Genomic DNA, 124,874 nt, shown 5'->3' with positions numbered 1-124,874 from the left:
TAATTTGCTGGTTTTTTCTTTGAGTTATTGAAGGTAATAGTTATAAATATTGAAGGAAATAATTATAAAACATTAGCATTTTAAAATATACAAAGATGAATTATTTTGAAGAAAGAATTCAATGTTTAGTGGATCCTTTTTCCTTCTCAGACATGGATGGCTTTTTTCCGTAATTGATTCCATTTTGTAATACTTTTTGCCTGGCACTTCAAACTTAGAAACAGGATGGCATTGGTCCCTTGAACTCACTTTAGTGATTTTTAAAAAAACCAAACAAACTTTTGAGACACAAATATTCTAAACACATTTCTCATGTTGGCAGGGTTTGAAAGACAGCCTATCCAGAGCAGGATTCTATCTGTGGTGTGTATATGAAGAACACTAGATTCAGAGCCAAGAGCCTGGACTTCCAGGGCCATGCCTTTGGTTAACTTTGAGGCAAATCATAAAATCTGATTTGGACCTTGAGTCATCTAGTCTAATCCATGCCTGAAAAAGAATTTTCTTTACAATTTCCCTAACAAGTAGTGATCTGATCTTTACTTGAAGACCTCCGGTGACACTGAACCAACTACCTCCAGAGGCAACTCATCCTACTTTTGGACTGGGCTTACTATTAGAAAAATATTCCTTTATATGAAGCCTAAATCTGTCTCTATAACTTCGATTTAATGCTCCTAGTTATGCCCTCTAGATTTGGGCAGAACAAAACTAAACCCTTGAAGACTGGCCATGAGGTTCCCCCAAAGAAGTCTCTTCTCCAAGCTACACATCAGCCAGATCCTCATCTAGCACGCTCTTAACATCCTCCCCATGCCAGTCACCCTCCTCTAGCTGTACTCCAGTTTGTCAGTATCCTCCATAAAATGTGGTGCCTGGAACTCAATACGTGCACACTGCCACGGGCAGAGTACATCATTTTGCACTCTGTGCTGCTTTTAATGCAATCCAGAGATTGTAACATTTTTATTTTTTTTGGTTGCCATGTCATGGTATTGACTCACATTGAGCTTTCAGCCACTTCTCCCAGGCCTTACTTTCTTCTTCTTTAAAATGGAGTTGTACTAGGTGCTCCCTGAGGTCTCTTCCAGCACTATAATTCTAAGACATTAGTTATTCATTTCAAAAGAGAGTGATTTTCTGAGGAAATATTTGTGATTTAAATGCACATATACTACCTTTCATGCTCCAGAAGCAGTCCAAGCCCCTGCTGAGGTAGAAATCTCCAGACAGGGTCAATAACCAAGCAATAAAGACTGCTTTGTCTTGTCATGTTTGTTCTAACAAAGACTGATGCACAATTTTGCTCCTTGGGCTAAAGTAGACTTTCCTTCTTTGTAGCAGTTGTGTTTTCTCTTGGTAATAGTTAATCTCTAAATGGATCTTGAGAAGAATCACGAAAAGAATAGAGACGTAGTAAAAGTAAAATCAGGGCTCCACAAAGCAAATTTCAAGCACAATAGTTTTATTACTACTAATTTTCATAATAATTATAATAATTATGATATTTGTATGGTATTTTGAATTAATTGGTAATCACATTTTATCCTCGTAACTCTGAGGCAAATAAGATACGTATTATTCCTGTTTTCCAAGTAAAGAAACTGGACCCCAGAATCTTTGATACTCATTTAAAATCACAAACATGGTTAGTGATAGAGCTAGGTGTAAAGCCTAGGACATGCTAAGTATCACCCCAGCATTTTTTCCACTGGACCACATACTTCTATGGTGTCTTTTTGAAAAGTTTTTTTTTAAGCAGTTTTTAGCTGTGGCACTTGATTTAGAACATGTGATGAGGGTTTTTTTTTTTTGTCAAATTGCACAAAACATTGTCTTATTCAAAAACAGTTGTGTGAAATTGAGAAATTGAAGATTCAGTAAACGTGCAAGTTTTTTTTTTTTTTTACTTAGGATTAAAATGACATACTTAAACTTGCATGGATTTATTTTTAACAGGGCTATGTTTCTTCTTGAAGTGTATTTCCTAAAAGGAAGGGGATACTCCCAAGAACTTGAAATTAAATATTGAAAAAGCACAGCATATTTGACCTTTTTGTACCTTCCATTAGTTTTACCAAGCTGAAACACTTAAAGACTATAGATGTAAAATACCATGCAGTCCTGAGTCCCAACTACTTTTTGTCTCATAGGATTCATTTCTCATTTTTTCTTATGTTTTAATTCCCTGAAATAGGTAAGAATTATACCATATTTTTGTGGCACTAATGGAAGGAGCACATGTGGTTTGGAGTGGGTCCTGTGGATAGAGCAGTAATTGAACTTTCTCAACCAGTTCCTTCCTGGCATATATGTCCCTGCCAGTTATGCCGTGCTTACTATGAGTTAGTTATTTTCTGTCTAGTTGATTGCCCTTAGAGAATGGATTAAATTGTGTTGACAGTTCTTTGTGGAAGAACTGGCACCAAAGCTGCATGAAGCCAGCACTGATCAGAATGAGATGTGTTCCATTCAGTTCAACAGAAATTTATAAACACTTACTCTGTGTGGCCCAACTCAGTTCCAGGATCTGAAAACGTGATGAGTACAGGACAGTGATAGCTGGAGATGCGTGGCACTTCCCTGTAGTTGGTTCCTGCCACTGCTCTAGCAACAGATTTAGGGTGAACCCAAGTTACTTTGATATGAATGACATCATAGGGCTTTCCTATTAGTTGGTTATGGCATGTTGTGTGTGTTTGTATGTGTGTGTACGCGTGTGTATGCATTCATGTGTTGGAAAAGTAAGCAGTAACCTTTTGAGGGACTGTGGTTCTATGGTTGCCTTTATTTATTTTAAAATCCTTTTTCTTGTAATGGTATATACGTATATATATTTTTGTGATGCTTGATGCAATCTTGTGTGTGTACATGTATGTATATGTGTATATATTTGTAAATACATTGGTATGAAATGACATAGTATGTGTATATTATATACAACATGGCTATTGTGGCATGAATTTATTTCGTTCATTGAGGACATCAGAGTGGCATCATTCATGCTAGTCTCATAAAGGCTGTGGCTCTATCCCTTTCAAGAGCCTCTATTTTGAGGGGCTTGTGTTTGGGTTAATAATTTGGAAATTAAAATTAGAACCTGACAATCTCAGCAAGGGAGCCAGTCTTTCTCAATTTGGAAATCATCAGAAATTCTCATCTAAGTTGTTGATAAATTTGTGAAATAAACATGGAGACTGGGTATATGAAATGAAGATTCATATCTTAAATGGGGGCACTTGCTGGTACTGTATTAGTCTCTTATTTCTTGATGTGGAGTAGGGTATCGCTTTGTACTTAGTAGGTTATCCATTAGGGACTAATTATGGGAGTGTGGATAACATTTGATTTCATCATAAACCAAGATGAACAGATGAATATGAAAGGGTCACCTGTCCTTTAAAAAAGGAAAAATTATTTCCCAACTGCACTGAAACCTGATATTGGATTTAATTTTTTCTTTATTCCTGTGGTTTGTTTTTACCTGTGTGTGTCTTTGTGAGGCAGGGAAAAAGGCATTTGTTATCTTCAGGCTTCTGCTCTCCTTGAGGGAGCCCCAGCAAAAAGTACTTAAGGTAGGTGAGCTGAAATTTCACCAGATTGCTTGTTCTGAAGCAGTGTTTATTGGGTGTACCCATCTTGACATTTTTCTGATTAGAGCAAAAATAGCAATTGAGTACTAATTTTAAGTTGGCGTTAGGGATGTTTAGGTGAAACAGTGCTAGTTTCCAATGATTAGAAAGAATCAGTGTAAAAGTTGATTTCTCTGTGTAGCTACTTAGTACCTTCATTTGGATGACAAGCTGAGAGTTGAAACAGGGTCCCCCTAGCGTTAGGTATATAGTATCCTTTATACTTCTCTTCATGACCATCAGGAACTGGAGGAGAAAAACAGGACTCCAGCAAGAATAATGAATAGCTTTGTGAACTTACACCCATTCTAGGCCGTGGAATATATTTGTACTTGCAGTGTTGACTTATTTGGAAGATAACCACCATCTTTAGATAGCATGCATATTTGCATGGGATAGTTCAAGAGATGCTTAATATTTGTTTTGCATCTGGGGAGCTTTCACTGCAGAAATTAGAATAAAACATCAATCAACTTTCCTTTCTTGATTGAGATAAAATTTGTTTCTCAAATTGTCATCCTTGATTTTTTTGCTGTACTAACAGAACACCCAAAATTTTGTAACGTTTTCAGATATAGAAAATAATTGAAAGTGAAGATTCAAATACTTAGCAGTTTTTCTTAATGAAGGAATTTTAGAATTTGACATGCCTGCAAATTAGTGCAAGTGTCTATAGACAAAGTAAGTCATTGCAATTGGATACCAAAAATGTGAGTGTTATTTAGCTTCATGAAAATGGTATTACTTTCTGTATGGGTTTTAGTTTGAGGACAGTAGCTACAAAAAGTACTGGGTAAATAGGCTGATAATTCCTAGTGTGATATATTCCTTGGCCCAAACATTGGAAGGTCAATTCTTATTTTTTTTTTTTTTGCATTTAGTAGAACACAGATTTGAAATCTATACCCTGGAAGAACAAATCTTTCTTTTCTAATTATAGTTTTCTGTACTTTTTTAAAATGGTACTTTGTAAATGTAGGTGCTATCTCCCCCATTTCCTCCCAAATACTGTGATTCTTCTTTCCTTTTCACCAGTTCTTCTTGCAGTTGAGTTAAAAACCAGAAAATCAGAATGTCTCCTGGCCTCATTAGGGTTTGTATGCATAAAACTATTGTAGGATGGGGAAGTCTGTGTGTGCGCACATGTGTATGTAAATAAAATCAGTCACCTACTGAGAAGCAAGGAAAAGAGTAATAAGAAAAAGTATGGGGAAAATATCTTTAGGAAAATAAAAATGTTTTAAATTAAGTAGGACTGATTTTCTGCATTATTGAAACTTTCTTTGAAACTATATATATGAAACATGTTTATGGTTTTGATTATTATGATTATTTTTCACTTTTAAATTGTTGTATAATACTGAATTTATTAGTTTTTCCATTTCTACTTGACAATGTTACCTGAACACTTGATTGAAATATCATTTTAAAATTTCATATATGATGTTTTCTTTTGTTATTTTATCAGTTTGAAAAGCAGTGACATTTAAAAAACACAATATGTTTGCATAGTAGAGTCTGCTTTTCCTGTAGATATATTATATCATATCTGTTGTAAAAGCCAGATACAGTTCTTTAAAGCTATTTTTGATGTGGGGACTAATTTTAAGTTGGGAATTTTTTCTTAGTTTACTGGACATGGTTGATATCCTAAGATAGTAACTGGTCTTACATAGAAAGAGTAAAAGACATTGGAGATTTCTGGGAGCAAGCTCATGAGTGAAAATTTATAATTAAGCCCCTTAAGATACTATACCATGGTTGGGGGGGGGGCAGTTGTGGTTAAGTGACTTGCCCAGGGTCACACAGCTAGTTAGTGACTGAGGCTGCATTTGAACTTAAGTCCTCCTAACTCCAGGGCCATTGCTCTATCCGCTGCACCACCTTCCTGCCCTATTATATACCATTTTCAAAGGAGATTGTAGAGAATTTATGGAGAAAAATTTTAGGCATTGTTCCTGGAAGTTATACCTTAAACTGTTAGTTTTGTTCACCATGCTGTTTTCCATTTGCTTTTAGGACTATTCTGAATCCTCTTCTTTCCCAGTGTTTGAAAACTTACTTAAGAAATGCCAGTGCTATGTTCTATATTTTTTAAACTTACCTAAACATACTGATGTAACAGGCCAGCATTTAAAAATTCATGTTAATAACCCCAGAGGAGATAATCCTGAATAGAAGAGACCATTTTGTTAAAATAAATAAATTTAGCCAATACGTCCTCTGCCTTTTCTTCCTTAAGAGCATATTAAAAGAAACCCAAAAAGCTGTTTTAGGGAGAGATAATGGAAGCAATATCTAAGACTGGGATAGCAAGAAAGTAGGATTTTTCTTTTTATTTTTCCTGATTCCGAAAGCTTTACGCTTTTGACTATTATGTTGTCATTATGTAGAATTGCTTATTTATGCCTCTGATGTAGTATTTTAGAATTTTTTTTCCAGTGCTTTTTACACTGACCTGAATGTATTCTTCATAGAGTCACCTAGACTCTCATGCCTGGTTCCCTGGGTGCTTTCTGCTTCCATTGATCTTGCCATTTAGCAGAGAAAGAATAACTTACATTTCTACCTGTAACACTTTGAGATTTATGAAGCACTTTCCTCACAACTCTATGAAGTAAGTAGTGTAGTTATTAAACCCACTTTAGATATGAGGAAACAGGATCAGAAATTTTGAAAGTTGTTAGAGTTGATGTAGAAAGACCTTAAGTAATGGGAACGTAGACTCTGAAAACATTTTGTTCTTTTTTTCACCATTTCACCATTTTAGGGAGCCCCCTCAGGGGACCTTTCTCTATCAGTGCAGATAAGCATCTGCTTTGCAGTTGATAGCCTTAAAGAGTTGTCTGCAGCAATGGCCCGAGGTTACTCAAAATATATGAGACAGGTCTTGAACCCAAGCATTCCTTACTCCGAGTCTAGCTGTCATCCATTTTGTCAGTGCTTTCCCTAAATCTTTATGTTTTCATTGTGGAGATGACAAGTGAAACAAGTTGTCACACATACTTGGGTTATCTACCTTCATCTTGGTGATTGGGTCGAATCAATTGTCTAGAACCTAATGTTTTAAGGTATTGGGAGTAGCTTAAAACTATTCATTATGGTAAATTCCGGCACTGTTAATTATCATCCCTTATATTTGCATAGTACTTTATGGTTTTCAAACTACTTTCACATACATTATCTCATTGAACCTCACAACAACCCTGTTGATGTGAGTAGGGCAAATATCTGTTATTTTTGAGGTAAGGAAACAAGTTCAGAGATATCGTGACTTTGTCTAAGATCACAAATGTAATAAGTGACAGTACAAGGGACTATGGGGAATAATTGAGTGAGATTTTACCTCATTCATGTAAAACTGTCATTAAAGATAGCCATGTGATGACTAAAAATATAGATGCATCTGTTTTTCATGGAAATTATTGTGAACTTTTTTTACATACTGTGGTTGTTAGGAAGTAATACACTTTTTTGTTTATATACATAAAATTATTATATTTGGAAATCATGATAACTTGATTTCCTAGTGATATAAATGACTTTTTTTTTTTTACTGTGGCAAATACTTGTCTATAACTGAAATGTTACTGAATTGTGAAACAAGTTATAAGGATTATACACCTGTATATCTTTTAGGAGCTCTCCAGAAGAGACTGAAGCACAAAAATTTTACGTTTCAATCCTTTTCTAAGTGCTGCAAGTCTGTAGTGCATATGATGTAACTGTAAGTGTAAGAACCTACCTAGCATTCGCAGTCTCTGTAATCTTTGATACATTGTCTTGTTTGCCCATTTGTGTTCAAACTTAAGGGATTATGCATTTTAAAAAAATGACTTGAAAATCAAGCCCATCAATTTAGTCCTATCAGGTGGCAGTTATCTGGTTACATTCATTTCACAATGTGTTGTCAATAGATTCAATTTTGAGGGAATATTTGCTACCAGTAACTAATTAAGAAAATGTTGCTTTGTCAGTACCAGTTCATACATTTGACATGAAAATCTGATATCTTACCTTTGTGATATTGTATAGGCCTTGTCTGTTGATGCATCTCAGTTGCTTAAGCCATACTCTTAACAAATGTTTCCAGTTTGTTTCATCCCATCAGATAAACTTTTCCAGCTCTTGAGTCTGTTGCTGTTGCTATTTCATAGTCTACGCTTCACTCCTTTCACCATTGTACTTCAGTAAACGAACTCAAAAGTAAAACACTGTGATTCTGCAGAGCTAATGGCAGCAGGACCATGTCTTTCCTGGATTTTGTTCTTTTGAAAAGCACCTGTCACATTCAGGGTGCTTGAAAAAAGCTAAGTATTGTACTGTTTATATTGCATTGAATAACAAGATTTATGGAGGGTTTGATTTTTGCTGTCAGTGTACTAAAGCTATTTTCTCATTGATAAATGTTCTCTAGGAATGTGACTACCTTCATCATTTGTGAACTATTATTGTACATGAATTTTGTATCTGGAATCCACACGTATATTATGTGTACTATCAATATAAAAATAAACATATTTGCTTAAAGTGTTGGTACTTTGTCAGTCTTGAAGATTCCATGGTTCTGAGCTTCTCACTTAATTCAGATTCTTGAAAAGATCTGTAATTTTCATTTCCAGTAGGTACTCGTCTGCTGAGAGATCCTACCCCCCTACACACACACACACACACACACACACGTACACACATTTAATACATGGTTTCATAAACTGATGTGGCAAAAAAAAAAAAAAATTCCTTGGTGGTCAGACTTTTCTTAATGAGACTTAGCACTTAGCTAGCTGCTGCCTAGTACCATGACAACAGAAAAGGCATCTTTTGCTAGACTGATACTCAAAACCATTCTAGCTTAACCTGTTTTGAGCTTGCATTCTGTGGATGTCGCCTTCGACAACCCAGAATTATACACAGTTTAGCTGTCACCCTAACTCCTCTCCCCTTCTTCCATAAAATGAAATAATAAAAGAGAGACTTCTAGGGGCAGTGGCTAGAGAGCTGGTCTTAGACTCAGAAGCCTCAAATCTCCCCACATATCAGCTGCCTGTTCCTAGGTAAATCACTGAACCTTTTGTTCAGTGCCTCAGGCAACATTATCAGATTCTAAGTTGGAAACCAATTTACCTGTCTGCATCTAGGAAGGGAGTTGGTTATCTAAGATAAGTTTGCTGAAGAGGTGCTGATTCCTCACTGAGAACTCTTATGCCAATGACTGGACACCTTTCCCCCGCATGACAAATGTGAAATGTCGTAAGTATCAATATAAAATGCTACAGGATCCAAATGAGCTCTGCCTATTGAAATCCATCTCCAAAGCTTGCTGGACCCCACGTGCTTCCCCCAGCCTCAGAAAGTTGTGACACTTATTCCTGACTCACTTTGGCTCTCTTCTTTGCCTCACCTTCCACCTGGCATCATCATCCTACATGTGTATGGACACTAGGTAGATGGCGGATATGATGGGGTTTCCACTGTGGGAGCCCCCTTGAATCTTCCCCACCCACTAGATGAGGTGTTTGTCTGAGACCATAAGCCTTTCACTACTGTAACTGTGGTGGATGGGGCAGATGGTATTTCTATATTTCACTGATACCTTTAAATTTTTATTTATATCTTGTTTTTATATCACCTTCACTTGTGAAGAATTCCTTCTTCCCTCCCCTACCCAAAGAAACATTCTTCGTAATAAAGCATAACAAAAATAAAGTTCAGCAAAACTGACCAACACATCAGCTGAGTGTGAGAAGCTCGCGCGGTTCCACCGCTGGGTGGGGGAAACGGGAGGGCGCATTTCCTCATCTCTTGCGGGTTGGGCTGCTAAGCTGGGTTGACGTAGTTGCGCAGTGCCAGGGTTGGGGTTTTTTTGGTTGTTCTTTCTGTTAACATTGCTGTAGGCATGTTTAATAGTTTTCCTGCTTCTGCTCGCCTCACGAATTGTTTGTTATCTCCCTGCTTGAATTACTCAAATTCACCGTTTCTATTTAATTGCGAAACATTTCCTCGATATCTTTTGACATCATCTTCATTTTCAAAAATATTTCTCTCGCATACCTAACCAGAGCCAACCCATAAGAAGAGCTTGCCCATAAGAAGTAAGAGAAAGGAAGTAGTTCTACAAAACCATCGATAGCGATTATTTTTGTGCCATCGCCAAGCGTTTTACCGAATGGTCAGACCAATGTATTCCTCTACAAGCGTGTGGGAGTGCCGGGCCCTAGTTTTCTCAACCATTACCCCATTTTACACATAGGTAAACTGAGGTCCAGCGTCAAGTTTCGGCGTTCAAGGCCTAGCGCTCTTGGAGCAGGAACGCATCCTTTTCTTCCCTCCGAGGCACGTCACTGGGAGCACCTGGTGACGTCCCCCGAGACCAAGGACGCTGACGTGGCCCAGCCGGCCTGCACGCGCACGCGCCTGGCCCTCCACCGGGAGCGTTCCCGTTTAACAGTCCTCGCCGGGCTCGCGCCGCGGTCTAGCCCCGCTCCGCTCTGGCCAGAAAAAAAGCTGGCGAAGGGAAAAGAAGGGAACTGGCTTAGTCGCTGAGCGGGGTCGTGACGCATGCGCAGAGCCCCCCCCCCGGCGCGCCTGGGCCGTCACAGTCACTTCCGGCGCCGCCTGCTGCGCTTCCGGGTCCGGGGCTGCCGTCGCCTCGGAGGTGCTGCTGACGCCTCCGTCGGGGCGCTGGGGACTGGGTTCCGGAAGTTGCCGCAGCCGCCACCCTCCTCCTCTCCTCCTGGGAGACAGGGGCTTGGGCAGAGTCGGTGCGAGCCACAGGTGCGCGGGCCCGGATCAGGAGCCCCGCGCCAAGCGGGCGGGCTGAGGGATCTCCCCGCTCCCCCCTCCCCGAGGACCCCGAGCTGAGCATCAGGAGCCCTCCGGGGCCGCCCCGGCTCTCCGCCCCGTCCCTGCTTCTCGCTGGTAGCCGGAGCGGGGTGGTCTGCCCGCGGGTCTAGAAGGAGGCCCCTCCTGGCAGCCGGGAGGACTAGATTGCAGACCCGGCCCCGTCACCGACTCCCGGTGTCACCCTGGGCAAGTCACTTCCCCTCCTCGGGCCTCAGTCTCCCAGTCTGTTAAATGGTGGGGGCGGGGTGGGCTTGGTAGTCTGGAGGCCCTGCCAGGCTCTCGCCATTCTGCAGGAGGCCGAGCTTGTGTGTCCTGAAGTGGTCCCTGCTCAGTACTGAACTCCCGAGACAGTGGGTTGTACTGAAAGTAGTTCTGGCTCTGCTGTCAGAAGACCCGGCCCGAGCCCCAGACCCTGCCTCTGTCACTTGGGCAAACCCCCCTCCTTCCCTCCTTTGCACAGTGGGAAGGTTGGATTAGCTTGGTTAGGAGGTCTCTCCCAGCCCTCATTTGTGAGCTTAGGGGGTAAGGCCCCTTGATAGAGGTGGGGAGAAAAGACGATGGATGAAGAGGGAGAGGGCTCCAGAACTGCAGAGATCCGCAGCTCTTGCCCACTTGGGGTATTCCCGTTTAGACTAGGCTTCATTAAATTTAGGGTTGCAGGTCCCAGAGGCATTCTAAGCGTGAGCCTGGGAGAGAACGGCCGACCAGCAGCAAGCAGCATAATGAGCTTGTTAAGTGACCTTTGTGACTTGTCAGAACAAACTAGGAAGTACGTCCTGGCCGGTGGATTCTGCTTTATTTCATTTTTGTGGTTTTTTTTTTTTTTTTTTTTTTAGTAACCTCTTCCTTTTTCCTCTTCCTCAAAGTTTGGGAAGTAGAATTAGGAACTGACAACAGTGAAGTCTAGTAAAAAGAACACGGGGTTTCAAACCATAAGATCTAGCACTGAGTCCTGAATCTTCTGCTTACTAGCTATGGGGCTCAGTTTCTTCATCTTTCGAATGAGGATGTTGGGCTCGATGAACCATTCCAGCCCTAAGTTCTATGATCCTATGGAAAATAAAGTTAATATTTTTTTGATCCACCAACAGAAGCACTAGTTAGGTCAAACTATTGTACAAAAACGTGAAGTGAGACAGTACCATATGTTGTGTTTCTGTGTACGTTTCCTCTGAGTTTAAATTGGTAGAGGAAACATCAAATGTGTTTTGTCTTTGCCTTCACACAGGACAGTATGCAGTAGCGAGAAAGCTGATTTTTAAATCTGGTAGATATCAGGTGAGTGGGTGATTCAAAATAGTTGAAGATGAAATGGATTGTAGAATCTTGCCAAATTGCACAAGTGTAAATGAATAGTGGGTGGTAAGAAAGATCATCTTCATATTTGTGTCACATTCTCAGAACAAAGTTTGGCAATAATAATCCTTCACAAAGGAGACAGGTTATGATTAGAACTCAGTATTGGTGTTCTGCAGACTGGTGGGAGGGAAGAGATTTAAATCTGAGGTGTTGTATGAATGTGTTATTTCTGTCACAGGAATGAAAAGTGTAGTTTGGGGTAATCTTTACCAGATTACTTCAGAAAGAAAATCATGGCTGGCAACATTCATTAAAAATGTGTTCTGATGCCTGAATTATATTTTTTTATGCTTACCTCTGGGATACTAGCCTTGAATGAAGGGACAGCTAATTTAAAACTATCCAGAGCTTCTGTATAATGCCTCAAATTATTGCTTAGCTCTTTGCTCCCTGCTTTCACCACTGAACTGAAAATCTGTAGTTAAATTACAGATGGCTGTCTAGGTCAGCTTGTAAACATGGTTATCTTTAGTTTTATATCTTGAATAATATGAATAGATGAAAAATGTATTACAGCTTTTTTTGGTTACCTTAGTAGCTTCATCCATTTATCTTTGTTAATTTTATGTTGTTAACTGTATTTTATTATTTATTTGTCTAAAACCTGAAGCCCAAAACTACCGCCACCACCCACATATCCTCCAAAAAAGATTGTCCACAGCTCAGAACTCTCTCTTTTTTGCTTTGTGTAGATAACTGTGATGTCTTGAACCCTTGGAAGGTTTTGCAAGTTCATCAGGTTTAAATGGAAATTTTGGCTGCTGGAGCTTCTTGATGGCCCTTCAGTGATTCGCCAGTAAATTCTAGGTCATCGTTGCGTTGGTTTAGTGCTGGTTTGGGGGGAGAAGTCAACGAGGGTAGACCTACTGTGGAAAATGTTTGCCAAACTTAAAAAGAAGATTGCAGAGGAGGCTGCCATTGCACCACGGCCAGGAGGAGCTGCTCGAATCCCCAGGTCTATCAGCAAGGAGTCAGTTGCTTCTGTGGGAGCTGACTCAGGAGATGACTTTGTAAGTAGCTCTTCCTTCTTTTGGTTATTTAGCATGACCCATGGGTATGGCCTTGTAGATGTTGTTTTTCTTCACGACTTAGAGGATTTTTTTGATAAGGGCTTTCTTTTGGTCTATGTATTTTTACTGGATTTATTAATTTTAGCCACATAAACAGTTTAAAGTCTCACTCTTCTTATTTTGGGATTTTTCTCTTGTTGTGTTTATCCTTTCTCGAAGAGGACCGTGACATCAGGGAAATGATGACATGACTTGCAGTTGACTTTGATTTGAGTGAGGGAGGGCTGTGCAAGGTCACCTGTCTCACTTTCTCCTCCAGAGACATCTGGGTCTAGTGGCCTGATATTCACCAGGACAACAGATAGCCCAGGATGCATTAGGAGGATTTTTCTCTTAGTTATGAGCAGATCACCCTCTTTTAGGTTTAAGATTAGGAAAAACTTCCTAAAAGGACCAAAAAATGGAATGGGCAGCTTTGGGAGATAATTGGAGCCTCCTTACAGAAGGTCAGAAATAAAAGATTGGATGTCCACTTGTTCATAATGGTTTAGAGGATCTTTGGTCTGTTATGGTTTGGATTAGATGGCTTCTGAGGCCTGTCCCAATTCTGAGATTTCCTGTGTTCTCCATATTCCTCTTGGATTCTGAAAAATGTGTGTCCCTGGCTACTATTTCCTCAGGTGTATTCATTTTGAATGTCACTGATTATCTTTTTATGAATACTGGGCATTGTGGTATGAGACCAGGTGTATTAACTATTTGTCTATCTACCCTGCATTCTTTCTCATTGAATTGCTAAGCTTATCAGTTGTGACTTTAGTGGAGAAGGTGGAATGGGCACATTTCTTTAGTCTTAAAAACTAATTTGTTGTTTAAAATATTGAAAAAGTAAGAAGTCAGTGCGTTTGAGGAAATGATATACTTGTGGATTACAGAGTTCCTTTGTTGAGTGACTGAAGCAGTCTTTCAAGTCAGATGACTCTTTCAATTTTTATGCCATCTGGATCCTGGGTCTAATTACAAAGCAGTGGTTGTTATTGTACGTTGTAGGTATATATCAGCAGGCTTCTAGACTTGAGTTTGCATTGGCTGCTAGGTATAACAGGAAATACAAGTACACTTGTGCATCAGGCAGGAGGATATAGAGTTACCAGTACTAATGCTCTGGCACGAGACCTATTTTTCCTTGATGCTAGATTGCAGCAAGAGCAGTCTTTTCTAATAAATCAGGGCTGACTTTTGTAACAGAAAGCCATATACTTAGAAACTGTACTTGAGAAAATATCTTTGGGTCTTCTTACTTCATTTATTTGTCCTACTAATTATATATCTAAAATAGATTATTCACTAACAACAGTAAAGTTCCCCATACCTCTCCCTATTGTGTTAAAACAGTCTGAGTTTTTGAATAAGGTTAACTCAGCCTCAGGAATTTCTGCCAGTATCATTGGTATTTTCTTAGTTGTAGACCTAGTCTTTTCTCCTCATTTAAAGTAGATAAATTAATTCTTGGTCTCTATTACCATATTCCTTTTAGGATTGGATGCTTTGGAAGAGGATATTAAGAAGTAATTTACTTTTAGGATTGTTGCTTTGAACATATTTTATACCTTATATAAATATTTTGCCTCTGCCACTTTACGATCTTGAGTAAGGTCACTTCCCTTCTCTTGGCTTCATGTTACTCACCTGTCTGATGTGAGAAGGCTAAAACTAGATGATCTCAGGGCTTTCATTTATCACTAACATTCTATTAGTCTATGAGTTTACAATGGTGTAACAACAGTGTTGCTAGCGGCTGTTGTGAGGGTGAAAGACCAACAACAAGAGCACACAGAAGGGCTGCTAGCCCAGGTTCTTTGATCTGCTTTTCTAAGGAAAGCAATTTAAAGGGGTTTACAGTCTCACTTTAATCAAACATACATATATCATTCACTTAGTTCAGGGGGAAGAGCCAGCACCCTGAACTTCAGAGCAAATACAAACAGAAATTACAAACATACATTATATAAACAGAGCAAATAACACAAACCAGTCTATCCATAACAATACATAGTTACCAGAGAAGCACCAGCATCTGGGTTTTTCCAAAGGTGGGGCGCGGTGCTCCAGTGGCTACCCAGAGTCTCCTCTGGTCAAATCACACAACGCTCTTCCAGTTAGTGAGAGCCCCAAGCAAAATGCTGACCTCTGAGTTTATATACCCTTCTTAGGGCCTGAAGGCTTCACACCTAATCAGCAAAAGGGTGTGGGCCAGGGGCTTTGCACCTAGTAAGACTTAATCAAAGGCACTTGATTAATTTAGCTTTCTAAAAGAGAAAACAGTAAGAAAAAAAAAGTCCCACCTTAATTACCAATGCAAATGAATTTCTTCTAAGCAATCTGTATTCTAAGAAAGAGTCACATATCTTATGGGACTTTCTGAAAGAGACATTCAAGCTCATATTATTTATCCACAAACACTTTCTAAGATCTATAAAGTACAGGAACACAGATAGTGTTATTTCCACTTTACAGGCAGAAAAATAGAGAAGCCAAGGGACTTTTCTAAGGTCACGTAGTTAATAGCATAGCCCTGCCTTAAGTAGACTTGTCTGAGCAGAAGTTCTGGTTCACTGTTTACTTCTCAAAATTACTTTAAAATTTTTCCTAATTTGACTCTCCAGAAATGTTTGAACAGTATTTTTTATAACTTGACAGGCTTCAGATGGAAGCAGTTCTCGGGAAGACCTTTCATCCCAGTTATTTAGAAGAAATGAACAGATAAGGAAACTAGAGGCCAAACTTTCTGGTAGGTTCATTAACTTGTAACAAAATAAACACAATATCCCTGTGTCTTAAAAAGGCAAAAAAACATAAACTGTGTCATAATTTGGATTATACCTGAATTAGAGATTGTCTTTACAGGGCTTAGTTTATCAGGCATACTATCAGTTTCTTTTCTAAATGAAAAGTGAGGCATTTTGAAAACAAATTGTTCTCTTAGGGCAGATTATTTTAATCACACAAAAAGTCCTATTTTCTACTTGTGATCTCATAGGTGTGGGGATGCTCCTAGTGCAGAAACTCCCTTCCACTGATGCATATTGACAGCTCATCTGTAAGTTATAGTCTTAGAGCTGCCTAGGACTCTGAGAGGTTAAATGATGGGCCCAGGGTCACATAGGTAGTATGAGAGGGAGAAAGATTATGAATCCAGGTTTTTCTGTCTCAGAGGGTGACCCTCTATCTGCTAAGCCACACTGGGCTTCTAAATGCATGTAGTAGAGTGTGAGCTTTTGTCTGAGGACTTAGGAAGTGAGCACATTCTCAATTTCATCATTATTTTGCGTTGTAGTACTTGCATTGGAATGGCTGAAGGCAAGAAACATTTAAAGCAGAATTGATTTTGATTTGAGTTCAGGCCAAGTCATGGACTATGTGTTAGTCTTTTGATGAGGACCAAACCAGATGAGTGCCAAGAAGCTAATCATCAAAATGTTGCCCACCTGGGGATGAACTTTTTGAGTCACAGCAGTTTATGAAATCTTCTCATAAGACTGAGGAATTACAATATGTATTGGAAGTAGCACCTAAATCAGTAAAATTAAAGATCATTGAAGTAAGATGGACCTTTAATAAAATTAGTACAGTGAAGTTTATATAGCAACACTGATTTTCATAAAACTAAGTAAGCATAAATGGTTATCAAATGCTTTCACATATTTTTTATTAAAGCTGTGAAAGTTAATTTTCTTTTTCTAAACAATTGAATTTAGCTTCTATTATCCAGGTACTGTAGCGAACACTCTAGAGATCATGTACCACCTGAACTACATATATATGTAGTTATTCTTTTATGTGAATGGGAGTGGTCTGGAGATATACTTTTTGTAGCTCTTTCTGTGTTTCCATGACTTTCTGATTAGAAAGGAAATAATTAATATCCTTGCCCTCCATTAATTGTAAATTCAATTCTCTGACTTGGGTTTTTTCTTCTTAGGTTAAAGCAAGAGTTACTTAGTATACATGTTAAAGATTGAAAAGCTAAATCAACCTTTACTGGTTAAAGTGGCTTATAGCCATGGAAGTATATGGCATTATAATGTTCATGTAAGACAAATATGCCCTTTTGCCCAAGATAACTCCAAGAAGAGGCAGTAATAATGAAGGCAGTACGGCAAGCAAAGGAATGATAAACCTTCTGAACAAGAAAGGAAAGGAAATCTTAAAAATGTACCTGGGAATTCCATAACAAAAATTTTGGAATCAAGGTATGATTCCTTGCTAACAGGGAATATTTTTGTATAGCATTGATGACTTTATGCAACTTTGTAACACATTTCCAGTAGTAGTATTTGGACCATCTTTAATTTCCAGTGGTATTTTTCTTACTCCAACACTTGTCTCCAGACAATAGTTATTATTAATATTTGTTTGGAAGTTAGAGTTTTTTCAGTATTCCTTTTACTTTCTCTGTCCAGTAAGGCACAGTTTCTTCCTGATGAATAGAGTATCTCATGTTGTTATAACTGCAGACTGATCCTATTAAAGACTTTACTTCTTTGGACACTCTAGGAATATCTTCTTTGGCTTGTGTTTTTTGTGCTTTCAGTCTTATGGCATTCACCTAATAATACCCTTTTTATTAGGATTACAGTGATAGACTGTTGAATTCACTAATAGGTTTGTAATGAATTCATTTATGTCATTGTTACTAAGGCTGTCTTCCACTAAAGACTTCCTATTTTACTTTATCTTGGGATGGAGGTGGTCAACCCTAGATTCTAGAAAACTGTTTCATCAGATCCTAAGATCTGATGGGTCTAGCCAAATTGGAAAGGTCTCAGTGTGGACCCAGTAAATAAATCATGAATTCATTGTCAGAAGGCTAGCCTAGCTAAGTGTAAAGATCACATAGAGTTTTGATATGTGTGTGATAACTATTTTTAGCCTTTATCTACTAAGGCATGGAAGAGTTGCCATGATTATTAGTGGAAGAAATACACTGATAAAATCACAAATCATTGAAATATTAAAATAGGCGGTATTTTATATTTCTTTAAATCAAAATAATGTTATTCTGTTTCCTTCCTCCCCCCCCCCCCAAAAAAAAAAACCTCCAGAAAATTGGAAAGACAAATTAAGTGTTCAGACATAGGTTTTGTAGGAATAATTTACCTGTTGAAGGATGGTTGGGTTTTATTGTGGAGTCTGGGAAATGAATAAACTTCCCTGAATATCCAAGTTTATATTAACATTTCTTCTTGGATATGGCAAGTGTTGATTAGATTCCACTGAGCCAAGAGCATCATATTCCTACAACATTAAGTATTTATACTCTGAGGTCCCACTGGCATGCTGTTAACTGAGCCAGAATGTTACTTTCATGTAGTTTTGCTCAGCTGTTTTGAAAGACTGTAAAAGTGTGGACTGCAAATAGGTTATTTAATGAGTTGCCAGCTATCTCATTTATACAGCCAAAAAGAGAAATGGGGTCATGAATTTTGAAAAGTAATAATTTTAGTAGCGGAGCATGATAATTAGAGCTGGTACTTGTTCTCTTGAATTAAGTAGGATCTCCTGTTTCCATTCAGTGTTTTGTACCATAATTAATTTGTTGTAGAACTGTTTGCTTGTATTGCTCATTATTAAGGAGAAGCTCCCTACCTAGTTTTCCTTAAGTGATTTTCAATTTCAGAAAATCATGATCCTTTTCAACTCATTTTTTAATTTCCTTTCCCAATATTTGTCCATTCCTGGTCTGTGCATCTCCCTTCCTTACCCAAGAGTATGCTGAACAGGTGCGAAACTTGCAGAAGATAAAAGAGAAGCTTGAAATTGCATTAGAGAAACACCAGGATTGTACGTATTCTTTTCCTGTTTTTTTTTCCAGTTGGTTAAGTGTTAAGTCTTTTTAATAAAATATTCTGGATTTTCTTTCCCCTTAAAAATTGAAATCTTTGAAAGTAATATAACCAGCAATATATTTGGTATGATATTTGACCACAAATACATCCTTTTTAGACAAAAAGTGTAATTTACATTTATGTTGAATAGATGGGAATGATTGTTATTTTCTTTCCTGGGCCAGTTTCTTGATATATTAAAACCTAAAGTTGATTATTAGCTTCCTTCAGTTGTCATCCAATGACAAGAGGTTAAGCTCTAGTCTCAGGAGAGCTGGCTTTTAGTCTTAGCTCCACAGGTGACCTGCTCTTTAACATAGAAGCCCCTGGTGGTTATAGTAGTAATAATAGATCACATTTATGTTATGTTTTAAGATTTACAAAATCTGTTACATAATTGATACAAGGGTCTTGTGAACTAAATAGTATATGGATTATTGTGTCTGAATTTAGGAAACTTTATGTCTAATTTTAGGAAATTTTGCCTCAAAGAGACCAAATATGACTTGCCCAAATAATGACAGAGTCATTATGTGAACCCAGGTCTACACATTCCAAGTCCGATGTACTATATGGCCTTCCTTCTAAGAAGATAATATAAAATTTGCCTAGATTGATGAAAGAGAATATATTTTAAGTCCTTTGGACACCATAGGAGAGAGATACTGAGTGTAGTATAGATCATGGTAGTATATTATTTTAGTGTAATTTATGCTTGATATAATTACCCCTAGTGTCCTCCGGGGGAATAAATGTCTACTTTCCTGAACATTACTGAGCCCAGCAGGTCATGTTTATTGATAATAGTATTAACATAGTCCAGTTCAGTTCCAACTTCCATCATCTTTGTGCATTGTGCCCACCTTTCTGTAGGTGAGTGTCTTAAAGTAAGTTCTGGTGCAATCTAAGACAGGTTGAGCCTGAAATATTCTCACTTTTTAAATAAAGACTCTCTGTTAACAGCTTCCATGAGGAAATTTCAAGAGCAGAATGAAACATATCAAGCCAACAGAGCCAAAATGGCAGAAGGAATGGCTTTGGCATTAGCAAAAAAGGACCAGGTAATGCATACATGGTTAGGCCCAACCAAAAAAATTTTTATTTATTAGTGGTATTACAGAATTATGACAAATGTTTTTATGATAGCTAAGGATAAAAAGAATTACACAGATTCTGTGACTTATCTTTGGACTTTGGGATGGGGAAATAGAAAAAACAGCCTGATTTTAGTAGTGAAATATGTGCCAGGGTCTAAAAGACCAATGAGATTCTTCCATGTCCAGCTACAGGTTTATGGAGTGGAGAAAGAAAATACTACCCTAGTAGCATCCTCACTTACTGGAGGTCAGACTTTCATTTATGCTGGTGAGATGAGTATGTTTTTTTTGTACTCCTAAAACTTGAAAGTAAGCAGTTTATGTGGTTTCTATAAAACACATGCAGTAGAGTGCCTACAGTTCACTTTTTTAGGAGAAGTTTTTGAGCCATCGTTCAATACTTGGAGATTCAGTTTGCACAGAGTTCTAATGACCTCAGTAGACTCAAAAGGGAAGAACATGAGGCAGACACACTAGCAAAGGAGTAGTAACTATCAGCTTTGTGGCAAGGGAGGAGTCAAAAAAAATACCTTATCATAACCTAGTATAGAAATTATGAATTAGAATGACAACTTAGAGCCATTAAAGAAAGATTAAGTTATGAGATTTTGTGGGTTTTTTGGATTGAGTTTTGAAGTTTTAGAAAGTGCTTTGCATGTATTATTTCATCTGATTCTCATTATAATCTTGGGAGGGGGCAGGAACTACAGGTATTATTTCTGTTTTACAAATTAAAATGGTGAAGTTTGAGGGAGGTTAAGGTAGTTAATTACCCATGGCCACACAATGTACTCTGTTTAAGGAAGTGAAGAGGTATGTTCTTCAAGAACAGGTTAAAAATGTTTAAGTTGTGGCAATTAAAATGGTCAACTTTATTGACCATTTATTTTTGGAATACTCTTTCTGTCAGTGATATCTGAGGAAATAAGTTACAGCTATATTTTAGAAGAGGTGGTATTTTGGAGTGAAGTGGGGAGTTGGCAGTCATGGGCCATTGGGACATAATAGTAATAATAGTTAATGTTGTTTAAATTTGCTTCTCTGCAAAAAAAAAAAAATCTGCTTTTAAGGTGGTGGTTTTTGTTTTTTTAAGTTTTCTTCTCTGTAATAACTAACAAATAGTGATTTAAGGTTGCAGAGCAGTTTACAAATATTATCTCATTTAATCTTCACAACAACCTTAGGAGGTAGGTACTATTATTATCCTCTTTTTAACAGATGAGGAAACTGAGGCAGAGAGGCTAAGTGATAGCTAATAGGTGTTGAGGCTGGATTTAAACTCAAGCCTTCCTGACTCCAGGACCAGCACTCTCTCCACTGTACCACCTCACTGCCTCTATGTAATTTTTTACTTCCTGGTGCTAGCATCTGTTTGGCAAAGTGAAAAGAGGACATAAAAATTATGACGTAATAGGAAAGTGTGTCCAGGATTGATTTGGCTTTTTTTTTTCTGATCTCCTTTAGTGTGGGAAATATAATATGGTTGATCCTTGTTCCTTTGACTTATACTAGATGGTGCATTGTATGGGCATACCTCTCATAACATTGCTCTAATGTGTTATTGCAATAGCACTACTGGTTATAGTGTAACCAAACCCCATGTGAAATTCTGTTGTAATGTTTATACAGCTATTATTATTATTAAAATGCTATTCCTTTAGGGTTAACCACTCTCACTTCCCAGCAATAATGTTTCTCCTAATTTCAAGTTTTAGCAAAGCTGTTGTTAAGTGAGATATACCTTTCTAGAACTAAGTGTTACACGTTTGCTTTGGTGTCAGTAGCTGGTTAAAAATCTATAGCCTTTGTCCTTTTGTAAACTTTCATTAAGTTTATTTTGTTGTTTCAGTTGTTTCTTAATATTAAGCCAAGTTAAATGTTTTGTAACAAAATTTTTTTCTTAAAATCTTGGCATTCCTGTTCTTTAAAACTATAATCATTTTTGTGGTTTTCTTGTCTTTTTTAGGAATGGGCAGAGAAGTTGGCTCATCTTGAAAAAGTGAGTTGTATTACTGTTTTTCTCAGGAGTTAGATGTTTGTCTCTGGATTTGAGAAATCTGTTCTTTGGCTTGCAACAAATGAGGCACCACAGTAGCAGAGCCAAACCTGTGGGAAGTAAAGCTGATTGGAAAATCTCTTTGTATTCTCGTTTTTTACTAGTTAAATTTGGGAATACTTAGAGAAGTATCAGAATGGAGAGTGTTCTGAGGTCTCAGCACCCAGTTGCTAAAAAAGAACCTCTCCTAACTGGGTAATGTTCAGAGAAGTTAACTGCTCCAGTAGCCCTAGGCATGCCCTGAAGTGTCCTCTGCAGACCTTAAGATGTTTCTTCTTAGCTCTCCAAATGGAGACAAAGTTTGCTTTCAAACCTAGGATGGAAAAAGCACATTTTTAATTTCAGATGATCAGTAACATCAGCTATTCACATGTTCTGCTACTAATCCGTTCTTTCTCACTGAATATACACTCTCTTCAAATATAGTGAAGCATGGAAACCTTCACTTACCTTTTAGCATGAGGTAGCCAGATCTAAAATCCATCCACAGAAACTCCTTGGTTATCTGAAACTAGGTTTGAATACTACGTAATTTGCACATAACACTGAGTTAAGATAGGGGCTTTCTGAAATTGTTTTCTCCCATGTCTTTCCTTATCAGGAATAGCTCATGTTTGAAAACATTGTTTCCCAAACTAATTCCCAAACACAGAACACAGGTAGACATATGGTGGAATCTACTAATGCTGGTCTTTAGGTCTTAGAATAAAAGACTAGCCAGGGAAGTTTCAAAGCCGAAGAGGAGACATTAATCCTCAAAGTTCTTCCTCAATTAGTCTTGAGTATTTTCATATGCCAAAATTGCTACCCCTAATTGGCATTTTTGATAAATGTATAATTTAATTTTTTTGAGTGAGAAAACATCATTGCCAACAAAATTTTCTTAATGAGTTCCTGTGACATGGAGTACTGGGGTTTTGTGAAATATAATTGCAAATCATGCCCTCAATAAAACCACAAATTTCGTTGATGATTACTCTCTTAGGTGAAGAGATTATTTGGGTCAGATATTCTCAAGCTAAAAGAAATGTTGTAAAAGTTGTGGTTCTTAAACTATTGAAAACCATTGAGTTAAGTTAACGAACTAGACTTTATTTTTGTATTCGTAAGATAGGAGATAATTCTAAATAAAATTGGACCTAGGTTCCCTTCATTTGATTCTATGAAAAATCATCTTTGGGGCTAATTATAGGGCGATGAAAATGCTTGTCTAGTACTTTTAAACCACTTTGAATATAGGCAATAGTAAATCTTGTAGATGATTTTAATCTTTTTAAGTTAGAGATAGAAATAACTGATACATTTGTGATCCTTTACAGTAATTTGTGGTCAACAAATTTGGCTTGCTGACACCCTTCATGCTGAATTGTTGTCAGTTTAGCTAGAATTCCACTTGAATATATTGTAATTTTTAAAGGCATTCAGTCTTTTGGTTTTTTTTTGGAGGGGGGAGATTAGGCAGTTGGGGTTAAGTGACTTGCCCAAGGTCACTCAGCTAGTAAGTATCAAGTGTCTGAGGTCGAATTTGAACTTAGGCCCTCCTGACTCCAAGGCCAGTGCTCTATTCACTGAGCCACCTGGCTGCCCCTTGGCATTCAGTCTTGATCCAGTTATTAGTCAACCAGTTCAGGATGTCATTGTGCATGGAGAAGGGGAATGGCAGTTTGGAACTGATGGTCAGATTTAGTTAACTGAATGTTTCAGATAATCTCAGTCTTCATCTACCTCATCCCTGGCCTTTTTAGAAAATTTTTTATTAATTGAACATTATTGCTAACTATTAAGTCTTGGTCACAGTTGTAATTCTTATCAATGTTATTGTTAATATAAAATATTAAAAGGCTGTTAATATTATAAAGCTATTAACATAGAATATTCACCTAGGGACTTTATTTTAGGGAAAAAAATTTTTTTGACAAACCCAAACCAAACCACTTGCTCTCTTAGTGCCCATGATAGTGTCTTGTTTTTTCAAATAGGATAAAAGGCTGTTGACAGCTCAGTTACAGGAAATGAAGAACCAAAGTTTGAATCTATTCCAAAAGAGGGACGAAATTGATGAATTAGAGGGATTCCAGCAGCAGGAGCTGGCCAAAGTCAAGCACATGGTGAGCATCTCAGTTAAGTATATCTAGTGGGAACTTAATAAAATATTTTTGAAGAGATTAATCTTACTTGATGAAAGTTAAAACAAACACCAGTAGTTACTCTAGGACATTGCCATTCAAGTCTTTTTAGTTGTTGATACATATACATTTTTGTTCATATACACTGAAAATCTTTCATGTCTTTTGCACTACAATTGATTCACTAAAATACTGTATAAAATTATTGTGCACGTATATATAATTTCCTTAGGAGCTTATAAGTTCACCTTGCTTAGATTTTTTTTTCTAAAAATGTAAACTGTTCAAGGTGGCCTCTTAGCATCAATCCATGTTTACTCTCAACGTTAACATCTTAATAGCTTTAAAATTTTTGTTGATGATTTTTACATGATATTATTTATCTCCTAATAAATTCCCTCAACCCAAAGAACTCTTCACTATAATGAAAAACAATCAAGCAAAAAAAAAATTTATACAACATTTTACACCCATGGTTCCCAACTCTGTACTGAAAGGTGGAAACTGTGTTCTGGTCTATTCTCAGAGTCCAAAATTGGACATTACATGTAAGTTGAGTTTAGCTGCCTTTTAGTATTTTTTTTATTGACATTATTATAGCCACTGTGTGTATTCTTTATTTTGCAACTTGAAAGCTTTTGAAAAAGGAAGAAAGTCTGGCGAAAATGGAACAGGAGATGGAGGCAAGAAGCAGAGAATTGAGTCATGCACATGAGGAACTGTTGGCCTCTATTCAGGTCTCTTCAGATTTAAGCTGTGAGCTGGAGATTTTGCAGAGGCAGTATTCGGCGCTGGAAGAACAGAGGTTATTGCTTGGTCTATGGGGCCGATAGGGATTGGTTTTGATAACATTCTGAACTTAGCTGGCCTATGCTTTTTTCCCAGTTTCACCTTGTAATATTCTTTTGAGTTCAGTCCATTCCAGGGACTGAATTCGTTCTACCTTGCCTGTGCCTCATACATGAGTTCAGCATTTGGTTCTAGGTCTGTTGTGACAGCAAATCTAGTTCAGCCTGGGATCACAAGACAGCTGTAGACAGAGCTGCCTCTTCCCCTGCAGTGTAATGGCTTATTCTTTGATCAATGTTGAGTAAGCATTTGTGTCTGTTAGTGAAGAATTTCTCACAATTGCTTAGTTAGGCCCCATCTCTTCTTGTATCCTCTTTTAAGGAAATCAGAGGGAATAGTCTCAGTTAATTGCATTTTAGATGGGCATGAGGTTTTTGCATGCAGAACCTATTTTAGCTGAGTTATCCAGATGTGCTCATTACATGCTCTGTGTGTTTTCTTTTCCAATTAAGAGATCACTTGTTGGCTGCAGAAACAGGTGCAGAAAGTAAGATCACTACTTTGGAACAGAGGGAACAGGAACTACAAATGTTCATTCAGCAGCTTTCTGTTGATTTGCAGAAGGTGAGTTATGGAAGAGAACCTGGCTTTCCCTGATTCATAAAACACAATACAACAGATTTAATTATTATGTATTCTAATGTATATAAAGTATTGTGCTGGCCATTGGGGAGATATAAAATTCATGTGGGACAAAATCCTTGCTTTCAAGATGCTTAGAGTTGAGTTCAGGGTTAGCACATACATCCTTAGGAATAATGCACACTACTACAGGGTAAGTGCAGTAGAGAGGTGCAAAATCCATTGCTATGTGAAGTCTCAGGAGGAATGCTACTTACATGAGAGATTAGAGATAGCTTCCTTAGGAGGGAAGTTTGAGTTGGGCTTCAAAGGATGGACAGAAATTCATTTGTCCGTGAGGTAGAGAGTAAGGCCATTCTTAGAATAGGACAAAGGGACAGAGGCAAGAGTGCAGGGCAGTGGGGTAGGGGAAAGTGGTGAGTTATTCTCATGTCCCTTGTAGGACTGTTCCATAGCTAAGCTTGCAGGAGCAGTAAGTGTAAAACTGCAGTTTGGTATATAGTATGTGCCTATACCAGCAGTTGATGAAAAATTTAGTGTTTGGTTTTAAATTATAAGAATATCTCATTTATATTATATTTTAGAGTTTACATAGCATTTTCTTAACAACCCTGTAGGTTAGGGTGTGTTTTTTTTTCATATGATAGATGAGGAACCTAATGTTCACGATCGTATCTAGTGAAAAAGCCAGAACTTGAACCCCATTCTCTTGCCTCTAGGCTCATTGTTCTTTTCCTTCTACCACAATGCTTGGAGAGGAGATGACCATCTAGTTGAGGAATTGAGTTTACCTTACTTAAGAGAAAGTGAGGGGGAGTCTAGCATGGTGATTCTTGTTCTAACAGATTTTCTGAATCATTGATGCATTTTTATCCGTTAGCCATGTCAGTAAAAAGAACCTGGCTGCCCTTTGACTTCACAGAAAAACTTCCTGATCTTCAGAATTCAAAGTAATGATAAAGGTCCCTCCAGACTTCTGTAGAATACAGAATTTTCCAATCTGATTGTTAATCCAGTTGACATGTTTATCAATAATATAAACTAATAATTGTAGTGATAATTTGTTTTTAACAAATTTTTCGGCAGTGTGTGATTTATAGAGTGATAGCTGGGGTGGAGGTATGGGTTAAGAATCGGGTGTTAGTGGCTGACATTAGAATTTTGAAAATTAGGGAATTTGTATTCTTATAAAACTTTAAAAGTGCTTTATAAAAATGAGTTACTACAATGATAAATATATTTATAGAGTAGTTTTAAGGTTCTCAAAAGCTTTTTTGTACAATTGCACTTTAATATTCATAGGACAAGCATAATTATACCCATTTTAATAATGGTTTTTGGTCCACATCTATGCTTTTGTTGATGTAGAAAGCTCTAGATAAGCAAACTTTCTGCTAATACAATTCTTCAGTTCCGCGACTTAGATACTTAGAGAGTTAGGGGCAGCTAGGTGGAGAAGTGAGTAGAGCATCGGCCCTGGAGTCAGGAGGACCTGAGTTCAAATTCGGCCTCAGACACTTGACACATTTACTAGCTGTGTGACCTTGAGCAAGTCACTTAACCCCAATTGCCCTGCCTTTCCCCCTCCAAAAAAACAAAAACAGATGCAGTGATACTTACAGAGTTAGCAGTCATACTGAGAGGTTTAGTGACTTGCCCAGGGTCACACAGTCAGGATGTGTCAGAGACAAGACTTCAGTCCATGTTGTCTTGACTTAAGAGTTCCAACATCAGCTCTCTATCCACTATGCCACCTTATCTTTTAATGGTAGTAGATGTAGTTTTAGCTGTAGTTGTAATTGTCTTCATTATTGTTGTAGTAGCAGTAAACAGAAATTTCAGCTTCTCTGTAAACCTGGAATATGGCCAGACCTGATATGATTCATAAGTATTGACTCAGATGCTTCACAGTGGTACAGGGATTACTGGCAAAGATTTTACCAGCTTCTTTTCAGATGCAGATCTGATCGCACCTTTCTCAATAGAAAGCATTTTATTACTAGAAGATGAAAACAAAAGCAACTCCTCCAAATACATGCCAGTGACATTTTTATATACTTTAAAAAAAAGTATTTACAGCTTATATCACTAAAAAAAAAGATCTCTATACACAACAAAATAATATATTGACTGAGGATTAAAAAGGAGGGTAGCACAAAGTCCCAGGGGTTAGAGTCTTTGAGTGAACAACTATTTGTTAACCACTTCCTCTGGATGGGGCACAGAAGTGCTTGGGATACAGAATGAATGGCAAAAAAGGCTTACATTCTAATGAGGGAGACAACACACAAACAATTACGCACACACAAGATATAAATAGGATAGAGGGAAAATGATCTCAGAGGGAAAGCACTAGCAGTGGAGGGGGAAAGACTGCTTATAAAAGGTGAGAGTTGAGCTGAGTCTTGAGGGAAGCCAGGAGGCAGAGGTGAGAAGGAGAGAGCATTCTGGGCATGGAGGACAGTCAGTGAAAATGGATTTGGGAGATGGAGTGTGTTGACCAACGAAGAACAAGGAGGCCCATGTCACTGGATCATAGCGTATGTGGAGGTGAATAAAGTGTAAGAAGACTGCAAAGGACTTTTAAAAGTCAAACAAGAGGATTTTATATTTAATTATGGAGGTAATGGGGATCTGCTGGAGTTTACTTAGTAGGGTGTTGACATGGTCAGACTTATGCTTTAGGAAGATTAGTTTAGCAGCCGAGTGGAGGATCGAATGGGGAGACAAGGTTTGGTTTCCAACCAAAAAGCTATTGGCACAATCCAGGCAAGAGAAGATGATGGCCTACACCAGCATGGCGATTATGTAAGTGGAGAAATGGGGTCATATAGGGGAGATATTTTGAAGATAGAAACAGTAAGATTTGGTAATATATTCAAAATGTGAGGTGAGTGTAGTTGAGTGGTGAAGGATGACACCAGGTTTATGAGCCTCGTAACTGAGAAGATGATGATTCTACCCCCTGCAGTAATAGGGAAGTTGGGATGAGGGGAGGGTTTAGAGAAAGACAATGATTTCAGTTGTGGACATGTTCAGTTTAAAATGTATTTGCGACATCTAGTCGAGGTGTAGTTGGTTGTTGATATGAAACTGGAAATCAGGAGAAAGGTTAGAGCTGGACAAGTAGATTTGAGAATCATCTGCATAGAAATGATAATTTAATCCCATGGAAGCTGATGAGAACACCAGTCAAGGTAATTTAGAAGCATAAGATGGTATGTAGAGATAGACTCTTGGGCAGTACCCATGGTTAGTGAGTGTGACCTAATGGAAGATCCAGCAAAGGAGACAAAGCTGAAGTCATCTGACAGGTAGGAGAACCAGGAGAGAACAGTGTCAAGAAAAACCAGACAGGAGAGAATATCCAGAAGAGAAGAAGAACAGTGTCAGAAATTGCAAAGAGTTCAAGAAGAATGATGACTGAGGTGGCCATTAGATTTTACAGTTATGAGATCATTATAAAAAGCAACTCATTCCTTTGGTAATTGTTGAACAAGCTGTCATGACAGCTCTTAACATTTATAGTGCCTTTTGATTTTTACATAGCCTTTCAGTTCCTCACTCATGGCTTATTTGTGTACTAGCGATTGTATAAAATATACCCCAGTATGGTCAGAATACTAGAGTACCTGAAATTCCAAATGGAAAACTGTTTTTAGAACATACCATCAAAGCAGTTGTTTCAAGAATGATTGATATAAAACATGGCATTTTCAAGGGAACCATTTAAACTCATTGTAGTTCTGTATAGTCTAAAATCTATTATTATTTCTCTTAAATACAACTTCAGTATTCCAAATTAAAGAGTGAATTGAACCAAAACATCTTATTAGTCATTTGAAGGACATGGTAATATCACACTATAATAGCTCCACTGAGAAAGACATTAGACAGATCCTTCATCTCATAGAATCTTCCTCTAATATTATCAAAATGTCAGTTGGAGACAATAAGTTTAAAATTCTTAATGTACACCAAGGAGAGAGATGGAGAGCTTCAAGCTTGAATTTGGAGGTCACGTTGAATCAATAAATGAAAGTAATATCTACAGATATTTTGCTGTCCTCCAGGCAAGACACATTAGAAATAAAGGCTGTGGCTGACTATGTTAAGAGACTTGTTGTCAGCGTAAAATCAAAACTGAACAGGAAGAACATATTTAAAGCAATTACTACACAATACCAATTTTAATGACCATTTTTAAAACTATAAAATGAACTGTAACAAATTTGGAAAGTGTCCTCACCAAAATCCATACAACCTTAACAAAATTCAGGGTCTGTCATCCAGAGGTAGCTATAAAAAGATTAACACTTCATCACCAAAGAGGAGGTAGAAAAATAATATGTTTGCAAAGCAAGTAATAAATAGGTTGAAAAAATCTACAGAAATACTTGTGAAATAAGCAGTTGTCAGTAATAAGCAGATTACAAGCAATTATAAAGACTGACAATAGATACTACCACTGAATTTGTACAATGAACCTGAAAGCGGTTTCCCTCTGGATGCAGCCTGTAAAATGGCTTAGACTCAAGTCTGGGTATGTACTGAGGATGCTTACAGTGAACCTAAGAGGAACACTTGTATCCTAATATTTTATTCAGCTTTAACAAAGAACAGTTATTTTACCACCTGTCCAAAGTCTGTAGAATGTCAAATATAAAAGAGTAATAGGATAGTGACTTGATTCTGGACCATTGCTATCAGTTCTGCCACCAAAAATAATAAGATGATGATAATATTAACTCCCACAATATGAAACAAACTTTGGGTGCTGTTACCCAAAGTTAGCCATAAAAAGGTTAACACTTCCTCGTCAATAAGGAAGAAAATGAATGAAAGATATTTTCAGGGGCAGCTAGGTGGCGCAGTGAGTGGAGCACTGGCCCTGGAGTCAGGAGGATCTGAGTTCAAAAGCGGCCTCAGACACTTGACACACTTACTAGCTGTGTGACCTTGGGCAAGTCATTTAACCCCAATTGCCCTGCCTTCCTCCCTCCAAATCCTCCCCCCCCCCAAAAAAAAAGAAAGATATTTTCAGAGCAGATGATTAAGAGGTTAAAAACAACCAAGATGTTTATGGAACTGACATCACTTTAAAAAATGCTGGTAAAGGCTAATAATAGGGACATGCCACTCAATGGGGCAAATGTATCCAGAAGTGATTTATACTTCCAAATGGGCCTGTGAAATAACTAAGATCCAAGAGTGAAATCAAAAGGCCCATAATCAGCAACATCCACATGAATTCCACCAACAGTGTATCAGGAAGCGTTTAAGAAATGGCTGAGTCTTAAGGATTTGTTTACAGGATTTACAATGGATTTATGTTAGTGATGCAAGTACAGGTTTTACCACCAGAAATTACAGGAAGTTTACTCTTTCAGAGTTCAGACTTAATTGATCGATGCGCACTTTGTAAGAAAGTGATAGAAACTGCAGCATAATCACTATAACAGGTTGTAAAAATTCCCCTCCTGCTGATATTGTAGAACACCTGGTGGTCAGAGCCTTGCATTAAAAGCTCACCCTCCTTCATAAACTAACAGCTGACAAATACCCGTATGACAAATATAGACCTCAAAATATCCTCGAGAATTCTGGAAGTAAATTACACTAGAACTAGAGTATTAGGACAAAGGAAGTTTCTGCTCTCAATTACCCAGACATAATGCTGGTTCATAAACATTTAAGAACATTTTTAATAGATGTCTTCATACCAGATGCTCATAATCTCCTAACTACATGGAATTAAAGTTTTAAATGTGTAGAAACCTAGTGAAAGAAACCAAAAACCATGTTGAAGCAAGGCTGAAGTACATGTTCTCCCTGTCATTCTTTCTAGTACTAGAATTGCCCCAAAGTTCCTTTCTATGAGCTTACAGAAGATTTGACATTCTAATACTTATGTCTGTTTTTTTTTAAAAAGCTGTTCACCTGCACAATAGTTCATAGAACATTAGATCTAAAAGAGTAACAGCAACATAATGACCTTTCCCAGGCCCATTTCTATTTGAACTTCATTGAATAAAGATGAGAATGAGATCATAAAAACAATAATTTTTACACTGATCAAAGCAGATTATTCAAGGAAATATATGTCACTGTAGACCATAAAAGCTTAGCAAGATATGACCTGGTGGCTGTAGTTATTCTTCAGAAGCTTGCTATTTTTCATAAACCAGCAGATGACAAATCCCTGTTACACAAGTGTAGACTTTACAAAATCTTTGAAATTTCACTAGATAAACTGGAATTGGACTGTTGAGACAGAATTGTTACCCACAGTTGCCCAGATAATAACTACTCCATAAAATAAAAATTAAATTAGTGAATATCAACTTAATAAATTATCTCTCCGCTACATCCAGAGAAAGCTTTCAAAATGTAGAAACTAGCAGGAGAAATCAAAATCATGCAGAACAGGATGAAATACATATATGCATGTAGTTTCTGTCATCCTGACTGCCACTGAGGCTGGCCTATTTTCTATTTGAACTCCAATGAAGAAAAGGTGAGAGGAACCAGATGAGGATCAGTAAAAACAGCTTATGTTTATGTAACATGGTAAGATTTGACAGTGTTTTATTATAGATTTATTATTTGAGCCTTATAAAAACCCCATGAGGTGGGTGCTGCAGACCTCTTTGATCCTTCTTGTACCCGTTAGGAGACAGACTTAGAGGTGAAGGAGACCTCCAGGGTCACACAGCTGCTATGGGTCAGAGCCCAGGCCAGAATACAGATTTCCAGATTGCTTTCACGATGCCTTCCTGGATCACTTCTGGCCAAAGGCAGGCGGGGCTGCTGTGGTCTCCCCTACAGTCTTCTCACCAGTCTTTTCCATTGCTCTAGAAAAATACTCGAGCACCTAGGCCTTTGCTTTGGCACCACTGACTGAGAAGGGCATGGATGGGCACTTGATTGCTTTGCTCTAGACTCCTTCATGTCTGCTGGATCTTCCTATTCCTTGAGGTGAATAGGGAATGTTGTTAAGCAGAAACTTCAGCTGATGCTCCGGGGGGAAGGGCCAGTTCCCCATTTTCAGTTGCTTGCTCTTTCTGCCAGCAAGTCACATTCCTATGAATCCTAGAAGAATTACTCCTTAGAATCCCTTCACTTCATGTGATCATTCCATGCTGACCTCCAACCCACCCCCAGCAAATCATCATATACAAAGCCATGCATGAATATCTCTTCCAAAGCACGTTCACTGGAAGTGGATTTACTTATTCAGTAAGTGAAGTGAGTGTAGAAATGGAAAGGCACCGCAAGTTATTTCTTGGTCCAGGTTTATTCTGAGTAGCAAACTAATGTCTTTGTAGGTTTTTTTTGGTATTCTTACTCTCAAAGTCTTACCAAATCATTCTTGGTCCTATTTCTACATTTTCTATAATATTTGACAATAAGTTGCATCTTTTGTTCTGTGATATTTTAGTTAATAGAGTCTTTGTGATGTTTTTCATTATTCATTTGTTACACTGTTACAATCTTGGAATTTTAGAGCTGGGAGGGACCTACCCATAAAAAATATACATTATTCAGAAAACTAACTCTCCTTCCCCAAATTGTAGGCTCAGATTACCACAACTTGTTCTGAGAAGAGGTTGGTCACGTTGCAGGCTGAGCATGAGTGTTTGAAGCTTGAGAATGAACAGCAGAATCAAAAGGTAGGGGAGCGTAGGACAGCAGAGGGAATGACAAAACCGAAATAACAGGAAGCAGAAGAGCAGCGGCAATGATGGTGAGAGATCACATAGTCTCCTGGTAGAAGGGCCCTGGATTTCTCATCAGAAGTCTGGGTTCATGTTTGGGCTTTGGCTCCTCAGCTGTATGACTGGCCAAGTCACCTTACCGCTTTGACTCTCCTCCTCTTGAATAAAATGGGGTTGGCATTAGCATTTAGCACTCAAAGTAAGTGAGTTGTTCAGGCATTTACCTAGATCCCAGAACCTCCCTAATATCTACATCAAGGATTTGAGCTTTGTAAATTTGAAAACTGCATAGAAATGAGGGCTATTAAATGTAATCTATTGCTCTAGCATTTATAGTTTCAAAGTTGGATTTCTCAAGATGAGGTCCACTAAAGTACATTGTCCTTAGGGCTGTGGAGTGACTTAGAGTAGGACCTAGCAGCTACTCACCCTGGCCACTTCTTTTTATTAGTCCAGTCTCCTAGGCTCAAAGATAACAGCTCCTAGGGCTGACCAAAAACAGCTCTTCAGGGACTAAAAAACCAAACAAAAAACCCACATTAATGCCAAATGCAAAGGAAATGTCCAAGGAGTCCAACTACTGATCTTACTGCTCACCTGCATCTAGGGCCTTCATTGGATTCCTCCTTCCTGTTCTTTCCAAGTAAACGTTTTTCATCCTACAGAACTCACAGCCCCGTCTTCCAGCACTTGTGCCAGCAGTCTTTGAACCTGCTTTTTTGGAGTGTCCTGGCTAACAGCTCCTATAGCCAATAGTGCCTGTATTATTAGCCCATACCTTGCCATCATTTTTGTTCTCTGCAGCTCCAGGAAAATGAAAGCATCCATAGAGTCCCTAGAAGCCAATGTGACATAGTCATTGCGTCATAAGACCTAGAACTGGAAGGGAAGGGACCTTAGAAATTATCTAGTTCAACCCCATCATTTTGTTTTTTTAAAATCGATTTTATTTTCAGTCCTAGATTTACTCCCTTTCCCACACCTCCCCACCCATTGAGAAGTCAAGAAAAACAAAACCCAGTACAAATATGTATAGTAATACAAAACAGATTTCCACATTAGTCATGTTCACTAAAAAATTTTGGTATATGAATGTGATGGAATATTATTGTGTTATAAGTGATGAAGGGGATAGTTTCAGGAAAACTCTTTCTTGCCCAATACTAATTGTTTTGACAAATAAAGCTGTGTAGTGTAGTTTGAGGTCTGGTACTGTTTAGTCCTTTTTCTTCCCTTTTTTTTTTTCATTGATTCCTTTGATATTCTTCCCTTTGTTCCTCCAGATGAATTTTGGTATTATTTTTTTCCAGCTTTGTTAAGTAATTCTTTGGTAGTTTGATTGATATGGTACTGAATAGGTAAATTAATTTTTAGTGTATTGGCTTAGCCTAGCCATGATTAAACAACATTTATTCAGTTACTTAGACATCTTTATTTGTGCGTAAAGTGTTTTGTAATTGTGTTTGTATAATTTGTTGTTTGGGTCTTGGCAGGTAGATTTCCAAGAATTTTAATAGTGTCCTTGGTTATTTTTTTTTCTCTTTATTCATTTTTTTAAAATCTCTTTTTTTAAAATTTTTTTTTATTTTTAGTTTACCACACACGGTTCTACATAATTTTGAGTTCCAGATTTTCTCCCCCCCCTCTCCCCCCTCCCTCCCCAAGACGGCATGGAATCTCATTTAACTACCATGTATAAACTTCGCATTGAATTAATTTATACACTAGTCAAGCTGTGGAGAAGAATTATGACCAATGGAATGAATCATGAGAAAGAAGAAACAGAACCAAAAAAAAAAAACCCATAAACAAAAACAAAAGAGAAGCAAAAAAGGGGAGCATGTAGTGTGCCTCAATCTGTATTCAAACTTCACAGTTCTTTCTCTGGATGGAGATAGCATTCTCCATCGTGAGTCCCCTGGAGTTGTCCTTGCACCTTACGTTGCTGAGAAGAGCGAAGTATGTCAGGGTTGGTCCTCACGGAATCCATATATCTGTGGTTGTGTACAATGTTCTCCTGGCTCTGCTCCGCTCACTCAGCATTATGTCATGTAGGTTTTTCCAGGTTGTTACAAAGTCCGTATCATCCCCATTTCTTATGGCACAATAGTATTCCATCACCTTCATATACCACAGCTTGTTCAGCCATTTCCCAATTGATGGGCATCCCTTTGATTTCCACTTCTTGGCTACCACAAAAAGAGCCGCTATAAATATCCTTGTACATATGGGTCCTTTTCCCGCTTTTGTGATTTCTTTGGGATACAACCCTAGAAGTGGTATTGCTGGGTCAAAGGGTATGAACATTTTTATAGCCCTTTGGGCATAGTTCCAAATTGCTTTCCAAAATGGCTGGATCAGCTCACAACTCCACCAGCAATGGAACAGTGTTCCAATTTCTCCACATCCTTTCCGGCATTTATCATTTTCCTGTTTTGTTATTTTAGCCAATCTGACAGGAGAGATGTGGTATCTAAGAGTTGTTTTTGATTTGCATTTCTCTAATCAGTAGTGATCCAGAGCATTTTTTCATATGCCTATAGATAGCTTTAATTTCTTCCTCTGAGAACTGCCTGTTCATATCCTTTGACCATTTCTCAATTGGGGAATGGCTTGTATTCCTATATATTTGGCTCAGTTCCCTGTATATTTTAGAAATGAGGCCTTTATCAGAGATACTAGTTGCAAAGATTTTCTCCCAATTTTCTGCTTCCCTTCTAATTTTTGTTGCATTGGCTTTTTTTGTACAAAAACATTTCAATTTGACATAATCAAAATTATCCATTTTGCATTTTGTAGTGCTCTCTATCTCTTGTTGGGTCATGAATTCTTTACTTTTCCATAAATTTGATAAGTAAACTATTCCTTGCTTTCCCAAATTACTTATAGTATCAGCTTTTACTCCTAAATCATGAACCCATTTTACATGTGAATTCTATCAAACATTTAAAGAACAACTAATTCCAATACTTTGTAGACTATTTGGGAAAATAGGTGAAGAAGGAGTCCTACCAAATTATTTTTATGACACAAATATGGTACTAATACCCAAACCAGGTAGAGTCAAAACAGAGAAAGAAAATTATAGACCAATTTCTCTAATGAATATTGATGCAAAAATTTTAAATAAAATATTAACAAAAAGATTGCAGCAACTCATCAATAGAATAATACACTATTACCAGGTAGGATTTAGTCCTTGGTTATTTTAAATAGGATTCTCTGTCCCATCCTGCTGGGTTTTATTGGTAATATACAGAAATCTGGGTGCTTTGTGTAGGTTTGTTTATATCCTGCAATTTTGCTGAAATTTGTAGTTTCAGTTAGTTAGAATTGACTCTAGGGTTCTAAGTAAACCAGCATATATATATAAAAAGTTATAATTTTGTTTCCTCATTGCCTATGCTTATTTCTTCAATTTCTTTTGTTTTTGTCTTTTTGCTGTAGCTAGCATTTCTAGTCCAGTTTTACATAATAATAGTGATTGTGAGCATCCTCACTTCACCTCCTGATCTTATTGGAAAGGCATGTAGCTTATTTCCATTACAGATAATGCTTGCTCTTGGTTTTAGAGAGATATTAATTATCATTTTAAAGAAAGCTTCATTCATCCTGTGTTTTCCAGTGCGATGAGTGTTAAATTTTGTTAAAAGATTTTTCTGCATCTCTTGAAACAATCGTGAGATTTTTTTTTTTTTTTTTTTTTTTTTTTTTTTGCTTTTTGGCAGGGCAATTGGGGTTAAGTGACTTGCCCAGGGTCACACAGCTAAGTACATGTGTCAAGTGTCTGAGCCCGGGTTTGAACTCAGGTCCTCCTGACCCCAGGGCTGGTACTCTACTCACTGCGCCACCTAGCTGCCTCGTTGTTTTTGTTATTAAAATGGTCATTTATGTTTACAGTGTTTCTAATATTGAGCCACCCCTGCATCACTGTTAGAAATAGTGCATTATTTTTGTGATATGTTGTATAGTCTCATTGCTATTATTTCATTTAATATTTTTGTATTAATATTCATTGGGGAAATTGTTCTATAATTTTCTTTCTCTGTTTTGACCTTCCTTGGTTTAAGTATTAAGAAATATTATATTTGTGTCATAGGAGGAATTTGGTAGTACTCCTTTACCAGTTTTTTTTCAGTTTATGTAGTACTGGAGTTATATGTCCTTTAAATATTTGGTAGAATTTGCTTATAAATCCGTCTGGTCCTGGGTTTTTTATCTTAGAGAGTCTACTTATGTCTTGTTCAATTTCTTTTTTTAAGATTGAATTATTTAAGTATTCTATTTCCTGTTCTTTCAATCTGGGCAGTTAAATATAATTTTGTAAATATACATCCATTTCATTTAGATTGTCAGTTTTATTGGCATATAATTGGGCAAAATAACTCCTAATTGCTTTTATTTCTTCTTCATTGGCTGTGAATACATCTTTTTCAGTTTTGATACTAGTGATTTGCTTTTCTTCTTTAAAAAAAAATTAGACAGTAGCTTATCTGTTTTATTATTTGTTTCTTCAAAAAACAATTCCTATTTTATTTATTAATTCGATTTTTTTAGCTTTCAGTTTTGCAGATATCTCTTGAGTTTCAAGATTTCTATTTTGATATTTAATTGGGGGGGTTAATTTGTTGTTTTTCTATTTTTTTTTATGTTACATGTCCAATTCACTGATATGTTCTTTCTCTTTTATTGCTGTAAGGAATTGGAGGTAGAAATTTTCCCCTAAGTTCTGCTTCAGCTGCATCCCACAAATTATATTGTCTCATTGCTGCCGTTTTCTTTAATGAAGTTATTGTTTCTATGATTTGTCTTCCGACCCACCCATTGTTTAGGATTAAGTTAATTTCCAATTAATTTTAATCTGTTTCAAAGCCCCTTTATTGAATGTAATTTTAGTTAGCAAAAGACACATTCAATATTTCTGCTTTTCTGCAGTTGTTTGTGAACCTTTATGATACATGGTCAATTTTTGTGAAGGTGCCATGTACAGCTAAGAAATAGAAATACTGTTTTCTATTCTCACTCAATATTGTTCATGTACAAGATTTTCTATATCTAACTTTTCTAAAATTCTATTCATCTTCTGTTTTGTTTACTTTATGGTTAGGTTTGTCTTGGTCTGAGAGGGGTTAATTGAGGCCCTTAATTATACAGATGAGGAAATTGAAGACTAGAAAGAAAAAAATGACTTGCCCAAGGTCACACAAGCAACAGAATAAGTCTTCTGCTTTATCCTCTCACTATATTTATCACCCACCATATTTAATTTGATTTTCACAAAAGGCTTTTGTTGGAGGTTGCAAGTAAGTACTGTTGTAGCAAGGCTCTTGTTTTAAGAATCATAGTGACAGCTCACATTTCTATAGCTCCTTAAAGCCTTTAATCATTGTGTTCTGCAAACAGCTGTTTGAGATGGTTTATTATTAATCTCATTTTATAAAGGAAGAAACTGAAACTCATGGGAGGTGAATTGACTTGCCATTCCATGGTAATAGAGCCAGTAAGTGTGATAACTGAGATTTGAACCAGGTCTTGGGACTCACAAGTTAGGTATTACTCCATGTATTCCACTAGGTAACGTACTCATTGGGTTCAAGTTCCGTCAACTTTATGTGGTCTCTTCCTCACATACAATTTTACTTAGACCTCTCATACACACTTAAAATAACCACTATGATTGTCCTCAATATAGTTTTTACATCTTCTCTACTGTTATTAAGAGTAGGAATAGTTACTGATAATATGTAGGGTTTTTTTTTTTTTAAGATTTAGCATGTTATCTCATTTGACCCTCCTTAACAACCCTGTGAGGGTAGGTTTTGCTTATATTATCATCCCCATTTTACATATGAAGAAATGGATACTCAAATAGGTTAAGTGAATTGCACGTGGTTATATACCTAGATGTTGGTAACTATGAATTGTATTGGGTCTGTCTGTTGATATTTGTAATTTGTTTGTATTTTGTGCTGAAGTTCAGGGTGCTGGCTTTTTCCCCTGAACTAAGTGAATGCTGTCTGTATGCTGGATTAAAGTAAACTTGTCAGCCCCTTCACCTTGCTTTCCTTAGTTAAGCAGATCAAAAGAACCTGTGCTGTTGGCAGCTTTCTGGGTGCTGGCTGTGGGTGGATCTTACACCCCCACAGAAGCTGCTAGCCAGATTGTTGAAATAAATGGCATGAAACAAATGTTGAAACAAGTGTCAGAAATGGCATTTGAACCAACGTCTCTGCTGATTCCCAATTCTACCATCCTTTCTACTACACTCCCACATTTCTGCAAGCCTCTGTGAAGTCCCGAAGGGCAGGGACTAATTTATGCTACTATTATATGCTACTTTACACAAAGAAGCATTTAACAAATGTTTATTGAATGTAATTGAATTAATGGCAACTGGTAACTGGAGGAAAGTTATCAGATCAAGGCTAAATACCTTGCTTAGCCATTGATGACTTAGTGATTGGTTGTAGTCAGAGGAGGAGTTAAATTTTTCCTAGAGGTTTGTCTCTTGTTTAGCCAACTAGTACAATCCAAGTGAATATGATATTTGGGGGCATTTTCTTTTTCCTTCTTTTTTAAAAATTTAATTTGGGTTTTTCTTATGTTCTGAAGTTAATAAATGATGTGGTCACAGATTAGATGAGACTATTGTGTTTTTTCTCTCTGCTTTTGCATTTTGAACTTTATTAGAACTGTTCTCAAATTATAGGGTTGAGTCTTTCCCTAGAAAATTGCTTTACTTAAGCCGTTCTAGGATGATAGTCATGCTTGTATTTTGAACTGGAACATCTTTTAGTATCTTGGATTTTGGCTTATTCAATGTTCTATCTTTCCCAGGTGATTAGCAAAACAAATTTTACTTAATTACCTAGTACACAGAAATTCCTGAGCCTTTTGGGCCTAAACACCAGACATTTCAGGTTGTGTGACTAAATTTTGCTCAGTGTTTGGGTCTCCTTGGTTCTGTATACTTATATTTCCTTTCATGAACCTGCTGAAATCAAAGCTGAGAGCTACCATCAAGAGCTCACAAAATCATAGCTATAATGGGCCTCAGGTCATCCCCCTCATCCATGTTAAAATAAGGATCCCTTCAACGATATCCCTGATAAATAAACCTAGAGTTAGAATTGTGATATACCCTAAGTATGTCCACAATTCTTTATAATTCTTTTGTCATCATTTCTAAAGAGTACCTCATTGATGTGATTGATTGATCAGTGACTAGCACTGGACTCTTAGCTGTGCACTTGTATACAGTTAAACTTCATTAAATTGATTGGGAGTTGATCTTTGATTACTGCAAAAGATGTGAAGTTTAATAACTATCAATATCTACTTCATTATTATTTTAAATATTCAAGCAGCCTGTACACACATGGATTTCTAGTCATATGGCTCACTTTTCAAAAAACTCAACCTCTGCTTTAGGGTCATGTTAATAAGTCTTACGTGTTTTTAAGTAAATGAAGACAAACCTCAGGACATAGGCTCATCAGTTCAAGTGCCGCTAGTCTTGATTTTTACAGCATAAATAGGATGATTAAAATGGCTTCTCACTCATGAAAACATAATTTAATTCTTTTTAAGAGTAGGAGCACCTGTCTAGCATCCCCAGTTTCCAGGACACAGGTAATTGCATTATTTCTTCCAGGAATTCCTATTGCTTTAATTGGGAAAAAAGATGTGATTGATTTTGTCCTGAAGCTGTTTTTCACAGTTTTGAGGGGCATGGGGGCAAGTGAAGGATTTCCTGGTCTAGTGTGAAATAAGGAGTTCATCTTTTGGGATCTCTGAAGAGGATTTTGAATTCTGAGGAACTTTTAGATATCAGGAGAGGGAAGGATTTGCTTAGAAGGTGAACCACTGCTTTTTACTATAACAGGCTGCTGTCAAGGCTGAAGAGAGAGAGAAACTCATCGAACATTTGCAGGAAAAAGTTTTGTCCCTGGAGAAGAGACTAGAAGGAAATTTGTCAGGGGAGGAACATGTACAGGAACTACTTAAGGAGGTAATCTAAATCTACATCACCTTCCCCTTACTGTCAGAGTGAAGTAGTGATGAGATGTGATTACGTACACCTACCACTTCTGTTGAATACTTACTTTTCCCATCCTTGCAAGCTCAAGTCTTGTAAAATCTGCTTCATGACTTCCCACATGGCTTCCTTCATTTCCCCAGTGAATAAAAAATTTGCCCCCTTGTACTTCATGCAGCACTTGTATCTCCCTTGTGAACCTACATTTTGGGATGGGATTAGACCAGAGATTTCATCAGATTGAGAATTTTTATCTATTCATATTAGCACTTTTTCTGGGACTTCTGGTGTTCCAGAGGTACCTGAGGCATTGACAGTTAAGTGACTTGCCCAGGGTCACATAGCCAGTATGTGACTTGTCAGTCAAGACTTAAACCCAGGTCTTCTTGAACCTAGGGCTGGCTCTCCCAACCATTACACTGTCATATACTATGTGAGTGTTATATACTAATTGAGTGTTGGTCTTTTTGTCATATCCCCTACTAGAGTCTAATGTCCACGAAGGGCAGGAACTATGTAAAATCTAAATTTGTGTTTCTTCCAACATTCTAGTACAGTGGAAATTGTAAGTGCTTCATCTGTTTTTTAATTTGAATTCTGATTTTTCATAGGATCATAGAATTTTAGAGTTGAAAGAATACATTAAAAGTCAGAAGATCAAGAAAGAAAGTTTTCCTTAGCTTTACTGTTCTCATAGAGATAATCTCATTGCACCCACGACACAGTCTTCTCTCAGGGACTGAAGCACTTTTCCCTCTGCTTGTAAGAGATAGCTATGATTTGATGAGATGCTCTTTACAAATACACTACACCCATCATTCTGTGCTACTTGGAGACTCCTCTCTCTAACTTGTTCCCCCCCCTCTTCATGTTCTCCTGTGGGTGAAGACAAATAATTATGGATGCAGACTTTTATTAAGAAAAGATTATGCTGCAGGTTTGCTATGCCTGGTTTGCGGAAAACCAGACAGAGTGACTATTAACTAATAGTGTGTGGGGTGGTTGCTTTTCTTTTTTTCAATTCTTTCAGAAAACTGTTGCAGAGCAGAAATTGGATGACACAAGGCAGCAGCTGTTGGCTGCTAGGACCAGCCAAGCTGAGACAGTTAGCCTGCTGGAGACCCAGGTACTTTTGCTACTGTGTTCTCTGTTTATATTATAAGGGCTTTATGTCTATGAAGCAGTGTGTCTGTGTGACTAAAACTTACTCTGTGATTATAAATCTCTTGGAATTATAAATTTAGGAATGCTTTTCCATCTCATTGTTTTTAATACCAGAAGTATGAGTGATTCAGTGAATAGTACCATCTGGTCCCTTCAGGCTCAAAGGGATCTTAATGATCAGTCTAGTACAACAGCCACATTTAATAGATCAAGAAACTGAGACCCAGGAAGGAGAAGTAGCATGCCCATTATCACACAGCTAATAAGAAGGTAGCAGATTCAGCATTACCAGCTACAACCTCTGAGACAGAGCCTTACTGTGTTAGCTGTATGTATGGCAGTCTCTTGGAGGGATCCTCACTTTAGTGGGAAGAGCTGCCGTGCTTGAGGTTCTCCATCCTCTACTTCTCTGAACTGAAAAATGTTTCTTCTTATTTTATTTATAGATCACAAAACTGAATAGTCAAGTAACTGACAGCCAAGCATTACTTCATGAAAAAGAAGAATTTATAAAAGGATTAAGAGAAAGCAGCCTTAGTCAGGTGAAAGTCAAGACTGTGAACTGGCATTCTTCTCTTATGGTGTCTGCATTTGTTGAATAGGGAAGAGTATTTCTTTTCTTTCCCCATCTAGGTAAAAGAACTTGAGGAAATGCTACAAATTTCAGAAGAGAAACTTAAGAAGAGCGATGAAATAATGATTGAAAAAGAAGCACAGATTCAGAGGCTTGTAAGTGTTTGCTGATGGTCTCATTTGCTGGCAGGAAGGGGGTTTGTTATGTGTCAGGAGGGGGACTTTCTGGTTTGGATCATTTAGGAAGCATCACACCCTGCCCTTATTCTGAGGCTGTGCCTATCACTTGACACACACTCAGATTTTCTGTAATTCATACATTTGGTTCTATGGGTGCTTTTTTTTTTTGAGAGAGGTGGCAATTGGATTTCACTGGGTGAGTGTGATGACAACTTATCTCTATGGAGAGACTAGATCTTCAGTAACCCAAGGCCTGTGGAAGGATCCCCTTAAAAATTCTTTTTGTTAAATATTTATTCAATCTTCAAAATACTGGTCATTTCATTAGAGTGGGGGGCCCTTCCACTGACAAAGATCAGAACCTGTCCACATGTTAATAGGTGATCCCCATAAGTTTCTGTGACCAAAAAAATACATCTCAGGAACACTGATCTGAAGATGGAAGCAATAACAATCCATTACCAGACATGTCCTGGACACTCTAGCCTTAGAGTACCCAGAGTCCCCTGCATGCCATGAGGAGGGCTTCACTGGACTTGATTTGAAGAGAAATGGATTAATCTAAAAGAAACGGCTCCGGGCTTACTGTCCAGGAAGACCTGGGTTTGAATCCCACCTCTGACATTGGCTAGTCAATCTCTCTGAGGCTCAGTCTCTCGATCTGTAAAATGGAAATGATAGCTGTAATACCTGCTTCATAGGTAAAATGACTTTGCAGATCTTTAAATTGATGCATAGCTGCTAAGAACTTATTAACTAGATAATAAAAAATTGGTTTTTTGGGTTTTGAGCAGTCCAGTTTGGCAGAAGAAAGCAATAAGTTACAACAGCACATCTTGGTCCTGGAGCAGCAGTATGCAGAGCAGGGGAATCGACTGGAGGCTGAAATAGCTGCCCTTGGGAGAGCTCGAGAGTCTGAGAAAACATCAGCAAGCCACCAGATAGTAAGTGGAGGAAAGTGTCTGACATAAGGATGTTGGAGTACTCCCTTTTAAGTCCAAGAAGCTGAACAGACCAAGGACAAACAAAATGTAGCTTTTATAATTGTTTCCATGGAGGTGAGGAAAGTCATTCTCTGAGTTGCAGTGTTTTAAGTAGGAGTTTGTAAATTTTTTGAATGGGAGAGGGAGTTTTAAAATGTTTCATATTGTAATACATAAATTTCCTTTCTCTTCATGTCCAAAATGTATTGGTTCTTTACTCTTATTCTCTGTGACACCCTCTTTTTCACCTCTCTACCTTGTTTTTGCCCCTTATCCCCCTCATTTCTTGAACTCATCTCCCAACTATTTACTGTTCATAATTAGGAATGTTCCTTTTCTTTGCTCTTTACTGTCCTCCAGTCACTATATCTTAGAGGTAATCCTGTAGTGACTTCTTTTGTAAAATACTGGTTTGAAGGTCTCCATAGTTAAAGAACTTGTAACTTCAATATTGTGCAGATGAACAGTATAACCCTTTAAAACTTTTTTCTTTTAATACCTATTCTTTCTAATTTTCAGCAACTGCTAGAAGAAGAAAATGCAAACCTTAAAGAAAATAGAAATGAATATGAAAATTCTTTAGAAGCCCACAAGCTTGAGTTGAAGAAATTGAAGGTATTTACAAAATTAAAGGAGGATGCTTCCAGCAATGTGAATCCTTTTGACAGGTTATCAGCATGGGGTGGCAGAAAGAGCCCTGGGCTTGGAATCACAAGACAGTGGTTCAAGTACTTATGATTACTTCTGCAACCCTGAGCAAGTCATTTAGGCTTCAGTTTCTTCATTGATAAAATGAAAGAATTGAAAACTAGGTTGTCTCTGTGTTTCTAACAGTTTGTTTTATGTTCTGATATTTTGTGTTTTAAAGCCCTGTCCATCTAAGGGTCTAAGGCCTCTTCCAGCTCTAATTTGTGATTCTTCAAAAAAACAAGTAGTGTAGTCTCTAGCACAGGGGTGGGGAACCTGTGGCCTTCTAGATTAAGTGCCACCCTTTGACTGAATCCAAATTTCACTATAGCTTTGAGACCACATGTGGTCTTCTAAATCTTACATAAAATTTGGATTCATTCAAAAGGCCACACTTAAGGATCTAGAAGGCCACGTGTGTTCTCAAGGCTGCAGATTCCCCACCCCTGCTCTAGCTTAATCATATAAGATGTTGTTCCTAAAAAGTTAAATATACTTCTTACATCATTTACTGTTACAAAGCTTCTTCAGTAACATACAGGGTAACATTTGCCTTTAATACTTCTAGCCCAGAATACTAAGTGTCCTCTGAATGCATCTGTCCCTCTTCTGCCTCTGTGCTTTTATTTAGACAATCCCCATTCCTGATACGAATTCTTCAGTCTCCCTTACCCCCACCTGCCTGTTGAAATTCTTCTCTTCCTTTAAAGCCTAGGGCTTCTTCACCCATTAAGTTTTCCTTCATCCCTTCCCAACTAGAAACATTGCTTTCCCTCTTCAGATTTCTCAGGCCACATTGTGTGATGTCTCCTGTGCACTTATCATATTGGGTAAGTGCATGTCATGCCCCTCCAGTAGATCATAAGCTGCTTGACAGCAGCAGCTATGTTGGTATCCTACAATGTTTCATCATACAGTTACTTAATAAATATTTGTTGAATTGAATTAAATTAAATAATTCTGTCAAGTTGCCATTGTGTTATTTCTCCTAGTTAGGATAATAACAATAATTGCTAGCATTTAGAAAGGGCTTTAAGATTTTCAAAGCACTCTACGTGTTATCTCAGAGTGACACAGCTTGTAGGTAAGTGGTACAGGATTTGAACTCAGTAGAGGAATGTTCAAATATTCTTTTTTAAAATGTCATTAAAAAGAGATAACTATAGAACTATTGTCAAAAAGTGATGCAGTTGTCTCTCAGGTTTTTGTGGCCTTTTCCTTATGAAGACTCAGTGCTTTCCCAAAGTGGTGCCTCTTCCATTCTGGCCCTATTCTAAGAAGGTAAAGTTCCTGTTACTTAGAACTGGAACTCCCTTATTTTGTAAAGGAGGAAACAAGCTTAGAGAGGAAAAGTAACCTTGCCCAAAGTCACACCAATGGTGAGCAGAAGTGACAGGATTCAAGGCCACGTCATCGAACTCTTGTGCCCTTTCTGTTTTACCACACTGGAGTAGAAAGGTACACTCTCCCATTTTCCTCCAGAGTCCCAGTGACCTTATCCCTCTTTCATTGAGTACTATTCCAAAGATAGGCAGGGTCAAAGGTGTTTGGTTAAATTTTGGTTAAATAATGCCTTCAACTCTTCAATAATATGTAGAAAAGATAGTTTCCTGAAGCAGTTTAGGCATGATTTGGTTTGACCAAAATATACCAAGTTTTTTGAGCAGTGTACAAAAAATGTGTGTTGTGATGAAATGATCATTCCTGGACTTTGTAGTCATTGAGCCACAGTGACTGGCAGCAAGTTAATTTGAATCACAAAGCTAAACTTAATGGGACTGGTAAATTTTTTATTCCTTATTTGGTCAAATGAGTTAGTGCTGCTATCTGCTTATGAGGAAAATGTTTACCCTACAATGTCCTGGGTAGTACAGTGGAAAAGAGTACTGGATTTGTAGTCAGAGAGGTCCTGAGTTTGAATCTCAGCTCTGCCTATTACTACTTGTGTGGCTTTGGGCAAATCGTTTAACCTCTCTGCACTTGATTTTCTTTATAATGAGGGAATTGGCCAATAAAAGACCTGGACCCCTGGGAAAAGGACTTACTATTGGACAAAAGCTGCTGAAAAAACTAGAAATCAGTCTGGCAGAAATTAGGTATAGACCAATAACTCACACCATGTAACAAGAGAAACTCCAGATGGATACATGACCTAGACATGAAAGGTGACGTCTTAGATTAAAGGAAGAAGGAAGAAATTACCTTTTGGATCAGTGGTTTGGGCAGAGTTCATGACCAAACAAGGGATAGAGGGGATTACAGATAAATGTTGTATACAAAAAAACCAATGAAGTTAAAATTAGAAGGGAAATGAGCAACCAAGAAAAATTCTCTGCAGCAAGTTCTCCAAGATGTACAAGGAACTCATTCAAATTTTTATGAAGACCCATTCTCTTCTTCTCTTTGACCATAGGTAAATGGTCAAAGGATATGAATAGACAGTTTTCAAAGGAAAAAATCCGAGTTATCAACAGCTGTTTTAAAAGAAAAGCCTTCTAAATCACTAATAGTTATAGAAGTATAAATTGAAGCAAATTGAAACTTCTACGTCAAATCCCATCAGATTGGCAAGGATGACAGGAAAATGACATGATTGAGGGACCATGGGGAAACAGGCACATTATTTCATTGTTGGTGGAACTGTGAATTGGTCTAGCCATTCTGGAAACCAGTTCAGAACTATACCCCAAAAGTTACTAAACTGTACATAGCACAGAGCGTGGTACAGAGTAAGCACATGAGAAGTGCTTATTGACTCAACTTGCATAGTCTGACCCAGTGATATCACTAGAAGGCCTGTACTCCAGAGAGAGCAAAGAAAGAGGAAGAGGTCCCACATGTACAAGAATATTTCTGGAAACTCTTTGGGTACTGGCAAGGAACTGGAAATTAATGGGGAACCCATCTTTTGAAAAATGGCTGAATAAATTATGGTATATGGATATAATTACATAGTATTGCTCCATAAGAATTGAGAAAAGAGCTGTTTTCAGAGATGCCTGAGAAGTCTTGTATTAACTGATACAGAGTGAAGTGAGCAGAACCAGTAGGATAGTTTGAACATTAACAACAATGTAATGAAAACTAACTTTGAAAGACAACTCTCATCAGTTTAATCTTATCTTAAAGGAAGAGAAGGGCTCTGAGGTGAGAGGTAAAAAGAAGGATTACGTTGTAGGCATTTGGCCAATAATATTGCAGTACCAATGATGAATGCTACCTATCAACTGACTAGAGATAATTCAAGGTGCAGAATGAGACATGCATTTTTGGATATGACCAATGTGGGAATTTGTTTTTCTTGACAATGCAAATTTGTCAGAAGGGTTTTACTTTTCTTTTCCAATTGAGGGAGAAAGAGGCAAAAGAGGAAGAGAGGGGGTGGGGATAGTTTTCCCAAGCAAACATAAAAGGCGAGAAGGAATCAGTTTTGGAAGTTTTACATATGAAATTTATCATATATTTAAAAAGAGCAAGGACCAAACTGACCTCTTGACTTACATACACAACACTTTTGTCCATCTTAGTGCCTTTGCACTGGCCCTACCACATGCCTAGAATGTGACCACCTCTGCCTCAACTACTACTGCCTTCCCTCATATTTGTATAATTTGTATTTATTGAGTTTATATAATAGACATTTGCAGTTTCATGTACAGTTCCCTCCTGTTCCACAATGTACTGTAATATGGAAATTTGGTGTTTGTTAAGCTTTCTGCAAAACACGGTGCTTGAGCTGCATCATAAAGGAAGAAGGAGACCCTGAGGCCAGGGTAAGGAGGGAAGGCATTCCTGGCATGTGGGATGGCCTGTGCAAAGGCTCAGAAATGGGAGATGGAATGTCATGGGCAGAGAACTGAGAGGAAGCCAGCTTGGTGGGATTGCAGAGTGTTGGAGGAAGTGATGCCCAATAAGGCTAAAATTGTAGTTTACAGCCAGAAGTTTCTATTTTATCCTACAGGTAATAAGGAGCCACTGGAGTTGATTCAGTAGGAGAGTGACAGGGTTAGGTCTGTGTTTAAGGAAAATTACTTTCATTGTAGAAAGTTTTCCCATAGAAGGTTCCTTAATAGCTCATGGGATTATAAGATTTAGAGATAGAGACCCTAGAGATTATCTAGTCCAGTCCCTTCATTTTACAGACAGGAGACTGAGGTCTACCAAAGGAAATGTTTTCCTGAAGGTCATATTAGTATCCAACTCTGCTTCTCTGACTCAAAATCCATTGGGGTTTTTTTTTCTGCTACACCAATATAGAGATATGATCTATTAGTCTCCTCAGTGTGGCATTTCTTGCTTCATTGCTATGTTTAGTAGTTGTTTAGAAGTAATTTGATATGTTATGGCTAAAAGAATGTGAACTAGAATTTTAGCATTAAAATCTCATGAGTATATCTTGGTTTGTAGGAGGAGTGGAGCCAGAGAGAAACTGTTAGTGTGGAAATTGCGAAGGCACTGGAAGAAACCCGGAAACAAAGGGAAGATCTTCAACAGCAGGTTTGTCCACTTGTGGCCACTTATTTAGGCCACGACTTCTACCATAGCATTCATATGATAAAGAGCCTGGCAGCATTTTGTCTGTCAGAAATTTAGATGACTAATTCAGGCATTTTTAGCTATAGGAATTGGCTCCGCTAAGTATTTGTGCTTTGCTATTTATTTGCTACTTATCTCAGAGGGATATGGAAGAAGGTCACAAAAATGCTATAACTTGCGTATCTATTTTACTCACTAAAGGAGATTATACTTTGGTGAACGTTATTGTAGTATTGTTAAAGAACTAAGACTTTGTAGGTTCCATTACTTCCATTCATTGCTGGAGTTTAGCCCCTCCTAGTTTCATGAAATGCTGTTGCCCATTTCATTACCACCTAATAGCCAAGGCCTGTTCTTGATTGAGGCTTTTCCAGTATGTTAGTAGCTACCCTAAGTTATTCTGTACTTGCATAGCTTTCAAAGAACATAGGGTCTCCTCCATGCCTTGATGGGGCATTGAATGGATTGCTTCCGTCGGGTTAGATACTCATATTACTGCCCAACAGTCACCATGTCATTTCCACCTCTGGTCCCATGCTTTTATTGGAGTGTTCCTTATTGGAAGGTTGATGATTGTCTTATAAATATTATCATGCCAAGTTGCCTATTGATCTCTGAATTACTGAGCCTTTGAGAAATGGGTCCCGGCAAGCCAATGCCCTGAAATTTAAGCTAGGATTATTAGTGTCTTATTTCGAGTACCTGTTTACAACCACTTTTTAGACAGGGCTCCGCTGAGAGATTTGGCCAGATTCTCTCTGTTGGCCAGAGGGACAGTGAAAAATAATTTCCACAGAATCCGTGGTTGAAAAAGAAATAGTCCATCGGGTTTTCAGGAAAGAGCTTATCAGTGAAGTTTCTGAGGATATTTTGGGATTGTAACAGTGGTAAATTGTAGAGTGGTGCTTCAATGTAAGAGTAACTACTGTTGATACATACTGGTTTTTCTCTTCACCAAGGTTGCTGATCTAACAACATTAATAAATGAGAAAGAACAGTTTCTCAATGAGAAAACCGAAGCTATTCTCCAAAAAGAAGAAGAAATTGACCAGCTGAAGAAAGGTTGGACCAGCCAACTCTATCCTCTGTGCCTGATGAGTGCTTTTCTAAGCGTTTGTTCCTTTGTTTAGGACAACATTGAAATACAGACTGGCACAAAGTACTTAGGTCCAGGTTACTTCCTTCTAGAGGCCTAAATTCAGTTAGGAAATAATCCTTTAAATTGCTCTGGATAAATACTATAGTTATTCCCAAATTATGTTGGAACTTCTGGCATTCCATATAATGTGAATAGGGATTTTGTGATAAAATAGAATACAATAGACATTTAACAGACCCTCCAGAAAAAATATGCAGAACATTGTCCTGTACACTGGCTTTTAGGCAAAGCTGAAGTTTAGCTAAGACATGATGTCTGCCCTCCTGGAGCTGCCAGCCTAGTAGGGGTTTTAAGTCATCAGCACAAAATCTGTAATGAACAATTATACATGATAAATGCTTTAGTGGGTGCAAATAAATGTAGTGTGAATTCTAAAGAAAAACTTTGTTACTGACAAAAAAAATCAGGGAATACCTTTCCAGGACAATGGCATCTGATTTAGACTTTTAAAGGTGTATGAATTCAGTAGCAAAAGGGGAAGGGGAAGAAAGGCAATCTCAGCATAAGGGGCAGTATGAATAAAAGTAGAGTCAGAAGAATACAGGCACCAGTGAGTCCTCTGCTGTGACTGGAGCATTGAGTGTGGGTCACATGAAATAATGCTGGACAGGTGGAGAGGCACCGGACATTGAGCAGCCATGGGTTCTGGGCAGAAGAGTTTGGAACTTCAATAATAGCAATATTTCTTTTTCGATTCAATTAAAAAACATTTCTTAAATGCCATCTCATATGCAAGATACTAGGAAGAGAAAGAATGTTAACATTTCATAGATTCTGGCTTGAAGAGGTTTATGTTCTGCAGTGAGGAAATAACATGTATGTGTAATATAAGATAGAATGACGTTAGAAACAGGAGGGATCCACAGTTCTCTAGAAACTCTGTGGAGGGAGAGAAAATGAAGGGTATTGAGTAAAGCTGCAGAAAATTAACTGAGCCTAAGAGGAAAAGAGGATTCTGAATGGACAGCCAGCCATGGGAAATTGTTCGAGCAAATGCACAGAGATGACATGGCTAGTAGTACAGTGTAGGGGAACCACTTCAGAAGGTTATTATGATAGTGCAGATGGATGGTAATGAGGACCTGGACTAAGACGGTAGCCCTGGGAGTGGGGAAAAAGGGAACAGATAAAAGAGATTGTTGAGGAAGGAGAGTCAAAGTTGCCTCTCAGGTTTTGAGCCTAGGTGCTAGGGAGAAAAGCTGTGCCATCAACAGAGACACTAGGTATGAAGTCATTTATCAAAAATACTTGCTTTATGCAACACATTTTTCCATATAAAAATAGATATGCTTTACTCTCATTTTGCTCCAGCATTGCCCCCACTGTTTTATCCCCAGGAAATTCTATAACCCAGACCCACATTGCCTAGAATAGGTGATTTTTTCCTTATATAGCAACCTAAAAGCATTCTTTGGACAAATGAGTCTGGGAAATACAGTGCCAGAAAATGACTACTGGGGCTGTTTTCAGTATTTTAAAGAGAAATAAAAGGAATCATGTGGTGCCTCCCTGTGTTCTGGCCCAGGGCATGACATTGTCCTACTACAGATGCACCAGTTGCAGAGTGACATAGAGGCCTGCAGGTGTAAAGAAGCCAAAAGGGAAGATTCTGAAGGAAAAGAGGTGAATGTGTTGAGGCTGCAGATAGAAGAGGAGGAGGAAGAGGAAACCCTTCAAGCCCAGGGTGAGCCAAATGTGAGTATACTGGCTGTTGCTTTAAACACATTCCCCCTCAGCAAAGGGGATTGAAATTTTGGATTTGTGAACTGTATTGTGAATTTTTATTTTATCCATCTCTGTATTTGTATACATTTGAAAATTAGTAATATGTGTACAAAACATTATGATAATGTTTTATTGATGCCTTTTGTTATTTAGAACAGTCACTTTCCCAATAAAATCCCACAGAACTCTCCCTTATAACAGAGACAGGTAAAACCAAACTACCCAGTGATTATGTTTGACAGCATTTTCAGCATTTCACACTTGTAGTCCATTGTCTTTCTATTGAGAAAAGAGGTAAATATTCTCACCAGTCTCCTGAAACTAAGACTGGTTGTTGTATACAAGCTGATTCTGATGTCTTTTTGGGTCATTTTCATTTAGATTGTTGTAATCATGTCTTTTGTAGTCTCTTAGCCTTCATTTTGTATCACTTCATACAAGGAAGACATTATCGTATTCAGCCTATGAAAGGTGTACTGACATATGTCGTGTATGTTTTGTTGGAGATCAATAAAGATAAAAATAGCACTTGGCGCGCCTACAGATTTATAGACCCTTTGCAGGCCCTCTCAAGCTTCCTCAGCTAATAGGTTGGGTACCTCTGATATAATCCAATTACCTTATTTGACAGAGAGGGAAACTGAGTCCTCTTACCTAAGTTGAAACAACTAGTAAATAGAATATGTGTGCTCTTTCCCCATATACTGAGATACCCTGTGCAGTTGAGCTGGTGAGGAAACAAAGGGATCTCTAGGGTCAAAGTTGAGACAGAAGCAGTAACCCAGTGGAGGGGGCTTCTTACCTGCCTGCCACAAACATAGAATTGACTCAGTAGTCTTTTGCTAGTGCACAGTCTATAGAGGAATCAAAGGAGCAAAAAAAAAGCGTGCATGTGGACAGGGGAATGGAAGAAAGAACAAGAGCCTTCAGAAGCCCAAAAGTAACCTCATAAAAGACTAGGCTTCTCCCTTTCATTCAGGTTTGTTCCACATACTTTAATTAATCATCTACTCTGTCCTTGAGTAGACCTTTGCATAAGATAGGGAAGTCACTGAGAGCTGTGATTTTCCCCTTTCCTGAACACATTTGGACCTGGGGTGGGTGTGGAGACATAGGTTAGTGGAGAGCTCTGAATCCAGAGACCTCAGAATTAGTCTAATCATTATCTCACCCTGTAACTTTGGGCAAGACCTTTTACCTCCCTGGGCCTCCATTTCCTCATCTGTAAAATAAGGGCATTAGGCTCTATGGTCCCTTTCAGCTTCAAAATGCTACTATTCATTTGTTTATTCTAAATAAATAGTTGCAGTGGCTTGAGGAATGAAATTAATAGAGTTCTCTTTATTGAATTCTTCTTATGAAAATACTCTGTGAAAATAGCTACACATTCCTGAGTTGGGGTGGTGGTGGAGGGATTAAAACAAAGGCAATGGTGGGAGGTCCATGCACATGCTCTGAGTGGAAGATGAGGCTGGTCCTAGTGGGAAGAGGAACCAGAAGTTTCTTCTGGTGTGCTTTGTGGGGGTAGGAGAACAAGGAGAGCTGAAGAAAGGTGGACCTCTGTGAATCAGGATTGAAAGAAATCTGCTTTCCCTCAAATCTTGACTAAATTCCCATGGTCCCTAGAGGGGAAGGAGCTAAGAGACTCCAGGATTGGAGACAAGGCTTGGTGACAGAGGTTCCAAATGATCTGGCAAGTAACCCATCGCTGCCATCAACTAATAGACATTTCCACCTGCTAGAACCACTACGACACCTTCGATTCCCAATAAGAATCCAAAAATACATGTTTTGATGACAACAGATAAAATAACAAAGAACTCGGGATCATGCTTTTAGGAAATCTGGAGAGCACGGAGCCTTCTAGTAGCCTACATAGAATGTACACTGTCTTTTTGCCATAGTCAAGTAATTGTTATCTATGTTTAAAGGACAGGTTTGTTTACTTTCTAGAAGAGATGGTGAAGGGTTCAAATAACACCCCTGCCTTCTTGGATATGAGGAAGGTTATTTTTTCCCGAAACTGGAAAAATGACTTCATTGTAAAAACAAAAAGATGTAGAGGGAGCAAGGGGAACTCTGACCTGTACCCCAGTAGGTTAGAGAGTGGGAAACAGTGACAGGAAAAAAGGAAGAAGATCGGTAAACATGAGTTACTTCCAAAGGAGCAGGGAGCACTTGGCCCTTCTTACAAAGAAGAGTGAAGTAGATTCAAAGTCACTATCAGGTGAGAGGTCTTCTAGTAAGGATCAGAGGAAGAAGAGATGAATCTAGAGGCAGCTATTTTTCAACCTGGTAGAAATAGAGATCTATCATGGACATGATGGAGAACCTCCCAAGCCTTGTATAGACCTGATGACCACTACCCATCTTGGATGGTTTACGTACGCACAAGTGATATTACCATAAGGAATCTGTAAAGCATTGCTTTTAGGTGTTGGCCAGGAAATTAAATACCATAGGAGCACAGGCATTGCTTTTTGTCACTCTTGATCAAAGGCAAGATCTTCTGAAGAAAAAGGCAAATTTGAGAGATGAACAGTTGGATAAGTTAACTATTTCTGAGAATAGAGTGTGGATTTTGGACCATTAAAAGAAATTTGGGTAATGGCTTCAAATATAGAAATTACAGGTTCCTAGCCAGGGATAGAGTATACCTAAGAAATACTGGTATGAATGTGTTGGTTTAGTCTTTCAAAACTAAAAAGAAAAGGAATGAAAAAACTACCTCAGTGTAGTCACTAAGCTAGAGACCAAAAAGATAAGCATCTTCCATATAAAAAGGATGCTGTATCTAATGGTGCTGAGAAATTCATAGGAGACAAAATCTCTGGAGTGAGCAGTAAAACTCATGGCTTCAGATGTTTATACACAAATGCACGCAGTAAAGAGATCCTAATGCAGGGAGGCAAAATTTACTTCATAGCTATCACTGACACTGGGTAAGATGAGAATTCCACGACTGGAAGTGTTTTCCTACTCAGAAGAAACGATAGGTAGAAGCAGAAGGAGGAAATAAAGCCTTGGTATATTAAGATAAGCTCAAGTGAGGAAATCCAGGAAATGAGAGGGAATGTGTAGTATAGGTAAAGATTAATGGCGGTAAAACCAAAAATGACATTGTCATTAAAGTATACTAAAGATAACCTGGACAGGAACAAATGGATAGTTGAGTTTAATAAACCACACGCCTGGTGTGGTTATTACCTAATGGTGATGAGGACTTAATTATTTGGACATAGGATATTACATTAGAGCTGAAACAGAGTGAGTACAGAAGCTGTCTTGTCCACTTGCCTCATTTTACAAGTGTGAGAACTAAGACCTAGGTTGTGACTTACTAAAGTTTACTCAGTAAATATCCAAAGCAGAATTTGAACCCGTCCTCTGACTCCAGAGCCCGTGCTCTTCACACTGTACCACACCACCTCCATCTCTTGGAACTTTTGTCAGCCAAAAATAAAGCAACGTGTACTTTTTTCTTGTCTTAATGGTGCAGGAATCAGTGAGAACTGGATCTGACCCTTACCAATAAAAAGAATTTGGGTGAAAATGAGGGAGCTTCCATGGAAATGACCCCTCTTCCTTTGAATTTCTGACAGAGGAGGGGAAGTGAAATGAAAATCAAAAAAGGAGCTGTCATAAGAAGCCTATGCAAATGCACAGATTAACAGCTTAAATTTTTTTTAGACACATAAAGGTTGAAATCAAGGGAATTAAAGATAAGAGTAATCTTAGACTGGCAAGGAAAACTAATAGCAATAATGAGTGTTTTTTTTAAACTTTTGTCAAAGGAGGCATAGGATCGCTGCATGTATGTAAAGGACAGTGATGACTGGTGATAGAGAAGGCAGAGCTCCTCAACTTATTTTGTTTCTGATTTCTCTACCAACGAGAATGATATTTGTAGTTGAAAAGACAGAATTTAAATGGCTAGTACTCAAGATGAATGAAGAGAGTAAGAGAATGCCTAGCTGCTGTCACGGGTAGCACTAGGCCAAGATGAACTTCATCGGGGGTTCTGAAAAAAACTGGTAGATGTGATAGCTGGACCACTGCCAGTGATTCGTGAATGATTGTGGAGAACAGGAGAGGTGCTACAGGACTGGAAAAAGTCAAATGTTGGACCAATTTTTTTTTCTTTTTTTAATTTAAATTTATTTATTTAACATATTTAGTTTTCAGCATTGATTTTCACAAAAGTTTGAATTACAAATTTTCTCCCCATTTCTACCCTCCCCCCCACTCCAAGATGGCATATATTCTGGTTGCCCTGTTCCCCAGTCAGCCCTCCCCGCTATCACCCCCCTCCCCTCTCATTCCCTTTTCCCTTCCTTTCTTGTAGGGCAAGATAAATTTCTACGCCCCATTGCCTGTGTATCTTATTTTCTAGTTGCATGTAAAAACTTTTTTTTTTTGTTTTTGAACATCTGTTTTTAAACTTTGAGTTCCAAATTCTTTCCCCTCTTCCCTTCTCACCCACCCTCCCTAAGAAGTCAAGCAATTCAACATAGGCCACATGTGTATCATTATGTATAACCCTTCCACAATACTCATGTTGTGAAAGACTAACTATATTTTGCTCCTTCCCAACCCATCCCGCTTTATTGAATTTTCTCCCTTGACCCTGTCCCCTTTCCAAAGTGTTTGTTTTTGATTACCTCCACCCCCATCTGCCATCCCCTCCATCATCCCCCCGCTTTTATTTTTTTATCTTCCTCCCTCTTCTTTCCTGTGGGGTAAGATACCCAATTGAGTATGTATGGTATTCCCTCCTCAGGCCAAATCTGATGAGAGCAAGGTTCACTCATTCCCCCCTCACCTGCCCTCTCCCCTCCTCCCACAGAACTGCTTCCTCTTGCCACCTTTATGCGAGATAATCCACCCCATTCTATCTCTCCCTATCTCCCTCCCTCAGTATGTTGCTCTCTCATCCCTTAATTTGATTTTATTTCTTTTAGATATCTTCTCTTCATCTTCAACTCACCCTGTGTCTGCTCTCTCTCTCTCTCTCTCTTTTATATATATATATGTATATATACACACAGACATATACACATAGATATATACATACATACGCATTCACCTATATATATACATAAATATATATATATATATATATGCATATTCCCTTCAGCTACCCCCATACCGAGGTCCCATGAATCACACACGTCATCTTTCCATGTAGGAATGCAAACAAAACAGTTCAACTTCAGTAAGTCCCTTGCAATTTCTGTTTCTTGATTACCTTTTCATGCTTCTCTTGATTCTTGTGTTTGAAAGTCAAATTTTCTATTGAGTTCTGGTCTTTTCACTGAGAAAGCTTGAAAGTCCTCTATTTTATTGAAAATCCATATTTTGCCTTGGAGCATGATACTCAGTTTTGCTGGGTAGGTGATTCTTGGTTTTAATCCTAGCTCCATTGACCTCTGGAATATCATATTCCAAGCCCTTCGATCTCTTAATGTAGAAGCTGCCAGATCTTGGGTTTTTCTGATTGGGTTTCCACAATACTCAAATTGTTTCTTTCTGGCTGCTTGCAGTATTTTCTCCTTGATCTGGGAGCTCTGGAATTTGGCGACAATATTCCTAGGAGATTTCTTTTTGGGATCTACTTGAGGAGGCGATCGATGGATTCTTTCAATTTCTATTTTGCCCTGTGGCTCTAGAATATCAGGGCAGTACTCCTTGATAATTTCTTGAAAGATGATATCTAGGCTCTTTTTTTGATCATGGCTTTCAGGTAGTCCAATAATTTTTAAATTATCTCTCCTGGATCTATTTTCCAGGTCAGTGATTTTTCCAATGAGATATTTCACATTGTCTTCCATTTTTTCATTCCTTTGGTTCTGTTTTATAATATCTTGATTTCTCATAAAGTCACTAGCTTCCACTTGCTCCAATCTAATTTTTAAAGTAGTATTATCTTCAGTGGTCTTTTGGACCTTCTTTTGCATTTGGCTAATTCTTCCTTTCAAAGCATTCTTCTCCTCATTGGCTTTTTGGAGCTCTTTTGCCATTTGAGTTAATCTATTTTTTAAGGTGTTGTTTTCTTCAGGGCATTTTTTGGTATTTTTTTGGGTCTCCTTTAGCAAGTCATTGACTTGTTTTTCATGGTTTTCTCGCATCCTTCTCATTTCTCTTCCCAATTTTTCCTCTACTTCTCTAACTTGCTTTTCCAAATCCTTTTTGAGCTCTTCCATGGCTTGGGACCAGTTCATGTTTTTCTTGGAGGCTTTTGTTGTAGGCTCTATGACTTTGTTGTCTTCTTTAGGCTGTATGTTTTGGTCTTCTTTGTCACCAAAGAAAGAATCCAAAGTCTGAAACTGAATCTGGGTGTGTTTTCGCTGCCTGGCCATATTCCCAACCAACTAACTTGACCCTTGAGTTTTTCAGTGGGGTATGACTGCTTGTAGACTAACGAGTTCTATGTTCCACGTTTGGGGGGGAGGTGCCAGCTCTGTCACACCAGCACTACTCCTTCCCCAAGAACCCCCAACCCAGTCTGGGCTTAGATCTTCAGCAAGCTGTGCACTCCTGCTCTGATCCGCCACTTAATTCCTCCCACAAGGCGGGCTTGGGGCCAAAAGCAGCAGCAGCTGTAGCTGCCCCACCTCTGCTGCCCCTGGGGCTGGAAGCCGAACCTCGAACTCCTTCCACTCCCACAGTTTTTCCCACTAACCTTCTCTGCAGTCTTTGGTGTTTGTGGGTTGAGAAGTCTGGTAACTGCCGCAGCTCACTGATTCAGGGTGCTGGGGCCCCCTCCGATCGGCTCCTGGTCTGGTTGGTCCACGCCACTCAGGCTGGGCTCTGCTCCACTCCATTCCCAGCTTCCAGCTCCTAGCTCCGTGTGGGATAGACCTCACCCAGAGACCATCCAGGGTGTCCTGGGCTGGAGCCCTGCTTCCCTCTGCTGTTTTTTGGGTTCCGCCGTTCTAGAATTGGTTCAGAGCCGTTTTTTATAGGTTTTTGGAGGGACTCGGCAGGGAGCTCAAGCTGGTCCCTGCTTTCCAGCCGCCATCTTCTGGACCAATTTTTTTAAAGTCAAAAGTAGAGTCTTCAAATGATAGACTTAAAGCTTAACTTTGATTCCTGAGAATAAAATCTGGAATATGTAAGAAAAGTAATGGCCATCTAGAAAAGGAAGCAGTGAGCCAGTCTGGATTTATCAAGAGCGAGTCATGCTCCAAGAACCATTTCCCATTAGGCAAAATGGATGAAGAATATGAAGAGTATCCAAAAGCAGAAAGGCAGACTGTCAACTAAGGGTAAAAAATGTTCCAAATCACTATTAAGAGAAATGCTGTCAAAGGTGATAAGAAGTGGAGATTGCTGGTATCACAGCGTATTTTACAGCCGACTCCTGCTCTTCGCTCTCACAGCTGCCACCTTACAGATGTCAGCACTGCTCACCTAGATTATTATAATAGCTTCTTAATTGGCTTCCCTGTTTAAAGTCTTGTACTACTCTAGTTCATCCTATACACTGCTGTTAAAATTATTTCCCTTAAACACAGATCTGACCATATGCCTCTTACCAAGTCAACTCCAATCCTGCTGCCTCTAGGATAAAATATAAAACCCCACTGTTTAGCTTTTAAAGCCCCACCCAACCTGGCTCCAAGTTATCTTTATAGCCTCTTCGGATATTACTACCTCTCTAAGCACTCTGCATTCCATCCTAAATGGCCTTTTTTCAGGTCCTTGAACACACAACACTGCTGTCTCTGTTCCTTTGAACAGACCATCCCACTTGCCACACGTTTCTCTGTTTCTGCCTTGCTTTTCCTGATTCTCCTAACCACTAGTGCCCTCCCAAACTACTTTATATTTGGCTTTTTTTGCATATTTTATATTTATATTTGACTTATTTGTGTTTATTAACTTTATATTTACTGTATATGTGTTTTTATGTGTACTTGTCTCTCCCATTAGAGCCGTGGCCCTTTGCTATTTACATCATTCCTGATAAGAGTGGGGCAGGGGAAGAGGTAGTAATATTGCTTACATGTGAATTATGTAATTCTTTAAAAAAAATTTTTTTATCTTCTTCCTTAATACTTGTTCTTTTTAAAAAAATCGTCAGAGCCATAATGGCTCCCTTCTTCCTCTCTGCCCCCCAACATGGATGTGAATGAAAGCTTTTTTTGTAATCTCTTCAGGAGTTCAGTGAGATTGGTTCCAGTACTTGGGAGAAAGGAGGAACTTTGTTTGTACACAGACTTAGACCAGTTTTAATAAAGGTGTACATGTTAAAGGAAAAATAGTAAAAACTTGTGGGTAGGGATTGTTTTATTCTTTGTACTTGTCTCCCCAATACCTAGCACATTGTAACACTTAACAAATAGTTAGTGATTGATTAGAGAGACTGGGAATATAGACGCACCAAAACTCTGCTGGTAGAGCTGTGGTTTAGTTTAGCTGCCCTGAAAAACAATTGGGAATTACTGTGGAAAAGTTACCTGTTCATACCCTCTGACTCAGTGATCTAGCTCCTGGGCATAGACCCCAAGGAGGTTAGACAGAAAGGAAGAGCCTGCATTGAGTAAACTTTTCACAGGAGTTCTTTATATTACAGCAAAAAAAAAAAAATGCAAGTGGAATGGGAAATGGCTGAAGATTATTGTGGGTGTAATCATATGATGGAATATTATTGCACCATAAACAACTGACAAATAGAAATTCATAGAAATTTGGGAAGACTTATGTGAAGTGAAGCTGAACTCAAAAGAAAGCAGAAGCAGGAGCAGTATAAAGTGACCGCAGTACTGCAAATGAAAACAAAAAGCAGCCGATAATCAGATTAATTTTAATGGTCAGTCTAGATCCTGGGGAGCAGATAAGGACAGTTCCTTCTTTCTTGTAGCAAAGTGGAGGACTAAGGCAGAATTGTGGCTTGTGGTATCAGATGCAGTTACTTTTTTGATCGGGTTTTGCCTCTTTTTCTTCCTTGCAGGGGAGGGTGTAGTGGACTCTGGCCGGGGACAGGGGGTGGGGGGGCTGATGCATATCAGAAGTTGACTATGATGTGGGTGAAAGTAGTTGTTAATAAAAATGAGTCATGCCAGACTAACCTTATTTTCTTTTTTACAGGGTAACTAGACGGATAGGTCAGAGGAATACTAAAGTTTGACTTTGGGCAAGTCACTTAAACCCACTGGGCTCCATTTTCCTCATCTATAAAATGAGGATGTCGGGTTTGAAAATGTCTAAAACCCCTCCTAATTTTGAATCCATAATCCAATGAGTAATTATTAATAGTTTTATGTAGTCTTGAAAAGTCTTCAGTAGAATGCCCAAGAGATTGGAGTGGTCTTTAACATTTTTATCAGTGACTTGAATAAGGGGAGAGTTGGCATGCCTCCCAAAGATTTCCAGTGACAAGAAATGGAGAGAGAGAGCTAACTTGGATGGTAGAATCAGTATCCTAAAAGATTTCAAGCTAGAATCTTGGGACAAATATAATGAAGTGACACTTAATAGGGATAAAGGTAAAATCTTAAAGACAGAGGAGCTAATGTAATCTTAAGCCACATTAAGAGAGGCATAGTATTCAGACTTAGGTGTCAGGCTTGCTGTACTCTGCCCTGATCTGAACATATTTGGAGTACTGAGCCTACATTTCATAAGCATCCAGAGGAGGATGATAGGCCTCAAGATCATGCCATTTGAGGATTGGTTGAATGAACTAGTGATATTTAGCCTGGAAAAGAGAAGGCTTAGGAAGAACAAATTGACTAATTTCAAGTATTTAAAGGGCTATTACATTAAAAAAGGGAGTAGACTTAGTCTGCTTGACCTCCAGAACCTAAAACTGGAAACCAAGGGTAAGAGCTGGAAAGAGGCAAATCTGGTTTTGATAATGAGGAAAATTTCTTAACAATTAGTGCTAGTCGTAGGTGAAATGGGCTGCCTTTGGCTGTAGTAAGATTCCTGCACATTGGAAATCCTCACATCAAGGGTAGATGACCCACTGTCAGATTTCTTTTTAAAGGTGATTCTTTCTGAGATATAGGTTTCTCTAGTTAACTATAAGGACTATTCCAAATCTGAGATTCTGTGAAATTTACACCTGTATTTACACATTTTGCTATCAAATAATTATGGCTTGATAATTCCAGTATAAGCATTAAGTGTCTGCTTTGTGTCAGGCTCTGTGCTTAGTTCCAGGGATACAAAGGTCTTTGCCTTCAAGGAGCTTACATTCTACTAGGAAATATAATATGTTCACAGCTCGGGAAATACAGGATGTATACAAAATAAGCACCCAGTGATTAGGGGGTGGGGAAGACTATACTTGGAAAACTAGGAAGGGCCTTTTGAAGGAGGTGTAAGTACTTAAGTTGAGAGGCATGAATGTATCAATATGGCTGTTCCCTTCATTGAGGCAGATCCCACCCTCCACACACCTCATCCTTATGGAGTTCTTGTTCACATCCTTTCCATAAAGTGTCCATCCAGTGCTAGAAGACTTGATCTAGTTTTCTTAGTGTTTCATAGGTACTCTTGCATCAGTCAGGTGATCCGTCTGTTTTCCTTTACTTTTGCTGCATGACCAGTCTACCCCCTTTTCTGTGTCTCTAGGACATGTATGCTCAGTGCTGTCATTTAATTTCACTTGTAACATGAACATCACCATTAGCAATACCCTGCGGTCTGCTTCCCCTCCACCATACTGGCTCTCTTCTCCCATTGGTGAGCTTTTTTTTAGGATGAGTCCAGACTGACCATACTAAATTCCCTCCTGGATGTGCTTCTGACTCCCCTGAACAGGTATCTTCTCTCTCCCCTCACTCCTCTTTCAGCTCCGCTTTATATATTGCCTTCTCCTCTAGAATGTAAGCTCTTTGAGCACAGGGATTGTCTTACTTTTTGCTTGTATTTATAGCCCTCACACATGGCACAGTGCCTGACATGTAGCAAGCCCTCAATAAATGCTTTTTGCTTATTGCTTCACACTTTCCCCCACCCCTTTTCATTTTATTTTGGGTTAGCTACCATGTTGATTTTTCAGAGCTGATGATGTTCCTTAATTTGTGACTGTATAGCATAAACAGGAGAACACTAAGTATTAAAAAGATAGGTGTCTGTATCCAGGAGTAGCTTGGGATCATAGAAAACATTGCATAGTTCCACAGAGATCCACAACCCTTCCTAGCAGTTTGTACACAAAAAATTCCGGATATGAGGCCTCTCACTTCTAGAATCAAAACTCGTGCTTCAGACCAAACTGATACTGCCTAATACCATTTTAGGACCCTTGAGGGTAGGCACCCCTGTCAAATAGCATTCCATTCCATTCCTATGGCAAGCAAATTCCTCCTCCTTCCTTATCAAACCTCTGTGGTTCAGAGTCACTGACTACAGGGGCAGAAAGCCTCTTCCCTGCTACCATTACATGAGTTCAGGTCTCAGATACATCAGCCCTGCTACCTGTCCCCTCCTGTCCTTCCACTGTGTCCTATGAAGAACTGCCAATTTATAATTAACAAACTTCCCTTTATCTTATACCTCATCTGCTCATATTCTTTCCATTATTTTTTACTCACAGAAACCTGAAGTCCTCCAGAAGACTGCCCTTTGCCACTTTCCGTAGTATTGACCCAGTATGCACTTTCTGTCATAACCCCTGAGACTAACTGCCATTCCCAGACCTCCTTTCTATTTCCATCACTTGGCATCCTTCCTCCCTTTGAAATCCACCTTATTGAGACCTGGTTCACAGTCATATGTTCCACACCAACCCTTGTCTTTATGCTTGGAGATTTCATTATATGTGTTAATATATCCCTGCTGCCCTCTCATCTCCAGCTGCCTCGATTCCTACAACCTACACCTTTACCTCAGCTCCCCTCAGTGGGGAGAGTCATACCCTTGATCTCACCGTCACCTGTAAGTGTTCTACCCTCATGATCAAATGAGATAATGTCCATAAAGTGTTTTGCTAACTTTAAAATACTATGTAAATGTGAGCTATTACTGTGATTCAGAACTCTGTAATTCTTGTCTGCCCACAACCCCCTATCCTTCCATCTTTCTAGACCTATTGTTTATCTTCACTAAATTGTAGTAACTCCACACAACCCTCCTTAGTATATTACCCTGACTGCGGTCTTACTTTGCTCTGTTCATAGTCTTAACCCAATATTTTACCACTTTAGCTATATATCTCCTTGCTCATGATTCTCTTTCCCATTTGCCATAACCCACCTCTGCATTATCCCCACCATCCACCTTAACTTTCAAAGGCATGATGCTGAATAGCATGGAAAAAGTCACACCCATTCCGACTGGGTCTGCTATAAATTTGTTATGCAATTTCAGCCCTTCTCTTGACTGCTACACAGCAATCCTTTTATTTTCCCCTAATTGGCTTTCACCCTTCTCACCCGTGGCTGTTCCATAACTCTGCTTTCCTCAGTTCCTTTCTCTTCTTCCAGCACAGGACCTCACCTCTTTACTGGGGATATAGATGCTGTCTGTCACAAATTCTTGCCTCCCTTCAACATCATCCTCTGTTCTCCCCTCCTTTGCTTTAGTCTGTCACCAAGATAAACCTTTCTAGTTGTGCCCTTGATCCCATACCTTTGTAAATCCTTCGAGAGTTTGTCCCTTCAATCTTTCTCCTCCCTCCCCCATCTCCCTGAGCTTTAATTTCTCCTTTCCCACTGTCTACAAACATGTTCAAATATAGTCTCTAATTTGGAAAATCATTTATGCTCACTGTGAAGGCCTTTTCTTCTTACTCATCCTTGATTTCTTAACATCATTTGGCATGATTGACCGCTCCTTCCTCCTGGATACTTTCTCCTCCCTAGGCTTTTGGGATACTGCTTTCACCTCATTCTTCGTCTCCGTTGTTGGATCACTGTCCACATTCGCACCCATGTGTGAGTCTGCCCCAGGGTTCTGTCTTGAGCTGCCTTCTCTTACTACAGAATAACTTAGTCATCTCATCAGTTCTGCTGGATTCAATTACCACCTCTGCAGTGCTGTAGATCTACATATCTAGCCCATCTCCTTAGCCCCAGTTTTGCATCACAAACAGCATCTCTACCTGGATGCCCCACGGACATCCCCAAATCTGTCTAAAACATCTGTCTTACCTCAAATGATGAGTTTTCTAAACTTCTCTATATATGTTGAAGGCATCACCAACTTTCCAGATCCCTAGGTTCATAACCTCCAAATTATATTTCCCTTGTCCCTTTCCTTCACCCCCAATAATGCTGTGTCTTTTCTATTCTATCTTCTTAACATCCTTAGTAATTATTCCATTTTCTCCACTTAGAAGATCCTAGTTTAGGTCTTCATTATCTTTCACTTCCAGCTTTCAGTCTTTTCCTCCTTCAATCCATCCTTCACACAGTCCAAAATAGCCTTCCTAAAGCCATCATTTCCCTGATCAAGAAACTCTAGTGGCTTCTTCCTGTCTCTGTAATAATACAAACTACAAACAATACAAATTCCCCATCTTGGCAGTTAAAACCTTTCACAAAACCTGGCTCCAGACTTACTTATTTAGACTTATTTTACGTTACTTCTCATTTATACTGATTGTGTCCCAACCAAATCAATCTATTTGTTGTCCCCAAACTTGGAAGTCCATCTGCTTTTGCACAGTCTGTGCCCATTTCTAGAAGGTGCTCTCTCCTCGGGTCTGCTTTTTAGAATCCCTGTCTTCCTTCTAGGCTAAGGTCATGGCCCCCTCCCATGGGAAGCCTTTCTTTGCCATCTCCTCTTCTTCTTTTCCTCAGATTATCCTGTATAAACTTAACTGTTTACGTGTTGTATCCTCCCCCAATAAAATGTACGTTCCTTGAGGGCAGGAACTGTTTTTAATTTTGCCTTTATATCCTCATCATCCAATCCAGTGCCTTTTGCATAATACATGCTTGATTACTAATCTTTGGCTTGATTTGTAAGTTACCGGATGATTTGCAATCTTTGTTAAACTGGAATAGAATGCAGTTGGATAGGAACCCACTGAATCTATCACTGCCTATAGCTTGAAGAAGTATTTGAAATGGACAGTGATCTGGGCTCAGTGTTAACTAAGAAGATGATAGAAAACTAGATCACCTTGGGGTACTTTGCAGTGCTATCGAATAAGTACTATTAAAAAACATTAGGCAGATTAACATTACAGTGACTGAAATTTGTTGTACCCTGATGTAAACTGTTATATATTTGGGGGTGTTTATTGGGTTGTATTTGGCATGCCCACTTACTTTGTGTCTGGCCTGTAAAAAATTGCCCATTTAGAGTCCTTTCTTGTCTGAAATAAATACCAACTCTGTGTCTTTGCACAAAGAATTGGGATTCATTTCTAACTGGCATTCCACAGTGTGTTGGATCAAGTAACAATTTGAGCAGACATCCTATATCTGGGGGAAAAAAATTCCATGGTTTATTTTTGTACCTTTTCTCCCCATGAATAAGCCCAAGACTAATAGCAAAAGAGGCTCTGAGACGTGCTTTCTCTACCCTGACAGGTAATTGTTTATGGAGAAACAGCAAAGGAATTGAGTGATGATTTATACCCACTCTCAAATGATGAAAGAACATTGAACGGAGAAGTGGATTGTGTTGATATGGTACAACTACAGAAAGAAAACCGAGACTTGGAGCAGCAGATCATAGAGAAAAACAAGGTAACAAAGGACCTTTCTCACAACACCAGCCTCCACAAATCATCCAGCCAGTCATCATTAAGTGCCAACTGTGAGCCAGGCATTGAACTAATCACTAAGGATATAACTATAAAAGTGAGACAGTCCCTGCCCTCAAGGAGCTTACATTCTAACCTGGACAACAATATGTCTACATTAGTATACTCAAAATATGTACAAAATTAATTACAATGTAATGGGGGGGCGGCAGGCAGAGCAAGGCACTAGGAGCTAGAGGAATCAGGAAAAACTACATGTAGAGAGAAGCACTTGAGCTGAACTTTAAGACAAGCTAAGGATCCTAACAGGTGGTGGTGAGGAGGAACTCCATTGCAAACATGTGGACTGTATAAGCACAGGCACATAGATGGGAGGTGGAAGGCCATGAGTGAGGAAAAGAAGGGAGGCCATTACACAGTGTGTGTAGAGGAGAATATTGTGTAATGAGTCTGAAAAGAGGATACAGCAAAGTTGTAGAAGGTTATTTTATCCTAGATCTAATTGGGAGCTTGTGGAGGAGGAGAGTGACACGGTCAGATCTGTGCTTTAGGATAATAGCAGTTCTGTGAATTGGAGAGGGAGAAGACTTGAGGCTGGATGACCTCAGAGCTCTAACTTTCTGATGCTGTGACATTTGTTCCACAGACTATAAAGCAGCTGCAGCAGAGAATGTTAGAACTCAAAAAGACCCTGCAGAAGGAGCTGGTGAGCGATCATCCCCATGAACTGTCATGACTGGGCTGCTTGGGAGGGACAGACGGACATATGAATGTTTCTTTTTTAGTGCTTCCTCCTTAGCCACAACAATCCCATCGCTAGACCTTGACTGTGCTTCAGAAGAAGTTGTTTCCTTTTCCAAGAGGCAATAACTCCCCCTAAAAGGAGCACAGCATAATGGAATAAACCCTGGAATTGAAGTCAAAGGATCTAGATTTGAATCCCAGCTTTGACCCCTGCTTGTGTGGCTTTGGGCCAGTCACTTACTTCCTCTTTTGGAGTCCTCAGTTTCCTCTTCTGTAAAATGATGGGGTTAGATCCATTGATCTCTAAGGTATTTTTCAGCTCGAAATCATGTGATATCTTAAGGATCAGCTTTCAGTTTGGCCCAATTTCTTACTTGTCCCATTTGCAGGTAGGGAGAAGGCATGGGAGGAAAGGCTTAAAACTTGGATTATTTCCATGCTGTCTGACAGATGTTAAGACATCTGACCTACTTTCTTAGGAAGGAAGAAGGTAGCATATTTCAATGTTTTTCTTCTTTTTTTTTTTCTTCTCTTCTCTTCCAGAAAATTCGGCCTGAAAATGATATCTTTGAAGTTCGGGAGAAACCCAATCCTGAAGTGCCTACTGCTTCCACAACTGTCACCAATAACTCAGACTTAAATGATTCTCGAGAGATAAATTTTGAGTACCTCAAGCATGTGGTTTTAAAATTCATGTCCTGTCGGGAATCAGAGGTAAAAACACTGGTTTCAGTTTGCCCTAGATTTTTATTCCTTTATGAGTTTTCACATTGAGATTCCTATGCCATCCTATTTCTCTCTGTCCTTCTCCCATACTTAGGTTTAATAGCTGAATTACAACTTAGGAAATGATTTAGAGTAGCATTTAACATGTTTTCTGAATTTAAATTCAGCTTTTCTTTTCTCATAATAATCATAATAAAATTAAATTTACAAAGTCCATTTGCCTCCACAGTTCTGTGAGTTGGATAGTACTAGTATCATGCTCTTTCTCCAGCTGAAGAAACTAAGGCTCTGAGAGTTGGGATTTTCTCATCCCTGGTCACATAGCCAGTTACCAGAGCCAGGGCTTGAACCTGGTTCTTCTAACGGCAAGTTCAGCTCTCTGACTGCTCCATTAGCTCTAGCTGCCTGTGAACCAGAGCTCTAAGAGCAGTCAGCTTAGACTCTTAAGGTCTCGAGCAAGCAGATGCTCTGCCACTGCTGAGTTGGGTGCCCTTGGTTAAATCACTTCACATCTTTTTGAACTTTAGTTTCCTCAGCTGTAAAAGGGGATGAGCACAATATACCTCCGTGCATACATACATCTCGGCCCATATCAGACTAAATATAGCAAAATAGTTTTTCCCATATCTAGTTTATAGAACACCCTAGAGTAGCCTATAAATAACTCCTAATAGGAGAACAACAATGAGAGGGACAGATATTAAGGTAATGGTGATAAAGTGAAATGAAATTTTTTCTGTTTTGAAAGAAATGTTTCTTAAAATTTCACAGGGAAAATAATGAAATCCTGTGCGTTTTATTTCAGTATATTGCTATTTTTTTCTTTCAATGGGATCTTATTTTAGGGGTCTTTATTTAAAGGTACCCTGTATTCGGGCCAGTACATCAATAGCTAATGATAATCATGCTAATAGCTAGCATTTATATAGCTCTTACTATATGCCAGGCACTGTGCTAAGTGCTACACAGTTAACATCTCATTACCTCACAACCACCTTGGTGGGGTAGGTACTGTTATTATCTCTATTTTACAGACGAGAAAACTGAGGCAGACAGGTAAAGTGCCTTGCCCCAAGTCACGAAGCTAGTGTCTGAAGCCTGATTGGAACTCAGGTCTTCCTGACTCCAGGCCCAGTGCTCCTGTCCACTGTACCACCCAGCTTGTCTTACACAGCACCTTTCACAGTAACACCTCTCTCTTGAAGATTTTTGTGAAGATTAAATAAGATGTGAAAATGCTTTGTAACTTAGAAGAGCTACATAAATGTTAGCTGTTTTTGTTAGTGGTAATAATAATTACTTTTATTATTACTATTATGGTACCTACTCTGATATTTTCCTCTGTCTGTACATCATCGTGTTATGGATGTGTTCCTGGGGTGACAAAGGCTGTTTCGTAGGGCCTGTGCTCTTGCAGATACTGGACTGGAGAGGAAATAAGAGGCCTAGTGATGGACTGAGAGGCTCATCCCCAAAAAGTCATCCACCAGAGAATAAATCTTTTTTGGCCACAACAACCCAGGAGAACCATTTGCTTTGATGGGGAGGGAAAATCAACACTGATGCACAGAATATCCAAAGTAGCTTTCATACTAAATAGTAGACATAATGGTAATTCCTTGCTTCCACTGATAGAAAAGACTGGAAGGATTTCAAATACCTTTAAAAGTTTTTGCTGTCTTGGAATATCATCCCAAATTTTGACCACACACTGGTTCTTAGTAATCTCATCAGGCCATAGGCTAGAAATAAAGGAGTGTTTCTACTTTGGCTATTGCCACATGGCAGTCCTTATGAGCTGAGAGGAACTATCTACTGGAATACTAGGCAGCTCCTGCACCGCCCTCCCCAGATCCTGCCATTGCGCTGGGCATTCTCCTCGGAGTAAGCATTATCTCTTCTCTTTCAGGCTTTTCATCTCATTAAAGCCGTGTCTGTGCTACTGAATTTTTCACAAGAGGAGGAAAACATGCTTAAAGAGACTTTGGAGTATAAGGTAGATCTTTCTGTTGTTCTCCAGAGCATTTAAGAGAGTAACATCTTAGATGAGAACAGGGGTAAAAATGAACCCTCTGAAGTCTGAGACAGTGAGAGGTGCTAATACGTATCTGTTTAATGATAGAATCTGGAAGAGTAAAAGTTAACAAGCACTTACAGATCATTTGGGTGGTGACCCCCTGATAGTAAAGGTTGTCTTGTATATCCTCTGATTCTTTTCTTATTTTATCATTCTTATAATCATATTCTCACCAGAAGAGACTTCTGGTCATCAGTTCAGCCTTACGTTTGAATCTTCTCTACAATGTCCCTGTTAAGTGTTCCTCTAACTTGTGCTTAAATTCCCCCAACAGTGGGGAACTTGGCTCTGAAAGCAGCTTTCACTGTTGAGCAGATCTGATTTTTTGAAAGGTTTTTGTTGTCAAAATCTGCCAATGTTTAATTCTCAGATAATGAAGTGAGGTTTTGTTCTGGGTTATTCCCCAGACCTATAAGCATTGTACATTATCCAGACTTAGAAATGCTAAGGTACTTCTTTAAGGGGCTTGTTACCTAGACCCTCAAACAACATAGTATGGTGAGAGGAGCCTTGAACATAGTTCAGGTCTCAACCTGTTGCCTCATTGTAGGCTGAAGTAGCTGATCTCAAAGGTTCCTTCAAGCTATCCAGATAAAATTCAGTCATCTTAAAGTTTAAGCTGATGTCCTGCTTAGCAGCAAGAGTCCTGTGCAGACCGAAGGAATCTGGGACAAGTTGCTATAGTTGCTTTCTCCTCTACAGAGGATGGATGGCCTTTGTGAACTACTTCATCCTTTTTCCCAGACTTCATTATCCTAATCATTTGTTGCTCTTCTGTTTAAATGATAGATGTCGTGGTTTGGGTCCAAGCCATCTCCCAGAGGTAGCATTCGGCCATCCATCTCGAATCCCAGGGTGCCATGGTCTTAAAAGAAACCTGAGAATGGAAATTCCATGTGTAGCCACTTTTTCTATGAAAAGAACACAGCACACCAGTCTGGGTGGGTTTTTTAATCACTGTAATTGCAGTATTTTGTACAAGCTTTGAAACATTGTTTACAAGACAAGTAATGGTTAGAGCTTCCTTCATTGCAAACTGACAGCCGCAGAATAGGGCCGATTTCAGAAATTGGGCCAGTTTTGAAAGGAAGGGGTTGCTTTCCATGGGCTTTTGTGGGTGGGATGACAAGTAGCTAATGGGAAACCCCTCTTTCACACAGTGCTGCTATAAATCCCCACTTTGGGCCCCAGAGGGTTTGCATGTGGATTTCTCTAACCCCAAATGCTAGCACTTAAGCGTTGTAACTATTAGTGTCTGTCCAGAAGGCTCAATGTCAGTGGACAGCTAGTGCTGTGAGGGGTTAAAGTGACTGACATTAGTGGTACAGGACAACCTGATTCCTCCAAGTTGCGTCTTGCTGAACTTCTCAGAACCCCCGTGTGGCTTCACATGTTTTGTAAAGAATTCCTTGGCATTTCCCTTCTAGTGGTTTGGATCGCAGGGAGGGTAAAATAATAAAATGCCCTTAATCCCTCCCACCAATTCCTGAAGCTAGGTATGTCCTGACTTCAGAGAGTGTCAGAAGATAGATTTATGCCTTGGGGGCTGATATTAGGGATATGCAACTTTCTGGAGGGATCTCGTTTTACTTTTCTTAAAGAAAAAAAATATTTAAAAGGGTGTTAATACAGTACTGAATATACTCAGTTGCCTTTTTAAACTCATATATGTCTTGTACAGGTTGCTGGTAAACCATTTTAAAGCATACTTTTTAAAGCCAAATTTGCTTGTAAACATTTCTTGTCTTGCAGTCAGTTTACCAGTGTTCTTAGAGAAAAATCAGAGAGGTAAAAGGAAATGCCTTCCCTCCACGATTCTGTCTTTTCCACTTCAATTCCATAGCACTCTTGGACAATCTCCTGGGAAATCAGTATCTTATTTGTAGTAGATTTGGATTTGCTCCTGATTCTATGCACACTTGAGACTCTGAGCAAACCTTGATATGGTAAGGACAAAATATATTGCCCCTTCTACCCTCAGGCCACAAGCCCAGTTGGAGATGGAGAACTGCAGCACACCCTTGATTGCCTTTTACATAAAAACACTAAGCCTCCAATATGTTTATAAACACACTACAGATTGTATGTAACATATATGGGATTTGCAAAGCTGGCTACCTTGAAATGCTCTGGCTGTGATTGGCAGGGACCATTCTATTTACCAGCTACTTCTAAGGAAAAGTCCACATGTATTCAGCATAATAGTAGGATCTTAAAATTCATCTGAAAAGATCATTTCAGAACAGTTTGTAGCTTGCTCAAGGCTTCATCATGGTTAACCACTGACTTAAGAACCAGTTGCAGGACCATATATATGTGAATGTTTCCCAGGCTCTGTTTTCACCAAATGGTTATTTCTTCTTGCCAAGAAACGAGGAAGGGAGATGTTTTCAGAGCAAAATAAAGATGTATATATGCCTGGTATTCCCAAAGAAGCGGACAGCATCACTCTCTCCACAGCTCAGTGCCCATATTCAAGTCTATCCCAGCTGTCTCTCACCCAAGGGGAGGCTTTAAAAGGCTGATCAATTCTTGCCAGGTCTGTGAGCTGAAATATTATTTCTAATTATAACATGAGAACATGTTTAGAAGCATTTTTTTTTCTGAACAAGAGGCACTCCTACACAGAACTAAGTTTCTTTTACTTCTAATACGTTCAGCATATGTTCAGCAAATTTGCCCAGGGGAAAGGAACTATGAAGATGAGGTTATGATGGGCAAGTCTGAGCAGCTACATACTCAGCTCAAACACACCCTAGATTGGAGTCACACGGACCCTGCTCCTTCCCACCTGAGTCATCTGACCACACCGTCTCTTCCCCTTGGTGCAGGTTAATTATATAGTTTTGGGAAGCTACTAACTAGGTCTCTGGGTACTTAAGTATTTTACAACTGAACTAAGGATTCCTTGCATGTCGATTTTTAACTTAAGAGCAAGAGTGGTGTAAATATATACTGAGTGATTGACTGGACACACTTTGACATGTATAAACAACACAAAAAACCCTACTACAGTAACACAGTCCGTATGTATAATCCTTTATCTGAGCATTGGCTCTGGGTCTTTCCCTTCATGTTGTAAACATTCATTGTATTATGTAAAACTGTTGAATTCATTTGTGGTGCAATAATATTTTTTGTTGATTAAAGCTCTTAAATCTAGGCTGTGGTGGATTTTGATTTGTTTGCAATTAATAGGGTTTCAGGTGAGCCATTTATTAGCTATGTGACCTTGGACAAGTCACTTGACTTTCTTTGGAGCCGTTCCCTCTCAAATGAGAGTTGGTCTATGGCAGTCCCTTCCTGCTCTAAAATTTCTGATGTTACCTAGTAAAGACAAATACGAGGAGAGTGCTTTACTAGAGACCTGGAATCAAAGGACCCAAAGTTCAAATTTTGATTCTGTTACTTTCCCCAAAGGCAACTTCTAGTACCAGTAGTCATGTTCACACGTGATAACCAAAGCATTCATGGTTGCAGTCTAAATCATTAGGTTTTTAAGCACAGCTCATTTTTATTACTCTTGATATAACTATATTGAGTGCTTTAAGAACTTTGAGTCAAGAAACTTCAGTGTAATTCACCAAATCTTCCATGTAGCAGGAGCCACTACTACCCACACTAAAATATTTCTCACCCCCCATATATGCAAGTTTATGCTCAAAGCAAATAGATATTTTCATCAGGCCATGTTGGCACAGCCAGGGATAGTGCAAAGATATGAGAGAAGACCTAGGTTCAAGTCAAGAGTTGTCACTTTCTCCCACTGTGCTTTGATGAGTCCATTTGCAAAATGAAGATATCTATACTTCATTCAGGTTGACAATGAAAATGTGGCTTTGTAGAATAAACAAAGATGATAGGTAATAAAAATTACAAACAGTATTTTATCTTTAGTTGCTCATTAAAGAAAATTTAGTTCACAATAGAGCAGAAGCAAGTTTACTTTTATTTAACATGAGTTAACACCACTCTCAGGATTTGAGAAAGTAGAGTTAAATAGCTTGTTTTCACCTAATACTTTATGATTTTCCTTATTACCACCCTCATGAATTAAGCAGCAGTGTCTCCATTTTACTGATGACGCTGGCTTGTTTAAGGTCATACAGCTAGTAAGTGGTGTAACCAAGACTCAAATCCCCTAATCCCACCAACCCCACCAGTTCTGTGCTAGATTCGATTCCTGTTTTCTTACTGGCCTCCACCCATTTCTCATGGGTGGTTTTTTTGGTTTGTTTTTAAGCAAAAGGAAAATCTGTCTTTATTAGTAAAACTATTTTCTGTGTTTAGGAAATTCTATATGATACTCTACACTGTGATGACCTCCTAATCTATGACCAACACCAGCATTTTTTGCTCTTTTAAAACACCCCTTTGAGAAAGCCATATAAAAACACTGTTAAAATATGGACAAAGTATTAAATGTGGTTGGTACTTTATTAACTTAAGAACCAAGATGTACAGACAAGGTAAACTTGAAGTTGTATGAAACAATAAATATTTAAACACCAAACATCATTTTGCCTTCCTGTGATCCATCAGCTTAGGTAGTGATGCAGAGCTAATGGCCTGACTGCATGTAGACTAGACCCACAAGCTGCATCCATCCACATGGCTTAGGAGCCAAGACGTGCAGCTCTCCTGTTCTTAGTCAGTCTCCCTAAACAACTCAGAACCCCCTGCCATTTAGCATCACTCTTCTGTTTTACTGGATGAAACACACCAAAAATTAATATACTAATGAGTGAAGAGCTTTATTGATCCAGCAGGCACTTTACAATAAAAATCAGCCCCAGAGTCTGCCTCCCTCCTCTAGGAAGACTATTTCTGTACAAACCCTCAGATTCTTTGAAAATATAACACCAAACAAGCACTCCCTTTCCAAGCAGCAAAAATTCTACACCTGCCAAAGGCATCCCAACATTCTACATCAGCAGTGCCCAGGAGCATCCACCAGCAGAATGAATCCTCCTTTCTCCAATATCCAATTTCACTGGTGGCAATTCTCTTACTCCCAGGCGAAGGAGAATGTCAGATCATGTGCAGGATTGAGAAAAGGCAGCAGCAGAACATTGGGTTTCCCCCCCTCCACCTCAAAAATAAAAAGCATTTTCAACAAATGAATGGTCTGAAATAGATTCACTGTAGTTTTGGGGAAGATGGGCCAGTGTCATCTCCATTATTCCTTCTTCCTTGTCCTGGGTCCCCCAAACTCTTCTGGTCTTCTCAGTGCAAGTTAAAAAGTCTTTTTTTTTTTTTAAACAGTTTTTCTTGCTGTGAGAACTCTTATTATGGAACCTAGACCACCTACTGCTAATGCCTATTGGAGTGAGAAAAGGAGACCAATGGTACAGGTTAGATCATTTAGCCACAAACATTGCCACCCTACCCAATTAGTTATTATTAGTTATACATTTCTATAGCACTTGAAGGTTTACAAAGTACTTTCTTCACAATACAGTCTCATGAGGCAAGGAATGCAAATCTACTTTTTAAGAGAAGCACAGTCCAAATAGCCACTTTCGGTGCTGGGACCCAGCCTGTTTTCCTTAGTATATTTATAATGTTCTTCCCATTGTATCCAACTGCATATGTTCTAATCTTTATCTACTAACCACCAACTGACCAAAAACGAAAAAGTCTGTCTCACAGCGTGTGTCCGTCCCTATTGTTTAAGGTTTTTAAACAATCTGAATGACTGCTTGTCAGGGAGTTTACAAAGGAACATCCTACTCGTGTCAATGTTCACCTAGATGACTGCCCTTCCAGCTCTGAGTTCTATGATTAAGAGCCATCAACAAGAAGGGATTTGTGTGACAAAAATGATTTCTGAGGTCCTTTCCAACTCTATGTGCTTAATTTTTTTTTTTGAACTAAGCCTCCTGGTGAGGAACTACCTCTGCCAATGTAGCTCAGTTAGTCTTAAGAGTTGTTCAAAATACTTAAGCTCAGTCAATACACTGGCAGATGCTACTACATTTAGTCAGAACGCAGTCCTTGCCCCCTCGGAGCTTTGTCTAGTAGGGGATTATGATTAGAAAGATACAAATGAAGTGATAGGGACATAAAGTCCATAAGGTGAAGTAGTGATAGGTGTGGGATCCCTTCCTAGAAAGTGGCTTTTCAGTTAGTCTTTTAAAAAGATGGGTATTTTAAAATTTTTCTTGCTTTCCTTCCCCCGAAATATAACTAATGCGGTAATGTTTTGTATGACTTCATATGTATAATGAATATCAGATTTCTTGCCTTCTCCCTGGGTGGGGAAGGGGATAGACAGAAGGAGAATTTGGAACTGAAAATAAAAATAAAAAGATGGGTAGGATTTCCCACTCTGGGGCAGTGGTGAGAGGGGAAACTTCATATGTTTGGAGAATAGCCTGAAAGCACAGAAGATAGGAGATCTTGGGCATATTCAGAAGTAATCTAGTTTAGTTGGAGTACAGAAGGTATGGACATAGTCTAGAAAAGTAGGCTGGTGTCGGAATGCTAGCCTTAGGAGTCTGGACTATGTGATAGGCAAAAGGGAACCACTTAAGGTTTTTGAGCAAGAGAGTGATACAATCAGGGAACTACATCTTTAGACTGTTTGCAGAGGGTAAATCTGGGAAAATATGTTTTGGAGGCTACTGTAACAGTTCAGAAGAGTATAATAATTCATTTGCTGAGAACCTGCAAGGTTTTTCCTCAGGGCACCATAATGGCCAGAATCCTCAGCAGTACTTGGGGTGGGGAAGCTACCTACCTATTGCAACTTTCTATTATGATACAAATAATACTGAGTAGATGGAAATAACTGAGTAGAAATGCTTCCATCAATCAGCCAGAACCAGATGAGGTGGGCAGCCACATGAAAACATTTCTATGCTTCTATGGTAGAGGCATTATTTTAGGTAAGCTAAATTTGCCTTGGCTCTTTAGAAAGAGAAAATCATTCCTCTGGCACACACTACACGGTACTGCCTCAGCCAACATCATCATAACCAAATTCTCCTAAGACTTGGTGGGCCAAAGCACCAGAAAGAACAACTGATACCTCATTAAGGCTATCTTTTTTAGGCCAACAAGGTATGTGAAAACCACTGAGCATCACATTTATTTATAGTGCCGATCTGAGTGCATAGAATCAACTGCCCCTGTATGGCTGCTTCACCTAATAGGAATGCTTTCGTGGAAACAAGATGTTAGACAAGGAGTGTTTGTGTCACACATTTGTTAAGTAACAGAAAAGAACTATAACCTGTTCCGAAGACAGTACAACAGGAGAAAAACTGGATACCAGAGAGGGGATTTTTACAAGTAAACTCCTTGCAAAAGTTTCTTTTACTTCTTTCTTCAATCCCATTGCCATCATTCCACTGGAACTAATGATTTCCTAATCACTAAATCCAGTAGCCTCTTTTTATTCCACAATATCTTTGACCTTACAGCTTTTGACCCCTTTCATATTGGATACTTTTCTCCTATCTTGCTTCAGAGTCTGTCTCTGTCTCTCTCTCCCCTTTCCTCTTTGTCCGTCTCTCCACATTACCACCACTAATGCAAGTAGTTCCCAAGAATCTGGCACTGGCCCTCTTCTCTAGCTACTCTGACCATATCAATGCAAGATTTCGAAATCTGCATCCCCAATCCTGCTGTCCTGAGTTCCACACAAGCACCTCTAAGATATCTCCACTTAAGATGCCCTACACAGCACCCCAAAAGAAATCTGTACCACACCAATCTGATGATCTTTATCCCTAAATTTCCACCTTGTTTTCCATGCACAAACCTCGGATTTCTCAGGTTTCCCACCATCTTTCAATTACCACCAGGTCCTAATGATTCCAACTCCAAAACTCTCAATACCTGTCCCCTTCAGCCCATTGCCACTGTTCCAACCTAATTCAGGTCCTTATTATCACTTACCTGTACTACTGCAATAGCATCTTTACAAGTCTTCCTCCCTCCCCCAATTTCTCTCCAATCCATCTTCCATGTGGTTGCAAGAATAACCCTAAGCATAATCTAGTCATGTCACTCCTCTGCTCAAAAATTTTACCAAATAAAATGCAATCCCCTCTGTGTTGCATAATCTGGGATCTCCCTACATCTCCAGCCTTCTGTTATTTCCCCCTTCCATGCAGTCTACACTCCAGCCAAACTGGACTCTATTCCCCAAAAGTCCTGTGATTTCCTGCCACACTTGTCCTGTGCCTACAAGGAATGTCTTCCCTTTCTCCTTCACTTGTTAAACTCCTACCCATTCTTCAAAAACAAAACCTATTATCTTCAATGCTGTCACCTCTAGAAAGCATTCCTTGAACCGCTGCCCTCGTTCTCAGGACCTCAGAAAGCACTTTCTTGTACACCTTTCTTATGTGGCTATAACAACATCATATATTACCATTATCCAGGTTGCTTCATCTTACTAAACTAGACTTTATGCTCCACATGGACACCATTATATCTTATCTAAACTTGGTATTTTTTGTAACCTCTATCAGTGTCCTGCACACAGCAAGTAACTTCACAAATTGTTGCTGCTGCTGTTAATATGATCTAGTACAAGCTCTGCCAACGTATGAATTCTCTCTGGAGCATCCCCAAGTGGTCATCAGGCTTCTACTTGAATACCTTCAGTGAGAATGAACTCACTGTCCATCAAGTGAAAACTCGTAAAATATCAAGGCTAAAAGGGAGTTCAAAGATCATTTAATCCCACAGCTTCATTTTACCAATGAAGGAACTATAACCTAGAAAGGTGCAGTGACTTGCCTCCAATCACTCTAGATCATCTGATTCCATGCCCATTGATCATTCCAGTCCACTATGCCAACCATTCTACTAATGAGTGCCTTAGATTATCCAGAAGTTCTTCTTTACATTAAGTTGAAATCTTCCTTCCCAAGTGTCCCTCCCACCCCAGACAGACATTCTAATTCTGTCCTCTGGAGTCACTAAGAAATCTTGGAGGATCATAGTATTAGAATTGCTTTTTCTTAAAGTCTTTCCAACAATAAGAACACTTGCACTTCCCCTGCTAATTTTTCTTTCATAGCAAAAGCTATCTCACACACTAAGTAATCCTAGACAACCAATGAATTAGATACAGGGTTAACTTGGAGAATAGACTGACCTGTGTAACTACTTCAAATGACAAGTTCTAATACCAAACTTAAGAGGAATAGCCCATGTTGCAAAGTCTTTATTAATATTCAACCACTGTTATTCTTGAAATTATCTTCAAAGCTGTCCCATTGGTCACCTCTTTAGATAAGCCAAAGAATACTGGCTACCTATGTACTCACCTCTGAACAATTCAGTCTGTAAAGGAACAAGAAATGCAACTCCCCACAAGTTTTGCCACTGCAGGTACTGAAAATACCACACCTGACTTTGCTTAACAGATCAGGAAGGACAGCCTGACCTAGTCAGTGCACAAGCCATCATGGGCAAAGCCTGCCAGTTGCTCCTAGCTGGGATGTGCTATTCCTAGCCCCATTACTCAAAGAGTACATACTGTTTCCTAAGGTGATTAACCTTTCTAAGCCTTGAGACACCTGACCTGCCTCTCTCTCAGGGATGCTGTGTGAATCACACAATAGGAAAGCATTTTGTAAACCATCAAGTACTATAGAAACATGATTTTAAATAAATCATTGATGAGCATATATAGCAGCAGTATCTATTACATTGTAATATAGTATTACTGAATGTAACTAAACTCACTAAGGAGAGACCCCACCTTAAAAACATGCTCCTAGGAATTTTTCACCAAGATTGGGCAGAACACCATACACTCCCTATCTTCACAGAGAGCTCTGCCACTATGTATTTGACTTTTGGCAATCTCTCTTCTCCTTGACCCTCAGTTTTCTCATCTGTAAAATGGTGATAATACCACCACCACTAAAGTATTCTTCTGACTCCTAATTGCAGCCTGGAGCCTTCCATTCTTAAAGACTAGTTCTGGCAGGTCTTATAAAGCTGAAAAACTTCGAGGAACATAACAAATGTTAAGAACAAGGTGTCTACTTGCTAAATGAGATAGGCTCATTGCTAGAAGGCTGGCCACCATAACTCATAAAAACCAACTACCAAGGCTTGGAGAGGTGTTCCGCCTCCGTGAGGCACTTATGAAGTACTAAAGCAATTACAAGACCCTTTAAAATAGCGAGGAAATAGTGGCCGTGCACATGGCTCTTGCTTTGTGAACAGACCCCTGCGAAGGAAGAAACACGTACCTTCTCATGCCACTGAAGTAACACGGCGCTGCTATTCTCTGTGGGCTTTTCAAATCCTTTATAAATGTACTTCATTAACAAGTCAATGCCATTTCTGTCTAATGATTGTACAGCCTGCTCTATCTCACTGCTTTTAAAGTTCGTGAGCACTTTCAGTACCACTCCTTGGGCCCGTTCCTGCAAAGACAGAAGAGAGACTGGTGAGATCCAAGGGGCCCTTCTGGGGCAGGTGGCAGACAACACAAGGTGCCCACACACAGAGTGGGCAAGTGGGTGGGGCTCCATTTTTTCTTATAGGATCAGGAGATAATCTTGAGAACTAATGTCTGTCTGTAAAACAGACAACAGAACAATCACTTTTACTCTCCCAACACATTCTCTGATCATGAGAAGCAGTGAAGTACTGGGAATCAGCACTGGATTTGTAATTCAATCCCTGACTTGATGTCTAAGGTCTGCCAGCTGCTAACTATTTGACCTTAGTAAATCATTTTGCCTCAGTTTCCTTGTCTGTAAAATGAAGATAAATCTTGTACTACCTTACCCACAGATCTATTGTGAGAATCCAATGAATAAACACAAAGTGCTTTGTAAACAAAGCATTATTGCAATGTGAGCTATCACTGTTATCTATTTATTATTTAAAGTCATACATTTATCATTATACAGTCCAGATGCAGCCTCAGGTTATATCTAATTAACAATAACTAAGGCAGAGAAGCAACACTATACATTTCTACCTCACTGGAAGTCAAAAGAAAGGCACATGGCCCTTTTTTGGCTTTCCTGTATTGCTATAGTTTTACATATGACCTTGTGGCTACATTAATAAGAACAATGTGAAATTCCAATCTATTCTCATTTTTTGGGAGATCACATTTTATAAAGCTGATCTTTAAAATGTCATTCTCAAAAAGCTTTTTTCAAATAATCAGTATCTAAAAAGCATTTTTTGAAGCTCTTAAAGATATTACCTAGCCCATGAGATTGTAATTGTCATACTGCATGTCATGTACAAAATCATCTGGGTGGCACTCTCCTGTACTAGAAATAACACTGAACTCAGAGCCAGGAAACCTGACCTAGAATCTAGTCTCATCATTAACCAGGTGTGTGGCATCTGGCATGCCACTTTCCCTATCAGGGTCCTTAGCTTCCTTCTTGATTAAATGAGAGCAGCTAATCTCTTAAGATCTCTTCTAGTTCTACCTCATTCTCCCTTTACAATACTACCAGACTAATTTTCCTAGATAGCTACCTTCTCAGAGCCCTTCCCCACTTCTAACATCCTACCTTCCCAAGCTCCTTCTAGGACTAGCCAAAATCCAATCACAGGTCTCTCCCAGGGGCAAAATCCTAAGGTCTGAGAACCCTCCAAGTGCCAACATTCTACATCCTGATCCTGAGGTCCCTTGTAGAATAGATATTTTATACCCCAAGGTCCTTCCTGAAACCGATATTCTATGTCCTAAGGTCCCTATCTTGGTTTGTAAGGTTTTTTTGTATCATGGACTCCTTTGGCTGTCTGGTAAAGTCTATGGTCTCTCCAGAATAATTTTCTTAAATGAATAAAGTACATAGGCTAATAAAGGAAATCAAATAATGAAAGTTATAAAAATATTTTTCAAAAAGTTTTCAAGCCCTAGATTAAGATCCTTGTTGTATATTCTCAGGTCCCTTCCAACATCAACAGTCTTTTCCAGCACTAAAAGTCTATTATGCCCTACAATTTTCTTATTCTGTGCTGCTCCATAAGATTTTTTAAATTTCACAACTGGCTAAAAGAATCTGTAATAATGCAGAAGTTCTATTTTCAAATGAACTTTTAGCTCTCTGGGCAAACCCACATACAACTTTCTTGAAGCTGTGTATGATATGGCGCTGGGGGTAGTTTTCAAGATCCAGTCTGTGAAAATATGTACCCAATATCCCACTTCCAAAACTACTGTCCTGTTTACCTTTACTGCTTGATTCTTCGCATTGACAGGGGAGTTTCGTAAAGCTGCATGAAATGCTCTGAGCATGTCACCTGTGCATCACTGCCAGTCAAGGATCACTCTGATGGGAGAGAATTTTTAAGCCTGCTACACTAAACATGTTCACTAAGTTCTTAGGATCAAAAAGTCAAACAGGATCTTCCTCTCATTCTCTCTTCCCACCCCCACCCCCACTCCCAGCAATATGTAAAAAAGTGCAGGCAAAGAGGGCAGTCTACCCAGCAGTCCTATGCCCTGATGGGTAATTGTGAAGGCCCAAGTGGTGCCATGAAAAGTCTGAGATAAATTGCTCCCCCTTCAGTCTAGCCAAACTGCCTTATCTACTGTTACTCAGACCTTAAGGACCTTCTAGTCTCTCACCTTCAGGTTGCACAGACTACCTAGATTCCTTGAAGTGTGGCTCAAGCCCAACCTTCTATAGGGGGCTGTTCTAAAGTCCCCCAGCTGCTAGTACCTCTCCCGCTATGAGTTATTTACTCTGTGTGTTTACCTAGATTTACATTTGGTTCACCAAAGGACTAAACACCATACGGCAATTTTTGTCCTGGTAATCTCAAGCATCCAGCACAGTGACTGGCAACACAAATGTTTTTTTTTTTTTAAATTTGATCCTGTAGGACCAAATTTATTAACTTCTATGAGCCTGTTTCCTCATGTGTGAAACATCTATAAACAACACTTGCTGGCCCTCCCTCCCAAGCATCTTAAGTGCTATAAAAATGAGAATTTATTATTCAGAGAAAAGAAGTTTCACCTTTAGTCTCACCGCCTACGAATTTGCATCAAGACTAATTTAATCTCAAGACATTTCCAAAGTAAGCATAGATGCCTTACTTGCATTCAAAGAGGCTTTTATGATCATTAAACTCTCAAAGAAATGAAGATTAAACTATAAACTTTCACTGTCTTCTTCCAAGTCTGGCCTGAACCAGTGAAATCCCAAAGCACTGATTAATATCTCAAAATTAATCTAGTGAAAAATTCAGAACAGAACCTTTCTCTTCCCAACCTCAATTAGAGAATTTCATTCACATACATTGTTCTGTATTCAGAACAAAGTACATTAGAGAAAATCTGGGTTACATCCCCAAAGGTGACACTTATTTTTAGCTACATTACATTTGCTAGTCTTAATTTCCCCTTTTAAAACATTGTGTGGCCTTTAAAAAAAAATCCAAATATAGACCAAATACATACATAACCTCTGCTCTGCCAAGTCCCTGCATAGCTCAAACCAATGAAACTTCAAAATGAATGAATTCTCTGAGCCAAGTATATAAAGCAATCCTCCTAAATCTAATGAAGTGGCATCTGAATTCTTATATAGTTCTCTGCCTGACTGAAGACAAATATTCCCTCAAACGTTTATTTGTCTGCCCCTCTGCCCTATAGGTACATCACCAGACACACCACACAAAAAGCAGGATGGTGTAGTGAATAAATCACCAGACATGGGGTCAGAAAAAGAACTGGGTCAAAGCCTGATTCTGTCACTTGTAGATAAGAAACAAGTGATGGCCCTGAGGATGTCTAAGCTGAGCAAGAGAAAACTTAGAAGTGACATAATAGCTATTTAGAAGTACTTGTAGAATTATCACATGAGAGATGGATTAGACTTGTTCTGCAAGTAGGAAAAAATGGGTAGAACTTTCAGAGGCAGGTTTTAATACAAGAAAAAACTTCCTCATAATTAAAGCTATCCAGAAATGGGATGACCTGCCTCAACAAATAAATTTCATATCATGGGAGATTTTCAAGCAAGGCTTATATATTGTAGACTGTTATGACCTCTGTGGTCCCTCCCCTGAGATTCTGAGACATCTTGTGAGCTTAATCAAGTCACCTTTCTCTGGTTCTTTTTCATCTATAAAATGAAGTTGGACTCGAGTCTTTTCCCAGTTCTACTATACTATATGAAAATCATTTGTGTCCAATTTTTTCTTCCATATTTCCTCCATCTTTCCACCCCTCCCATATATCTACTCCCAGTGTTATCTCTTCTATCAAAAAAGTTAAAGTATTTGATATCAGTGACTTCCACTTGTTTGAATTATATTTTATTGTGATTGAGATTTAATTTGAATAAACCTTGTTACAGGTAAAGATATTTCCCAGCTCATAAAACTGTTGCCATGTCATAAACTTGGGCACTTCTTAAACTGTGGGTTTTGACCCCATAGTTTAAGAAGTACTGAAGGGGTCTCAAGTGGAAAAAGTTTAAGGAGCCCTGAGCTAGATAATTTAGGTGGCCTTGCAGCATACCGGGAAAAACATCAGAAGTCAGAAAACCTGGGTTTTAGTCCAGTTACCACTTAACTATTTTGTTACTTTGGGCAAATTATGTGCCACTTCAAGGTCTTAAGTTTCCTCATCTGTAAAATGTGGGGGATGGACTAGTCCCTTCTAGAGACTCATACAAAGTAATAAAGAGCACACATGGCAGGGTCAAAAGAATCCACGATACTATGCAATGAATACAACAATGGAGGGCTAAGAAACCTCATCACATACAATGTTAAATATTAATAGCATACTGTCAGATTTAAAGGACACATCCATCTTTTCTGTTAACAAATGGCAAACTAACTTTTTCAGGGAATACGCTTTGTAAGAGGATTTGCGGTGGACTGTATGACTTGTCAATAACACCTGACATTTACAGGGCATTTGAGCCTTACAAAAACCCTGTGAGGTAGATAGTTATGTCCATTTTACAGATAATGAAACAAGCTCAGAGAGGGTGACTTGCTCAAGATTGCTCAGCTGGTGTCAGGGATGTTATTTGAACTCAAGTTTTCTTGACTCCAAATCCAGCATTTTCCCCACTATGTCAGGCTGAGGCAACAAAACAACAAGTCACTTCTAAGTCTAATAGATGGTACTGTTTTGATATTCTGTTTATTCTCTTTATGTTTTAAGTTTCCTTTCTGTCTTAATCATCATGGTACTAAATCAGGTATTTGCAATTTCAGCCCTTTATCTCCAGTATGGAAGCAGCTGATGGTCTACAGAGATCAAACGAGATATTGTAGTTCAATATAAAATGTATTGTTATTTTAAGAAAGGGAAAAGACTGGTAGTCAGAAGACATTTGTTTGAGTCCCATCTCTGCCATTTATTAGCCCTGTGACTTTGGGCAATCACTTCACTTTTCCAAATGTCATTCTCCTTTTCTGTGAAATGGGTATAGACAGTCCCTCGCCTAAACCCTTACACAGGTGATGTGAGCATAAAATGAAATGTAAAACACTGTTACCTCTGTAAATAGGGAATACAAACTTTACCTATGCTACTTGTGTGATCTTAGGCAAGCCACCTAAGCTCTCTGAGTCTCAGTTTCCTCATTTATAAAAAGGGGGTGGGGGTGGGAGCAGACTAGATCAGGTTCCCTCTGGCTCTAAATACTCTGTTGCTATGAATGGCACAGTGGAAAGTGCGCTAGGCTAGAATGCCACTTCATCCCCTTTACCACTAGTGTGACTCTTAAGTTAATTAGCATCTCTGGGTCTGCTTGCACAACTGTAAATGAGAGGGTTGGTCCAGATGAACGTTTAGATGTAAATCTATGTATGATTTTAGGATCTGTAATACAATGAAATTTGGGAAGATTCCTGAAATCACTGTTTTACTATACTGGCCCTAAAGTTCAAGCCTATAAGCAAGATTTTGGGGAATGATTTGAGGAGGGGGAAGGGTACATTGGCAGAGGTCTCTGGTCCCTCCCCAAGGCAGACTGGGCCACGTGCCACCAAAAGCCTTGGTCCCCAAGCTCATCCTTTTCTCATCTTTTTTGATCTGCCCCTGTAGACCTCTGATTTCATCAGTAACTGGTGAGGAAACCACCTGTTCCAAATCACATCAGCAAAGGTTCTACAATTTATAGTCTTAAGAATGTTGCCCAGAGCACTTGCCCAGGGTAATAAAATCACTACAGATCAGAGGCAAGACTTGAATCCAAGTCATCCTGCCTCAGGGTGGCTTCCCATCCATTACACTAAGCAAGTTCCCTCTAACCCAGGCACAAGGTCTGCAACAGGTCCCTTTTCCCCTCACCTTCCTGAACCAAAACACTTTCCTAAACCCCTGAATTACCTGATGTTTTAGTATTTAATGACATTATTTTACCATGCTTGTTCCTGAGTTCATTCCAGAATGTATGTCCCCTATTATGTCCACCTCTGCTGATATAGTTTCTGTCAATGAATTGTTACATCAGTGTTAATAAAGGGATAACTGTACCTATATTATGTGTTTGCATAGGTGCGAAATATTTGAGTAATTTTATATTCCCTCTTTAGGTTTCATTATCTGGTTCTGTGCTGAGGGTAACAAAGTCTAATAAGCAAACAAGCAATGATTTGACCATTAGTTTCCTCTCACTGTATGTCTCTAAGCCAAGGCTGAATGACAGTTTGTCAAGGATGTATATGTAGAAGGGATTCTTATTACTGTGAGAATTGGATTAGATGACCTCTAAGGTCCATTCTGATTCTGACATCATGTATTCTACACAACAGCTAGTCCAAAGGGGAAAAAAAAAACCTTCTTCCTTTTTTGCAGTTGAAAGTAAATAACTTTCATCTCTGCCTCCATTTTGCTGATAGATATGATAGCAGAGGTCTGGATGCTACAAAAATGGGAATCCAGTCTTTTAAGATCCCATTTCTAGAAATGTTTCTATTCAGACAAAAAAAGGTTAATATTTAAAATATTCACTAGAATCTGTTAATACAAACAGAAATAGCACTATTTAATAAAAACTATGGTGAACTTAGAGATAAGAGTCTGTTTTAAGCCCCTGCTCCTTCATTAATAACCCCCTAACATTAAACAAATCACTTCTCTCTGGGCCTCCATTAGCTTCACTGTAAAATGAGGGCATGAGACTAGATCATCAGTTCTCAAGGTGTGGTCTGAGGTCCCCAGGAAGCCCTCAAGATGGTTCACAAGATCACAATTATTTTCATAACAATATTAAGATATTATTTGCCCATTAAAATATTCCTCTTTTTTCCAACCACCTATCTGTGTGAGGCTTGCTCTTCTTCCTTTACTTCAACCGAAACAATGTATAAGACTGACTGCAGAAGCAGAAATCAGCGTTATTAAACTACACATTAAAGAGATTTGCAAAAAATATGTAAAATAATGCCACTCTTCTATTTTTTTCCTTTTGGAAAAGTTATTTTTCATAAAAAATATTTATGTTAACATGTAGTGAGTTAATAAAAAATTAAATCATCAGTTTTAATTCTAAATGTGGCAAACATTAATAGCAGGGCAGCTAGGTGGCACAGTGGATAGAGTGCCAGGCCTTCAGTAAGGAAGACTCATTTTCCTGAGTTCAATTCTGGCCTCAAACAACTTATTAGCTATGTGACCCTGGGCAAGACACTTAACCCTGTTTGCCTCAGTTTTCTCATCTGTAAAATAAGCTAGATAAGAAAATGGCAAACCACTCCAGTATCTTTGCCAAGAAAAGCTCAAATGGGGGTCACAAAGGGTTGGACATGACTGACAAAGACTGAATAACAACAAAAATATTAATAAGTAAACCCCACAGGAACAAAAGCTCTTTGAGATCCTCAATAATTTATAAGAGTATAAAGGGGTGCCTGAGACCAAAAGGTTTGAGAACCCTTAAACTAGATGTCAAAAGTCTCTTCAAAATCGTGTGATTTCCTATGATCCCTGGTTTCATTTGAAGAATGCAGGCTATATTCCAATCACTACAGTATTAGCCACATTTTACAGAAATCTGAGACCCAAAGGGGTTAAGTTATTTAAATCGAATTCAAACCCAGGTCTTCTAACTTCAAGTACAGAGTTCTTTCTACTACCATATATCTCAAAAATTTTTAAAAGGAAAAGTATGCAATTAAAATTAGAAATAGCAAGGAATAGTAGACAGGAAACTGATCTTGAAGCCAAGACCTCTGACTCATAAGGGCTTTGTGACCCTGGGCAACTCATTGGACCTCGTGTTCTAGGCAACTTTCTAAGACACTAAGTTGCAGAGCAGATGTAGCCAATGCAAAGAGTGAGTTTCCTGAGAATTCCCTACAGCAGTGAAATCACAGGTCCTATCTCTATGCATAAAAATAATATCAATTGCAAGCCATATGCATGTTGTTTTTATATTTTAGCAAGTCAGATTTAAGGAAGGAAAAGTATGATTGGACCAAAAAAAGGAAAAGCATAGTCAGACCAAAGTGGTAATATCTGCACTATTGTCCTCACAGGATTGTTGTAAACCTTGGACATAAAAATGGCAGCCAACACAGGCTGTTAAATTTCCTCCACTTGAGACTGTTCCCTAGAGTAATCCTTATTTTCTGAGATGGGAGTCAACCAATTAAAGGATCCTTGGGTAAATAAAGGCTGCAAATTATAAGTGTCAAACATCTTTATTGGAAGTTTTACCAAAGAGACATAGCTGACTATACCCATTATTAAAATGAAGAATATTCTTCTTTCTGGAGTCATGAATAGCTAAGTACAACTTGATAACCATCCTGCTTATAAAGATTTCGTTTCTATAGCCAAAAATAAGACCACTTCCAGAGTTTAGGGAGCCTATTTTTGGCCTTTATGAGAAGCTGTCTCATTTTTTTTAAATCGCTAAAACTGCTTCCAACCTCAAAGGGAAACAATATGGAGAAAAGATATGCCAAACACGGAACGCTAAAAGTAAAAGATGGCTGTTGAAATAGCAAAAATATACTAACAGAGAATGAGATGAGGCTATTTTTAGAAGCCAAACATTCTAGGCAGGAGATAAAAAGTACTTCAGGGAAAATGAAGATTCAAGTCACAATTTTGAGGCAGTGGAAACCAGCACTAGTTCTTCAAGCTTTCCTTTCTATTCCCAGGCAGGGGTAAACTCCCAAATCCATGGGGCCTTCTTCTATTCTAAACCTGCTTCCCTCACTTCCCCTCCCCCACTGCACACCTATTTTTAACGAGGCTCGATCCCTGTCACAGCATGAGGGTATGAAGCATGGTTAATGAATGCAGATCTGTATCCGGGACTGCTCTGACCCCATCTATTACTCAGCACTGGATCACCTTGGGCACTCCCCAGACTGGGGCTGAGGAAAAGGGCCCCATTTCCCCCCACATCTCCACTCCGTAGGGTGGGGTACTATACAGTTAAAGACACCCACCTCTTCCACTTCTAAACAGGTAAAACCAACCACTCCACATTTTTCCAAACTTGGCCCATCCCTCCAGCCCTCACACCTGTATTCAATCCCAGGCCGGTGAGATGGGGAAATCAGGACTCGGGGAAGCCAGAGTCCCAGGGCTTCGGGGGCAAGTTCCGGGAGGCTGCCAATCTTTTTACACAAAGTGGGGGTGGGGGGGTGTAAATCACCAGACGAGTGAAAAAAGGTGCTGACCACCTGGGGAAGGGGGGGGCTCCCCTAGATAAACCTTTCCTAGCTTTAGCGGCTTCTACAATGAATGGGATAAGCTAAATCTGCAGGAAAGAACAAGGAGGAGAAGAGGGGACCTGTGGGATGCAGCTGGGTGGCGAAAGGTCTCCGAAATCGGGGAGCAGCCTTGGAAGGCTCTGGGGGTGACTGGGTATCGGGGGGATCGTAAAGACATTCAGAGACGGGGGCTCACTACCTTTCCAGGGTCCCTTTTCCCTTCCCCCCTCCCCCTCTCCTCGGGGTCTCTCCCTGCCCGTGCCCCCTCCTCCTCTCCCTCCCCGGAGCCCGCGCAGATGGCGGAAGGATATTGCCGCAGCAGGCTGTCCACCTCCCCGGGGTCTGGGTCCGAGTCCGGGCCCGGCTCCGCCGCCGCGGCCGCCGCCGCTTCTTCCTGCTCGTCCACGAACTTGTTCTCGTCGAACTCGTCGATGTCCACCTTGCGGAAGCGCGAGGACAGCGTGTTCCGAGCCATATCGGCGGCCGCCTCCGCCTGCCGCGCGACGCCGGGAAAGAGAAGAGAGAGCGCGAGAAGACCCCGCAGGGACAGCGCTCGGAGCCCGGCAACGGCCCCGGCAACGGTCCGGGAGACGACTCCGCCGCGCCGCGCGCCGCGCCGCGACGCACACCCGCTTCCGGCGAGCGCCGGAACCGGATGTTGATCGACTGGGGGCGGGGCATGGGGCGGGGCTGGAAGCAGGGAGGCAAGGAGGCTGCTTGACGCTGGCGAGGCCGGCCCCAGGTTGTTTCTCCGCGGTGGCTGCGGTGGCGGCGGCGGGGAGGAGGGAAGGGGCGTGGTGGTTAATAATCAGTGTAAACCGATGTCTCTACTGTGTGTGCTCCAGGATTTAGGGAGCGCTTTCCCCATCTGCAACAGCCCAGGGAAGTAAGAAGGGGTGAAGACCACTAGTTCTCTTCTGTAGATGAGTAACCTGAAGTCTAGAAAGGGAAGCCGGAGCATCTCTGAGGTCCCTTCCGGACCCAGCAGTCTGAGGATTTGTGAGTGATTTTGCCTAGCTGGCAGAGGGAGCCGACAAGCATTGATTGTCTTTGCTGTGTGCCGGCACTGCGCCGAGCGCCAGGGAGACCAAGAAAGGTTTTTAAAAAAGGAAAAGAAAAGGTCTCTGCTCTCAAACTACTGGGGAGACTATCCAAACAGCTATGAATCAATGACACGTAGAATATAAATTGGAAGTAATCCCAGAGGAAAGGCTTGTGCTTGTGCTTCGTTCTCGAAGAGGACGGTGGCATCAGGGAGATGATGACATGACTTGCAGTTGACTTTGATTTGAGTGAGGGAGGGCTGTGCCAGGTCACCAGCCTCACTTTCTCCTCCAGAGCCATCTGGGTCCAGTAGCCTGATGATGATAGTCACCAGGACGACTGGAGATGGCCCAGGATGCATTGGGAGACCCTGGCCCTTTTAGGCTAAGGCCTTTTCAGGTTCTCACTTTGAGTGAGGCCACGCCTATTCAGTGAATAGGCCCCTTTAATCAAAAAGAGAAAAAGGGAAGGCACTAGTAGGAGGAAAGAGTGGGAAAGGCTTCTTGCAACCAATCAAAAGATTTATTATTGCAATCAGTCATTCATTAAACATTTATTAAGCACCTATTATGTACTAAATTGTGCTAAATGCTAGGGATTAAAGAAAGAGGCAAAACACAATCTTGTCCAATCTTACAATCTAATGGACTTGAAGGAAGGAGAAGCTAGGAAGTGAACTTGATGAGGGAGAGAATTCTAGGCATGGAGGACCCGCTTTCCCCTTTAATCAGAGGGGTCCCAGAGGCAAAGGGTTCTGAGAAAGTAAGAGTACCACGGCTGATAGGTGACTGACTGCTAAGTGCTTTACAAATACTCTCTTTTTTGATCATAACTCTAGGAGACCCAGGACTATCACTCATCTTTGCCTTGCCCTTAGTGCTGATCAATCACAGATCACAATACATATAGTAGCTGTCCAATAAATGTTTATTGAATGAACCTTACAGAGGAGCAGACATTCCCAAAGAAGGGAAATGACCTATTCAAGGCCACATAGGATTTAGAACGGGTCGGGCCTTTAGAGATTACCTAGTCAAAATCCTCTTATAATGAGGACTAAGAAACTGAAGCCCAGTGCATTGAAATGATTTGCCAAAAATCACTAATGTACTAACTTGAAAAGCAGGGATTGAAACCTGGTCCTTTGACTCCAAATCCAGCATACTTCTGACTAAAAGTCAGATCCAGCTTAGAATCTGTTTACTACTTCCGTTAAGTATCTTTTCCAGGAGTCCATAAAGCCTCAGAGGCTTTAAAACTCAACCTCCCAAAAGGCAAAAATGAAATCCAGGTCATGACCATCCAGCAATATTACAGGGTATGGGAAGGCACAAAGAAATTAATATAAGACAGGGAGTTGGGAGAAGTGCACGATTATGTGAGTGACAGAGAACTATGTGAAGGCCCAACAATCTTCACCTGGTCTGACCCCAAGGCACCAATTTCTGTTCCTCTTTTATATCCTGGGAAAGCTTTGGGGTGAGTGGGTTGCAGATTCTCTGTCTTGACCTACCTATGTCACAGCATTTTGTGAATCTGAAAATGCTGTAGAGATGTGTTACTGTTGTAATCATTTTCCATTCCCCATCTCCAAAAGGTGCTTTTGGAAAGCAATCCATATCTCGGGGGCCAGGGATTGACATCCTCAGTGGGAGAAGGAGCAGTTATTATTGTCACTTGACATTCATGAAGCGCCCACAGCCTGCTGGGTACTGTACCAGATAGAGAAACAGCCCCTGCCCCTGCCTCTGTTGCTTAGCATCAACTGGTAACTACATATTAGAGATGTTAATTGCTGACAGGTTCTGTATGTGAGCTAGATATAATATAACCAAACGATTTCCAGGCGTAAAGTGGCATCAAAGGATCAATCCTAGTAAGGAATTTAGACACAGTTTAAATTCAATCCGTTCAGTTTTAGGACTCAGAGAAGGAAATGACTTGCCCAAGATCACATAGGGAGTAAGTAGTGAAGCCAGCATTCCAATTCAGGTTCCAGACACTCGGGGATGTTGTCAGAGAACACAGCTAGAGAGTTTCAAAAAACCTGTCCTATCTTTCCCACATCCCTAAATAGTAGGTTTGGGAGAGAAAACTAAAAGCCAAGATCTTTCCAATTTCTTGAACTGGGGTACAGATTCCTTATACCACCAAAATAAGTGTAGTTACAGGAAATATAGTTATAACAAACATTTATGTATAATAATTTGTAACAATGCCCTTTATTATGTTAGCACTTTATAATTACAAGGAGGTATTATAAATAGAATGGATGGAACATTGAACTGAGAGTCCAAGGGCCTGGATTTCATCCTCAGCTCTTCTGCTGGCTTGAAGCTTTTGGGGACAGATGTCAAGAAATTGGGTTTTGAATTCTGTTATTATCCTTTTTTGAACTTCAGTTTTCTGAACCTCTTGAAATAAGGGGATAAGTCTTACAGGGTCTCTAAAGGCCCTTTAACTCTTAAAGGGTCTTTCCAGCTCTAATATTCTATGTTCTAACATCTATGCCCTATGAGCCTTTCCATTTCTAATATACTATATCTTAACATTTTGTATTTTAATATTCCTTGATTCCACATATATTATCTAGTTCAAATCCTGGAGTGCTTGTTTTCCTACTTGCTGTTTTGTGTGATCTTGACCCTTTAACTTCCTTGGGCTTCAGTTTCCACATCTATACAAAGACGATTAGACTAGACTGTTTCTACAATTTCTTCCAGCTTTAAATCTGATGCTATTGTGCTATTGTGAGTCTCGTTAGAAAAGTAGTGTGTAATTGTGCCCCAGGATCAATCAGTCAGCAAGCACTTACGAAGCACCTACTATGTTTCAGGTACTGTGCTAAGCTCTGGAAATACAGACAAAAATGAAACAGTCCCCACCCTCAAGGAGCTACATTCTAGTGGGGGAGACAGCATGTACATATGTAAGTTTATATAGATATGTATATAAGTATATATATGCACGTATATCTTTAAATACAAAATGAATGCAAGGTCATTATGGGTGAAAGTGTGTTAGAAACTAGTGAGATCAGGAATCATTTGATGTAAAAGGAAGTCTTGCGCTGAATCTTGAAGGAAACAAGGGATTTTAAAAGGGGGTTGGGGGGAGGAGCTGTGGAGGGAATGAATTCCAGGCAGGGACACAGCAAATACAAAGGCAGGGAGACTGGAGATGAATAATCCTGTGTTCCCACATAACATGTCTATCAGTAAGACTGGACCGCTAGGTATGTGGAGGTCAGGAATGTGTAAAGAATACTGGAAAGGTAGGATTGATTGATTGATTTTGCAGAAGGAAAAAACTGAGGCCATATACTATGTTCTAAAGGTGAGTTCCAAGTTGTTCAGAGAAATTCAATGGGGAGGAATTCCTCCTCCTCCTCCTCCTCCTCCTCCCCCTCCCCTTTCTAACCCGACCCCTTTCCTGGGCGGACTGTACCATTCTTCGCACATCTCACCCTTCTTCTCTTTTGGCTTGGTCGCGCCCGTGACCCGGTAGTAGTTCTCAGGGTGGGCCCCTCCCCCTTCCTCTTTCCCCTCGGAGGCCGTGGCGGTGTGTCTGATCGGCGATCATGGTGAGATCTGCGTGGGGAATCCGCCGCCATCCTCGGGCTCCGGAGCCCCCCGGCCCGCGCCGCACCCGGGGGTCTCCTGCCTGGGCTCCGATGGCGGGAGGTGGAGGCTCCGGAGCCGCGGGCCGGGGCGCTGCGGACTCCTGACGAGCCTCCAGCGGCGGTCTCCGGGACCTTTGGCCTCTGCGCCAGCTCCTCCGGCTTTAGGGAGGGTGGCGGGGAGGGAAGAGGGGGCGCGGGGCTGGGAGCCGCGGCCGCCGCCGAGCCCGGGGCCCGTCGTGTCCTTTCCAGGCCTCGCTTTCCTACTGGAAAAAATGAAGGGGCGGGTGGCTCGGCCGAGGCTCTGAGGGCCATTCCAGCTGTGACATGGCCCGATCACGTAACCAGGAAGGGAGGAACCAAGCGGCAGTGTGCCCGCGACAGCCCTGAGGAAGCCCCTAAAGGCTGAGGGATTTGTCCGGTGTGCAGCCAGTGCGAGGCGGAGCCAGAAGTCATCGTATCCATTAATCCTTTCCAGTTAACCTGTTTTTCCCATCTTTGTAAAGCCCTGGTTGTACTCTCATTTTAGTAGAACCATGAACTTGGGCTTTAGGAAACCTGGGTTCAAAATGTGATTCCAGCACTAGGACAAGTTAGTACATCTTGGTTTCTTCTGTAAAATGGAAATGGGGGGGGGGGGTGAAGAGAGTATTATTCCTGCTGCTTTCCTATCTTAGAGATTATGTTAAATGTTTTGAAGGTGGTTGGCTTTCTGGGAGAAAATGGGCCCAGGGTTTCTCCTATCCTTTCGCCAGTAAATGTAACCATTTACTCCTCATTGGGAGCCTTCTGCTGTTCTTCGATCCCCCCAGCCTAATCCTTTGGCCTACTTAAATTCCTAATCTCTTTTGCTTCTGACTTTAGGCAAAAATCAAGGCCAGGGATCTTCGTGGGAAGAAGAAGGAGGAGCTCCTCAAACAGTTGGATGATTTAAAGGTGGAACTTTCCCAGTTGAGAGTGGCCAAGGTCACTGGAGGAGCTGCATCCAAGCTATCTAAGATGTGAGTATTTTCAATTCCTAGAGGAACTTAGCGGTGAGATGGAGTTATGTAACTTGCTGTTCCTCTAGTTTTCAGGGTGCACTCCTTTAGCTTGTGACCTGAGTTATGGAAAATATACTGTTAGAACTGGAAAGGGCCTTTAGAACATAGGTGGTTAGAATGCATTGGAGTAAACTTGTAGTTGAGTCTTGGTTCTGCCACTCAGTCACTTATTGGGGCCTCAGCTTCCTCTAACATAAGAGGTTTAGTTAACTGATCTTTAGATTCTGTCCTCCAAAATCTGGTGTCTGTTTTAAGAAATCTATCTGTGAAATAACAAAGATCGAGAAACAGCCTGTTTCAGTGAAAATATAAAGAGCACCATATTCAGCCACTAACAAGCATGTGCCCTTGAACAGAACCATTTCCTCCATGGGTTTCAGTTTCCTTCATCTATAAAGTTGGACCAGGTTTTTTTCAACCTCATTCCATGTTCTGAGATCTTTGTTTTACATTCTAAGACAGTTCGTGGTTCTCTGATTGAACTTTCTATGTAGAAATACATTGCTCCAGCAAATGTTGATTGAGCATCTTGGTTTTGTTCTGGGGCAGACTGCTGATAGCCTAAAGTATATAGTGTGCACCATGGCCCTGTTTTTCCTTGCCTCCTAAGCTGAAGTCTCTTTTATTAATAGCCGAGTTGTCCGAAAATCTATTGCCCGAGTCCTAACTGTCATCAATCAGACACAGAAAGAGAACCTCAGGAAATTCTATAAGGTAAGTTGAGCTCTGAGAAGTTTAGTCTCTCTGTCTTGTGTTAAAGTCAACTTGAGCTGCAAGACACACACCCAGCACTGCTCTGACTTACAGAGAAAGTGTGAATTTGATCTTGCTACAGAATTCTCCTGCTGGGAAGCATAAAAACTGTTTTTTTTTGTGTACTCAGTGAGCTTTCCAGAAGGTACAGTTTACATTTCTTCGTTCTTTGCCTAAGGTGGTTTGAATGGAACCAGGCACTTGAGAAGGGTCGCAGAAAAGGAAATTAAGGAAATGGGTGCATGTGAAACTTTTCATTTCATGCCAGTTTAATAAAAGTAAAGGTGTATTCTGATGGAATAAATAATAGGTGCCAGTTACAAAGGAGGCAGGCTTTAGGTAACAGTAAGAAGATTTTCCCAGGGAAGACTGCTTTGGGTATAAGTTTTTCTATCACTGGGTATATTTGAGCCAAGGCTGGAACACACTGCGGGAAGAGGAATCACAAAACCTGTGATCCAATTCATCCTAAATGATATTTAAGAGGTCCTCCTTTCGCCTCTGCTTGGAACATTTTTGGTCAGTCTATTTGCTAGATTTTTCCCTTCTATCCAGCCACAAAAAGGAACAATTTTTGCTTTCAGGTAGCTTGGATTATATTTGGTAGTTTTAATACGGACAGAGATAAGTAGATGTAAACTGATTTGAGGGCTGAAAAGATACCATTAGATTGGGGCATTCCAGGTATGCATAAAGTCACACAGGTATTAAATGACAGAGCCAGGAAGTGAACCTAGGTCTCCCAGTTCCAAAATCAGCATCCTTTCCACTGCATAATTGGGTAGGAGGTTTGGAGTGCAAACCAGACAGCAGCTAGTTGTTCAGTTTGACCAAAATGAACATGAAACAAAAGGAAATTAGTCTGGAGCCACATTGTGAAAGGCCCTCAAAGAAAAGTTGCAGAGTTTGTATTTATTCTAGAGGCAGTTTGTAGCCACTGAAGATTCTTGAGCGATCAAGAGCCATACCTTGGGAAAATGGTTTTGGTAGCTGCGTTAAAAAATGGAACAAGGAAATGTGTTGGGAGCTGAAATAGTGTGATGTTAGTGGGAATAGAAGGATATCAACATGAGAGCTTGCAGAAATAAAATGAATGGCATTCAACAACTGCCTGGTTGGCTAGGAGGGGTGGTGGGATTAAGGGAGAGGGAAGAAATAGGATTTATTCTTGAGTCTGTAAACCTGAGTACTTGAGCATTGTGCTATCAGCACAAATAGGGAGTAGATTTTTCTCTCGAGGATCAAGCAGAACAAATTGAGTTCATCTTCTACAATAGCCTTTCAGTATTTGAAAGAAATATTTATGCCTTTTCAGGTTCTTTAAACCAGTCTTAATTTCTGGCATGATCTGTAATCACCTCACCAACCTGGTCAACCCATCTGGATGTTCTCCAGTTTTAACATTCTTCCTAAAATGCAGCATCCAGAACTGAACATTACATTCTGTCCTGCTAGCCCAGAATCCAGTGTAGTATCTCACCTCCCTTTTCATAGACACTGTGTTTCCCATGGCGGGGGGGGAGCTGCCATGTCATAGTATTGATTCATTAAGCTCCCAGCCCAATCAGATAAATAGGGAGGGAGGTGGGAGTTGCAAAAAGGAAGAGCTCTCTTCAGGCTGACGTCCTCTGGTTAAGCTTCCTGGATGTGGAATGGGACCTCAGTGCTAAAGGATTTATTTAGTCCATGTGCAGTAGCATGGCAGAAGCACTGGTGGGAGGAATGATTGAATTAGGACAAGGCTTCTAAATTTTTTCCACTTGTGATTCCTTCAGTACTTCCTAAACTGTAGGTCATGATCCCTTGAGGGGTCACAACCCACATACAGTTTAAGGAGCACTGAATTAGGAGACCATTGCCTCTGTCTCCAGTTAGATATATGAACTCAGGTCACTTCTGGGCCCCCCATTCCTTAGCTTTAAAACACAGCAAACACTAAGGGAAGACAATAGGATTCTAGACTTAGAGGACCTGGATTCAAATTCGTTTAATTCTGTATCTACCTGTCAGACAAATGAGAGGCTTTCCAGTTCTAAAACTATAGCCATTTCAAGCCAATGTGCTGAGGCCTTTGTTTGAATCACGGTTCTGCCAGTAACCATGACCTTGGACCAGTAATTTCTCTTCCCTTGGTCTAAAATTTGAAAAACTGATTTTGGACTAGATATTGAAGGTCCTTATAGTTTTGACTTTCACGATTTCATAAGCCTGGAAACATGGCAGCCCTTTCAGGAATCACTAAAATTAATGCCTTCTGGCCATCTCATTTATACATTGAGGGTCATGACTTATTTTCTCAAAAACAGGGCAAGAAATACAAGCCTCTGGACCTTAGGCCCAAGAAGACCCGTGCCATGCGCCGCAGGCTTAATAAGCACGAGGAAAGCCTGAAGACCAAAAAACAGCAGAGGAAGGAACGCCTGTACCCCCTTCGGAAATTTGCTGTTAAGGCATGATTTGTTAAGGTGCTCAATAAAAAGAAATTATTATAACCTGTGCAGTGCTGAAGTTCAGTTCTTGGTCCCTTTTAAGAAGCTTGAGGCTGAAGTGTGTTCACTCTTTGTTGGCTACCATGGAGGGTATTCATTTCATAAGAAGACTTAGTTTCTCTTGATAGTTGAATTTAAGGTTAACCGCAGTGCTGTTTCTTTTAAACTCCTTATCACCTGACTTAGGTCTTAGATTTTCAGTGTTCTTTTCCTAAGGTGGAAATGGTGCTGCTTTTAACTCTCTTCATTTTGGCTCCTGGTTCCGGGTAATGTAGACTTGGATTGCTTATTTCAGTGGTCTTGAAGCAGCTGTCACTTAGAGCTGACTTTGGGGTTGCCGAATGATTCATCTGACAGCGCTTGGAATATTCTCCAAGTACTTGATGATCTGCAATTCCTTCTCCGAATATTCGGTGATCAGCCGACCCTGAAACCAACAACTTCCCATCTGGGGTAAAAGCGCAGACGTGGGCCACTTCTAAAACTCCCTGCCAAAAAATAAAGTAGAAACAGCTCTGGGCTGGGAATCAGAAGACCTGGTCTCGAGTCCCATTTCTACCGCTAAGCAGCTGGATGACCCTGGCAAAGTCACTTCTATCTCATTCATTCCTCTTTAAAAGTTTTGGATTAGATGACCTTGAAAATTCTAGTTCTAACGTTCTATAAAAGTGATTAACTTGTTTCCCACTACACGGCTTGGATGCTCCAGGAAACAGTTCATTGATTGGATTATATAACTTGCTGACTTAAACCATACTGTTTTCTACCCTCACATGCCCACCTGCTGTATCTTACCCTTAGGCTCTCTGTGCATTTTCCAGTCGTACAATCCCAGATTTTAACCTATTTAAAAGGGGAAAAATGTCAATAGGATATTGGGACTTAGAAGACCTAGCTTTGAGTCCTACACGTAGATCAAGTGAAATCATGTGTGAGCCATTACTACATGGTCTATATGCTTTTAAATTTACCTTCTTGTTATAGAAATAACCTGAACATTGAAAAGCAAGTCAGTTAAAGTGTAGACTAAATCCTTGACAAGCTGTACACATTTCCTACAGAGAAGCAAGGTAATAATGGAGTGTACTTGGGGTCTGGTTTTAACACACTAGCTTGTGATAGCGTGCAAACTCTTTCACTGAACCTGTCTCTGTCATCAGTTAGGATTGGACTAGGTTCCCTTCTAAGATCTCCAGCTCTGCTGGCCTGAATGGTGAATAATCTGCCTCTGATACACCTCCTGTGGCTGGAGGAAGCCTGGAAGCTTTTGCAGAGCTGCCTGACCAGCCTTGCTGAGCTTTACCAGGCAACAACCAGGAATGAAGCAGGTGAGGTGATAGACAGGATGAAAGCCATGTAGGCCATTCTGTAGAGCCAGCAGCTGCTTTGGCCGCAGCTCACATGGGATTCAAAGGATTTTTCCTCACAGCAACCTTGTGTAAGCTGACTGCACTTATCCCATTTAGGTCATAGGATCAAAATGTAGCTTCAGGCATAGATGGTGCTTTTGAGGTCATCTAGCCCAGTAGTGCCAAACTCAAATAGAGACAGGCCACTTATTGATTTAGAAAACCACATATCTCTTTTATTGTGTTTTTATTTATTTTGCTAAATATCTCCCAGTTACATTTTAATGAGATTTGGGCCTCAGGAATGCTTAACACCTCTGATATGTAGCCCAACTACCTTATCTTACAGTTTGAAGCCTGCTTCCTTATCAGACATGAGGTCTCATAGTTAGAGCCAGGATTTGAATTCAGTTCCTTTGTTTCCAAAGCCAGCCCTTGCCATAGTACCATAGTACCAGACCTATGTGTAGGGTAGCCAGGCTCCAGTCCAGGAGTCGGGTCCTTGGCTGAGAAAAAATGGTCAGGATTACCAACTCGGAGTACTCTGAGCTAGCCATGCGAAGCCCATCAGCAGAGAAGGCCATGCTCTTCACCCAGGTCAGATGTCCTAAGAGTTTAGCGAGGAGCTTCCCTGTCTCAGGCTTCCAGATGCGGATCGTTTTGTCCCAGGAACCTGAGGCCTGTGGGACAAGTGGGAGTGTTTTGTCAATGGTCTTTCCTGGGAAGCCTTCCCTCCTTCCCAAGAGAAAGGAAGAGAATCCTAGCTTACCAAGAGCCCAGATGGGGAGAAACACACGCAGCTGACATTTCCTTTGTGGCCTTCCAGTACTTTTTTGTTAATCTTATCCAATGTGCGCAGATCCCAGACTTGAACTGTAGAATCCCAGGAGCCAGTAGCCTGTCTCAAAGACATGTGATATGAGCTTTGGAGAAAGGACCATCTTATCTATGTTCTAAGATTCAACATTCTGAGGCAATGGCTGCCGCTGGCCAACCACTAAGGAAGGGATGGGAGAGAGCTGGGTCTTCATAAAATGACGGGCAGTAATTGATCCAAATCCTTCCCTCAGAGTCAGAGCGGCCCTTTATCTGCATGGAAGCCCTTCATGGCTACACACAAGGTTATTACAAATATAAGATGACAATGCCAACTAAATTAATAGTTGGTATACCAAGCAAACTGGTTTGCCAAAGTAAACCAAAGGATAACTTTAGAACCAGACAAAATTAGTCCGGAGGGGCAAAAGTTAGAAGATTGGAAAAGAGGAGGGTAGTGCCACATCTGGAACTAGACAAAAAGAAAAGCTGTAATCAAATCTCAAAACAAGTAGAAAAATTGACTAATGGAACACAAAATAAACAAGACTTAGGTGTAGTCTAACAGTGGCCCAGTGGGGGCTGGGGATGGGTAGAGATAGGTTTTTGACCAAAACTTGGGAAAATTGAGAAGCAGCCTTATTTCACACCCTCTACCACCAAAAGCACCAAATGAGTACTAATATATAGTATATATACTATACTATATAGAGTGTGTAGTCCATATACTCTAAATATAAAAGAAGCAGATTAAGGAAAAATACCATTCACAACTGTATCTAGAAGAGTTCTGGGCATGTGGGCCATCAGATAAAACAGGCAGTTTTGATTACACAAAAATGAAAAGCCTTTGCACAAGCAATAAAACAAAGGAAACTACTGGAGGGAAACCTAGCAAATTTCTCTAAGATCTTATATTCAAGATACATAGGAATTACAAGTATTAAGTAAGTATTACTTACAAGTATTTAAGAATACAAGTCATTCCCCAAAAGATAGGAATAGGCAATATTCAAAAGCAGAAATGCAAGTTCTCAATAACCATAGGTAAAAAAAAAAAAAATACTTCCAGAGAAAGGCACATTAGAACAATTCTAAGGTTCTGCCTCGTGGACAAAAATGACCAAACAAAGGAAAATGCCAATAAGGGAAAAGTGGGGGAAGAACAGGGTGGCAGCAGGTCTGTACAAACAGCTATATTAATGAACTGTTAGTTGAGCTGGGAATTGGGTCAACCATTAACATTAACATGCACTCTAGGAATAGGGACCAAACCTGTGATTTCCTGGTCAGGATCCTCCTTAATTTGTATTCTTAAAGAGCTGACTAAGGGGCAGTTAGGTGGCACAGTGGATAGAACACCAGCCCTGGAGTGGGGAGGATCTGAGTTCAACTTGACCTTAGACACTAGCTGTGTGACCCTGGGCAAGTTACTTAACTCCAATTGCCTTCCTCCCACCCCACCAAAAAAAGTTGACTAGAACATGGCAATTTGCCCGGGTCAACAAGCCAGTATGTGTCAAAGGAAAGATGTGAGCCCAGGTCTCCCTTGCTCTGAGATTAGGTCTTTAACCTCATGGTGCCTTTCATACAAATTGTACCACATAAAATGAAAAAATAGGATAAATGCAGAGAAACCTGAGAAAATTTGTAAGAATGAATGCAGAGTGAAGTCAGCAGAACCAGAAGCATAACAATTTACACGGTGACCACGATAATGTAAAGGAAAATAAAAGTTTAAGAACTTTGAGCAAAATCATGGCTTCAAAGGATTGAAGATTAGACATTCATCCCAGCCCTTGGCAGAGAGTTGCACCAGAGAGATGCAAAGTAAGATACATTTTCAGATGTGACCCGCATCTCCATTTGCTTTTCTTGGCTATCTATTTTGGAGGGCTGGAGAAGTTTTAAAGAAAAAATTGGTGGGTAGTGATACTGATGGGGAAGAAAAAAAAGAATCAAGAAACATTGAAAAAATACACAGGAGAGAGAGCAGGATGTACTGAAGGGGACCAAGACTAGCAGGTTAATTTTGTTACCACCAAGTTAAATGTAACACACATTTTTAAAAAACATTGTATATAACAGAAGTGTACAGTTTCCCATATCACCCTCTCTTTCTGTTCTTTGTATGCTAAAGTGTTGATGTCGATGTTTGTTGAATTAATAATAAAAAGAGAATTTAAACAACACAAAGATACAGGTTATGCCATCCACACTAGCCATCTTTCTCATCCTCATCCCCCTCTCACTGGAATCTTAGCTTCTACCCCAAGATGACTGGGTTCTGATAGGTGAACATTCACATTTTCTTGCCCAGAATCAGGATATCACCCACCCCACCTCGTGGCTATTCCCAAACCCTGGCACTGTGGGCAGTGAGGTGATACAGGGAGAAGAACCCTGGGCCTGGAGTCATGAAGACCTGAATTCCGATCCTGTCTCAGACGTTTACTAGCTGTGTGAACACTGAGTTCACAAACAAGTGACTTAACCTGTTTCCCTCAGTTTTCTCAACTGTAAAACGTCGATAACAATACTTACCTCTCAGGCTTGGTTTGCACCTGTTTGTACCTGGCATGTAGGAGACACTACATAAATGCTTATTCCCTTCCCTGTTTAATACAGTACCAGACACATAGTAAGCACTTCATAATTATTTTATCATTCTTTTTAAAGCCACATTCAAGCACAGCCATCAAAGAGAGAGGCAATCCTACAAAGCAGAAAGAATCTAGGATTCAGGATCAAGGAATAGACTTGTGATTTCATTGGTACCGGGGTGTGTGCAAATAAAATGGAAAAGTGCCAGTTAATCCATGCAAAGGTAACTATTGAAGGCCAAGGTGCCCACCACTACATGTGCTGAAGAGGGAGGTCACACTTACAAGATATTCTGAATTGGGAGAAAAGTCACTGCTTTGGATGGCATCCTGATGTCCAAGGAGTTGAGTGATGGTTCGGCCCGTCTAAAGGGAAAGGAAAATCTGTCTAAATATACACATCAAACTAGTACACTTGCAAAGGAGATACATGAGAAGTAAGGGATGTTGAAGATCATCTAGTTCAGTGCCCTCTTTGTCGATGATGAAACTCCGCCTCAAAGAGGTTGTGACTTGCCCAAGGTATCCTGTCCAAGACCCTTTCCACTATGCTCTTCTGCCTCTTAGATGCATTCCCACCAGAAAACAAATAACTAAAGCAAGGTTGACCATTGTCACCATTTCTCTTTGACATAGTTGAGAAATCCTAGTTCTAAGATCCCTTTCAGCTGTTATGAATGGTTTCCGTGTTCTAATCTTCCTTATGCTAAAATCTGATTAACTTTTATTCCTCAGATAATACTCCTAATACTTTTGATTTCTCTGTTCATTTCAACTCCCCTGCCCCCAGTGAAATTAGTGTATAAAGTACATGTATTAAGGGACTGTTTGTAGAATAATGGTTCTTGATGTAATATGACCAAGTGTTCCCTCATTAGGTGAGTTTGGTTTTAGTGAATCTATATTAACTGAGTTTCTTAGGGTAGACTGTGTAGGGCTTCTTGGGGGAAAAGCCCTATTCCTGGGGAGCCCAGTTCCTTAAATCCCCCCCTCCCCCTTGCCCCTGCCACACCCAGTCTTCCCCCATCCCCATACCTGCACTTCCCAGAGTATAGCCTTGTGGTCCCAGCCTCCAGATGCCAGCTGTTTGGAGTCTGGGCTGAAGCTGACCGTCTCCACACCCCGGGAGTGACCTGGAAGACCCCAGTGCAAGACAAAGTACGTAAAATACAAACAATGAGCCCCCAGCACTGACCTCCTGCCCAGTCTGTGGCATAAAAGGAGTGACTTAAGGCAGAGGGAAGGTGGCAATTAGGCTTCTCTTGCCATAGACTCAGTGGGGTGACTTTTTAAGTGAACATGTACGATATGCCTTAGAGGGCTGGAGGTAAGAGCCAGGCTGTGAGACTCACTGTGTGACCTGGGGTCGCCTATTCACCGACAACCTCCCGAAGTTTTATAAGAATGAAAGTGAGCCCTGATCTCATACTTGGGATTGGGACTCCTTTGGAAGTGATGAGGGAATTCCGAGGACGGTCAGTCACTTTGAGGGCACAGGACCTCCCTTCCTTGAGGCCTTGCCCACTTCTGCCTATCCCCAGCTCTGGATACTTGATATGAACCCAGAGAACCCTGGGGAGCTCTCAAATGAATAATAGAAGCTTGCTTTGAAAGTACTTCAAGTTTCACCAGGAATGATTACCTCACACTAACTCTGAGCCATGCGTGTGTGTGTGTGTGTGTGTGTGTGTATGTATGTGTATATATATATATATGTATGTGTGTGTGTATATATACATATGTGTGTATATATATGTGTGTATGTATATATGTGTGTGTATGTATATATGTGTGTATATGTGTGTGTGTATATATACATGTATATATGTATATGTATATATGTATTTTGGGTGTGCCTCACAGGATCACTCATCATTTTCTGGATGATAAAACTGAGGTAATGAAAGGTAAAGAAATTCACCAAAATCACAAGTACAGGATGGAGGAGACTTGCTTGAGAAAGATCTAGGGGTGTTAGTGGACCATAAATTCAAGGTGAGTCAACAGTATGATGTGGTAGTAAAAGGAAAAAAGCAAAAGCAAAATCATAATGTGATCTCGAGCTGAATTAAGAGCACAGCAGCTTTTTGGAAGAAGGAGGTGATGGTATCTCTGTATTGGGCCCTTCTCAGGATTCATCTGGAATATTGTGCTCAGTTTTAGGCTGTTGTTCCTTCTTTTCAAAGATAATGACATTATAGGGTGATATCTTGGCTCAAATGTGAATTGGACTTAAGTGAGGCAGAGTTGCACAAAGTCATCAGCCATTCTCTCTCTCTCTCTCTCTCTCTCTCTCTCTCTCTCTCTCTCTCTCTCTCTCTCTCTCCCCTAGAGTCATTGAAGTCCAGTGGCAGGACAAAAGTCAAGATGACTGGCATTGGCTTGGGATGCAGTAAATGACCTTGGTGTCTTTGATGACTGTCCAAACTCGAAGTGCTCCACAGTGTTTGCTTCCACCCCCCATCTCGGCAGACAGGCTAAAGCAGGTCAAGGAAACTGACAGGCCTCAAATATGTCAGTGAGTTAGGGTGATGTCTATCCCAAGCATCTGAAGACTTCCCTCTGAAGAATGGGTGGATGGAAACAATTTGTTCCAATTCTAGGCGACATGGTTTAAGAAGAACATAATCAGTTGATGAGTGTTCAGAGGAGGGTAATCAGAATGGTGAAGGGCCTTGAGTTCATTTCATAAATAATCAACAGCAAGCATTTATTAAATAAATGTTTTCCATGTGCCAGGCACCAGCTAAACTCGGGATAGAAGGATCAGTTGAAGAAACTGGAGGTGGTAAGAATGGGGTGGGATGGGACGGGGGAGAATATGATAATTGTCTTCAAGCATTTGAAAGATAGATTGTAGAAGATGGATTAGCCTTGTTTTGTTTGACCCAGAGGAGAAATGGGTAGAAGTTGAGAATAAGACAAATGTAGATTTGATGTCAGGAATTTATCTCAGAGCTGCCTTAGGGGGTGGTGAGTCCCCCTTCTGGAGGTCTCCAAGCAGCAACTGCATGACTAATGATCAGGTATGGTATGGTGAGGATTCCCGGTACTTGAACTGGAACTTGGACTCTAAGCCCAGTCTTTTCACCTCAGCAGGAGAGAACAGGAGACCTGGATTGGAATCCTGAGAAAAATGAATTTAAGAGAAGTTATCTTTTTGGAGGCAATCAGGGTTAAGTGACTTGCCCAGGGTCACACAGCTAGTAAGTGTCTGATGCCAGATTTGAACTCAGGTACTCCTGACTCCAGGGCTGCAGTCACTATACCACTTAGCTACCCCAAGAAGTTATGTTTTGACCTAACCTTTTAAATTTCAAGGTGACAGAGCCATTGGCACTCAAAGCCAAGTATCTCTACTCTAAGTTCAATGTCTTTTTTTTAATAAAGGGAGGACTAAACCAGACCTTGGGGAGAAAGAAGGAGTTCCCAAGTATCCTTGGAAGGGGGCAGGAACTGTCCCAGTTTGAAGCCTACAGGAGGCTCCTGTCAGGAGCAATGAGTGCCCTGGGATTCTTTGGGGCTCCAAGAAGAACTCTGAACTCTTTCTACCCTCCTGGTTTCTCTTCTGACCAGGACCCAGCCTAGCTCCTGCTGTTTGTTGGATCAGCATAGGACTTAAGAGCTGGAAGAGACCTTGGAGGTTATCTAGTCTGAGGGTGGCAAACAACAATAGCTCAAGGGCCAAATTCAGCCTGCTGCCTGTTGAACTAAGAATGGTTTTTATGTTTTAAGATTTAAAATAAATTCAAAACCATTGTTAGCTTTGGTTGTTGTTCAGTCACTTTCAGTCATGTCCAACTCTTCAAGATCCCATCTGAGGTTTTCTTGGCAGAGATACTGAAGTGGTTTGCCATTGCCTTCTTTGGCTTATTTTACAAATGAGGAAACTAAGGCAAACAGGGTTAAGTGACTTACCCAGGGTCACATAGCTAGTAAGTGTCTGAGGCTGGATTTGAACTCAGAAAGATGAATCTTCCTGATTCCAGGCCCAGCACTCTATTATTAGCTTGAGGGATGTACAGAAACAGACCTGGGTCAGGCCTCAGGCCATAGTTTGCTGACCCTTTATCTGGTCCAGTGTTTTCCTTTTACAGCTGAGAAACCTGAGGCCCAGAAAGGTTGTGACTTGTTTGATGGCACACAGGAAGAAGTATTCTGGGCCACCTCCAGTCATCCTGATCTATATCCGGCCACTGGACCCAGATGGCTCTGGAGGCGAAAGTGAGGCTGGTGACTCTGCACTTCCCTCCCTCACTTAATTCCAATTTACTTGAATGTCATGGCACCTTCCTCGTGTCACGGTCCTCTTTGAGAACGAAGGACAAACAGCAAGCAGAAGTATTAGAAAAGGATTCAAACCCAAGTCCTCTGATCGACACCAAACTCTATCTGAAACCAGTGGTGATCACCCAGCCCAAGGGTCTTCCTCCCTGCCTCTGCCTCCCCACCCTAGTCTCTGATCCAGGTCACCTCTCAGAACCTGGAGGCATTTGGTGGTTTGGGCATCCCACAGCCGGACTGTGCAGTCACGAGAGGCACTCGCAAAGAATTTGCCATCAGAAGAGAATCTGCAGAATAACACCGGACCTGGAAAAGAGAGAAAACAGAACTGGGCCCATTGTGTTGGGAGCTCCCAATAGAATTAGAAAGAGTAGGCTCCCCAGGGAATGACCAAGTGTGTGTAGGCTCCAGGAAAATGTGCCCCCAGTGGCCTTTCCTGGAATGGGCCACAGGGACCTGAGCTCTTGGGAAAGAGGCCCAATATGCTGGCTTCCTGTAGGTCAGCTAAGTGATGGGCATCCTCTAAGGCTGAAGAAAGCCTGCTTTTCTGTATGCTGCTTAGATCCTAGGACCTAGCCCCTAGCCCTAGAGACTTTCCCTGTAAAACCCAAGAAGTTAATGACATAAACCCCATCCAACAGGGTGATATCAATGGAATTGCAAGAATAGGTCATAGTAATTGAGATTTTTGAAGGGACCCATTGAGGCCCCTCATTTTACAGTTGAAGAAATTGAGGCATATAGAGGGAAAGAGGCTTGCCCAAGGTAACACAGCTAGTAAGAGATCCTAAGAATGTATTAATAGTATCCAAGACTAAGGAATTAGTAGTCCTACTGTGCTCTCCCCTGGTAAGCTTCATCTGGAGTGCTGTGCTTAGTTCTGTAGGCCACATTTTTTAGGAAGGCCAGTGACAAGGTGGAAGGGGTCCAGAGGAGGGCAAGCAGAATGGTGAGAGCATGAAGACCATGCCAGGGGAAGATGGTTAGCCTGGGGAAAAGAAGACTTAGTGGGGACGGGTAGCTAGGGGGCAAAGTGCATGAAGTGCTGGACCTGGACCCAGGAAGAAGACAAGACCTGAGTCCAAATCCTGCCTCAGACCCTCATTAGCTACGTGCCTTATGGCAAGTCATTTAACATCTGCTTCCATTTCATCATCTCTGAAATGAGAATGGTAGCGATACTATCTCCGAGCTATTTTGAGGTTCAAATGAGATATTTGTAAAGTACATTGCTAACCTTAAAGTGCTAGAGAAATGCTAGTTAGTATAACTATTATAGTGGTCTTCAAGCATTTGAAGGGGCAAGTACACTTGTTATGCTTGGCTCAGCCAAGCAGGATTGGGAGTAATGGCGGGGGGGGGGGGCAGGGAGAGACAGAGAGAGACAGAGACAGAGACAGAGAGGGAGGGAGGGAGACACAGAGAGACAAAGACAGAGAAGAGAGACAGAAACAGATAGAGATGGGCAGAGACAGAGACTGAGAAATCCTTCAACACTGATGGTCTGTGGTTTGGTCAGTGTCGCTGAATTTAGTCACTCCATTCACTAACACAGATCCCCTTACTTCCAACTGCCTTAGGGCAGTTGATATGGCTGAAAAAATTCATACCCCAATGTCCAAATCTTACTACTGGTGACCTGATCTAGGCTCGTTTTCTGACAACAGACCCTTCACAGTGATGTTCTCATTGCTGGGTTTTTATTCCAGCCTGTAAGGGCCTGTCCAAGTTTATGCTCTGCTGCCATAGTTTCCAAGGAACCAAGGCCACAGCTACGAGACATCAGAGGAAGATTTTAGTGGGCAGCTACATAGATATTGTGAAAAATGAGGGGAACTGTACTCCAGACTTATTTTTAATCAACGAAAAGGAGCTGAGAAGAACTTTGGGAAGCCTCTTTGGGAAACACTAGGCATAACACAGTTCATTCATTAGATTTTTTTAAATTAAAGAATGTTTTAAATTTTTAAAAAAATCTACTTTTTCTGCCTCTCAGCTCCTTTCCTCATTGAAAAACAAAACAAAAGAAAACTCTTGCAAAAATACTCATAGTTAAGCAAAACAAATTTCTACATTGGCCATGTCCAAAAAATTAATTTCAAGCTGAGTCCATCAACCTCCCTTGAAATAGGTGGGTAGCATGCTTCATTTCATCATGGATCTCTCTGGAATTATGGTTGGTCATCTCATTATTTAGAATTTTTTAAAATTATATTTTATTTTTCCAATTACATGTAAAACAATTTTTAATATTCATTTTAAAAAATTTTGAGTTCCAAATTCTCCTTCCCTCCTTACTTCCCTCCTTTGAGAAGGTAATCAATTTGATATAGATTATACATGTGCAGTCAGGCAAAACATATTTTCATATTAGTCATGTTACTAAGGAAAACACAGACCAAAAAAAAAAAAAACCCAAAAAAATAAAGTTAAAAAAAAGTATGCTTCAATCTGCATTCAGATTCCACCAGTTTTTCCTCTAGAGGTGAATAGCATGTTTCTTCATGAGTCCTTTGGAATTGTCTTGGGTCATTGTATTGCTAAGAATAGCCAAGTCATTCACAGTTGATCACTGTACAACATTGCTGTTACTGTGTACAATGTTCTCCTAGTTCTGCTTCCTTCACTTTGCATCAATTCATATAAGTCTTCCCAGGTTTTTCTGGAATCTTCCCATGCATCATTTCTTATAGCACAATAGTACTCCATTACAATCATATACCACAACTTGTTCAGCCATTCCCCAACTGATGGGCACTCCCTCAATTTGCATTTGTTGGAATTCTGAAATCTTTTCAAAGTTGTTTGTCTTTACAATGTTGTTGTTATATTGATTGGTCTTCCAGTTCTGTTTACTTCACTGTGTGTCTATCTACTCCTACAAGTCTTCCCAGGCTTCCCTGAAACTACCCCTTTCATCATTTCTTACAGGACAATAGTATTCCCTAATTGATAGGAACCTCTTTAATTTCTATTTCTTTGTCAGTACAAAAAGAATTGCCATAAATATTTTGTACATATTGGCCTTTTCCCTCTTTTTTGATGTCTTTGAAGTGTAGGTCTGCTATTGATTGATATTCCTAGAGAAGAGTTCATAGTTGAGTGATTTTGGGGGCATAGATCCAAATCATTTTCCAGAACGGTTGGACCAGTTTACAACTCTACCAACATTGCCTCAATGTGCCTGTTTTTCTACAGCCCCTCAAAAATTTTTCATTTTTCTTTTTTTGTTAACTTTGCAATCTGATGGAAATGAGGTAGAACTTCAGAGTTGCTTTAATTTGCATTTCTCTAATTTTTAAGTGATTTAGAAGATTTTTTTCATATGGCTATATTGATAGCTTGGATTTTCTTCTCTTGAGAACTGTCTGTTCAAACCTTTGACTATCAATTGGGGAATGGCTCTTATCTTATAAATCTGAGCCAGTGCTCATATATCTAGGAAATGAGATCCTAATCAGAGAAACTTAGTGCAAATTTTTCTTCTGAGTTATCTGTTTCTCTTCTAATTTTAGCTGCATTGGTTTTGTTTGTGCAAAAACTTTTTAATTTTACTTAATCAAAATTGTCCTTTTTATCTTTTGTTATCCTCACTATCCATAGATCAGAAAAGCAGTTTCTTCCTTTCTCATCTAATTTGTAAGATGTTACGCCTTTTATGTCTAAGACATTTATTCATTATCACACAGACTTCAAAAAAGAAAATTTTTAGAAGTCTGGAGAAAGGACAGGTAAGATAAAATCTCATGGCCAAAGGATCTAAAAAAAAGTTCCCAAGAATGAAATTATAACAATGCAATTTAGAATTATCTCAATAAGAAAGGGGGATGTCTAAAAAGTCTGACATTACTGTACAATAAGCTCCACTGAGTTTAAATTAAAAGGGGCAAGTTAGAATGGAGAATGAATCCAAAAGGGTCTTGTCAGAAGAATGTCATGAAGGTCATATATAACCCCAGAGTAAGCTAAAGTTTGTGAATTAAGATAAGGCAACAAAAGATGGGTTTTAACGGGGAAAAGCTATTTTCAGAGCAATGATAAAAGCTCACTCAGAAAATGCTTTCCTCATGAGGACCCTGGGAAAGTGGGGGGAGGGGTGGTTTGCAATATTATCTCCTTTTTACAGATGAAGCAGCTGAGGTTCAAAGGTAAGTGCCTTGCCCAAAGAGACAGCCACAAATGGGGAAGCCTGGATTTGAAGAGTCTTCTGACTATTCAATCAGGCAGTCTCCTTCTCCAGGACCATGCAAGCAAGGGGAGGATTGGGGCTGCTGGGAATGAATGGTACTATTGATGTTAATAAAAGGAAGTCAGAACCACTCCAAACCTAATTTTTTTTTCCTTTCCTTTCTGTTAAGGAGAGGCAGTTGTGAGGGTGGAAAGGTCCTAAGGACCCTTGGAACAGAATGTTAGATCTGGAAGGGATCTGAGATCATTAGTTAATACCTTGTTATAAAGAGGAGGAAAGTTGAGAGATGGGCTCCAAACACTTCTGTCTTACAACCCCAGCAAAATTCAAACGCTCTGACAGCTGGACCAGCAAGAACCAAAGACCTAGAGAGCCTCACTACAGTGATGGACAGGAGGTTTTCTGACTTCCCAGTACTCTCCTGAGGGCAGTCTGAGCCCCAAAGTGTCTGGTCCGAGGGTGCTGGAAAAAGCTCACCTCTATTCCCCACTGCACTCCCTCCTCCTTTCCCCTGGAGCCCCCTGATGCGGTTCCAACTCGCGATCGGAGTGTCAGCCTCTGGCGCAGCAATGGGGGAAGCTTGGCAGGGAGAAGTGGGCACCTATCCCTGACGGCCGGGGCCCACCTGCAGTTAGTCATGCCACAGTACACGGATCCCGGGGCGATGTTGGACAAGCAAGCCAGAGGGTAGAGGCGGGAGTACGGAAGTAGGAGGGGTGGGGGATGAGACACCCGTTGGGACGCCCGCTCCGCCCACCTTTGTGGCCCTGCAGCTTCCGCAGCAAATTCCCAGTCCGAGCCCCCCACATGTACACCTTGTTGTCATCACAGCACGTGAGGAGGATCCGGGTGTCCGGGGAGAAGGCGCACGAATTGACCTGGGAGGGAAGAATTCTATTGGATTCCGTTCCGAAAGGAAGTAGCCAGATAGCCTGGAAAGAATGCCTGGCTCAGAGGCGACCCTGAGTGTGGGTCATTCCATCTTTCTAGGTCTCTGCTTCCTCCTGCAAAGTGAGGAGGTTGGATTAAACCAAGAAAGGCTCGAAATCCGTGATAAAGTTTTAATTGACTTGTGACCTCCGTCATCAAGGTATTCCCTCCGTGCCGACACACTTTCATTCCACAATTTAATTCGATTTCAAAATTCCCCTAAGTTCGATGGTTCAACAATTTAATTCAGTAATTCCACTCACCAAGCTCCATGAAAACAGTGCCTTATGTAAACTTCTGTCCTTCAACAGCGCAAAGAGTAGGTGCTAAATAAATGCTTATAAAATTTAATTTAACTGCTGGGTACTGCGGAATACACCTCTGCCTTGGTCCTTTTCTGTCTGTCTCTGTTTTTTTGTCTGTGTTTCTAGTCTCTGTCTCTCTCTCTGTGTCTCTCTGTGTCTGTCTCTTTTATCTCTCTGTCTGTTTCTGTCTCTCTGTGTGTCTCTTTCTCTGTGTCTGTGTCTACCAGTATCTCTCTTTCTCTCTCTCTGACTTTATGATTTTATCAGCTCAGTCAAGTCGATGCTTAGGATTCCCAAATCTTTATACCCAGCCCTTCTGTTTCCAGAGTGCCAGTCTATCATCAGCCATGTTCTAGACATTTCTAATTGGATTCTCATCTTCTGGCTCTCCAATCCATAATCTCCCTTAAAACAGAGATCTGACCATGTTATTCCCCCTCTCAACTAACTTTCTGTGGTTCCTTATTATCTCTAAGCTAAAACTCAAACTCCTCCATTTAGCATTTTTAAAGCCCTAATTTACAATCTGTCTCAAGTCTACCTTCTTCCTCAATTATTTCCCGTGGCTCCCCTTTGTTACTCCCCCATATGTTTCAGCCAATTGCCCTACTTACTCTCCCCACACTTAGCCAGCCATCTTCCCACCTCAGTCCCTCCTTACCTTTACTTCCTAGAATCTCTATCTCTTCCTTCCAGGCCCAGTTTCTGAACCACCTCCTACAGGAAGCTATTCCTGATCTCCCTTGTTACTGACCTCTCTAAATCTCAAATTATAATGAGTATATTTATCTGCTTACATACTGCATTTTCCTAGTAAAATTTAAACACCCCAAGGGCAGGGATTCCTTTCGTGTTTTTATCTCTAGCAAAAGTGCCGCACAAACAGTGCTTAACCAATGCTTTTGGGATTGGTTTGATTGGAAAGTTAAAAAAAAATTTAGTTAAAACAGTTCCAGCTTTCATGACACTCATGTGGGGAATGACAAGAGAATGACAGTGATACTTGTTCTCATTTCTACACCAGCTTTATGGTTTACACAACCTTTTCTCATATCCAGTCTGTGAGGCAGATCATGCAAGTGCCCCTTGACAGTGAAGGAAACCAGCTGGTTTGTGAAGTGCCTTGCCCAAGATTACCTAGCTAGTAAATTCCAGGATCAGGGGGAAAACCCAGGCCCCTTGACCAAATCCAGAGGTCTCTCCATCTTACTGTGCTGCTGCTTCCAGGTCCTGGGCAAAGAAGAGTGGACCTAGAAGTCTTATGACCTGGGTTAGATTCCTGACAGTGTTACTTCTTAGCTGGATGGCCTGGGAGCCACTTCACCCTTATGAGCCTCCTTTTTCTTCATCCTATGCAATGAGGAGTTCAGACCAAATGATCTCTGAAGTCCCCTTGGGCTCTTCCATGCTAATCTTCTGACTTTTTAAGATGTTTCCTATGGCATCATCACATTTTGACAAATACACAAACAATTATAATACATAATAACATCTAAGTGACTTGCATTTGTGTAAGGTGTTACATGAGGTCTGAGGAGACTGGGGAGGGGGAAGTCGAGGAGTATGTCAGGGAAGAAGGGGCTTTGAACTAGGGTTTAAAGGATGGACAGGAAAGGAAAATATTACAGGTCAAGGAGATAACGTGAGCAAAGGCATGCATAGTGGGAAAGCATGAGAGACATTTGCTGGCTGTTGAGTCCAGTTCGGCTGAAGCATAGAATAATACAAGGAAAGAAAGAATATAAAGCTGGAAAAGTAGGGGTGATGTCTGATGGTAAATGGCCTTGAATGCCAGGAGGAGGAGTAGTCTGAACATTATTGAGAAGGCAATAGGAAACTATTGAAAGGTTTTGAGCAAAGGAGTGATATGAGCAGATCTATGCATAAAAACATATGCATAAGCAATTCACTTCCTTTTGCTGGGCTTCAGTGACCTCCTCAGTAAAATGAGAGAGCTGAACTAGAGGACCTAGAAGACCTCCTCCAGTTCTATCCTATTAGTTCCTATAAGATTATTCCACCTAGCTGCAAGGTAAGTTGATTAGAAGGGCAGCCAGGCCATCTTAGGAGGCCATGTCGATTGTCCAATGAGTGATAAGGTGATCGGAGCTGGAATCGTGGTAGAGACAGTAGAAAGGGGTCGAACATACGGTTTGGGTATATGAAATGATGGAAAGGAAAGTGTCTGAGATAAAAACACCAAGGCCTGGAGATGCGAGGGTTCCCCGGACGGCAACAGGGAAGTCAGGAGAGGCAGCAAGTTAACGGAAAAATTAGACGAGGGTGAGCTGGGAATGGGGAAGGCAGAAAGAGGCAGGACAGCCCAAGCAGCGCCTGGGAGAGGGGTATGTGCTGTCCTGGGGGCCCAGGTAGCCCCCTCCGATAGCCAGGGCTTTGACCTCCATCCACATCCCCCGCTTACCTCCCCTTTGTGACGACTGAAATATTTTATACTGCCCACGGTCAAAGGCGCCCAGACCTTTTCGGCTGGTGAGGGAGGGGTCTGGGTGGAGGTCGTTGATGTGGTTTCAGATCTAGCCTTGTGGGGGCTTCGATCGTGGGGGCTTCGATCGCCGGTCTTCCCCTGCGCCGCGGGCATCTCTCTGTTGGTGACTGCCGACCTGGGCATGCTAAGGCTGTTCTAGGGGAGCAAGGGGTGGGGAGGGGGATGTGTATGCTGGGGTCTCCATGGTGACCGCCCCGCCCTGTTTCCTCCCCTTCGCTCTGCTCCTCTCCTCCGAAGTCCGGCTTAACTCCACCAGGGGGTGCCGTCAGCCTTCCTAAGCAGCAGCTATTAAACGCTTAGTGTGTACTGAGAATCCCTGGGCTGTATGCGGGAGATACAGGAGAACCCCAGGCTTCGTAAATTTTAGGGCACACACACACACATATGTACATATACATACACGCACACATATAGAGAAGCAGAATGGTAGAGTGGAGAATACACTACTGGGCTTGGGATCAAGTCCTGGCTATGACACTGAATATGTAACTCAGAACCTGAGCCAGCCTCCCATATGGTCCCTCCTTGAGCCTCTCAGTTTACTGATCTGTAAAAATGAGGACAATAACTTTGTAATCCCTGCCCCACAAGGCTTTCAGGAGGAAAACACTTTATAAACCTTAGAGAGCTTGTATAAAAATATGAGTGGGATTTAAAAAATACTTGTAGGGTCATAGCTGGAAGAGACCTCAGGGGCCATCTAGACCAGAGAGGTCAAACATGTAGTCCCAGAGGCTTATTGCGACCTGCAACCTTCTTGAACGTGGATTGGGCCAGATAAAAAGGTAACTGAGAAATAGTTAATGAAATAAATGTAAAGCAGAAACACACTATTACAAATGTGAAACCACAACAAAAATGCAATGGAACATAGATAAGACACAATAGATAGACTGCCTGGCCTGGAGTCAGGAAGACTCATCTCCCTGAGTTCAAATCTGGCCTCAGACATTTACTAGCTGTGTGACCCTAGGCAAGTCACTTAACCCTGTTTGTCTCAGTTTCCCCACCTATAACATGAACTGGAGACGGAAACAGCAAACCACTCCAGTATCTCTGCCAAGAAAACCCTAAATGGGGTCACAAAGATTCAGACACGACTGAACAACAAAATGTTAACGTGTGGCTTTCTAAGTCAATACGCATCCCTTATGTGCAGTTTAGTGGTCCTTATTTATATTTGATTTTGACACCACTGAGCTAGACCAACCCCTTCGTTTTACAGGTGAGGAAACTGAGGCCCAGGAGGATTGAAGTGGCTTGCCCAAGGCCATGAGGTAGCTGTCAGAGGAAGGATTTGACCTCTAGGTCCTCTGACTCTAAAGTTATCGACTGCTCTGAAAGATTTGGTGTCTTGTCACTCTGGGTACCGTTTGACACCTAGCATGTTTCCTGAGTCGCCAGTCTCCTGGTGGCAAACCGGTAAGTGATGTACCTCTCTGAATCCAACAGCCTGGTCCTGGGACAACATGCACATGTAGATTGTCACCAGACCCACAGCTGAGAGCTTTTCAGCTTAGAGAACTCAAGGCTACCTGCATGTGATGTATGAGAAGGGGCGTCTGCAGGAGTCAGAATACTATAAATGCCATCAAGCCATCAAAGCAAAGTGCTCCGAGAGATCAGAGGAGGGGGAGGGAGGGGGCAAGCAGGGGAGGCTTTTGGGAAGTGGCAGCACCCAAGGTACACCTAGAAAGAAGGCAAGGATTCCAACTTGCAAGAGATGAAGGAGGTGAGACACTCGGGGGCCTAAGGAACTGGGCCCAGGTACTGAGATGGGAGAGACAGTCTTTCCACTACACATAGCTACCTTAAGGCTGTTGGTGTTCATTCGTTTCACCCATGTCTGACTCTTCGTGGCCCCCTCTGGGGCATAGATACTGGAGAGGTTTGCCATTTCCTTCTCTAGCTCATTTTACAGATGAGCAAACTGAGGCAAACAGGGTTAAATGACTTGCCCAGGGTCCACAGGTAGTAAGTGTCTGAGGCCAGATTTGAACTCAGGAAGATGAGTCTTTCTGCCTCCAGGCCTCGCATATGGAGCCACCTAGCGGCTTACCTTAGGCTTGCTCTTGGCAAATCTGGAGGTTAGTAGAAATGCTAATAGAATAAGGTAGTGCATGGTGCCAGGCACCTTCTAGCACATAATGTAATTCGATTTGATTCAACAGTCTTGGGAATCTCATAGTTGTCAGATTGTTAAGTTCCTTGAGGTCAGGGACCATATATATCCCTTTTGTTCTGACACCTAGGGGATGCTGGCTTACCAAACAAATGTCAGTAAATTCAGCATCCTAAACTCAAAACCAGATTTTCTGAATCATAGAATCTCTGAGTTAGAAGAAGACTTCAAAGACCATCTGGTCCAACCCATGCCTCAACAGAAATCCCCTCTACAGCAGCCCAACAACTGCTCAATTAACCTTTGCTTGAAATGCCTCCCATGATAAGGAGCTCACTTATAAGAAAACCCATTTCATTTTTAGATGTGGTTGATTATTAGGACATTTTTCTTACATTAAGCCCACGTCTGTCTCTCTGAGATCAATCCTCCCTCCCTCCCTGCCCATTACTGCTGGTGCTTCCCTGTTGAACCAAGCATAACAAGACTTACTACTCTGCCATGTCATAGCACTTCAAATATTTGAAACAACAATACTGTTCCTACTAATTCTTCCTCATCTGGTATAGTCTACAGTCCTCTCACTATTCTGGTTACCCTCCTCTAGACACATTCTACCTCATTAATCGCCTTCCTAAATATCCATTGGCATCCAGGACTAAGCACAGTACTTGAGATGTGGTCTGGCTAGGAAAGAGCACAGTAGGACTACTATTTCCCTAGTCTTAGTGATACATCCTTTGAACCATTTACTAGTTGTGTGACCTTGGGTGTGGCCCTTCTTTTCTCTGGGCCTCTCAGGTTTCTTCATTTACAAAATGGCAGACCTAGGCAAGCCCCTTCCAAAGTCTATAATCCTAATGGCCTTCTGAGTTTCAATAAAGTCCGTGACCATATGGATGTCCATCTCTATGTATTTGTGCAGGCTGGCCTCCATGCTTAGAATCCAGTCCTCCTTCATCTCCATCTCCCAGAATCCTGAGCTTTCTTTATGGATTGGCACGGGTGCCGCCTCCTCCATGAAGCCTGCACTGATTCCCTTCCCACCCCCACCCCCCTCCTCCCACTAGTACTATAGAGCTTCCTCCTCAAATCACCTTGTACTTTATCTGTATATATGTTGTAGTCACTCAGAAGAATATAAGCTTCTTGAGGTCAGGGAGCTCCTGTGTCTTTTTATCATTGGTATCCCGAATAGTACTGTGCACATAGTAGATGCTTAATACATGTTTGTTGAATTGAATTACAATATCTCCACCCTCCCTCCCAAGCCTCTCTCCCTTTCCTTCCTTCCTTCCTTCCTTCCTTCCTTCCTTCCTTCCTTCCTTCCTTCCTTCCTTCCTCTGTCCCTTCCATCCAACCCTCCCTCCTTCCTTCCTTCCTTCCTGCCTTCCTTCCTGCCTTCCGGCCTTCCGTCCTTCCTTCCTTCCTATGTCCCTTCCATCCATCCCTGCCTCCCTCCTTCCTTCCTTCCTTCCTTCCTTCCTTCCTTCCTTCCTTCCTTCCTTCCTTCCTCTGTCCCTTCCATCCATCCCTGCCCCCCTCCTTCATTCCTTCCTTCCTTCCTTCCTTCCTTCCTTCCTTCCTTCCTTCCTTCCTTCCTTCCTTCCTTCCCTCCCTGTTTTCAGAGTCTCTGCTAGAGGGCGCCCTGGTCCCATGCACTGCCTGCCCCTGAAAGATTTCGAGCGCTCACTAATGTTGAGAAGCTGGGGGCAGTGCTGAGCGGACCTTTGTGGCTGAAAGGCGTACCACCTCCCCCGGAGCCTGGCTCAACGACAACCTGGTCCCTACCCCAGGTCATTGTCATATTCATTTCTAAAACTTTGGGCTAAAAAATGTTCCCAATGCGGGGTTAAGTCTCCCAAAAGATCCTTTGAAAAGGAGGGAGGATTATTAATAATAAGATTATAATGAATATTTAAGATGTTTTAGCATGTTATTAATAATTACAACAGTATTATAGAATGCTTTAAGGTTTATAAAAGTACTTTCATTTTCTCATTTGATTCTCATACAACTCTGAGAAATAGGTGTTGTTATTATCCCCATCTTACAGGTGAGGAAGATGAGGCAAACACAGCTAGTAAGTATCTGAGGTAGGATTATGAACTCAGGTCTTTCTCACTTCAGGCTGAGGGCGATCCATTGAGCCACCAACACCCAATCTTCCCATTTATTTCAAAGACCTCAATGTCACTAACTAGTGGTGTGACCTCAGGCAAATTATTTCTAACCTCTGAGTCTTAGTTTCTTCGTCTGTGAAATGAAGGTTTAAATTGGAAATCGATGTTGCAAAATCACAAAGAATAAACTGGCTCCCAAAGAGACATATGAGAAAGCAGCTCCCCGCAACTGTTTTTTGGAGGGGGGCACTCCATAGGTATGGAAAACTGAATAAATTAGTAGATTTTTTTCCCAGTGTATTAATTGGTTTTACTTATTTCCTCCCCTCTTCTTCTTTCTATTTTTTAAAAAACATTCTTTGTTATAAAGAATTACCCTTTTGGAGGGAGAGGGAACAAGGAGAACTTTATAGCTTACGTAAAAACAAAAAACATCCATCAAATTTTATTTTTAAAGATGAAAGGTTTGGATTTGATAATTTCTAAAGTGCCCTCCATCTCTGATGTGGTATAGTTATCATTCTAAATCCCTTTCTAGCTCTAACATTCTTTATTTTAAGATGTCTTCTGGTTCTAAATTTGCTGATGCTAGATAAGGTTCACTTTCCAGCCTTAACATTTTATATAGCAATTTGCCATTTACAAAGTGCTTTGTACCTCATAGATGGTGCAGTGGATAGAGTGCCAGGCCTAGAGTCTTCCTGATTTCAAATCTGGCCTCAGACACTTACTAGCTGTGTGACCTGGGCAAGTCACTCAACCCTGTTTGCCTCAATTTCCTTACCTGTAAAATGAGCTGTAGAAAGAAATGGCAAACCGTTCCAGTATCTTTGCCAAGAAAACCCCAAATGGGGTCATGAAGAGTCAGACATGACTGAAAAACGACTGAACAGCAGTCACTTCTGCCTCACAACAACCCTGGGAGGGATGCAGTATAGGGATTATTTTCCCCATATTAGGTAACTGAGACCCAAAGAGGAAAAAAATGGTCAATATCCCACAGCTAGCAATGAGCTATTAAAGCAACACCACCACCATCAAATACTCCCTTATAATCTTCTTTGTCAAAGGATCCCTGGCACAACGTTAAGCCCAGGGCTCCTAATGCGGGAGCATCGACTGCATTGGTGGGGCCCTAGGGCCTCTCTCTGAACCTGGAAATAGGCAAGGTCACTGTAACCCCCTCCCCCCTCCCCCAGCCTGGGTGTCTTGCCCCTTGTGGAAGAGACCACAAGAGCCTGTGGAACAGAAATACAAGTTTGGTGTGGTTGGCCAGCCAATACCTCAGCCAAGACAGCCATCCGGACCCTCCCCAGCCTGTGTAGGAGTTTCCCCCTGCTTCCAGGGAGCAGAGATCCAAACAGTGGTGTGCTTTCCAAGTTGAACAGTTTCCCCCAAGCTGTGGCTGTTTATTTTTGTTTCATTTTTTTCCCAAAAGACAATCTGTTGCCCAACTCCACCCCACCCCCACCCCCCTCAGCATCCCATCCCGAGGGAAAATATTATTTCACTAAATAAATGATTTCCAGCCGAAAATGATTACAAACCAGAAACAGATGCTGAGGCTGGGTGAGGATGAGCACGGCTCTCCATGGTACCCGGCCCAGGCTAAAAGTTTGCATGGCCGTTAGGCTCCTGGGTTACCCTGGCCACTGGAGCTCAGGTAGTAGGAGACAGGGTATCTCTAGCCCTAGGGCTGCCAGTCCTTGAGACCCAAATCCTACCCTTCCCCTTTCCACTCTATTCCATACAATCTGGCACCTTCCCCGCTGGGCCTCCTGAAGACTACCAGGAAGTGGGGGGGGGGAGCTGACAGGAAAACAGCCATTCCTTTTTTTATATACACTAAGTCCTACCTTATCCACATGTTGCCTCAGGGTCTCCCTTTCCTCATCCATTAAATGGAAGCATGAAGAATAAGAGACTCTGACGTGAAGTGGAAAGAACCCCAGTTTTGTAGCCGGAGTTTGAATCCCTTCTCTTGGGATTAGATAAGTTTCTCCACCTTTCAGTTTCCTCAGATGTAAAAGGAGGGAATTGGATTAGATCAGGGGTTTTTAACCTGGGATCAATGGACTTGCTGAAATAAATAAATAAACAAATAAATAAATATGTACACATATACATATATGTGTGTTTGTATTTCGATATATTTAGTTTCCTTTATAATCTTATGTATTTTATGCATTAAAAAATATTAGGCGAACTTCAGAAAAACCTGGAAAGACTCACATGAACTGATGCTGAGTGAGGGGAGCAGAACCAGGAGAACATTGTACACAGTCACAGCCACATTGTGCAATGACTAACTGCGATAGACTTGGCTCTTCTCAGCTATGCCAGGTTCTAAGACAACTCCAAAAGGCTCGTGATGGAAAATGCTGTCCGCATCCAGAGAAAGAACTACACAGTCTGAATGCAGAACGCGATTGAAGCGCACTATTTGCTCTCTCTTTTTGTTCTGTTTCTTTTCTTCTTTTTCGTGGCTCATCCCATTGGTTCTAATTCTTCTTTACAACGTGACTAATGTGAAAATATGTTTAATATGAATGTATAGGTAGGGCCTCTATCAGATTGCATGCTGTCTTGGGGAGAGGGGAGGAAAGCAGAGAAAATTTGAAACTCAAAAGCTTGTGGAACTGAATGTTGAAAACTAAAAATAAGTGAATAAATTTTTAAAAAAGTATTAACCTGAAAGGGATCTGTAGGGGATCCACAGGTTTCACCAGATTGCCAAAGGGGTCCATATCACGCACAAAAAAGTTAAGAACTCTCTCCAAAGAACAGCAACAACAGATCACATTTGCATACCAGGCAGTACTTTGTCTTCCCAGTAACCCTGAGAGATTATCTTTTTTGTTTGGTCTTGTTTTGAGATTGGATCCAAGATTTCATGGTAAAGGGAACTTCCAGTGAGGTGACTCCTTCACCTTACCCGATTCTGCAATGTCCAGCCACTTAGAGTCTTAAAGAATTACCTGGAGCACTGAGAGGTTAAGTTTCTTGCCTAAGATCACACAGCCAAGTATGTGTCCAATAACAACTTGGAGCTGCTCCGGCTGGATGGCTTTCTAGTCACTACACTGGGCTTCTTCTCAAAGAAGCTGGCAGTCCAAGGATCCTCATTTCCATTTTATAGGTGAGGGAACTGAAGCCACAAGAGAGATTTGCCCCAAAATCACATAGCTATTGTATCATAGCAACTGGCAGAATCCGATTTTATACTCAGGTTGTCTGATTTCAATGAGTATATTCTCCCATTATTCCAGCCTGTTCGTTAAAAAAAAAAGGGAAAAAGTAAACTTAAAAACAAAATGCTTCTGTAAGGTCAAAATCCTCTTGCTGTCAGCCAAGGTGACCTCTCCCCTCCTCTTCCCTCCCAGCTGGATGGAAAAGTGAAGCTTCTGCTACAAAGATCTGCGTAGAGATCAAGATCATGGTCATGAGCAGGGCTATGCTGGAGTCAGCTCTTATGTCCTTGGAGAGCCCAGTTGTTAAAATTTTTAAAAAAAATAGTATTTTTTTCCTCAATCATAGGCAAAGACAATTCTTAGCATTTATTGTTTCAAGATTTTGAGTTCCATCTTTTTCTCCGTCCCTTCCTCCTCTCCCCCCTTCCTAAAATGGTAAGTTGACATGGGTTATATATGTCCTATTGTTAAATTTTCAATGAGAGTATTCACACTGCAAAAATCGTCAAATACCATAAATCAGGGCTTGACTTATTGTTTTGCTAATTGTCTAGACTTAAGACAGAGAAAATGCTAACAATGCAAATTAAACGTAAATTTTCCAAAGAGCTGGTCGTTAAACATTTATTAGCGTCCCTGTTCCTCAGCCCCCTTCCTCTTCAGGTCTGAGAAGCATTCCTCTTGTTCTAAAGGCTGAGTAAGAGAGCCTTTTCCATTATACTGGCAAAGTTACTGGACCTGGGAGGCACACAGCTAAGTAGTGGGGGAAACATAGACTGGAACCCTGGTCTCCTAATACCTGTCTAGTATATTTTCCACTAAAACTGGCCCAGTCTCTTTCAAACCTGACCTCTGCTAGTCTTTTTGTTGTCTTATATTAGCAGCATCAGCTTTCGTGTCAGAAAGGATCACGGAGATCACCTAATTTAACCTCTTCATTAAAGAGGGGAGGAGGCTGAGGCCCAGCAAGAGCAAGCAGCTTCCTGAAGATCCCTCGGACAGGCAGCAGAGCCAGAATTTGAACCCAGATCCTCTGCTCCAGATTCAGTGCTTTTCCAGGCCACCGCTTGCTTGACTCCATTAAATAGGAGATAGAGTGTGCAAACCAGTATGGATGAAGTCACTATCCAACATCTCTGGGAGCAATTGAACAGGCCTTTTTTTAACCTTGACAGGACCTAGGACTTAATTGATGCTGCTCATCAGATGTAATGCAGAACCCAATCAATGAAGGTCTCTACCTGCTCTGTAACCCAGGGCTGTCCAAAACACGGGCCGTGTGCCCCTGTGCAGCCCGCCTGTGTCTGCCACAGGCACAGAAATAGATACAAATGCTTTAGTTAAACCATTTATGCCAATTTCCACACCCGTAGTAAACACAGGCAGGCTGACGGGCCACACTTTGGACAGCCCTGCTGTAACCTATATTGTT

General features: G+C 40.4%; 4 protein-coding genes across 6 annotated transcripts; 2 read left to right on the top strand and 2 right to left on the bottom strand.

Annotated features, from left to right (window-relative positions):
- The first annotated feature begins 10,252 nt into the window (after positions 1–10,252).
- GOLGA1 (golgin A1) lies at positions 10,253–73,585 on the top strand. Of its 3 annotated transcripts, XM_036748873.1 has the most exons (24): positions 10,253–10,406; positions 11,704–11,753; positions 12,527–12,844; positions 15,545–15,635; positions 18,614–18,688; positions 19,696–19,793; positions 21,796–21,828; positions 23,865–23,993; positions 24,647–24,816; positions 25,313–25,424; positions 41,046–41,171; positions 42,229–42,324; positions 42,809–42,904; positions 42,996–43,091; positions 43,910–44,059; positions 44,618–44,713; positions 49,193–49,282; positions 50,281–50,383; positions 52,006–52,175; positions 66,701–66,859; positions 67,523–67,582; positions 68,164–68,334; positions 70,256–70,342; positions 71,213–73,585. In XM_036748873.1, the coding sequence occupies exons 3-24, from the start codon at positions 12,710–12,712 to the stop codon at positions 71,291–71,293; spliced, it is 2,424 nt and encodes an 807-aa protein (XP_036604768.1). In that variant the 5' UTR covers positions 10,253–10,406; positions 11,704–11,753; positions 12,527–12,709; the 3' UTR covers positions 71,294–73,585. The 3 variants fall into 3 exon arrangements, with proteins under 3 accessions (XP_036604768.1, XP_036604770.1, XP_036604769.1); XM_036748875.1 differs by lacking the exon at positions 11,704–11,753 and having other exon boundaries at positions 10,288–10,406; XM_036748874.1 differs by lacking the exon at positions 10,253–10,406 and having other exon boundaries at positions 11,611–11,753.
- A 1,256-nt stretch (positions 73,586–74,841) lies between these two features.
- ARPC5L (actin related protein 2/3 complex subunit 5 like) lies at positions 74,842–90,688 on the bottom strand. The gene is made up of 4 exons (XM_036748876.1): positions 90,388–90,688; positions 82,605–82,677; positions 80,647–80,823; positions 74,842–75,743 (listed from the first exon to the last, which is right to left on the bottom strand). Exons 1-4 carry the CDS (start codon positions 90,549–90,551, stop codon positions 75,681–75,683), a joined length of 477 nt encoding a protein of 158 aa, XP_036604771.1. The 5' UTR covers positions 90,552–90,688; the 3' UTR covers positions 74,842–75,680.
- A 3,947-nt stretch (positions 90,689–94,635) lies between these two features.
- On the top strand, positions 94,636–99,031 carry RPL35 (ribosomal protein L35). The gene is made up of 4 exons (XM_036753097.1): positions 94,636–94,703; positions 95,604–95,740; positions 96,415–96,496; positions 98,842–99,031. Exons 1-4 carry the CDS (start codon positions 94,701–94,703, stop codon positions 98,989–98,991), a joined length of 372 nt encoding a protein of 123 aa, XP_036608992.1. The 5' UTR covers positions 94,636–94,700; the 3' UTR covers positions 98,992–99,031.
- A 190-nt stretch (positions 99,032–99,221) lies between these two features.
- WDR38 (WD repeat domain 38) lies at positions 99,222–116,129 on the bottom strand. The gene is made up of 9 exons (XM_036749817.1): positions 115,923–116,129; positions 113,023–113,143; positions 108,266–108,382; positions 104,828–104,999; positions 104,078–104,158; positions 101,143–101,275; positions 100,904–101,053; positions 99,820–99,867; positions 99,222–99,512 (listed from the first exon to the last, which is right to left on the bottom strand). The coding sequence occupies exons 1-9, from the start codon at positions 116,127–116,129 to the stop codon at positions 99,222–99,224; spliced, it is 1,320 nt and encodes a 439-aa protein (XP_036605712.1).
- Positions 116,130–124,874: the final 8,745 nt, after the last annotated feature.

The sequence above is a fragment of the Trichosurus vulpecula genome, chromosome 3 (assembly GCF_011100635.1).
Source record: "Trichosurus vulpecula isolate mTriVul1 chromosome 3, mTriVul1.pri, whole genome shotgun sequence".
Lineage (NCBI taxonomy): Eukaryota > Metazoa > Chordata > Mammalia > Diprotodontia > Phalangeridae > Trichosurus > Trichosurus vulpecula.
This window is presented reverse-complemented; position numbering and strand designations above follow the sequence as displayed.

Coding starts and splice junctions, on each gene's coding strand:
- GOLGA1 (XM_036748873.1), top strand. CDS start 12,710: ATGTTTGCCAAACTTAAAAAGAAGATTGCAGAGGAGGCTGCCATTGCA. Junction 25,425..41,045: donor TTTCTGTTGATTTGCAGAAG/GTGAGTTATGGA, acceptor TTACTATAACAG/GCTGCTGTCAAGGCTGAAGA. Junction 68,335..70,255: donor TGTCCTGTCGGGAATCAGAG/GTAAAAACACTG, acceptor CTTCTCTTTCAG/GCTTTTCATCTCATTAAAGC.
- ARPC5L (XM_036748876.1), bottom strand. CDS start 90,551: ATGGCTCGGAACACGCTGTCCTCGCGCTTCCGCAAGGTGGACATCGAC. Junction 82,678..90,387: donor GTGGACAGCCTGCTGCGGCA/ATATCCTTCCGC, acceptor GCAGTGATGCAC/AGGTGACATGCTCAGAGCAT. Junction 80,824..82,604: donor CGAAGAATCAAGCAGTAAAG/GTAAACAGGACA, acceptor CTGTCTTTGCAG/GAACGGGCCCAAGGAGTGGT.
- RPL35 (XM_036753097.1), top strand. Junction 95,741..96,414: donor GCATCCAAGCTATCTAAGAT/GTGAGTATTTTC, acceptor TTTTATTAATAG/CCGAGTTGTCCGAAAATCTA. Junction 96,497..98,841: donor ACCTCAGGAAATTCTATAAG/GTAAGTTGAGCT, acceptor TCTCAAAAACAG/GGCAAGAAATACAAGCCTCT.
- WDR38 (XM_036749817.1), bottom strand. CDS start 116,129: ATGCCCAGGTCGGCAGTCACCAACAGAGAGATGCCCGCGGCGCAGGGG. Junction 104,159..104,827: donor CTATACTCTGGGAAGTGCAG/GTATGGGGATGG, acceptor CTTTCCCTTTAG/ACGGGCCGAACCATCACTCA. Junction 99,868..100,903: donor GCTCAGAGTACTCCGAGTTG/GTAATCCTGACC, acceptor CCTTTTAAATAG/GTTAAAATCTGGGATTGTAC.